The 121,896-nt window shown below is 32.2% G+C and overlaps 3 protein-coding genes and 3 long non-coding RNA genes across 9 annotated transcripts; 3 read left to right on the forward strand and 3 right to left on the reverse strand.

Moving 5' to 3' along the window:
* Positions 1 to 36,575: 36,575 nt before the first annotated feature.
* Positions 36,576 to 41,518, forward strand: LOC127719582 (uncharacterized). Its single transcript, XR_007990383.1, has 3 exons — positions 36,576 to 36,641; positions 39,855 to 39,912; positions 41,202 to 41,518. It is a non-coding gene; the product is annotated as an uncharacterized LOC127719582 (long non-coding RNA).
* An 888-nt stretch (positions 41,519 to 42,406) lies between these two features.
* LOC127719581 (uncharacterized) lies at positions 42,407 to 65,887 on the forward strand. The gene is made up of 3 exons (XR_007990382.1): positions 42,407 to 42,872; positions 43,607 to 43,936; positions 65,552 to 65,887. It is a non-coding gene; the product is annotated as an uncharacterized LOC127719581 (long non-coding RNA).
* A 10,348-nt stretch (positions 65,888 to 76,235) lies between these two features.
* LOC127719578 (N-methyl-L-tryptophan oxidase-like) lies at positions 76,236 to 82,079 on the reverse strand. Of its 2 annotated transcripts, XM_052225796.1 has the most exons (7): positions 81,883 to 82,079; positions 81,038 to 81,182; positions 79,611 to 80,100; positions 78,850 to 78,968; positions 77,666 to 77,767; positions 77,175 to 77,321; positions 76,236 to 76,628 (listed from the first exon to the last, which is right to left on the reverse strand). In XM_052225796.1, the coding sequence occupies exons 1-7, from the start codon at positions 81,997 to 81,999 to the stop codon at positions 76,387 to 76,389; spliced, it is 1,362 nt and encodes a 453-aa protein (XP_052081756.1). In that variant the 5' UTR covers positions 82,000 to 82,079; the 3' UTR covers positions 76,236 to 76,386. The 2 variants fall into 2 exon arrangements, with proteins under 2 accessions (XP_052081756.1, XP_052081757.1); XM_052225797.1 differs by lacking the exon at positions 77,666 to 77,767 and having other exon boundaries at positions 81,883 to 82,077.
* Positions 82,080 to 84,712: 2,633 nt separating this feature from the next.
* On the reverse strand, positions 84,713 to 94,766 carry LOC127719584 (N-methyl-L-tryptophan oxidase-like). Its single transcript, XM_052225802.1, has 6 exons — positions 94,552 to 94,766; positions 93,766 to 93,910; positions 92,550 to 93,039; positions 91,484 to 91,602; positions 85,522 to 85,668; positions 84,713 to 85,047 (listed from the first exon to the last, which is right to left on the reverse strand). The coding sequence occupies exons 1-6, from the start codon at positions 94,660 to 94,662 to the stop codon at positions 84,803 to 84,805; spliced, it is 1,257 nt and encodes a 418-aa protein (XP_052081762.1). The 5' UTR covers positions 94,663 to 94,766; the 3' UTR covers positions 84,713 to 84,802.
* Positions 94,767 to 97,548: 2,782 nt separating this feature from the next.
* Positions 97,549 to 114,169, forward strand: LOC127719585 (phospholipid scramblase 2-like). Of its 3 annotated transcripts, none has more exons than XM_052225805.1 (12): positions 97,549 to 97,597; positions 98,512 to 98,548; positions 99,611 to 99,646; positions 101,650 to 101,835; positions 103,153 to 103,275; positions 104,129 to 104,206; positions 105,242 to 105,318; positions 107,039 to 107,169; positions 109,391 to 109,511; positions 110,458 to 110,560; positions 112,476 to 112,534; positions 113,764 to 114,169. In XM_052225805.1, exons 2-12 carry the CDS (start codon positions 98,524 to 98,526, stop codon positions 113,806 to 113,808), a joined length of 984 nt encoding a protein of 327 aa, XP_052081765.1. In that variant the 5' UTR covers positions 97,549 to 97,597; positions 98,512 to 98,523; the 3' UTR covers positions 113,809 to 114,169. The 3 variants fall into 3 exon arrangements, with proteins under 3 accessions (XP_052081765.1, XP_052081764.1, XP_052081763.1); XM_052225804.1 differs by lacking the exon at positions 97,549 to 97,597 and adding an exon at positions 97,774 to 97,875; XM_052225803.1 differs by lacking the exon at positions 97,549 to 97,597 and adding an exon at positions 97,911 to 98,142.
* A 1,938-nt stretch (positions 114,170 to 116,107) lies between these two features.
* On the reverse strand, positions 116,108 to 117,477 carry LOC127719587 (uncharacterized). The gene is made up of 2 exons (XR_007990385.1): positions 117,279 to 117,477; positions 116,108 to 117,044 (listed from the first exon to the last, which is right to left on the reverse strand). It is a non-coding gene; the product is annotated as an uncharacterized LOC127719587 (long non-coding RNA).
* Between the last annotated feature and the right edge of the window lie 4,419 nt (positions 117,478 to 121,896).

The following is a 121,896-nucleotide window of genomic DNA, read 5'->3' on the forward strand; positions in this document are numbered from 1 at the left end:
CAACTTGAAACTGGGCCCAAAATCAAAAATCTAAATACATGTTCAGATTCATCATATAAAAAAATCGAGCCCAAAATCAAAAGTTTTTATACACGGTTAAATTCAGCATCTTAATTAACCCTATATGTTCATTTTTTGTTGATATCAAACAATCCCGATTAACTTAAAACTGGCCAACTTAAAAACTTGGCCAAAAATTAAGATCTTTTATTGTTTTGGCCCTTTTTCCTAAACGGTTAGTACCATAACCCCCCAAAAAATCCCAAACTTCCTTTTTCTGGAAACAGCACGCTAAAGTCTCCCTTTTTCGACATCGTTGAGGCGAAACAAAAACTTAACATTTGGTTAACCAAGGGACAAAAATGAAGTAACTCTTATTTTATTACTTTTTTGTAAGGTAGTTTTCTCCAAGCTTATGCTGCATGCATTTATTATAGTATTGTGATAACCACGATTTCACAATACAAATTATCGTTAGGGCTGCCCCTACATGACAGGTACCATATATGGAATAAAAAATGCTGACCCTTCTGGAGCATATGGTATCCATATTTGTTTTATATGGTAGTTCATGTTGTTAGAGGTTTTTTTTCTAATAATTTGCATATAGTATTTTTTTTTTTGTCTTGTGTACAACTGTTAAGTACTGCTTCTAATATGGGTTCTCTATGTCTTTTTTACCAAATTACACATCGTTTGATAGGAGATGTTTTTTTTAAATTTTTAGCCAGAAATATTTCAAGATATATATGCATGTTCATTTTTGTATGTTATACATCTGATCATAGTAATTTTGATGAATATGAAGTTATCTGGATGGATACAATTCTTAGCCATGAAGTTTGCAACTTTTTAGGTTTGGTTATATAGTTCTTAAATGGGCATTAGCTGACAAATTCATGTTCACCGATTTGACTCAAATTCTCATATTTGATTTATAACATACTAAAACGTTTATCCAAATTATAAAAAGTCTAAAATAAGCAATTTACCATGCATGTACTCGATAATATGTATTAGCATTTCGTGTGTATTTTAGTCTAGACGCCATCTGATTAACCATCGAGGTGACCACCAAAAACTGCCAACGGTCATATAACCCGATATAAACATAAATATAGATATCAATAGATAGCGAACTCGTGCAATTGAATTTTTCTAGGTCTGTTTGATTTCATATTATAGGTTATAAAAATATATTAATCATCTTTTTTACCTGTATGAGAATGAGTTTTTGTGGATCGATTCAGTCAACCAAATGGTTTATCCTTGTTTCACTGTCAATGTTGACATTCTTTTCCTTTTAATAGCTGAACACGCCTAGTTCATGCGTAACCAATTTCTAGCTAAGGGGTTAAATAGAAGGTCATATGAATACGGTTTCAATGAGGTCGAATTAATCACTTGCAAGTGAATAATTCATCAGCGATGTTTCTTATCTCATTTTGAACAAATCGAACCAAACTGGCTGCTAAAAATGAATCATTATTTCACTATTTCACTTTCATTTATGATTGAACAAAAAAATCATACTTTTATTTTTTTTTACATCTCGTAGCTAATGCCCCTTTAAATGGTTTTTAGTATGATTACAATGACAAACTTACCTTCTCAAAGGTAGATGAATTTTTCTTTCTCGTGCGAAGTCTATAGTTACAATGCCCATCTTCATCATCTGTTGCAACAACCAATTCTGACTACAATATAACGAAAGCAAGCTTTGTTGACATAAGTTTGATTATTGTAAAGACAATATATCTATCTTATACAAATCTACTCCTAACAACATACTAAAATGTCTCACCTGTTTACTTCCTTCCATATACTAAATACAAATAACCTATTGCTTATAGTATCTGAGAAACAGACAAAACACTAAAGCTTAACAATGACCACCGAACCATGAAAATGAGGTCACGATCAGATAAACTTGTCAGACTGATATGCACACCTTACAAAGTTTTTTTAGAGGTGGCGTGAATCAGATGTGGATACTAAAACATTCCAAAGATCTTTTAGAGAACATACAATCTAAGACTCTCTCATCTTGCAATAGTATTAAAACATTTGACTTTTCTACACTTTACACAAGTATTCCCCATTCCAAACTAAAAGACAAATTAAAAGAGTTGGTATAACTTTGTTTTACTAAAAAGAATGGCGAACGTAGATACAAGTATCTTGTCTTGGAGAGGGATAAATCCTACTTTGTGAAGAATCACTCTGATTCAAACAAAAAATTTCTGAAACTGACATTATCAAGATGCTTGATTTCTTGATTGACAACATATTTTTTACGTTTGGAGGACGTGTTTTTTTACAGACTGTCGGAATTCAAATGGGAACCAATTGTGCCCCTCTTTTTGCCGACTTGTTTCTTTATTATCATGAGGCTGACTTCATACAGGAACTTCGTAGAAAGAAAGATAAAAAGTTAGCAATATCCTTTAACTTTACTTTCCGCTGTATAGATGATGTTCTCTCACTAAATAATACAAAATTTGGTGACTATGTTGAACGAATCTATCCCATCGATCTAGAGATAAAGGATACTACAGATACAGATAAGTCCGCCTCATATCTTGACTTACATCTAGAAATTGACAATAAGGGTCGGTTGAAAACAAAACTTTACGACAAAAGAGATGATTTCAGCTTCCCAATTGTGAACTTTCCATTTCCATGTAGCAACATTCCAGCAGCGCCTGCATACGGAGTATGTATCTCCCAATTGATACGATATTCCCGGGCTTGTATTTCCTATCATGATTTCCTTGATAGAGGATTGCTGCTCACAAGGAAGCTAGGAAGCTATTAAACCAAGAGTTCCAAATGGTGAAGTTGAAATCATCCCTTCGTAAATTTTACGGACGCCATCACGAGTTGGTTGACCGTTATGGAATAACCGTTTCACAGACGATATCGAATATGTTCCTTGTGTCGTAACTGCAATACCCTTCCCTTTTCACGAATATGACCTACCGAATTAGACTATTTACCGGATTTGTAATAACATAAGCAACACGACGGGTGCCACATGTGGAGCAGGATCTGCTTACCCTTCTGGAGCACCTGAGATCACCCCCAGTTTTTGGTGGGGTTAGTGTTGCTTAGTCTTTAGTTTTCTATGTTGTGTCTTCTGTACTATTATTTGTCTGTTTGTCTTTTTATTTTTAGCCATGGCGTTTTCAGTTTATTTTCAATCTATGAGTTTGACTGTCCCTCTGGTATCATTCGTCCCCCTTTTACAACAATCCATATACCAAATAAAGTTGACCTAGTGCTTGCAGTATGTTAGATACTGAATTGACCACAAAAACTTTATATTGTTCACAGCTCCATGGAATTAAGTTCAAGTCAGATGATACCTGTCTGATAGACATGTAGACCTTGCAAGGATGATTTACATGTATACAAAATATATTTATCTTATTAGTGATAATGACTGAGAAATTAACATCTCAAAATAAATAGCTATGCCGAGCGCAGCATTATACGACCGAAAATGTCAACATATGATTATGCCCTGAATCAGAATTGATAGACAAGTTCTCCCTTTTATAGGTCTCTATTTCAGTAACTGTTGAGACTAGAATATCCAAGATACAAAACAAACCCTCAGCATCTGCTTACCCTTCCAGAGCACCTGAGATCACCCCCGGTTTTTTGTTTTGTCCCTGTTGCTCAGTCTTTAGTTTTTTATGTTGTGTTTTGTGAACTATTGTTTGTCTTTCCCTCGTTTTTCGTTTCTTGTCATGGCATTGTCAGTTTTTATTTCAACTTATGAGTTTGAATATCCCTTTGGTATCTTTCTTCTATCTTTTACAACTGCATACAGGTAAAACATCATTTGGCTACGATGAAATTTTATAGAAATTATCTACCCTGGTTCCCCCATCCACCTGCCTACTACTTCACCATACTGAACAATACATGTATGTGCAACCCGAAAAAATACTTACAAAATTATAAACATTAGGTTTGTCTTCATTTGGCTCATCATTCTGTTTATTCATGTCATTGCCATCGTTATCCTACATTAAAAAAAATACAATGCTCATCATTTATGATATTTGATTTTTGATGGATACAAAGTGAAGACAATAAATCATATGAAAAATATTTACATTGTTATAAAATTACAAGTGTGAATACAGTTTTATACCAGTTTGTGAATGATTAAAATTTGCGCTTCATACAAAATTTACTTCAGCCCAAGATTTTATAAGCAAAAACGCAATCAATTCTTAATGGCATATCATATACATGTATTGAACTAGATTTAAAGGAGCAGATGTTGGTATTCTATTATAAACAATGTTTTGTAACAATATGTCAACATAAAACTGGATCTTTATATTGTATTGCATATACATATAAAAAATAAGGAGATATGGTATATTTGCCAATGAGACAACTATCCACCAAATGTCAAATGAAGTGGATAAAACAATTATAGCCAACTGTACGGCCTTCAACAAAGAGAAAAACCCATACCATATAGTCTGCTATAAAAGGCCCTGACATGAAAAATATGAAACAATTCAATTGAGAAAACTAATTTTATAACAAAACAATTTACAAAAAACAAATATGACAGACGAACCAACAACAGCCACTGAACTAAAGGCGCTTGAATAGGGACAGGCACATAAAGAATGTGGCAGGGTTAAACATATTACATGTCAATTTCACTGATTTGTAATCCATTGCAGACAGATGTGTGTAATTCATTACCAATAGAAATCTGCAATTTAGGTTAGAAATTTTGTTCTCATAAGACACTAGACACATACCAAATGGGTACTCTGTTAGAAGGGGGGGGGATGGATTTTTGAAAATATTCTGGTTCCCCAAATTTAAAGATTATTTTTTACAGGTGAAGGAATAAGTACAAATGGAAATTTTCTGATCGAGAGTTTTTGCCATTAAATTTAATGGTAGTTTCTTTTGTTTTAAATCCTGCCTCACGTGATAAAAAATAAATGATAAGCTTCAATGCATGCCATGAAAAATAAAACAAGTTTAATGGTGGTTTCCTAAGCAACTTAGTTACATAGAACAGGGTAATGATCCACCTCACCTGAAGTGTAGGAGAATGAATCATAACCCTCGGGTAGTGAAAAATAAAATCACAAAAATACTGAACTCCGAGGAAAATTCAAAAACGGAAAGTCCTTAATCAAATGGCAAAATCAAATGATAACCCACACCATTAGAAAACCCCAAATGTTTGCAGTTATATCTATATTTATTATATATAGTAAAACTATGTAACCTTTTTTTCTGTACATGACATATATGCTTTCAAGTATTCTCCATTACATTTTCTGCATATCCCTTAAAAGAAAAAGAAAATTAAATATATAAAAAGAAAATATATTTCATAGTGAATTACATATTTAGCTTAGATATTAGCTAAATAACATGACTATAAAGTGGGTGCAAAAACCATGTTGATAGGAAACATATTTTTTTGGGAGAGGGTGGGGGGGAGCCCCCCTTTATGGAGATTTATATATGATAAATGCATAGACTTTATACAAGTATCAATCAAAACATAAGCTGACTAGCCCCCCTTTTTTTCAAAATCCTAGATCCGCACCTGCAAAAAAACCTTGGTTATCTGATTTAAAACTTTTTTGGGGGAAAGGTTTAAAAAAAATTGGTTAAGGTTGGTTGAGGGGGGAGGGGGTTAATCAAATCAAGGCAGATTTTGACAATGTGTATGTACATGTAGGGGAACTTGTTAACACAAAAATTTGTAATTTTGTTAACAATACACATATAATATCAGTTAGAGAAATGTCCATGAAAATTTCAGCTTTGCTATGCACCATTTTCCTAAATAAAAATTTGGAAAGAAAAAATCTTATTCAAATACTTGTATGATCATTAATATATGATGTATGTGACATTTTTTAAGTAAAAATTAAAAATGCCAAGAATTGTAATTATATCAATATAAAACAAAATTTCCCTCAAATTGAAGACACATGTACATGTACATTTATTTCATTGGTTATGCTACATCAGTAACTACATCTGACTAAGCTTTATTCACATTGAAAAAAAATATATTCGTGTAAACAACAAACTTAATAATGGGTTTGACAATTAATGTTTTTCTTTCCAATAACTGTTTTTGGCTCCAGTTATATTTTTCTCCTTGTATCTTCTATACTTGTAGTGATTTGTCTTGTATTATCATGCATGTCCCTTTTTTGTCGTTATCTGAACTTGTTTAAAGGTTTGTAACCAAACAAATTTAATGTATCAGATCTGAATAAACATGTATATATTTGCAAATGCAATTGAATAAATTGAAATACAAACAAGAAAATGTACTTACAAAAGGGGTCTCACTAATTAGCGACAAAAAGCGTCAAGAAGCGACAAGAAGCGACACGAAGAAGAATTTAGCGACAAGAAAATAAATTTAGCGTCAAGATATATCTAAATAATGATTATTTTAAATAAATAGATATAGAAACATGTATAAAAGTGTGTGTGGTTTTGTTTTGAATATAAGCGTATTTTCATTATTTCATGATACTGAGAGAAGAAAATAAACATTTGTTCATTTGTTTAGAAAAACTGTTTTTTTATCAAGGATATGCTTAAATAGTTATATTTACAGTTTACAGTTTAGTGTATAAATGAATGAATCGATTATATGTAGAGTCGGCATGGTTGCTATATCAAAGCGGGGACTATTATCAAAGGTTTAAACCAAATTATAAAATAACTTAATCTTTATTTATTTCACTAAAAAGATATTGCAGGATGGGATTGTTACAAAATGTTCAGATTGATACATACTTTAAAATAATTGAATAAAATATGTTTTACAAATATTCATACAAGACGTACTTAGTGCTACTAAATATAACACTATTTGAAACTTTATAAAAAACAGCAAAATCACCTGTTATTAATTTACTTTTCTATAATTTTATTGTTTTAATAGTAATAAAATTTCTTGTCGCTAAATTTGTCTTCTTGTAGCTTTTTGACGCTTCTTGTTGCTTCTTGTTGCTTCTTGTCGCTAATTAGTGGGACCGTACCAGAGCCAATTCATCTTATCGTTATTTATTCCAATCCGGATAAGTTCTAAAATTACAGAACTCTTTCAAACCAGTTTTGTACTGTGCATAAAAATTTTCAAAGAGTTATGTTTAAACTATTGTATAAATTATACAATTATGACACCATATTTTTTTAATTTGTGAAAATATTAGGGTTTGCCATTTGTTTTTTCAAGTATTTCTTCAATGAAAAATATTTATTTCAGTATTTTTATAGCAAATCATAAAAGGCATTAAGGCACAATCTGACATTCTAAAATAGACAAATTATAATATATACAACTTTTTTTTTTATCTTATCAGCTGAAAGTAGTTGGGATTAACTGTTTATAGACAAATAATGCATCAGATTGACCAAATTCGTGTTCCTTACATTATTTGGTATCTGCCTTATTCTTAGGCGGACCACTACTTAACTTCATTTATCAATATGCAGTAGTATAATGCTGATTTAATGGATTAATTAGTGTCACCAACGGATTAACATGTCGACTGTCACTGGTTGAAGAGGATCTACTTACACCTCCTTCGCATCAAAATGTTAATAATTTTTCTGGCCCGGAAAGGGGTTTGTGTAACTCAATTCTGGTTGTGTTTTTTGTGTAATTTTTGTTGATACTGTGTATCGTTCTTTGTACTATTTGTTTTCTTTTGTTCGTCTTTTTGTCTAAGCCGTCGTGTTCTCTGTTCTTTTTGTTACCGACTTATAATCTGAATTTATTTCACTGTGTAGTTTTATTACTTAATATTGAAATCATGTAACGATAGTGCTGATATTTTTATCTGTTTATGAGCTCTTCATTTTCTTAATAAGTTTTTCTAATGTTTTGGCCTCGAGCATCACTGATGAGAAATGCGCATCTGGTGCAGTAAATTTGGTACCATTAATGTCATCATATCAGAGATTAACAAAGTAATACTTTTGATCTAAAATAGCTCAATTTTTTCCCTGTTACAAGAAGATCTGCTGTCAGTCTCCCCAAATATAATTGTTTAAGGTCAAAAGTGGACCAAACAACGACTTATCTTACTTGTCTTTATGAACATAGACCTAACCCAAATGGACTGCATCAAACATATTTATTATCATCTCAAAACCGCTGATTCCTGGTCTGAAGATACCATTGGAGACGGAATGTCCATCAGCAGTGTCTTCGTACCAGTTGGTGTAAATATTTATAAAATGTACCGTATGAAATCACGATTTAAGTATGTTTAATTGAGACCCTGTCTCATTTGATAAACACAACATCTGATATGGTTCATATTTTATCTCTGAGGCATTTTATCGATAAATACCGTTCTTAATTTTAAGAAAGATATAAATAGTAAAATAAAACTAAAGAACTTTGAAAATTCATCACAACCTAAATGGTATATTTATTGATATTTTTATATACGAATATACCTTTTGTGATTACTGGTAAACAATATTAAAAGATTCTGATGTAAAACAGTTGTGGTATCTAATAATTCTTGTATTTTAACATTTTCTATTTTTTTTGGTTACAGGCAGAGTGCCACCATATAGACCCTTGTCGCTTGTACCTACAGAATATACCAACGGTATTTATTTGCGTATAACACACCATTTGAATTAATACACACACACACACACACACACACACACATACACACAAAGTAAGCTATCAACCAGCAACTTTAAAAGGTATAAGATCATCTTAAAATAAAGTTTTTATACACTACTAACCAAATCTGAAATGGGCATCATTTGTATCTGACTGTTCTGATTTTTACTCGACTATAGTGAATTTGACTGTTTTTACTCAATATAACAAGACTGTAATCTAAACATGTACTTGATCATTACTAGACCAGTTTTATAGAGTCTTAACCATACCCTACTTAAGTCTGAACCATTCTATACCAAGACTGAATCATACACAACAATAAACTGACAGTCAGAGTGATGTAATGGGTTATGTAAACATGTTTATAATTATAAACGTAATGATGTTTTCAAATTCATTCCCATTCATATATACTAATAGGATATCTGTTTGGGAAATGTTTATTAGTCCATAAATGATATATTATTGAGAAACAACTGCATGATTTATAATACGTTGCTGTTTCAATCTTCTTGTCATCACAACTTGAATTATTTATTGAATAACTAATCGAAGAATTCAAATAAAGAAAAATATTCAACGACTAAGCGAACAACACATTAATACACGAATGCGCATGAGTTAATTATCAGTGTTGTTTGGTCACGAGTTGAATATTTTTCGATATTGAAATCTTTGATTAGTTATTCTTTTTATTACATTGACAGTGAGGTCTGTTCTGTGAACAATCGGACATAAATGTTCACATCTAGTACAGGAGATAAAACAGGATGAGAGACAAGTAAAGTTAGAGGTTTCAAAAACAGGTCTAGAAATAAAAGAATTAAGAAAAGGTCACGATGAATTAAAAAGAGGGGTTACAGCTATGGAAATAAATGTGCAATCTCTAGAGGTAGAAAAGTTTGGGTCAATGAGGCAGAGTTTTAAAACAAAAATGAGTAATTTACAAGAAAAGCAGTTACTTCTTGAAAAACATGACCGCTAATATAACGTTTTAGTGTATGCAATGCAAGAAAAGTGTGATGAAAATATCTTGGCAGTACTCGATAACATTTGATCAATTATTTAAAAATAGATAAACATAAAGTAGATAATTTCCCTTTGGTAAATGCTCATAGAATACCGGTTAGGCAGAATACAGGAGAAAGAAAACGCCCAAACCCTATAATAATAAGATTTATGCATTATGCTGATAAACAATTTTTCTTATCGCATGGTCAAATTTAGCTGGAAAGAATACACGCATGGTTGATGATTTGCCTCCGTGCATGAAAGAAGCCCGGAATGAACTTGCCAAAATTGCCTATAAAATTAGGTCAGACGAAAAATCAAAACGCGTATTCGCCATTCTGGAGTCACGGTGATCCTCGAAACACGCAATAGTTCAAGAGATCAGTGGCTAGTTCGCAAGGAATTCCGTTGTTGCTAACTTGTACAGAACCTTCCGGTACTCCGTCACATACTGTAATAAGTTGTGTTTTATGTACTTTTGTTTGTCGGATTGTTTTTTTCTTTTTTAGCCATGGCGTTGTTTATTTTCGACTTATGAGTTTGAATGTTCCTCTGGTATCTTTCGCCTCTCTTTTACTGACTCTGCTATCATTAACTTCATATATCTGCTTTTTTGTTCCCAGCAAAATACATATAATGCTATATATATATATAGATTTGTACTATGAACATCAAAATTATTTATTTTGTAAAAATATTTCCTTTCTCTATTGGAACTGTACACGTATACCTAACAACAAAATTATTTTCATTTACCTGTGTTTAAAGTTATTGCAAATGGCTGATATTTTTGTTCGAGCATATTGTTTTTCTTTAATTGTTTAACATTTCATACCGATATAACATGTTACTTTTATTATTCTTCCCTTAGTTTATTTATTTTGTATTTATATTGTATCATAGGTCAAATTTATTTGTTCAGTGTATGTTCAATTGTGTTAATATGTCCTTTGATTGAGTTAAGCTCAGTTAATATTTTATAGTGTGTCTTTCTATGTTGTGATGTTACACTATTGTTTCAGAAAAAGGGTGAAGGTTTGGTACAATTAAAACGTTTAAACCCGCTACATTTGTTTGCACCTGTCCTAAGTCAGGAATCTGATGTTCAGTAGTTGTCGTTTGTTGATGTGGTTCATAAGTGTTTCTCGTTTCTCGTTTTTTACATAGATTAGACCGTTGGTTTTCCCGTTTGAATGGTTTTACACTAGTAATTTTTGGAGCCCTTCATAGCTTACTGTTCGGTTGAGCCACGGCTCCGTGTTGAAGACCGTACTGTGACCTATAATGGTTTACTTTTATAAATTTTGACTTGGATGGATAGTTGTCTCATTGACACTCATACCACATCTCCTTATATCTATTGTATATATTTACTATTTTATGAAGTATTTACTCTTTTCTTATACATTTTAGAATACTACGATGAGGGTAAGTATATGTATGTTCTTACATGTGCTTCTATGTGCTTTTTGTGCTAGCTTTTGTTACTTATACTGAAAACGAGCGATGGACACAAGCCTAAAACTATCAGCTTAACTCTTACTTATACAATCAAATATTCGAAACATTTCTGTTATATATATATGACTTCTAAATTAACTATTTAAATATCAATGAATCAATGAAAAATAATTTCAGAAAAAATTATTAAATTAGTTCCATACCGTATATACCTGTATATATATATATCTTTTATAGTGAAACATTCTCATACGCTATTACGTTACTTTTGTATTGATAAATGACTTAAGAGGATAGTTTTGGGTTTTGGGTTGAACCCCAATATGTATGTATTCCTTATGGCCATTTTATTTGCTCTAGGCTTAGAATGTTTTACTGTTGAGACATGTTTGCATTGCTTATATACATTTATTTATGTGAAAATGCATGCTACTTTAGCTACTTAATTGATTTTCTTGTTGCTTTGTTTATTTGGTCTACTTTTTATTTTGTTATTGTAGTACATGTTGTTTGTTTCCCCCATGTGTACCTAATACGTTCTCATCTAAAATTAGAAATTCTCATATGCCATTTAACTCATTTTTGTGTGAAAAAGCTACATCTTTTGGCATGATTGATATTTTTCGCGTTAAAAAGTCACTGTATAGCATTATTTATATTTATCTGTAATTTTTTTGCAAGATTTTTGGTCTCTTTTTGTTTATGCGAATCCAAAACTTCATCATTTTATCATTAACCTTTTTCATAGGATGCTAGAATGAACTATTTCAACACCCAGGAAATAGTTGAAGCAAATAAACCTAAAAACAATTACTCATTCTGCATTTTTTTTATACTTTTATGCCATTTTTGCAATATATACATAACATAGCATTTACCCATCTTTATTTCAGATGTTTCAATGAATAATATGCTAAATTCAGTCTTTTTTCTCTTACTTGTATTTCTCAGGTCTGTATGCCTGCATACCGACCTGGTGTATGCTAAACTCTCACTCTATGTGTATACTAGAATTTGTCAGGTCGGTATGCCAGCATACCGACCTGGTGTATGCTAAACTCTCACTCTATGCGTATACTAGTATTTGTCAGGTCGGTATGCCTGCATACTGACCTGGTGTATACTAAACTCTCACTCTATGCGTATACTAGTATTTGTCAGGTCGGTATGCCTGCATACCGACCTGGTGTATGCTAAACTCTCACTCTATGCGTATACTAGAATTTGTCAGGTCTGTATGCCAGCATACTGACCTGGTGTATACTAAACTCTCACTGTATGCGTATACTATAGTATTTGTCAGGTCTGTATGCTGCGACCTGGCGTATGCTAAACTCTCACTCTCTGCGTATACTAGTATTTGTCAGGTCTGTATGCCTGCATACAAATCTGGTGTATTTAGAACCTTTAATATATTTATTTTGGCATAGTTTAGGTCTGTATGCTGGATACGAACCTGGTGTATGTAGACTTAAATTATTATTTATTTTGGCATTTTTCAGCCAGGTATGCCTGCATGGATTCTAAAATCTTATTCTGGATACATGTTTGTAGTGGCAAGTCTGTATGCCTGAATGCTAAGCATTTACTGTGTAGTAACATTTCTTATTTACTTGTGTCTGCATAACCAACCCCCCCCCCCCCCCCCCCATCAAAAATAAGGATATGTGTATGATTGTGAAAGAGACATATCTCCATCAAAGGCTGAATTACATGGATGTAAGGAATTACTTATGTATAGCCTTCAACTTCGTTTGAATTTGAAAGAAAGCTCTCAATTCTTAACTGCAACACTCAGGGGTTTATTCCTGTATATCAACCCGCTTTTCAATAAACTCTTGTGACAAAAATGGAATTCATAGGTTTGCTTGTCGGCATACCGACCTATAGTCCTATACACATTTGAACATGAAAGTTTTCACATTTGTTTGACATTTTCAGTTTACGGTATTCTTGCATACAACACTGGTGTACGGTGAACACTTATTTTTTTTTACTTGGATATATACAAGATTTGATTGCCTGTATACCCACCTATGTTCTATTTGATTATAGTTTTACATACATTTAAGTATTGTCAAACCTAGCTGGTGTTCAATGAGCTAGTGTAATTGTGTAGGGTTTGCCTCCAGTCTAAAATTTCTGCATATTTGGTGGAACTTATTGGATATTTAGCAAGCTGAACGTGTGAGCCAATGCTCCGTGTTGAAGGCCGTACCTTGACCTATAATGGTTTACTTTTATAAATTGTAACTTGGATGGAGAGTTGTCTCATTGGCACCCATACCACATCTTCCTATATCTATGAACGGTTTGCATTCTAACTAGCCGTATTTTGTATTCATATTTTAAATTGTAAAACTATTATTTTTCATCATGCTCTAAGTTAGTAACTTCAATTGATGGATAGAAAATGGAACTGTCTTAAAATCTGATACAGATGGCAATATGCGCACTAAATAGATAGTGATACAGCAAAGTTTTTAAGTCATTGTGTTTGCATCTCTGCCTGTCAACATGGTGTATGACAAAGTTCTTGTTTGTTTTTTTTTAAATCTTTCAGGGGAGATGTCTGTATACAATTTGCTGTAAAAAGATGTATGCCAAACATGCATGTATTTTGATTATCGTTAATTTAAACAATTTGCAATGATCTGTCTTGACTGCATATCATAAGTCGGTATCTAACTGGACTGGCTTAGATATGAAAATTAGTGAATTTATAGTATTATACTATGGTAAAAATTGTGTATACTGGCATACATGTATACACTGGAGTTATGAAAATAAATCCTTCAATCAGGAAAGCCAAAGAATCGATGATTTTTCTAGGTGTCGTCCTTTTCTAGTGAAGCCATTTTTACTTTATAAGCAGGAACAGCAAAAGGTCAGGTGCTGTTCATTGGTGTCGTAGTTTTCTAGGAAGGCATTGGTTTAACCTATTCAGGCCCTAAGAAGTGTTACAACTCAATTCATAAGCAACACATAAATAGTTACATGAAAGGTATAGCCACTGTTTGAAAAATGCTGAAACGAGAAATGGAAACTACATATTATATACATATATATATATATGTAAATATTATACACTTCATAACTTTAACATTATCACAATTACTGATTTTAGAATTTATTGAACTAAGGGTTCTTAGTGGCTGAATTGAAGTCGTTCCCTTGAAAGATTTTTTGTAACCATGCATATGATTGAAGATCAATGAAATATGTAATTTCCTTAATAACATTCATTTTTCCAATTTGAACACTCTTGAAATGTGCTGTTCAGATCCTTTCGCAATAAATGTATGTTTGATTTGTTTGAATTACTTCTTTTTTGTTTTTTATTGCTCACTAAATTTCAAAAGTTTTCTGTCTGTCTTTCGATTTTGTTGTTAGTTTTTCATAAATTACGCTGTAACAGCTTCTTACATACACACATCACAGAATGCTGCATGATCATGTGACAAATGTACTCTACGGTTTTTCCAAACAAGGACACATCATACAACCTCCTTGTAAAAAAAAGGAGATGTGGGATGATTGCTAATGAGACAACTATCCACCAAAGTCCAAATGAAGTGGATGTAAGCAAGTATAGGCAACCGTAAGGACTTCATCAATGAGAAAAAACCAATACCGTATAGTCAGATGATAAAAGGTCCCAACATGAAAAATAAGAAACAATGCAATTGAGAAAACTAACGACCTAATTTATAGCAAAACAATATACGAAAAAGAAATACGAAATACATGAACCAATTATTTATGACAACTTCAACTACAGGCTCCTGACTTGGGACAGGCACATAAAGACTAGTGTGGCCGGTTTTAACATGTGAGCGCTCAACCCTCGCCCTTACCTGGGACAGTTGTTTCCCTAAGAATTGTTAGAATAAGAACTGAATGGGTTAACTGAAGGACATTGGTCATGCATTTTGAAAATCTGGATAGGGGCTGAATTTCAATTTAAAACAAAAGCCTGGAGACTTAACTCAGTGGCAGATCCACAGTTTCATATGGGGGATGGGGGTGGGCACTGACTACCTTAGAGATGGACCGCTCCAGTCATGCTTTCCTCAATAATCAACCAATTTTTTGCCCCCATGAATTATTTCTTAAATGAAAACCGATTCTCAAGTTCAACGACTATGATCACTTTCATATTGACATGCAAGTTATTTGTTTTGTTTTTTGCAAATTAAAATTACGGAAAAATGAGGCCATCATAATTCCTTAAAATATCGGCATAAAGGGACAACCCGTGGTAAAATCACGATATATTCAAGCCCCTATGAATTATTTCGATTCTAATAGGACAAATACGGCAATTCTTTTGGATCGAAGCGCTCTAGGTGAAGGCATTATTTTCCGTTCCCATAAATAAACGCACTATTTAATTGACGTAAAAGAACGGAGAAAACTGAATAAATGGCATGCTTAAACTATTTACAATGACATATTTAGATAGGTTTGGATGAATCTAAATGATAATTGTATTTATATGTCTTATATGTAAACAAAAAATGGCTTATATAACACATTTTAGCATCGTTTGTTTACGTTTCCTTGTTGTGATGATTTTAGGTTTCACAAGCGTGTATTTTCCCGTAAAATGCTTATATTCTTACGTCATCATTCTATGACGTCGGGTAGCTCATTCATAAAAAAACATATGACGCGGGAGTACGATCGGAACAGCCCAAACAATATATTCATATTTTACCACGGGTGTGTACTCAAAGCGTTTGAAGAACGTCATGTTAGAATTCAGAAATAATTCATGGGGTCTTGAATATATCGTGATTTTACCACGGGTTGGCCCTTTATGACAAATATTTTACCCTGAGCGATTCTATAATAAATAGTAAGAGATAACAGAGAAAAAATCAATCTCAAAATGACACCTTTTCTGTGAAAACATGTAGAGATCCAAGATGTGGAATTTGCAGTAAAGATAATTATAACTATTTTGAAACGGGTGGTTCAAAAACATTTAGAAGTGGAAAAATATTTCAAGTGAACGCAGACATGACCTGCAAAACCAGAAATCTAATTTATTGTATTACATGCCAAACATGTAAAGAAAATTACATTGGACAAACTGGGAACCTTTGTACAAGAGTACGTGTCCACAAACAACTAATCCGCCACTCAAACTTACGGCAAATTCCACTAAGTGAACACTTAGACATATGCGCGAACGAGAAATTTAAAATTTTCCCATTCTACAGATGTCGTCGCGATGATAAGGAATACAGAAAAGTACTGGAGAAGCGGTTTATTAAGACATTCAAAGCAAAGCTAAATGCATAAAGGAAGTACGCAATTTATGCACAACAATACCGTAACGTCACACTACCCCCATGGTAACGTTTCTTAGTAACATATCTTGAAAAGTCCCGTGAAGGATGAAAACGTGAGAACAATGATGCTAATATTTTATTTTCTACTCATATGATTTTTGTATATAAACCCGAAGGCAAATATAATACAAGCCCAAACGAAAAAATATAAAATCGAAACGGTATTTGGAAGGCCATAGTTTTTAGACCCCTCTACCAAGAAATTTGTTTTGCATGCACACGTATAAAAATTGCGGTTTTTATCCAACGCAATCATAGGTTTGAACGTTGTTTTAAATTTAGACTTGTTTATATTTTTTCGTTTGGGCTTGTATTATATTTGCCTTCGGGTTTATATGATCCGTTCATCCTATTTTGACTCTTTCAAAATTCAAGAGTCTATCCTAAATTGAGGTAAATTATATGGCCTTCCAAATACCGTTTCGATTCCTAACATCACTGAAGAGACATTAATTATCGAAATCCGGATATGGTGTACAAATTTTTTGCACCTCATGTGTGCGGTATACCATCTTTTCCGCAAGTTTATTGTTTTCTGTTTGGTAATAATTTAATAATAAGATCTGTTTTGCTACATCTTGTGATCCGTTTATTTTGCAATCGCCAATGGCAGTCAGCAGGGTTTAAGAACATCAGTTGTTCGACCTGCTAGTCAAATGCGTTTTGTTAAAATATACTTTTTCACTCATTTGGTCTTTTGGAAAATGTTGTTTGTGCTGTTTTTAGACCCCTCTACCAAGAAATTTGTTTTGCGTGCACACGTATAAAAATTGCGGTTTTTATCCAACGCAATCATAGGTTTGAACGTTGTTTTCAATTTAGACTTGTTTATATTTTTTCGTTTGGGCTTGTATTATACTTGCCTTCGGGTTTATATGATCCGTTCATCCTATTTTGACTCTTTTAAAATTCAAGAGTCTATCCTAAATTGAGGTAAATTATATGGCCTTCCAAATACCGTTTCGATTCCTAACATCACTGAAGAGACATTAATTGTCGAAATCCGGATATGGTGTACAAATTTTTTGCACCTCATGTGTGCGGTATACCATCTTTTCCGCAAGTTTATTGTTTTCTGTCTGGTAATAATTTAATAATAAGATCTGTTTTGCTACATCTTGTGATCCGTTTATTTGGCAATCGCCAATGGCAGTCAGCAGGGTTTAAGAACATCAGTTGTTCGACCTGCGTTTTGTTAAAATATACTTTTTCACTCATTTGGTCTTTTGGAAAATGTTGTTTATATATATATATATAACGGTGTTGCCGCGATGTCACAGAAGCAATGGTTCGAATCCCGCTGAGGCAAGAACAAAAATTTGCTAACGCAAATGTGAAGATCTAATATTGTTGGGCTAAATTTGAGACGAATTATATATATGTAGTACCTATATAGTAAACCATAGAGGAAAGGAGAAAATATAAAGTAAACTAGTATTTGCCCTGTTTATTTGTACCATGAAAATAAGAAAAATGATAAGAATAAACATCTAAAGAACCTCAGTAGGACAAATTAGACTGCAAAATATTGATCAAAATACAACTCACATATTCTATAATGTTCAATCTATACTACCAAGAAGGTCACATTAATCATATGTACAGTTGTTATAATGACTACACCAAATGTAGTGCAATATATAATCCTATAATGAAGAGGAGATAATATGTTTGGATTTGGATTATCTCCCTTTGAGTGTTGAAATTAAATTTAGTGGGTATAAATTTGTTGGGTTTTCCCCTAATCATTTTCTTTGGAAACAGGTAATCCAAATTTTGTTTTTGTTGTACAAAAATGAAAGCATATGACAATCATGACTTTTGTTACTTTTACTTTTTTTTATTTATTACAATTCTTATGTTTGCACAGTGTGCTACCAGAGTTTATGTATGCATGAAGGTATATTTATACATTATCTTGTTTATACAGATACAATATTACAGCTTTGTGTTTCCATAGACAGTTGTGTGAGTCAAAGTGTAATCAGAGGACTGAAATTAATAAATGGAATGTTTATTCTATATCTTAGCTATTCAAATGACCCAATTTTCTAATTCAACTGTCTAGGTTTAAATTCTTGAGAGAAACGGAGAGATGTGTTCGAAAACTTGAAATCAAAACTCTGTCATATTTACGGTCTGCAAGACACACACTTTACTGAAAAAAAGTTGAATCCTTTATTAGAAACCAATGGGGAGGAGAATGCATTTTTAATTCTTTTGCCTCCAATCAAAGAGGAGTTGCCATTTTATTTGCAAATAATATTGAATATAAAATAAAGAAAATAAAGAAAGATGAATATGGAAATTTCCTGGGTGTTGACATTACAATTGAAGGTAAAACTATAACACTTGTTAATCTATATGGACTACATAATGACTCACCTTCTTTCTATAGTAAAGTCAATGAAATAAAAGAAAATTTTATTCATGTAAAATATTTTGGTGAAAATACTAGATTAATTTATGATATTTTATTGTATACAGAAGAAAATGACATACCTCGTATTCTCCTCCTTATTAATTTTGAAAATCCATCGCTCCGTTTTCTAGATAAATATGCAGATTTATCAGGCCTTAATATTAATTTAGACAAGACCAAGGTTGTTTGGATTTGGAAGAAAAAGTTTAGGTCAAGAAACTATGTGTGGTAAGTGGGGATTGGAGTGGGGTTCCAGCAGATTTACACTTCTTGTGATATATTTATCCGTGGATCTTAATGAAATTGAAAATTTAAACTATGACTATACATAAAAGGTTTAAAATTAACCTGGATAAGAAGAGTTAATAGAAATAATTCAAAACTTGTGAAACTATTTCTTTTTTCAGAAAATTAGAATTTTTTTGGAAATGCAATTTCTTGGCCCTTATGAAAAGTTGAAAAATCCATTTTGGAAAGAAGTATTTGATGCTTGGAATGATCTTCAAAACATACAAGATAAATCTCAAATTAACACATACAATATATGGAAGAATAATGAAATAAAAATTTGTAATCAATCAGTTTTATATAAAGAGTGGACTAAAAAAGGGGTTTGGCTGATTAATGAATGTGGAAATTTCATGACTTTTGATAACTTTAAAAATGTTACTATGGAGATTCCGTATATCGTCAGGTTATCGGAATTCCCATGGGGACTAACTGTGCACCACTTATTGCGGACCTGTTTCTGTATTGTTATCAGTTACAATTTATGACTAAAATCAGCAAAGACCCATCGAAATAACATCTGATTCACAAATTTAATAACACTTTTAGATATTTAGATGATATATTGGCTCTCAATAATGACGAATTCAGTATGTACACTAAAGATATTTATCCTGCCGAACTGACTTTAAATAAAGCTAATACTAACAATGAACACTGCCCTTTCCTGGATCTTGATATTTTTATCTTTAACGGGAAGCTTAATACCAAAATTTATGATAAAAGAGATGATTTTTCATTTCCTATTGTTAATTATCCATTTTTAGATGGTGACGTTCCCTTGTCACCATCTTATGGTGTTTATATATCTCAACTTGTTCGATTCGCTCGTGTATGTAACAACGTATTTGATTTCAACGAAAGAAATCTCTGTATTACTGAAAAAATATTACACCAGGGTTTTATATATCACAAACTAGTCAAAACATTTACTAAATGTTATCATCGGTACAAGGACATCATTCGTAAATATAAATCAACATGCAGACATCTTATACGTTCAGGTATTTCACATCCAATATTTTATGGTAATAATCTTAACAAAGCACAAAAATGTCGGCATTCACCTCAAAAGCTTACCAAACCTTTAAACAGACTTATTCGGAAAGGATATGGTTACAATACTGTTGTCAAGTCATTAAGAATTGCATATTTTTGTATTAATTTTGATTCACTCATAGGGTCTTTGCATCGGAAATAAACACCTTTTTTTAAAACCAGTTGTTGGCATGATACGGGTTATGTTCTTTTCATATATTTTATGATGGTATGATACTAAACCCCTAACAGGAGGGATTGTACTTGATTTTCATATGATGAAACATAACCCTTCAATCAGTTTAATTGAGGTCTGGAGTTGGCATGTCAGTAACTGCTAGTAGTCCTTTGTTCATTTATGTATCATTGTCATTTTGCTTGGTTTTTTTTGTTACCTATTCTGACATCGGACTCGGACTTCTTTTGAACTGAGTTTTACTGTGCGTAATACTATGTGTTTCTTTATTATACATTGGCTAGAGGTATAGGGGGAGGGTTGAGATCTCACAAAACATGTTTAACCCCGCCGCATTTTTGCGCCTGTCCAAAGTCAGGAGCCTCTGGCCTTTGTTAGTCTTGTATGTTTTTTAATTTTTGTTCATTTATATGTTTTGGAGTTTAGTGTGACGTCCATTTTCACGGAACTAGTACACAATTTTATTGAGGGGCCAGCTGAGGACCACCTCCGGGTGCGGGATTTTCTCGCTGCGTTGAGGACCCATTGGTGTCCTTCGGCTGTTGTCTGTTCTTTGGTCGAGTTGTTGTCTCTTTGACATATTCCCCCATTTCCATTCTCAATTTTATACAATATAAAAACTAATTTCCTTACATATCAAGGCTTAATTTCTACAATAAAAAAGTATTTTAAAGAATATAATATATGTCCCAATGACTTAGTGAGAGAAAACGGTTCAGTTTTGCCCTCAGTTATAAAAATATTTTTTAAATCCCTGAGAGGTTCAAAAGATATGTGTAATATTTTAAATAGTAAAAAGTCAAACCTTAAACAGAAATGTGAGCAAAAATGGTCCATAATTCTCAATACAAACTACAATAGAAAGAATATCCATATATTGCCCTTTTATATTACCAAGAATTCAAAATTGCAGTGGTTTCAATACATAATAATACATCGCATTTTAGGCACGAATGAACTTCTCTTTAAAATAAAAGTGAAAGATACAAATAAGTGTAGTTTTGGGTGTGGAGGGGTCGAAACAATAGAACATATATTCGGGACTTGTTCGTATATATCAAAATTATGGGAAGACCTTAACTCCTGGATATTTGAGAAGATAGAAATAGAACTAACTTTAAATATAGATTTGGTTTTATTTGGTATTCTAAGTAAAACCGATAAAAATGAACAAAATTCAATATTTATAGAAGCAAATTATCATTTGAACAAACCAATAAAATTATTTTAAAGAAAACTTATTAATAGAAAACAAATTATTTTATAAAAATAAAAGAATCAGTAGGACAGAAAACTGCTGGAACCCCTGGACTCCTTTATTGTCATAAAAGCAAAGATAAACAACAACACCATATGTTGTACAAATTAAAAGTATGTATTCTCTATCCAAGCAACCTTTGTCTTGCAATCGTATTCTGCAATGTATCAAACTATTTTAGCTGTGTTTATTTAATATGTTGTATATATTCTGCCTATATATTATATTATGCATACAATGTGTATAACTTACTATTATGTTCATGTGCAAATAAAAAGAAATTCATTATAAAAAACAAAAAGATTCTGAGTTAATACCGTTATGGTATCTGTTTATTCCAGTATTTTAACAATTCCTATTTTTCAGTCGTAGACAGAATGACATTAAGAAGATCATTGCCACTGCCATCACCACTTTCACCTACAAAAAGCATAAACGGTATTTATTTGCGTGTAACACAACATTTGAACTAAAACACAAACAAACACTTACGTAAGCTATCAACCAGCAAATTTAAAAAGTATCAGATCATCTTAAAATTACGTTGGTACTCACTAATAACCAAATCTGAACTAGGCAGTTTTTGTACTCGACTGTTCTGATTTTTCTTTACTCTTCTGAATTGGACTGATTTTCAATTGACCATTCTGAATTGGACAGGTTCCTACTCAATATTACTCGACTATAGTCTAAACGATACCTAACAGTCTGTTATAAAGTATTTGACTTTTAGTAAATAAAGGCAACAGTAGTATACCGCTGTTCGAAACTCATAAATCGATAGAGATAAAAGCAAATCCGGGTTACTAACTAAAACTGAGGGAAACGCATCAAATATAAGAGGAGAACAACGACACAACAAAAACACAACATTAAAATGAAACACACACAGAAACGAACTAGAATATAACAATGGCCATTTTCCTGACTTGGTACAGGACATTTTAAGAAAACAATGGTGGGTTGAACCTGGTTTTGTGGCATGCCAAACCTCCCGCTTTTATGGCAACGTCAAACACAACACCAAAACGACAACATCACATGACAGGACTACAATAAAAATAAATGGGAGAACATATAGGACAAAGAAACACATGAATAATAGCTAACAAAAGGTACTAGGCTTAAAATTCAATACGCCAGACGTGCGTCTCGTCCACACAAGACCAACCAGTGACCAATTCTTAACAATTTTATAGGATCTGAACCACAATTGACTTTAGTCTGAAATATACTCAACCACTTCTGAACCAATAAACTGACGTTCAGGGGGATTAAATGAGTTAAATAAAAATATGTGGGATTTTTTTTTTAAATCATTTCCCATTCATATAGACTGTCAGTAATTTGTTTTTGAAATATTTGTTAAAAAATAAATGATCATTTACAATGATGATATTTACGGATTGTGATAATTTAGTAGAATATATGTGTTTAAGTTTACCGCTTTGTTTTACGAAAGTTCGAATTTGAACACGTGCATTTTTTTTACCGACCATTGATTCATTCCATAAGCTACTATGAGGGGTTTTCTTTCTTGCAATGGAGGTATACATTTGTAGAGTAACATGCGTTAACACGACGCGTACCACGACAATTAAAGCACAGATTGTTTTTTGTTTTACAATACTTATTTTCTTTTGTATCTATAATTCTTGTACAGTGCACCGGTGCGTGAATTTCCGGACAGAGTCAAAACACGTTGGTTATTTTTTTTACATAATCAACTCTTTTCCGTAAAATGTTGTTTCAACGAGAAACGTTTGTGTTTGTGTGGTAGAATGACTGTTGGATACTATAATCCTGGTCTGCTTCAATTATATTTATCTCATAAGAATAGTTTGGTGAAAATCTGATAACATCCAAGTATGTGATCAATGTTGAATAAGTTCTTTCAAAATGAATAATATTGCAAAATTATAGCCAACGTTACTAGTATATAAATATAGGAACTTAGATGTCAGCCTTGCTCCATATGTAAATACTTGATAGAATAAAGCAAATGTAAATGAAATATAATCAAGCAAATACATTAATAGCCTGATATAATTTAGTAGTGAAATGGTAAATAATCCATACCTATTACAATATAATATTACGTTCCCGCGTTGTGTTCGCATCGTATTTATAACAGTTGCGTTATTAATATCTTTATTTAATTGCATGCCTGTGATTATTGGTAAAACAATTTCAAGATTCTGATGTAATGCTGCTGTGGTTTATTCTAGTAGTTTCAAAGTTTTATTTTTCAGTTGTGGGCAGAGTGCAACCAAGAAGATCCTTGCCACCGCCATTACCACTAAAGAGAACCTTGCCACCTCCACGTTTATCTGCAGAAGAAATTATTGGTATTTACTTGCCTATAGTACAACTTTTATTAATACACAAACACACATACACACGTAAGAAGTTATCAACTAGAAACTTTAAAAGGTATCAGATCGTCATAAAATTTATATCTTGATAATTTCAGGCAACCTTAGTTTACCGATGTTCAAACGATAAAAAAGACAAATCAAGGTAACAAACTAAAAAGAAGAAATTGTACGAACTCCAAAAGATGCGAGAACGGGTGCATCGATAGTGTTAGCTTCTCTTGATATGCATGCATCATCTGCCATGCTAATCATCATTCAATCAAAATGTCACAATCGGGAATAAGAACCATTTGGAAGAACTACAAATAAGACAAATTTTCTGATATCTAAAAAATCTACGACTGTGAAAACATTTCGCTAGTGATTTGAGACACAGACATATTGTATCTGTTAATCAATAAGGTCAAAGGTATAGAGAGTCGAATCCAGTCATTGTTCCTCATAACCCTGTTGGATCAATTTTTGTGTAAGGAGCACGCCTCTGCTAATGAAGTCCGTAAAGTGTGAACATGCACGAGCGTTAACTGATCAATTCATATATATAAACGCCATACGATTGGGCAGAGGGTATGCTATTGTTGAGAAATGGGAAGTTTACAATTTGAAAGTTGATATCATGACATTATCACAGATTTTAGTTTGAAGTCGTCTATCTATGTTAATATCAAGGAAATACAAAAAATAAAGCAGACCTTCTAGTTTCTATAGTTTCCTTAATCTAAAGATGATTCGTGAACTTTTAAAAAAAATTTATGTGAACTATAGTGTTTTGTATATCAACATCATATGCATTATGTAAATAGAGATGCTTTGATAATTGATTTTTGTTCGTAAAATGTTCGCAAGCATTGCAGGACCTTGATTTAGAAGAATACCTAAAAAAATGTGACTGTTCCCGCTCGCCTTATATTTACAGTCCATCTGGCCATGTTATTTCTGGGGATCTAAACATTATTCAACATGAACATCTCCGAAAGGTCCTCAGTTCAATTGTAACCATAACTTCAAAATAATTATGGATTTCATTAAGGACTACGCCAGCATGGGCTAAACGAGAAGAAGTTGAACTGGACACTTTGACACTTTGTCAGAATGGGTCAAAACAATCAGGTCTCTTATAAAACGTCGAATTCATAAGTTGATAAACTGTGTGAATGATTAACCAAAGTCCGTTTTTAGACACAAAGAAGCTGTGAAATGTCTATCATCTCTCCTCTATAGATATGTTGTTATTCCTGCGGACAAAGCTTCAAATAATATTGTCTTTATATGTAAATTGTACTACTACGAGTGTCTTTTAAAAACACTCAGGTAATCCCACATACAAAAACATATCATTTGACAAGTATGAGATTTTGGCGAATCATAAGTCCGTCATGGCTTTAATGAACATTACATTGAACAGTAAATGTGATGACTTATCTTGTTTGTAAAACAACGGCACATTGCCGGCTCATCTGCATGTTCTACAAAGGAATTCTTCATTAGATTGACAAAAATTCTGTCCGCAGTGAAAGAGGGTCTTCAGAAATACTGTGAAACTTTTTACTCACGTAGTGGTATTAATCATTTGTGGATTCTAAAAACCGCTAAAGAACTTCTGGATAATTCTAAATCTCGATATTTCTCTGAAATTAATTCTATCAAAACGTTTGATTTTTCAACCATGTATACCACCATTCCCTATGTGAAATTGAAAAATCGTCTAAAAGAAAAAAAATCTACAATGCTTTTCAATATAAAAATGGTAGCATACGCTATAAATTTATTACTTTGGGATACCATACGGCATATTTTGTTAATAGTGAACAAAAAAGTAAAACATGCTACACAGAGGAACAAGTGATCGGTATGCTGGAGTTTCTTATTGACAGCATATTTGTTGAATTTGGAGGTAGAATTTTTCAACAAATTGTCGGCATTTCTATGGGAATGAACTGTGCGCCTCTCCTTGCCGACCTCTTCTTATTTTCATTTGAGTCGGATTTCCTTCAGACACTTGTCAACAACAAAAACATAAAAGATCATTTAATTTCACATTCAGATATATTGATGATGTTCTTTCCATTATCAATCCAAGCTTTTCGTGACGATTTTAATTTTGAAATTATCAATTTCCCTACCCTATCAACTTCACAAATAATACATGATGGTCTTGAAGTATAGATTCTAGGTACTGACGTTGTTTATCATCTTAATTACGTGTTATAGTATTCTTTTATTTGTCTTAGTTAATTATCAATCTTTACTGTTTAGTACATTTTTGTTGTTTTTCATTCGTTTGACCTGTTTGAGCTTTTGATTTTGTCATTTGATAAGGGACTTTCCGTTTGTTTTGAATTTTCCTTGGAGTTCGGTATTTTGGGTTTTTTTAAATTTTTATCTTTTAAACCTTATTACAGCGCACAAACTTGAGTGTGCAGTAATAGAACAGGATCTTTGGTTACCTTGCTTCCTATCAGAATTATGAAATCAATGTGTGTTTTCATTGGGATGAGCAAAAACTCATCAAAGATATCAGGCTTTTAATCTGTTCCGCCAGACGCACGTTTCGTCTACAGACTCATCAGTGGCGTTTGAATCAAACGATGGAAGGCCAAAAACAAGCACGAAGTTGACGAACATACCAACCCACATTTTCCAAATACGGCTTAAGCCATCTTTACCTATGGAAGATAAAGGTAAATGGTTTGAGTACAGTACTATTGAATCATACAATTACAAAATATGTGCTAATGGTCTGTATATTTTTTACATTTGTTTCATTTAAAGCTTTCAATAGCAACAGATACTGTGTTTTCAGCTATCCAATTGTTGTTTTTCTCCATTTGAATGAAATTTGATCAGAAATGAAAATATATTGATTAAAATTGAGAAAATAATACATGAAACAGTTCTTTTGATTTTGTTAGGCTGGCGGTCGAAAATAGTACATAGCTCGCGTATGAAATACCGTCCTGATTGAGTCTTTCTTTTCTTCAATTAGAAATTAAACAAATAGAAACAACATTTTGAAGGAATAATTTAAATAATGAGAATTATATCAGGCCGAATAAAATATTGCCAATATCTGTCAGTTAACAATAGATTATTGTAACATGTAAAACAAACCCAGAACAAACAATCACAAAAGCTTACAAAGCATCCCTTGACATGAGGCTACGAAAATGACATCTTTCTGTGTTTTTGTTACATACATTTGTTTGTTTCAGTCCTGTCAATAATATCAAATTCAAAAAAATTATATTGAGTATTATACATTTTGTATATTCAGCGGAATATCCCTATGATGACAATGCTTACTTCATCGACAATCAGGAAGAAGAATATGTAAGTAATACAGAAAAGGAATTTCTTTTATCGATAACTCATTGTATTGTTATATTTCAAAACACAAAGTGAGTACCGGAGATCATATCGAAAACACTATTTTGTTGACATTTATCTGAAGCCTTCCTATTATGCATTTGAAAAAAGGCTGAAGGTAATTTGCGATCGGCTGATTTTAAACGCTAGGAAAAAAAGTGATTCGTACTAATTGTTTTGCAGTTTTACTATTTGATTTATTGATTACAGTTATATCATAGTACAATAAACTAGTATAGTAAAAAATGAATTGTCAGAATAGATTTTAATTTACCGTTATTGATTTATTCGCTTACTTTAGATGAAATTAGCCGAGAAAATTAAAAATAACGGTTACTCAAAGTTTTAAAGTGTTGATGAATTCGAAATTTTGCATGTGAAAAGATCATTACAAAAGACACGTATTGTGTTCTTACCAGTTGTGATACATGTAAAAGTGTGCTTCAAATATAATCGTTGAAACATAATTGAAATAGGGTTAAATTATTATGTTTTTTACTTTCATGGCAATTCATATGCCAATATATTTTTGAATAAGCAAATGATAAAAACTATTAAAAAATTTCAATGTCACTTTTTATCATATAATTCCGTGTGCTCCAATAATTCTCTTGCACTCATTCCATAGCCATTCAGTCACTTTACAGGTTACATGAACGCAATTATATGTAATGCAATTTCCACACGGTACTAGTGGTGTTCCATATTCATTTCATGAATAATAAACAATCTAGAAAAAATTGGTTGCAGTACCCGTTACTACAAATCCATCGTTACATTACAACCAAATAAAGTACATGGTCATTCGGCAAAAGTTAACTTACAATGCAGTTGACAAAATTGTCTTATTTCTGCACTTATATGGAAAGGCAATTTTTCAAGGCTCCTAAGTAAATACATCAAATACATTTTAACTGACTTTGTTAAATTTGAATTTAACTTTCTGGAACTTTTAACCTATATGGATAAGCTTTCAATTAAAAATTATTCCGACACTGTATCATTCAATAAGAAATCGCACAAAGATTTTATTCTAAGTACTATTTTGGAATAAACAATCTGCCATTAATATGTACACAAAAAGTTAAATCACAAAAATACTGAAATCCGAGGAAAATCCAAAACGGAAAGTCCCCAATCAAATGGCAAAATCAAAAGCACAAACACACCAAACGAATGGACAACAACTGTCACACTCCTGACTTGGAACAGGCATTTTCTTATGTAGAAAATGGTGGATTGAACCTGGTTTTATAGCGCTAAACCTCTCACTTGTATGACAGTCGCATCAAATTCCATCACATTGACAACGATGCGTGAACAAAACAAACAGACACAATAGGCAAAAATGTCAAAATAGGGGCACAGCAGTCAACACCGTGTCACAATCTTAATCACAACAAAAACAAACAAATATTTAACAAAGAAGCACAAAAAAGCATATATCACATCCAACAACCCCGTTCATTGCCTACCTATTTTTGTATCTCATTTATATATGCCAAATCAACCTATACAGGATCGAGGGATCTTAAGCACTCGGACCGAATCGTAATTTTAACATTAACTCTGGCGTAGAATCGTGTGTTTGACGTCAGAATGTAAACGTCACACAGGTAGAGATATAAAATAATTTTGTCGTTCAAAGTATGCAAAAATTATAATAGAACAATAACACAATGGCGGGATGTTTAAAGTACAGAGACACGTCATATGTATCAAAGAAACATAAAAAGTCACACGGACAAAGCACACAAGTAAAAATGAAAAATAATACAAACAACACACAATGACGGGATGCATAAGTACAGAGCCACGCCAAATGTACATCACCAAAAACAGACCAAACAGTAAAAGTAATATTAATAAAGACAAATAAAAGAACACTTTAACACGTTATCAAGATGATAAACAGCGTCAGTACGCAGAATCTATACTTCAAGACCATCATGTATTATTTGTGAAGTTGATACGAAATATTAATCAACAAGGTCTTGGTACCTCCCGATGAACCTTTTTAGAAAAAGGACGAGACGTTCTTTGACATACCCCTGGTTCATCAACTTTCTGCTCAGACACTGGTGATTGCCATAGGGCCATTAAAACGAAGAAATTAGGAGACATACTGGCAACGCCATTGCAATGAAATGAAAAACGACGAAAAGAAAAGCAACAGTTTACAAAACACTACATTAAAAACTAAAGACTGGGTAACACGAATCGCGCTAAAACCGGAAATGAAACCTACAATCAATCTAATTACAAATTATGGGATGACACTTTCCATTTCGGACTTTGTATCAGCCCGAAACTCCCATATCGCACCGAGGTATCACCGCAACTGTCATTTAATTATTCAATTGTAATAAATATAGTAATAAAGTTTAAGATCAATTTAAGTCTCGCAAGATGTACATGACTCTCTAAACCGAACGATGCCTGTTATTGTCCTCCCATTCAACTATATATAAAAATTATATCAGTCCGCTGACCTACTAAGTTCTTTCGTTTAGGCAACATTAGCAATGCAAATTCGAGGACACTACAAGAAATATGTGATATTACTCATTGTTGTTTCTTCATGTAATGGTAAATGTCAAGCATTTGAAAAGATGTTTTCCAATGAAACACAATAGTAAACAACCTAATTAACAAGCTTAGTCGTCTATTTTCAATACAATATATTGGTGATTTCAGTGAACAAAATAACTCTTATTCCAGGTCTTATATTTGCATACCATTATTTAGATAAACAATTAAATCCCTGATCTGAAAATTAAACGATAAGTTGCAATTTTATAGTAATGTTAAATTTAAACTTCAAACATTAAAACGAAATAGGCCTAAATGGTGCCATTTTCAAACTTCAAGTTTTTTAAAGTTCATTTACTTTAATAGCTGTTATGCTCAAGGATTACATTACTTAGAAAATGTTACCCTAGATGTTTTATTTTTTATGATAAACAAACTGGCGCAATTTTAATCATGTTTATTCTGTATACTTTATTAATAATTATTTATTATTATTCTTTGTCTTTGCAAACCTTATTGATTATGTCTGAAAGAAATATCTGTATTGATTTTTCATGATTTTGATTGTCAGTGTCATTTTTAAAACGTTTTGTATATTCCCTAGGAATCCTTTGAAGAATATGAATATCAGGAGTACAATGAAAAGGTCTACGACAACACTGGTAATTAGTAATTCATTATCTTCAATAATTCGTTCTCTTGTAATGGTTAAGTCAAATCATTTTGAGCCAGTTTGTTTGGGATATTTTACTGCTCTGGGTCGATACCGCTGCTGATGGACTATCAGTCCGCAAGGGTATAGTAGTCAGTACTTCGGTACTGACATGATTTATAACAATCCTTTCTAAAATTGTCCGTTTATAAATTCATAAATTATTAAGAAATTAAGGTTCCAACTGCCTTAGGCAAAGTACACCTAAGATGGATATGGCTATTATTTTAAGGTCTAATTTGGACATACAAGTCTTCATCTGTTTCGTCCTTACAAATCCCTGGCTTTCAAATATTTGATTTTGACCGTTCCTGATGAACGCATACAATTTATAAAGTGTTGTTTTCTTTTTTCACAGCACTGGGTCGATACTGCTGATGGCTGATTTCTCATTCCCCGAGGTTATCATCACTTTTTCGGTATTGACTTGATTTATTACAAAACATTCGTAAATAGTTCGCTTATAAGTTAACACATAATTGAAAATACTAATGTTACAACTACCTACGGCAAAGTTGACCTTATATGGATTTGTAGATCCTTTTTGTTCATATAGCTTTTTAAATATTTCGGTTCAGATACATCCTTGGCTTTGAAATATTCGTCATTGAACGTTCCTCGTGAGGGTAAATCTTGAAAAGAGCTTCGGAACCATGCAAGACATTTACAAACTGTTGTTTCCACTTTGTAACTGCACTCTGTCGATACCGCTGCTGGTGAACTATCATCAGTCTCCGATGCACCATCAGCTCAGTAGTCAGAACGTCGGTTCTGACATAATTTTTAACAAACCTTTCTTTAATTATCAGTTTATAAATTAAAAAGTATTAAGAAACTATCTCAGGCAAAGTTGGCCGTAGATATCATTATTATTTCCTTTTTAGTCATATAGCTGGTCAACTGTTTCGGTTATAATACATTCTTGGTTTTCAAATATTAGCAGTTCTGATTTCCTGATGAAGGTAAAGACCATAAGGCGCTTCGGACGAATGAAATTTATAAAGTTTTGTTTTCAAACTTTATAATTAAGCTTTCTTTCTTCATGTGGAAAACATGTAACGAGTGCGCTGATAATGTATATCAGAGATTTACTGGTTAAGAGCAAGTATTAGTTTTGCTCTGAAATATCTTAACCCATATCCCTGTCAGAAGCAGATCTGTCGTCATGTCTCCTTTGTAGCAACTATGTCCGGTCAAAAGTTAGCATACCAATATCTAACATGGTTTGTCTTTATGAACATAATATCATCTGAAAAAGAATGCTTCAATCATATTTCATGTCAGCTGAAAACTTCTGATTTCTTATGATACCAACGGGGATATAATGCCATCAACAATTTAAACGGATCAGTAGTTGTACATTTTCATGGAAGGTACCGTTAAGAAGTCACCCCTTTTTAATTGTGTTATATTGTCATGTAGATTTGAATATGTGTAATTAGTTTTATGTCTAATTCGATATACACAACATCTTATGTGGTTTATATATCTAACTCTGAAGCATCATATCAATTGATATCCTTTTTACCTATATGAAATATGTTCATAGTCCGAACCTTTTTAAAATTTTACCACAATAAAAGGTTATATACATTAATATCTTTATATAAGTGCATGCCTTTGTGATTACTGCTAAACAATATTCATGTAAAACTGTTGTGGTATCTGTTTATTCTAGTATTTTAACAATTTCTATTTTTCAGATGAAAGCAATGTGCCACTAAGTAGATCCTTGCCTCAGCCATTGCCACCAAGAAGACCATTGCCACCACCACGTTTACCTGTACAAGAAATCAACGGTATTTATATGCGCAATACACATACATACAAGGAAGCTATCAACCAGCAACTCTATAAGTTATCAGATCGTCATCAAATTACATTCTTATTCATTACAAACCAAGTGTAAACTGGTAAAAATTTGTACTAGGCTGTTCTGAATTTGTACTCTACCGTTCAGAATTTTACTTTTTTTTTTTTATAAATATTAGAATCTAGTCTAAACCATAATGAGCAGTCTGATCTTGTACTTTACCTTTTCTAGACCAGATCGTAACCATTTTATAGAGTCTGAACCACTTCGACTTGGACTTGAGTCTGGACCATACTCGACCAAGTTTCAACCATACTCAACAATAAACCGACAGCCAGAGTGATGTACTGACTTATGACCAATGTATATATAAATATATGTTGGATGTTATTTTTTTCAAAATAAATTCCATTCATACATGTATATAATATAAGACTTTTGTTACCTGAAATGTTTATTCAAATATAAATGATTTATTACTGAGAAAGAATTTCCGTTTTTGCAGAATTAATACTACGTTGCTGTTTCTTGTTATCTGTATTTACTGCTTCTTATTTTCTGTTTACCAAAGTTTTGTAATATTTATTCTCATTGGACTGTCAGTTGAATTCCACTCACCTACATTAACTTACATTCATGTAAACTTATCTTGAAGATTTGTATTCACATGGTTAACACTTTATCATTTTGATTTTCAAGTTGACGCGACGATCAACTGTTTCGATTATTTGAGAAACATTTCAACCTACCCTCTCGTTCCCTTTATAATAGTGTTAATTTCTATCCTTTTTGATTTGCTGGTCTTTAGGGTAAATTTTATGTAACATATTTTAGAATTTACATCTTGATAAATTCAAACAACCTTAGCTTACTGGTGTTTAAATCTCACATATCAAGGAACTAATTGAAAACTAAGAGAATCGCAAGAACTCCAAAGGAGCAAAACCGGGTGACAATGTAATCGTCTCTTGATATGCATGCATCACCTGCCACCCGAATCCACATTTAGTCAAACGCCATACGATTGGGGTGAGGGTATGTTACTACTGAGAAATGGAAAGTTGACAATTGGAAATATGAAATCATCACGTTTTTATATTCTAGTTTGAAGTCGACCATATGTGTCCATATCGAGGAAAAGCCAGATATAGCATCCTTATTCTCAAGATAAATTGTAAATTGTTTATTTGATTTGATTTGAACTATTATATTGTGTGATTCCATATCATATACATTATGCAAAATTTCAATAGACATTATAATAACTTTTTTTAGTCTGTAAAATGTTAAATTTATGCTGACGCCATTTTCTCTATGTTATTTATTAAACCTTATTACAGCTCATTGACTTGAGTGTGCAGTAATAAACAGGATCTTTGTTACCTTGCTTGCTATCAGATTCAAGAAATGAATATTGTCTTTTCAGTGAAAGGAGCAAAAACTCATCAAAGATACAAGGCTTTTGATTTGATTTGTTACGCTAGACGTGAGTTTCGTCTACATAAGACTCATCAGTGGTGCTCGAATCAAACGATGAAAGGTCCAAATACAACATGAAGTTGATGAGCATTGCGAGCCAAATATTCAAATCTCAAAAAAAAGATTGGCCAAAACGGCTAAGGCCATCTATACCTGGGTGTACATAAACATTAGAGCTTTTAGTAAAGTGCCATTCAATCATCCAATAACAAAATATGTGCTAGTGGACTGTTTGTTTCATTTAAATATTTCCCTCAAAGTCAGAGACTTTTTTTATTTCAAGCTATCCAAATGTTTTCTCTTTGACTAATACAATAATACATGACATAGGCCTATTGATTTTTTTGTTGCTGTTGGTCGAAAGTAGTTTCTAAAATTATGTATTCCAAACACATATAAAAGAGGGCGAAAGATACTAAAGGGAGCCTCTGGCCTTTGTTAGTCTTGTATGTTTTTTTTAATTTTAGTTCTTTTATATGTTTTTGGAGTTTAGTGTGACGTCCATTTTTACTGAACCAGTACACAATTTTATTTAGGGGTCACCTGAGGACCACTTCCGGGTGCGGGATTTTCTTGCTGCGTTGAAGACCCATTGGTGGCCTTCGGCTGTATCTGCTCTTTGGTCGGGTTGTTGTCTCTTTGACATATTCCCCATTTCCATTCTCAATTTTATTCAAACTCATAAGTCGAAAATAAACTGATAACGCCATGGCTAAAAAAGAAAAAGACCAACAGACAAACAATAGCACACAAAACACAACATAGAAAACTAAAGACTGAGCAACACGAACCCCACCAAAAACTAGGGGTGATATGGGGGTGATATAAGCATTTGTTTCCTTCTGTCCATCATTCGTTCATAAATTAGAATTTCTAACATTCACGTAGAAGAACATTGCAAAATATAATTTAGAACCTATTGTCCAGGTAATCAGTCAATATTGGTTTCACGAACACGTCCATTCATTTCAGCGATATCCTTTATCTCTAACTTGAAACCACTATTGCCTTAATAGTTTAGCAGGTCAAATGTACTTATAGATACCATCCACTTTTGTGCCTGAACTTTTTGTAAACATATGTAATGAATCCAAGTGACGGACAGGCATCTGCCAATCATATCAAATCAGATTGAATGATTCTGAGGTCTCCTATATATGGTAAAGCATAATAAATATAATTTAATGATTCCTTATAGATAAGTCATCAAATTTGATACCTCCACATGCGCTTTCTACGATCAAGCATAAGTTAAAGGTCCATTTTCAAATTTTCAACTCAACCACGTTTTTATTTTCGTCCCAAACCAGGAGCTTTTATTTCAGTGGTTTTTATTTGTTGCTTTCTGTCGTTATATTTAGTTTCGTTTAGTTATAACATAAAAAGCAAAAAGCAACCTTATTTTGTTTAAGAACCTGAACAAATACTGACTAGGGTTTTTTTTTATGTCAACCAACCTTTTTCTAACAGAGTATCCAGATGTTCATTAAACAATCTAGTGTTTGTAAACATGCTGACATTGGATCTCAACTAAAATTTGTCAAATAGAAAATGTATAACGCCCAAATTCAATATCCAATGTGGTTTCGAAAATCTAATCAATTGTGTTGTTTGCAATACCTGTAGTGAGGCATACATAAGAAACACATGAAATTCCGTATTAGAAAGATTAAGAGTTCTCAGGCAACAAATAAAGATCCCAAACAGTAAGACATTTTGAATTCCGGAATGTATTGACATGTATTTTCTCCAATAATAAGCAAAAAACTCACATTTAGCACCTATTAATCTTCTTTTTATCAACTCGTATTACACTATGAGGCGCACAAGAAGCTATAAAACGCCCGCGTTTACGTTTGACACCGGAAACATTCCTATGACGTCACCTTGGTTAGATGCCAATGGAGATGACGGAATTTTCGTTAAATAAAAATTTATCACCGAAATAATGACTCAATTTGAATGGTTTGTTTATTTGCATTAGAATAGAGATAACTGTATTGTATTTGAAGCTTTGCGGACGTCCATCGGTAGTTTTACTGTCGCAAATAGCCGTTTACCTGTCTCCGCGTATATTTCTTAATTGCAGTCGCTGTAAACATACGTTTGTTTTACAAAATGAATGAAATAAATGAAAACAAAAAGCTTGCAAAAGAAGCTCACGTCATCAAGAAGTTGAATCCAAATTTAACTATACCTAAACACTCCCATTTCTATTATCAGAACTATAACATTTGTACAAGGCTTGTGTATTAAATACCGTCATGAGTTTGTCTTTCCATTCGTCAATTCGAAATTAAAAAAACAGACATGACATTTGGAAGGCATAATATAAATAATAATACATGTACATATATCAGGCAGCACAAAGTATGGAACTAACACAAACTGGCTGTCAGTTATCAATAACTAATTGTTACATGAAAATACATGATTAAACGATCAAAAATTCTGTTATACAATCATATGGCTATGAAAATGGCATCTCTATCTGTGTTTATAAATTTATTTGTACGATTCAGGACTGTCAATAATATCAAATCCACTAAATGATTTTTAAATATTATACATTTGATATTTAGCGGAGGATACTTATGATGACGTGGATCCCCAATATATTGATGCGTATTTCAAGCACGATGATCAAGTAAGTACCGGAGATCATTGTGAAAACATATTGTTGTTAACATTTATCTAGAGCCTTTTTATTATGCGTTTGAGAAAAGACTGTAGGTAATATGCGATCGGATGAATGTAAATGTAAGAAGGAATTGTGATTCGAAGAGATTGTTCTAGCTGTTTAGATATTTGATTTATTATTTAAAGTTATATTATACTACAATGTACTAGAATTGTGAAGTATCCGAATAAATCTTACTTTATCAGACACATTGATTGCTCTGCTAAATTCATCAGCTTGATTAACTTGAAATAAGCCGATACAAGTTTCAGACTGTATTCTTACCAGTTGAGATTCATGTAAAAGTTCCTCTTTCAATAGAGCTTCTTAATACCATTGAAATAAACTCTAGCTAATCATTTTTTACCATAAAAGCAATTTATATGACAACCAACTCTTAATAATCAAATAGTGAAAACTATTAAACATTTTTAATTTTTTTTTGTCTATTTCTCTATTTCCGTGTGCTCCAACATTTCCCCTGCACTCAATGGAATCTATAGCCATTCAGTCATTGTACAGGTTACAGGAATGCAATTATTTGGAATGCATATAAATAGGGTACCAGTGGTGTTTAATATTCTTTTCTTGAAGAATAAATAAAGTAGAAAAGTGGGTACCAATTCCTGTTACAAGCAATGTGATGGTTGTATTTCAACCAAAAACGTATATGGTCATGCGGCAAAAGTTGACCTGCAATGCAGTTGAAATAGCGTCTTGTTTTTGCACTTAATGACCTTGTATGTTGTCGACTGATTAGTCTGAATATCCCTTTAGTATCTTTCGCCTTTATTTTTAACGGGATGGTCAATTCTTTAAGGCTTCTTTGTAACTATATTGAAAATATGTTCGACACCTTGTTAAATATGAATGTATTATCATATCTGAAGCTACACACAGATTTTATTTTGAGTACTATTTTGGGGTAATTCAAAGGGACATTCAAACTCGCAAGTCGAAAATAAACTGACAATTCCATGGCTAAAAAAGATAAAGACCATAAGACAACCAATAGTACACAAAACACAACACACAACATAGAAAACTAAAGACTGAGCAACACGAACCCTACCAAAAAACTGGGGGTGACTCAGGTGCTCCGAAAGGGTAAGCAGATCCTGCTCCACATGTGGCACCCATCGTATTGCTCATGTTAGTACATACCCGGTAATAAGTCTAATTCGGTAGGTCACATTCGGGAAAAGGGGACGGATTGTAGTTACGACATTAGGAACATATCCGCTATCATCTGTGAAACAGATATTCCATAACGGTCAACGAACTCGTGATGGCGTCCGTAAAATTTACGTAGGGATGATTTCACTTCACCACTTGGAACTCTTGGTTTGATAGCTTCCCTATGAGCAGCAAACCTCTGTCAAGGAAACATAAGCCCTGGAATATCGTATCAACTGGGAGATATATACTCCATATGCAGGTGCTGTTGCAATGTTGCTACAAAGAATTGGGAATCTGAAATCATCTCTTTTGTCGTAAAGTTTTGTTTTCAACCGACCCTCATTGTCAATTTCTAGTTGTAAGTCAAGATATGAGGCAGATTTATCTGTATCTATTGTATCCTTTATCTCAAGTTCGATGAGATAGATGCGTTCAACATAGTCACCAAATTTTGAATTATTTAGTGAGAGGACATCATCTATATAGCGGAAAGTAAAGTTAAAGTATACTGCTAACTTCTTTTCTTTCTTCCTAAGAAGTTTCTGTATGCAGTCAGCCTCATATGGATAAAGGAACAAGTCGGCAAGAAGAGGGCACAGTTGGTTCTCATGGGAATGGCGATTGTTTGTTGAAAAACACGTCCTCCAAACGTAACAAATATGTTATCAATCAAGAAATCAAGCATCTTGATAATATCAGTTTCAGTGAATTTTTTGTTTGAATCAGAGTGATTTTTTACAAAGTAGGATTTATTCCTCCCTAAGACAAGATACTTGTATCTACGTTGGCCATTCTTTTTTATGAAACGAAGCAGGACCAACTCTTTCAATTTGTCTTTTAGTTTGGAATGGGGAATACTTGTGTAAAGTGTAGAAAAGTCAAATGTGTTAATACTATTGCAAGATGAAAGAGTCTTAGATTGTATGTACTCTAAAAGATCTTTGGAATTATAAGAATTTAGCAATACATAATATGATGACACCTTCAATATCGGACTTTGCATCAGTCTGGAACTCCCATAAAACACCGAAAATACTAAAACAAGTAATGGTAAATTTCGTCTATTTTCAATACAATATATCGGTCATTTCAGTCAAAAAAATAACCCTAATTGCATATCTTATCTTATATTTGTATACCATAATTTTGATAAACAATTAAATCCTTAATCTAAAAACTCAAAGATAAGTTGCACGTATTTTGTAAAATAATAATTAAACATTTAGAATTAAAACGAATAGACGTGAAAGTTGCCATTTTCAAACTTCAAGTAAAACAGGTATAAACGGTGTGAGTCAAGGCTCCGTTTTGAAGACCGTACTTTGACCTATAATTGTTAACTTTTTATACATTGTGACTTGGATGGAGAGTTGTCTCATTGGCACTCATACCACATCTTCTTATTTATATATAGCATGAATAAGACAAAATGTGAATATATTGTAACTAAAACAGCTACAACATCATTTTGGTCTGACATTTCTATCAAACCTTCACCTTCAACAGATTTGACTAAGATGATGTTTGTATCACAACAATTACTTTAAAAACAATGCTGCAAGTACAACATTTAATGTTTTGCCACATCACGGAAAAAGACTGTGTGCGCACGCAGGTTTCGCATATTTTGCCAATTGTTAAATAAAAGAAAATTTAGTAATGATTGGGTTATAGGATATTCGTACTAGAAGTCATTCATGACTGTTGAGATAAATCGCTCGAATTCATAAACACATATAAGGTTTTAAGTTCATTTTGCAAATAACTGTTATACTCATAGCTAACTTTTCTTAGAAAAAGTCTCCATAGACGTCTATTTTATGATCCACAATATGTCGCAATATTAACCATATATATTCTAAGTTCTTTTATTAATATTTATTTTTTATTTAGTTTTGCCTATTACCAGTCTTATTGCTTACCTCTGCAATAAATACCCGTATTGATTTTCATGATTTTGATTGTGAGTTTCCTTTCTAAAACGTATTGTCTCTTCCCTAGAAATCGGTGGAAGAATATGAATATCAGGAGTGCCATGCTCAGGTCAACGAAAAAACTGGTAAATAATCATTCATTATTTTGAATTATCTATTCTCTCGTATTGATAAAGTAAAATAATTTTGTGGCAATTTGTGTGTTGACTGAATGCCATACGAAGGAGTTTTCTTTAGTAAATAATGATATTTAACTAACTATGTATCATTCTCTTAAGCCCTATCTGCAAAATTATTTTGGAAAACTTTAATTTTGCTTGAACCTATTCTAAACTACAACTAAAGAATTTTCTTCTCCTTTTTCTTGTCAGTCGTATTGCTAGGTACTTTACTGGTGACAAAAGATAGGTGTGTTATCTATATAAAGGCCACTTATCAAGACATCAAATTGTGAAGACACTGTGTCCCTACGACTTATGGTTTTCTGAGAAATAACCACTTGCGACAATTCTGAAGCTTTAGATGGGACGACCCCGGTCGTACGTTTTCCGCAAAAAGTGTGAAATTGTGACTAGATGTCCAAAATATTTTTCAACATTTATTTTATCTGTATCTCTTGCGCTTTCATACATATTGACATAATAACATAAACGGTACCAATTTTTCTGCACCAGATGCACATTTCGACAATCAATGTCTCTTCAGTGATGCTCGAGACCAAATTATTTGAAAATCCAAAGCTTATTAAAAGTATGAAGAGCTATAAACCAAAAAGGACAAAAAAAGTATAGCCAAAGCCGGGTTATATAGGAAATGGTCATAGTTGACTTAAACTGTGACCGTTTGGCCTTATATAAATCAAATGGTAATAAGTTCAATAATGCAGATCCATGTATCTACGACTTAATTTTCCTATGATGGACACTTTCGATATTCTACAACCTTCTGTCATTACACTCATCGTGAGTTTGTAGTATTACGGGGGAAAATTATTTCATAAAGTTGCAAATTCGGCGATTTATGTCGGTTTTTCATGTTTTAGAATTTACTGTGACTCCCTCGTTTTGCATTCATGTAGTGTATCTGTTTTGATTCATGAGAGAACGACTATTGATGACCTAAGCATTCTAAGAATATTTTTTCATAGGTTCCTTGTAACACAAAATCCAAGGAATACAAGACCACATCTTATCTACATTTTTCTTGACAACTGAAAAGAGTTAATTTATTTAAAAAGTGAATAGATATACGGATTCGACAACAACAGTTTTTTAATTGAAGTTTTTCATTTGAAATTTTGTGTGCACTTACAAATGGTTTAAAACCGCTCAAATGTTGTGGATCTGATTGATGTGCGCTGTTTTACTACCAAGTGTTTTTTTTTACTTCTTTTTTTATATGTATTATATTAAAGATTATAGCTATAGTTCCTTGTGGGATAGGGCACCGCTTACAGATGTACAGCGACGAAACTCCAAAAGGTTAATTCCCGAGGTGCTTACTCGCTTGGATCACGAATCGGTCAGTACTTATCTTAGTTGTTTAAAAGATGGTGAAGAAAGAAGCAATGGGATTCGCCTGGTAATTGTTGGACGGAAAAATACTGGAAAGACATGCCTAACCAAACGACTTTTAAAAGAATCATTGGAAAATGTACAGAAAACAAATGGAATAGAAATTCATACACTGAAGTGCAGAGGCAAAGTGGAGGAACGGGGGTGGATCTTTCAGAATGGTTAGTTTACAAAGAATTTAACAGTAGTTATATATCTTTTTCCCCGTATAATGCGTTTACGTATATCAGTTGTTATACAAATAAAAAAATATGGTCTGATTGCCGATGAGACAACTCATTAACTCTTGTTAATCCATTTATTTGACGTTATTATGATTTAATTTCTGAAGGAATTTACTGTAGTCTGTACAGATATTCTACTACTATAACTTAAAACTTATCAACTACTTACCTTTCAAAAACGAAAGTCACTCGAAAGAATCGAACTTTAACGCATTTTCTGCATTATAGATTATGTCCTCTCACTGAATAATTCAAACTTTGATGACTATGTTGAACGCATCTCTCCCATCAAACTTGGATTAAAGGATTCAACAGATTCAGTTAAGTCTTGACAGAAAAGGTTGGTTGAAACAATACTGTAGGACAAAAGAGACGATTTCAGCTTCCCATTTGAGAAATGGGATGATTTCAACTTCATCACTTTGTTTAATAGCTTTCTTTTAAGCAGCAACCCTCTATCAAAGAAATCATGATGGATAATGTAAGCACACGAATATTATATCAACTGGGAGATATATACTTTATATGCAGGCGCTGCTGGAATGTTGCTACATAGAAATAAGTTGAAAACATTCCATTGAAAACTTTACGGACGACATCACGAGTTGGTTGACCGTTATGAAATAAATAACAATGTTTCAAAGATGATGACGGATATTTTTCAATTGACGTTACCACAATCCAGTCCTACATTACTCCAATGTGACCTACCGAATAAGACTTATCACCGGGTTTGTCCCTTTGTTATCTTCCATCTGTTTTTATACACATGGAGGTAGTCGTTACTATGTAAATATGATTTTGGATTATGTTTACAGAAAATCTTCAGTCGTGAGCAAATAAATGCTACAAGAATGGCAATCATCATCTTAGAAATCCTGACCAATGCCTTATATGACCTGTTAATCTCTGATTGTGGTGGTTTCTCCGTTAAACAACGAGAAGAATGTGATATAACATATTTATATGCACAACTACGAAGGAAAAACAAGCATATTCCATGCCATGGCTGGGGTCGTAGGTGGTCTGATATTCAGAATTCTAACATTCTGATTGGTGACGATATAGAACGCATTAGGTTAAACCGAAATGATATGGCTCACTCGAAGAAGTTCTCGTTGGATGACAACAAATATTATGATCTATGTGGTATATTAGAGAGAGTTCTTCATCGTTTAGAAATATATAACGGGAAAGGAAAGCTCTACACAGACGAAATGAAAAATGTGAAAAAGAAAGAAACAAAATCAATTGACTGGCAAACTTACCAAAAGAAAATAACTTCTGGTAAGTTAATATATGTGGGGGGAAGGGTTATGAGTTGTTGGTTAATGTGAGTAACATACTCCGTACAGTGATCGTTTCCGTTCCGGAACTATTTTCCTTTACTCCATCAATTAGTGCAAGTAGTATGCGGATCGGAGCTGGAACTGTCGGGGAGATTGTGAGAGAAAGTCTTTTCTTGTATTTGAAACAATTTTCATAGAGTATACCTTATCTTCCAATTTACATCAAAAAGAATGCTTTTTGTGATGTAGAATGAAAAGATGTTCATTTCAAAATACCGAACGAAATTTTCATTTCGCAAATTTATTTCTCATCTGATATGCTCATAGGGATTTTCTCATCAAAATGTGCCAGAAGTTATTTTGAGCTATGTGACCGTTGAGTGCAATTCTATTGATATATCTAATGTGAGTGATCAATATTATATTTTTTTCATTCCAATGAGTTTTGATTGATCTTATGAGATGATACTAGGTTGCGAAGTGTCCTTCAGACATTTACTTCTCCTCTACCTTTTTATTTAAATAAGCCCGATTTGAACTTCTTTGAAATAAAATATTTGAATTTTTACTTTGTCAATATGTCGTTGTTGGTCTCGAAATACATATAGTACATGTAGGAATTAAAGCTTAATATGTAATTTATCATCATTAAAACATCAAACATTAATTTCCATTGAACGGTATAAGTCTGGAACCTGTATCTGCATGTTAATTTTTTTCATTTAAACTTAGAATTTCCACGACTGAAGATGAAGCCTTCGTTTGAAGTGAAAGTCGGTGGCGGATGCACACTTGAATGTGAAAAAGTAGTACCGTTGCCCAATGGTTCGACGGTGTATTGGGTTAAGGAGAAAAACTCCAAAGTAGTAGAGCTGACAGTTGATGAGACTACATCAAACAAATACAAAGGATCGCAATTCGATTACCCATCACTTAATATATTTTGCGCAACAAAAGAAGATGAAGGACACTATTCCTGTAGAATACGATACCCTAAAGAGAGCGCAGAAAGCATGGACGAAAATATTACATGGCCTAAGACATGTTTACATGTGAATAATTGTAAGTTCAAAGTTATCCACCAACAAGAATATAGATATACACGCAAGCAACATTTAAATGCACATTACACTTTAAAAGCGCCATTGCAATATGCATGTGAGTGCTTTTTATAGTTCGCTATCGATAAGAGTTTTGCTCATCGTTAAAGGCCGTACAGTGACCTATCGTTGCCTATATCGACATCATTTGGTCTCTGATGAATAGGTGTCTCATACGCAATCATACCATATTTTCTTATTATTTTTTATTAAACTTCAAATTTTAAAATAACCACGACAGAGCATTGAAAGCCACTAATAATTGATAGTATTTATCATAGAAACAAGGCGTTTTCAATAACCAGAATACCAAGCAAAATTTAAGGTCATGAGGGAAACAATCTTAAAACATGTTAAAGGCTGTACGGTGACCTATAGTTGTTAACTTCTATGTCAATTGATCTCTGATGGAGATTTGTCTCATTTTCTTATTTTTATAAGAATAATGTAAAATACGGAGATGTACATGATAGCCACGTCTCTGAGGCGTTTTATATTTGAAATGGCCACTTTACATACTCTATTATTTCGTAATGTTAAGCATGACAAAGGTCTTCCCTTGTACAAAACATTAGGCCTTAAAGGGGCATTTGCTGTCAAATTCATGTTCACTAATTTGACTAAAATTCTCAAATTTGGTTAATAACATACTAAAACGTATATTCAAATTACAAAAAGTCTAAAATAAACCATTACCAATGTATGGACTCAATATTATGTATCAGCAGTTCGTGCGTATTTTAGTCTAGACGTCATCTAATTAACCATCGAGATTACTTCCGAAGAAACTACCGACGGTCATAAAACCCGATATAAACATAAATATAAATAGATAGCAAGCACGTGCGATTGTTTTTTTTCTAGTTCTGTTTTATTTTATGCTATAGGTTAAACAAATATGTTAATCATCGTTTTTTCCTAATATGTCTGTTGGTTTTGTACGATTGTCATGCGGTGAGGGGTTTAGATAGCTTTAAAATCTGGTTTAATCCACCATTTGTCTACATAAGGAAATGTATGTACCAAGTCAGGAATATGACTGTTGTTCGTTTGATGTGTTTGAGCTTTTAATTTTGCCATTTGATAAAGGACTTTCCATTTTGAATTTTCCTTTTGAGTTCGGTATTTTTGTTATTTTACCTGTTTAAGAATGATTTTTTGGTGGATCGAATATGTCAACGAAATGGTTCATCCTTGTATCATTTTCAATGTTGACATTCTTTTCCTTTTAATAGCTGAGCACGCATAGTACCTGAAGCAAAAAAAAATCGTATTCTAATATTTTGTCTTAATCGTAGATATTGCCCCTTTAATACACCAGCCTCGAGTTGTTTTATTCGAATGAGTTACACCAATTGGTCCGAGGTCAATCGGCGTAAAAGACGTCATCGAACAATTGATTATTATTGTGACATTATAACAAACGTTTTGTGACATAGGAAATGTACGGGAACGTGCACGAATTCGAAAGTCGTCTATGAAAGGTTTAGTTCCTTTTTTAAGTGTTTTATCATTATGTTGTTCCTCAATATTTGATACACTGATATCGATCAAAATTAATTAAAATAAAAAATAGCCTAAAAACGTTTAAAAGTACTTGCTTAAAGCGGCAAATGCGTCATTTTAAGTCGCTAGTATTATCAAAGTTTGATTGTTTGGTGTAAAGCTTTTAATTTCCTTTTATGTGGAAATATGGTAAGTTTTGAAGACTTTATGCTGAACTGTTGTTTTAGTTTTATTCGATTGCTGTGTTGCTCTCTGGCTGACGTTGATTCACAATTACTTTTGTTCATAGTAATAACTTTTCAAAAGATTATGTGGTTTACCAATCAAAAATCTTTTTTAAATACTTAAATGATTTTTTGGCGAAAATATGTCATATAAAAAACTCGCAGCAGTTATTTACTATTGTTCAAAACGCCTTTTAAATTAAAGAAACCAAGAGATAAACCTGTGGGTATCATAAAGACGAAGCCAGACCATATGGTCGTTTCCTGATACAGGAATACATACATCACGACGAATCCAGGATTTATCAAAATCGTCACTATTTGGAACAGTATGCATTTGTTTATTATTTTTATTAGACAATACATCTTCCGATGTATGATCAAAGGAGGATGCATTCCTGAGTTAAAACACATCGCATCATTCAAATAATTCGTGGCAGGGAATGCAAAACGTGTTCGATTTGGATTACAGTTACTCTTTTTCATAAACCAGCTTTTTATACTAGAAGAATATTAATGAAATCCGTGAAAAGCACACCCATAACAGGTGCATGAAATGATTAACTGCAATACGATTTGGCTACACTACCAACAATTTGCCTAACGTTTACATGTACATTAAATGCCGCTATATAAATAGTACTTTTAGGAATCATAACTATTCAGTACATTAAATGCCGTTATATAAACAGTACTTTCAGGAAACATAAATAATCAGTACATTAAATGCCGCTATATTTACAGTACTTTTAGGAAACATCGCTAATCAGTACATTAAATGCCGCTATATAAAAAGTACTTTTAGGAAACATCACTAATCAGTACATTTATTTATATATCATTTTTAGTAATGTTGAGAAAAAATTGTTTTCAGTACTGAAAATTTCGGTCATTTTTCAGTACTGAAAATTTCAGTCACTTTTCAGTACTGAAAAGTTCAGTCACTTTTCAGTACTGAAAATTTCATTCATTTTTCATTACTGAAAATTTTAGTCATTTTTCAGTACTGAAAATTTCAGTCATTTTACAGTACTGTAAATTTCAGTCATTTCACAGTACTGAATATTTTAGTCATTTTTCAGTACTGAAAATTTCAGTCATTTTTCAGTACTTAAACTTTTTGTCATCTTTAAGTTAAGCTGAGTTTAAGTTCTTCTACACATACAATATTAGGTCAATGTCAGAAAAATATAAAATGTTTGTATGAGGCTGAGAAATGGGGGGGGGGGGGGGGGGGGGAGGGGGCGAGGTTTTACTGAGCACTCCCCCAGTTTTGTGCCGAATACAAAAAAGTTTATATCTTTGACCTAATATTGTTTTTATACTGCAACTTAAATTAATACATTGATAGCTTTTTAAATCGTAACTATTATATAATAATAACATAAATATCAAACTTATTTTTATCCCCTAATGAACCCCTGATTGTGGAGAAAGTGTTCCATGATGAAATTGACATTGCACAAAATATAGAAATCAACGACAACGGAAGCCCGCAATAGAACGGTGTTTTAATCTTTTGCTGACGACAACTTCAAAATCTACTCAGGACCAGGATTCTTTAAGGTAAAGTTACGAAAAGTAGTTCACATTTCATTTGGTTAGTATGGTATGGTGGTCATGAAGTTTAATATGGTGTTCAAACTTGGGGCATTTTAGTTGCGTGCAAGACAAGCCCGCTCTGGGACAACTCGGACCGTCTCAAAAAAAGACAACTCGGACCATCTATAATGACAACTCAGACTAAGTTAAGGTATAAAATTAAACTTTGGAAGAAATAAATGATTTAAGGAAAAATAAAGAGTCTGAAGGGAAGTATCTAAATTGATACTTTTTTTATTCCAATTTTGAGCATGTTGAGTATATATAAAATTATAACGTCAACTAGGAGCGTGTTATTTTGTTCTTCGGTAGAGAGCCAGAAGAGGTCCGTTTCTGTTTTTTTTTTTTTTTGGCATTGGGAAGATCTTCTGGCATTCTTCTTCCTCTTCTTTTTTAATATGTAGTTTAGACGGCAGAGACACATAACAAACATCGCGTCGCTTAGTCTAAATGACAATAATAGATTTATAGATGCAGAAATGATAAAATATGAGATGTGTGATAAACGTGTTTATGGTATGGCAACCTTAGTAGGACACTATAAGGACAACTAGCTGGATAAATAATAAAAACACACGGATAATAACAGTAAGGGTACGACCTTTTGATATTCTAAGGAGGGGAATTGGGCAGGAGGATCTTCTGCGGAATTTTTTATTCATTTAAAATTTTTAACTTGTCGCTAAGCATGCTTATTTTTTCCAGCTCTTACCAGGCCACCATATTCGTATTCAAAATCCTCCTGCCCCGCCCCCCCCCCCCCCCTCCTTTTCCCAAAAAAATCAAATGATTTTCTCCTTATTTAACACGAGTTTAAATTGATTGATTGTTGTTTGTTTGTTTTTAACGTCCAGCGACTAATATTTCATACATGTTTAGACAAGACGCGAAATTAAAAGTCATGTATAGAATATCAAAACACAAGTAAGGAGATGTGGTATGATTGCCAATTAGGCAACTATCAACCGGAGTTCAATGAAGTAGCGTTAGCAATTATAACCAACCGTGCGGCCTTCAAAAATAACAAATACCCATACAGTATATCAGTTATAAAAGGCCCCGACATAAAAAATGTGAAACAATTAAAACGAAATAAACTAACGGCCTAACGATATATAACAAACCTATTCTAAAAAAATCAAATATGAGTCGACAGATATGAACAAACAATAACCACTAAACTACAGGCTCATGATAATGTGGCAGGATTCAACATGTCTGTGAGCGCTCAACCCATCCCTAAACGTAGACAGTGGTGTAATAGTACAACATAAAAACAACGTGTAAAAGTCAGTTGCAATTGGATTAACCCAAAAGATCGGTACGAGACACATCAACAACTAATTAACATTAACTAAAGATGATAAACGTGAAACACCGAAATAAGAGTATTTGTAGTAACTGAAAACTTGTTAGAAGCCAATTAAAACCAACATATAAATCATGATCTTCCAGACTAAAGTATCAATCAGTGGCGGATCAAGAAATGTTCATAAGAGGGGTGGGGCAAGAGGAAACTCGCTCTAATCATGCTTCAGTAATTCCCTATATAATCAACCAAATTTTTCCCACAAAAGGGGATTGGGCACCCCGCCCCCAAAATCCGCCTCTGTCAATCATTACATACACAACAAACGGATTTAGTCATAAACAGTCTGGAAAACGCCATTACCTTGTATACTTGTACCTTGAAAACATATACATTTGTACGATCAAGGTTCTGGAAAAGTGGTGGTCCGAAGGTTTTGACCAGTAGATTTTTCTTCAAGGACCAACAGGGAATAACGATTTTGAGAACTCTGCAATATCTTTTATATACAATTTCTAAAGGAAAGATGTCCTTTTCGGTCATATATATACCAGTAAAATATTGACAATTTTTTGTATAGTTTCAGATTATTTCAAAAAGATAAATAGTCTGAGCTTTAAGCCGTATTTGTTTATCTTAATTAAGTTAGAAAAATATGGAACGCCATGACTGTCTTCTGGTGTTGATTGTTTAATATGTTCGGTGCTTTATGCATTATGTTCAGTAGTATTTATATAAGGTTCAGTAGTTTTCATATTCTGTTCAGTAGTTTTGACAGTATGTTCAGTATAGTTTTGACATTATGTTCGGTGCTTTGGTTATTATATTCAGTAGTTTCATTATTATATGCAGTGGTATTTAAATTATGTTCGGTACGTCTGACGTTATATTCAGTGCATTTTTCATTATGTTCAGTACCATCGACATTATGTTCAGTAGATTCAATATTATTTGCAGTACATTATGTATTACCTTCAGTGGTCCCGGTTTCTTTATATTCGGTAGATTATTCATTATGTTCAGTAAAAGCATCAGTATTATACTTGGTTCAATGAACTATATGTTCAGTAGTTGTATCATTATGATATTATGATGATGCAGTAAAAATTGGGAAATCAATAACGGAAATTGTCAAGAAAAAAACGAACGCGGACATATTTGACGGACGTTTTCTTCATGGACACTATTACGGAATGGAAAGTAATGGAAGAAATGGAAGCAGTTTTAAATTGGTTTGTTTTACGTTTCCACGTTGGCAATCTTCACAAGGAAAAAATTACTCCTGACTTAATTTGTAAGATGGCATGATTAATTGATTGTTGTTTTCTGAACGTATAGTGGCAAATATTTCACGCATATTTATGACGGAGAGAAGCGTTTTTAAACAAAAAATAAGAAGTTGCATGCATTGTCGTTGATACACCATGACTATAGAGAGACGACAAAAAGACAAACAGCAAAAATAAAATTATATAAAAACATATTCTACAGCTTTTGTATTCCTAGAAGGTAACACTTTTTGTTGGTTGGATTGTAGCATATTAATCTCATGCACCGACTTACCGACTTTTAAGAGACCACCAAAAATCTCCTTCTGGATATTCTTATTGTATTCTGCATCCTACCCCGCTAATAGGCGCTTAAATATCAGATATTTATTTGAAATAACCCAAGATATATGAGGTTGTGGATGAGGTTTACAGAATAGAGAATAATGCCCCTACCCCATAAAAAGAGAAGGTACGTGGGCAAAAAATAAAGAAAAGAGAATAAAGGGGTGCTTTAAAAAAAAATTTTAAAACTTTGGAAAAAGGTAAAAAAAAAAGTGATTACAGAATTAAATGATTGACAGAATAACTAAACTTTTTCTGCATACCGAATTTATTATTGATATGGAATGAAATGTTGAACTGGTCGTAATCAGAACTGGTTAATTGATGTTACCATGCAAATTATGTACATTCGATATTTTCCTCGAAAATCACGATCTTGCACGAGTTAACAAATCTTGACGTACTATTTCGTCCACTATTGCAGACAAAGATAATCTTACATTCTTCTCCTGCATTGTGTCAAAAATTATTACAACAAAGATAAAACAGTTCGTGATAGAGTTCAGACAAAAATGACAGCAAAAAGCTCTGCAATAGCAGAAAAACTAGAAAACAACTAGTCATAAATTTCATACATTCAAAGAGCTACATTGAAATTTATGCTGGTATGCAAGGTTATAGAATGAAAAATTGTACAAAGTGCTACAAAAAATGAACATTGAGTATCAGTATGATTGTCATTTTAAAATCATTTATTAAGATTTTTAATCTTCCAAATTCAAGCTGTATACACAAAAACTAACTAGGTCTAGGTGTAAATATGATTACAATAGACTGTCTATTAGACAGGTAATGAATATCAAAATACAAAGTGTAAAACTTTAATTATGTGCAAATTTTCACCATTTCTGTACAGTTATGGTTCTTATTATTTTAAAGTAATGCATAAAACATAACCCCTTTTGTTTAATAAGAGACTAGAAACTACCCAAACCAATAACTTAATATCTGTTCTTGAACAGAGCGTTTAAAACATATTTCTGGATTTAGTCTCTTGATCCACCAAAGATAGCCAGAATGAAGAGGAATATATTGACAATATCCAGATACAGGTACGAGGCTAATCCGTGTTACCATGAATTATCATTGATATGGTCATATTTATGAATCAACTTTCTCTATTCTGTAAACCTCATCCACAACCTCATTTATCTTGGGTTATTTCAAATAAATATCTTATATTTAAGCGCCTATTAGCGGGTTAGGATGCTGAATACTACAGGAGTATCTGCAAGGAGATTTTTCGTGGTCTCTTAAAAGTCGGTGCATGAGATTAATATGCTACAACCAACCAACAAAAAGGGTTACCTACTAGGAATACAAAAGCTATAGAATATGTTTTTATATTTTATTTTTTGCTGTTTGTCTTTTTGTCGTCTCTCTAAGGTCATGGTGTATCATCGACAACGCATGCAACTTCTTATTTCTTGTTTGAAAATTCTTCTTTCCGTCATAGATATGCGTGAAATATTTGCCACTATACGCTCAGAAAACAACAAACAATCAATCAATCATGACATCTTACAAATTAAGTCAGGAGTATTTTTTTTCCTTGTGAAAATTGCCAACGTGTCAACGTAAACCAAACCAATTCAATACTGCTTCCATTTTCATTCCATCCCGTTTAAGTGTTCATGAACAAAACGTCCGTCGAAAATATCCGCGTTCGTTTTTTTCTGAAAATTTCCGTTATTGATTTCCCAATTTTTACTGCATCATCATAATGATACAACTACTGAACCAAGTATAATATTGATGCTTTTACTGAACATAATGAATAATCTACCGAATATAAAGAAACCGGGACCACTGAAGGTAATACATAATGTACTGCAAATAATATTGAATCTACTGAACATAATGTCGAAAGTACTGAACATAATGAAAAATGCACTGAATATAACGTCAGACGTACCGAACATAATTTAAATACCACTGCATATAATAATGAAACTACTGAACATAATAACCAAAGCACCGAACATAATGTCAAAACTACTGAACATAATGTCAAAACTACTGAACATAATGTCAAAACTACTGAACATAATATGAAAACTACTGAACAAAATATAAATACTACTGAACGTAATGCATAAATCACCGAACATAGTTAACAATCAACATCAGAAGACAGTCATGGCGTTCCATAGAAAAACATTAAGAAACAATATCACGTACACAGCGATTTCTTCCAACCATTTTTTTGTCTTTACACTTATATAATTACATCAATGCCAAAACAGAGAACACTATTAAAGTCTTGTCTACCAAATGAACTGGCGTAACTAAATTTTCTAATAAATTATCGCAAACTTCGTTTATGTAATCTAACATAAAAAAAAATGTGCTATATTCGACGGCAAATTGTATTGTTGTTTTGTAACTTCTTCATCAGAATATCTCCTGAATAGGTCCTGATTCATTATTTTGAACTATTCACTAGAAGACAATCTGGAGATATACAAATTGACCAATAAAACACGCCCTAGGTCCGTACATGAAGAGACGTATGTCTGTCTGTCTGTCAGTCAGTCCAGCACATCAGCGTTCGACTCTTTTTTTCTTCATGCTTCAAGATATTACATTTGGTGTATTGTTTTATCATGACAAGTTACAGATCAAGTTTGAATTTTGTTCCGGTCGGATGATTTTGTGCAGAGTTATGGCCCTTGGACAGAAAATTCACTTAAATAATTTCCTCACCTTTTTCGTTATGCTTGAAGATATTGACTTGATATTTTTTATATTCAATGTAGTTTAAAGATCAAGTTTTTAACCGGTAGGGGACTATATATTGCCATGCAATACTCACAGATGCTTGTTATTTCTGTTGTTTGAAAGCTGTATGAGAAAATATTTTTTGCAATGTTTCGATAGATTCTCTTTTTTTTTGTTTTGTTACATTACTGATTGTTGTTCAATTTAATTATTATGACAAAATGAATACTTTAATTAACAGATTAATTAAAGGGCACTAGCTACGAGGTATATAAAAAATCTAGAATATGATTTTTTTTTTTGTTCAATCATTAATGAAAGTGAAATAGTTAAATAATTATTCGCTTTTAGCAGCCAGTATAGTTCAATTTTGTGATGAAATTGCCTCCGTTGAAAGTATGCAAACATCCCCTCTTTTTTCAACCCTCGAATTAAAATTAAAACCTTGCTTTCTAACCGATCTTTTCATGTGGCGGACCGGCAACTTTCTTTATTTATCGAGAAATTCTACAGTGCCGTTATACACATGCATGTTGTCTGCTTGGAGTCCCCGCCCGAAAAGAAAGAAATAGCCTAACTCCAAGATAATAAATTCCGGAATCACGTGATGATTTTTGCAACGTGGAGCTTACATAAGAATAAATACCGAATATGGAAAGTGAAACTACAATTCAAAACATGGAGTCTGAAGGCGGGCACATAGAAGAAAAAGAAGGGTTTTTTTTTTGGCAAAGGGTGCCGGGGCAATCTTCTCTGTGTTCAAAATATACATGAAATATTTGCCACTACCCCTTGTCTGTTCTATAAATTCTATCTGTTACTTGAAAAAAAATTAGATAAATAGGTAATGTGTCCATGCGACACTGATGATGCCCCCGCTTGCATATCATATAAAGTTATAAAAGGACATTACTGAGGAACAATTAAAGTGATACTACCTAAGTTTGTACTTGATCCGAGTTTTGTCGTAATAAGTATTGTGTATAAGTTACATACCATTTGGTTTAGGCAATTTAAACTTAAGTTAAAGAATGGAAACAAAAAATTCTCATATTTTTCATTTGTAAAGGAGCATTACTCTAAAATGGGTAGAATGACGCCACTCAAATTCAAACTTGATCTGTATTTTGTTGTATTTAGCATTGTGTATAAGTTTCATAACATTTGGTCGAGGCAAACTAAACTTAGAGAACAGAAACGAAAAAAAGTCAGCTTTTTTAAAAAAAAAATTTGGGGCATTACTCTTGAACGGTTAAGGTGACCCCACCAAAATTCGATCTTGATCTGTGTTTTGTGTTAATAAGCATTGTGTATAAGTTTCATAACATTTGATTGAGGCAAATGGAATCGAAAAATTTAGCCATTTTTCCAATTGTAAAGGAGCATAACTCTAGAACGGTTAAAGTGACGCCACCAAAATTCTAACTTGATCTGTGTTTTTGTGATATAAAGCATTGTGTGTAAGTTTCATAACATTTGGTTGAGGCAATCTAAAGAAAGAGAACGGAAACGAAAAATTCAGCAATTCTTCCAATTGTGAAGGGGCATAACTCTAGAACAGTTAAAGTGACGCCACCATAATTCAAACATGATCTGTGTTTTGTGGTAATTAGCATTGTGTATACATTTCATAACATTTGGTTGAGGCAAACTTAAGTTAGAGAATGGAAACCAACTTTGGGACGTACGGAACGACGTACGGACGGACAATGGTAAAACTTAATGCCCCCTCTGCTATGGCGGGGGCATAAGATAAAGCTAATTTAACCCCTAGACTTATTTTATGCATCAATAATAAATTAATAAAAAATTAATAAAAAATTGTATCCACGTAATACAATATTTATTTTTATTATGTTTTGCGAATTCAGTATTATGCGGAAATGATGTTGCCATCTAAAATTTATCATTTAATAACTTATATAGTTCAAATCCTCTTTGAATAATAAATCTTTGAGTTGTCTTTATAGATGGTCCGAGTTTACTTATTGGTGGTCCGAGTTGTCTTATTGACGGTCCGAGTTGTTTTTTAGACTTTCCGATTGGACTCGGTCCGACTTGTCTCCGGGTCAATTGTCATGTATTCTGTAACTTTACTACAAGGGTTCTTTATGGTTGCCATGGTCAGGGTTGTTTAGTTTTAAGGGGACAACTATTTGATGTTTTTTTTGGGGGGTGGGGGAATTTTTTACGAATAGATATATTCATTTTGATCTGTTGCTACGCATGCTTATATTTTACTGCAGCAAAGTTACATTTTTACTTTGTACACAATTTAGTTCCTGCATTTTGAGTTGCAGAGAATTAATTTTCCTCATGCTCTGGGCATGTTGGGCAAAATCATTTCTTTCAACTCTTATTAGTCCACGGAAAAGGGTGTAGGGAGCATCAATGTCATTTAGCAGAGGGTCGAAATAGACTTTATTGAAGTTAATTAAAAAAAAGGAAAATAAACTTATTTGATTACCTAATTTAAACAGGTAGCTTGGAAATATACATGTGTATAAATGGGTTTTGATTTTCTTATTCAATATATATGTAAATGGGTAGGGACTTTCACATTAATCAATTTAGAGATAACTGTATTTGACGCTTTGCGGACGTCCATCGGTAGTTTTACTGTCGCAAATTTAGTTTACCTGGCGACGCGTAGCGGAGACATGTAAACGGGTATTTGCGACAGTAAAACTACCGATGGACGTCCGCAAAGCGTCAAATACAATACAGTTATCTCTATTCTAATGCAAAATAAACAAATTATTCAATTTTAGTCATTATTTCAGTGTAAAATTTTCATTAAACGAAAATTCCGCGAAATGATGTTATCTTCTTTTGCGCCTAAACTTAGGTGACGTCATAGGTGTGCTTTCGGCATCAAACGTAAACACCGGGCGTTTTCTGGCTTCTTGTCCGCTTCAAAATGTAATGAAATTGGATGAAAAGAAGATTTGTAGGTCCAAATGTGAGTTTATTTGCTTATTATTGGAGAAATTACATGTCAATATATTCCGGAATTCAAAATGTCGGCTTTCTTAGTTACAGACAGGGAGATAGAGAATTTTACGCTTGTCGTCATCCAATCAGAGCCATTGATACACAAGAATTGCATTAGAATATATGAACGGGAGGTGTTATTCAAACTCCAACCGGACGTCTCAACTCTGTACCCAACTTTTTAGGTTGAGATTCCACTGCGAACCAACCAGGCCAAGATATGAACAACTTTGGAATTAGTACACTTCCCCATATAATTCTTATGTCACAATGCTTATGTTGTTATATCACAGAAAAAAAAACCCTGATTGTTCAAGTATGTCATTTATAATCGTTGTAATTCATTCATACAAAAACAATTTCAGATGGGTGAATTTATAAATACATGAAAATAAAATAGCATAAAAAGGTAGAGAGGTTGGTTCCTGTGTCTTACATACGATATAAGATATATAAAAGTATAAAATCCAAACAATTGGACTGCTACAAAATAACACAAATATACAATAAACATTACAAATATGTAGCATTTACAAACGTGAAAAATTAATTTTAAAAAATCTCAGTTTTTTTTTTTGTTTTTTTTTTATTCTTTAACTCTTTTCTATCACCATAGGCTACATGCGTCTCCCCCAAATTAACATGTAAATTGTTATGTTAAGAGCTGTAAAAAGAAAAATGCTATGAAGAAACATAGGCAAAGAAAATCTGACTTTTGATTTTAAGCCCTTTTATTTACGGTCAACTGCAACAGACAATATTTATGTAATTGTATACATGTCCATGCTTTGTACATTTGGCATGCAGAGCGAGTGAAAAAAGATTGAACGTTTCATTATTTATGGTCAGAATTCATGTAATATATATTTTCAAGTGTGATAAGTCAAGTTTCTCTAATTCTATGGAAATTTATCCCTTTCCGAACCCATTGTATATCAACGTGTGGTTGCCAGTGATCTCAGAAGATGACTGGATGAGTTTAAGGGTCGTAACCTTTCTCAGCTCACTGGATGAATCAAAATATACTAACAGGTGTTAATGAAATTGACAAGTTTATGGAAAGTGGAAGGCACTCGAAGGGGATTTTAGTTTAGCAAAAAAGGAAAATTTATTTTTTAATCATTAGAGAAACAGATTCTTACATAGTTACTCGTGGATTATCGGATTTATCCAATCTCGATAGTTAAATTATAAATTTTAAAGTCCTCGCCGAGGCTCGGACTTTAAAATTGATAATTTATCTATCTCGATTGAATAAATCCGATAATCCACTGGTATCAATGTAAGAATCTATATTTATCTATTTCCAACTAAATAGGTGCCAAAATATTTGATCAATGGTCGTCCCCTTATCGCTATTTGAGATTTTGTTACATTTTACTTATAGACTTCAATCATGCACACATTGCTTTTTTGTGTGACGTTCAAAATTTTTTCTAATATGAAGGTAATATTGGGAAAAATTTAGTTGATTATTTAGGGAACCACTGAAGCTTGACTGGAATGGGCCCCCTCTTAGGGCTGTCAATGCCCCCCCCCCCCCCCCCCCCTTATGAAAATTTCTGGATTCGTCACTGACATCTGTTAACCTATTTTGGGTTGAAAAAATCTTTTTTGCAAAGTCTGTAACTGTTTAAATATTGAGTTGATACAAAACAGACTAAAATTCATCTTTTATTTCCTATTTAAAGGTTCCAAAATCAATCAAAAATCTAATACATGTACACATGTACTTTGACCTATAATGGTTTACTTTTACAAATTGTGACTCGGATGGAGAGTTGTCTCATTTGAACTCATACCACATTATAAGTTATCTACGTTCATATCCGTAGATATGGATATTTCAATACCCTGAAGTATCCAAGTACACCCTGAGGCGCAGCCGAAGGGTGTACAGGGTACTGAAGGGTGTTAAAATATCCATAGCTACGGATATGAACGTAGATAACGAATTTATCCCCGGTCTTAGTCTAAATCTGGCGATTTTTAGAGAAATTCGACCACAAAGTTAAACGTGAAAGCAACGTTTTTTTCATTTTTTAAATATCTTTTATTGAAATTTGGGAATTTGACATATTTTTTACGGGGTGTAGGGTACTACCTTTGGTAGAACCCTACAGGTAGACAAATATAAGACGTTTTTAAACTAGAGACAGAGAAACTGAAATGGGTCGAATTTGGCGCGCAATGTTGTGAGAGTTATATCATAAACGGTGTGACGTCAACGTGGGTCATTTGCATAGCTAGGTCAGTAGTACCATTCATTGACAATGTGGCTGCATAGTGATGCATTTACTAAAATGAGTGCAAATAATCGATATAATAAGATAAAATCATTAGTGGATTAAATATTTAATTATACAGACATCATGGAAAATCTACAGAATTCGATATTTCATAAGGAACAACCATGGAACTAAGGAAAACGCGCGTGAAATTCCTCGATGTAATGGGTAGCAACGTCCGGGGATATGGGTTAGCAACACCCAGGGGCTATGGGCTTTGTAACGACGTGCGTTAACCAATCAGAATCCTAGAAATATACTAAGCCGGGGATAACTTCTTATATCCATGCATGTAAACACGCATTTGCATTAGGTCGATTTCTAATCCTATGCAGCTCATATATAATGATATGATGTCATAATTACATGTTAATACATGCACATATTTCACAAGAACGAAAAAAATGCTATCTTTTTGCAGAATTCCTTTCGTGATCCAGAACTTTCTTTATAACATTGACTGCAGCCAAATAACAGCAAATAAGAGAAGCTAATTCTTTACTTATATTTTTTACAGAATTCCACCAAATATAAAATTAAAGTTGTTTTACTTTTTATTTTCAATCCAGATTAAATGTTCAAAATACGTTTACATACATATCAAAGTTGATGCAAAACAAGGAAATAAAAGAAATTTTACAAAATATACCAATTTCTTCATGCTTTGTTATTGTTGGTATTGTAACTCAACAAATGTGAACTGACTTTTATCCTGAACACCAGTCTTTAAACCTGCATGTACATAAAATTGAGAATGAAAATGGACGAATATGTCAAAGAGACAACAACACGACCAAAAGAGCACATGTATGTAAGTTACAATGTTAGGTCAAATTTAAGGTCAAAGATGGTAACTTCAAAACTTGCACTTAATTTGGGACCAAATTTCCACCTTAGTGACACAATTCCTTTGTCATACAAGAAGGTATTACATTTATAAAAAACCATTTAAAAGAAATGTTTGTCATATTTTTTAGCCCACTTGGCCCAAAGGGCTAAAAGAGATATTCATAAGTTTTTGTCCGTTATCATTGTCCGTTAACTTATCCAAAATTGTAAAACTGTTCTCCTCTGGTATACTAATGAGCCAAATTATTTTACCAAACTTGGGAACAATAAATCATCATTGGGATATCTAGATTGAAAAATTTGTAAGGGGATCCACAGAACACTGTATCTCACCTGCAATTGCTGCTGTTAGTGTAAAAGTGGGATGTTGTCTTAAAAAGTGAGTATATTTATCAGTATTAAAGTACAGAATTTAAAAAAAATATATATGTAAAATTGAGAATGGAAATGGGGAATGTGTCAAAGAGACAACAACCCGACCATAGAGCAGACAACAGCCGACGGCCACCAATGGGTCTTCAATGCAGCGAGAAACTCCCGCACCCGGAGGCGTCCTTCAGCTGGCCCCTAAACAAATTGATATATATGTGTATACTTCAATTTAACCCCTTAGCTAGAGATGGATACCGCATGCTTTGTGCGTGTTCAATTATTTAAATGAAAAGAATGTCAACATTGAAAGTAAAACAAGGGTAAATCATTTGATTGACTGATTCGATCCACAAAAAAATCATTCTTATACAGGTAAAAACGATGATTAACATATATTTTTTATCTATAATATGAAATTAAACAGACCTAGAAAAATCCAAATGCACGAGTCTGATATCTATTTATATCTATATTTATGTTTATATCGCTTATATGGCAATCGGAGGTGTTCGGAGGTCAACTCGACAGTTAATTAGACTAAAATACACACGAAACGAAGCTACATATTATCGAGCCCATACCCGGTATATTGTTTATTTTAAACTTTTTATAATATGGATAAATGTTTTACATTGTTATAAATCAAATATGAGAATTTGAGTCAAATCGGTGAACATGAATTTGACAGCTAGTGCCCCTTTAACTATGGTTTTAATGTATTGATAATAAAATCAATGTTATACCAATAACAAAAAATATTCATAGATCTAATTTAAGTGTGTAATTGGTATAAACTTCTGCAATGATAAATTATAAGTCAATAAAATTTCTTAATCTCACCCTTGCACATCTCAAAAATGCGAAATCTGTGTACTCATCTTTAAAAATTCCTTAGTGAGAACCCTGATTGGTAAGGTAGTATTTGATGATTATTTTACAAAAATTGTACCCTGAATTTTATTTTTAGATGGCAGCAACAGTATGAAGAATTCCAAGAGTCTAATGCGGTTTATGCATAACAGGATTTTATCATTGAATCAACATCTTACAAGGATATAACATACAAATGAATGCTTCAATGTAAGAGACATACAGTGGTGTATTTAAGAGATCAAAAGAACCTGTAATAACTTGTCATGAGTGTATATTTCTCTCAACCACAAGCTCTTTCAGAATATTATACAATTCAAATTAAAATTATTGTATGAACATTACAGATAAAGTCTCAAATTAGAAAATTTAGTTTTAAATGAAATAAGTACAAAACATTAAAATAACAAGAATTTTTACAAACTTTGAGTCCATTCCATGTTGTGGGACATGTAGAAAGTTTATGCATTAACCATTTATGTAGCTCCATAAAGGGGGCTGGGTCCCTGTCCCCCTTCCAAAAAAACAAAACAAACGCCTATGAATCCGACAGCAACCCATCGATAAAAACACCAAACAAATATCAAAAGGGAAACATGCAGTTCGTATACTTCATACATGTAGCATGCTCTCCATTGTGAATAAAATAAATAAAAACTAAATCAACAAAGAATTTTCCAAAAAACATATATTTTTTTATTATGTATTTTTGACACGAGACAACCAATGGGAAGGTTCCTACCTTGGTACTGTCTACAGGCATTTGAATAAAACTATTTTTAGAATATTAAGTTAATTAGTAGATTAACAAATTTTTCATAAAAGGATTAACATCTTTCATTTCTGTCTTTTGCAAGTAAGACTCTTTTTTCCATAGGTAATTTGTTTCAAAATTGATCAACAATAATACAACTATAATACAGGATGCGAATCATCGATGTACATGAAATTCTACACCTGTGACGCATTTGCTTGTCTTCTTGCTTTATTGTCGCTCCTGCGACATGCGAAACATACAGATAACAATCCTTCGGCGTAAACTATTTGTATTGTGCTTTATATTTTAGATGGTAATTGACTTGAACTGGAGGCTTCATACCTTGTGTACAGATGGCTTATATTACGAAGGTCTGTCATATGTCTGTTGGCCTTGACCTCATTTTCATGGTCAAGTGACTGCTCGAAAACAAGTTTCTATTTTTGTTATGTGAATTTCTCACTTACCTATTATGTGACCTACAGAATTAGACTATTTACCGGGTTTGTAATAACATGAGCGACACGATGGGTGCTACATGTGGAGCAGGATCTGCCTACCCTTCCGGAGCACCTGAGATCAAACCCAGTTTTTGGTGGGGTTCGTGTTGCTTAGTCATTAGTTTTCTATGTTGTGTCTTGTGTACTATTATTTGTCTAATTTGCACAGTTCAATGTTAAAATTTTGTTTTTTGTCTATTACTATAAGCAATAGATCAACTATATCTAGTGTATGAAATGATTTTAAGGTGTGCATGTCTGTCTGGCAGGGTTCATCTGACGAGTCACCTTGATCTTATTTTTTCATGGTTCATTGGTCAATATTTAATTTTCATGGTTTTGTCTGTTTCTTGTATAAGATAAGCAATAGCAAAACTATATTAGGTGTGTGTAATGATTGTCAGCTATACATGTCTTTCTGGCTTAAATTTGTGTATCTCACCTTGATTTCATTTTCATGGATCTTTGACAATGTGAGGTTTATGTGACACTTGTACTAAAACTTTATCCTTAGGACTATCAGCATAAAATAATTCATGAATAGAAGAGCAGGCGAGACATTTCAGCTTGAGCATTCTTGTTGCATCTTATATGTTATATTTTATACATTATTGGTTAGAGTTTACAGGACTGACTTTTATTGTTGAGGACCAAGAAATATGAACAACAAGATAGAAATATAGAATGGTAGTATGAACACATGCTCACTACCAAAAAGAAGAGATATCTATTTTCTAATTTTATGTATTATAAAAGATAGAAGGTATGCTAGATAAGCATTAATATTATCTAAAATATGTTCAGTTACTGTTAAATTCATGCGAAGGCTCGATTCGTGTTCATTTCACATTAAAAAAAAAATGCATGTGATAGCTCGATTCACCTTAATTTCATAGGTTGAAAATTTGTCTGTATTTTAAATAATTCTTTTACACCAACCGCTTTGGATTTAAGTGCTTTAGGTCAAGGACAAAAAAGTTGCCGTTTTTTGCAATTGAACACTCTTTTAGTTGTGACGTTAAAGATGAAGAAAACCGAATTAGACTTCATATAGTAATAGACTGAAATATCTTTGGTAGAAGGGTTACTGTTTCATGGGGATTTAACTAATATTTCCTTTTATATTTACATTATGTAGTTTAATTGGATTCTGCCTTACTACCCTAAACATTAGTCCAGCTTTTCATTCAAAATCTACTGCTGTCGAAATTCTTATGCAATATTAAAACCACACAAAGAACAAAAAGAAGCAAAGTTAACTGAAGGTTCTAATTTCTTGCCGTTGAATAGAAAATATCAATGTTGGTATTGCTGGTTTCTGGTTTAAACCGATAGCGAGCTATCTGAAATGCAAACTAATCTAAAGCATTATTTTTGCAGACGTTGAAACTCCCAAACATGCCAAATAGGTCTATTACAATAAAAAAATATATAAGGAAATGTGGTTATAATTGCCAATGAGATAACTATTCACCAAAGTTCAATTAAGTAGATATAAGCAATTATAGTCGACTGTACGGCCTTGATTAAGTGAGTGAAAACCCATACCGTAAAGTCGCTATAAAACGTTTAAACATGTAAAATATGAATATGAAACAATTCATATGAGAAAACTAACTGCCTAATTTATAACAAAACAATTTACAAACAACAAATATGACCGAAATGAAGAAACCACAACCACTAGACTACAGGCTCTTGACATTGTCCAAGGTTTATGTTATAAAAAAAGATCTTGAAATGTGTGCATATTCTTTTAAATTACTTTGAAATTATTACTGATAACAAACTGTCATGGTATCAGAAGAATGTTTTCTATCTATATGGGAAACGTGAACTTTATTAAAGACTTCATTGCAATGTAAGTGCTCCAAGAAAGTACCTAGTCAAAAATAGCTATGACCATGCATTGTTGCTTAAAGAGCAACAGTTTTAATATGGACGACTGTTTATATAACCTATATGTTTATTTGTATTATAAAAACAAGGAGATGTGGTATGCTTGCCAACTATCAACAACAGATCAAGAATACTATATATAACCATAATGTCTAACGTCAGACGTCGACAAAATCGGGTTAACCCGCCACATTTATATGCACCTCTGTCCCAAGTCGGACAAAGTCATGTCAAAGATATGTCTTTGTGTAGTTATACATTTAGTTGAATAAACGATATTCTGACATTGTGCTGTACAGCTAGATAACATCTTTTTTTTTGTCGGAGCCATTCAGAGCTTCATGTATGGTGTAGACTGCTAAACATTGAAGAACTGTATTGGTGACCTCTGTCTGATGGTTTTGTATTTGTTGCTTATGTGATTGAATTTGACTGTCTTTATGACAGCTCCTTTTCCGTCTTTCACACAAATCAACAATGAAAATATCATAGCGCACGGAAAGCTGTAAAAGTCTATTTAATAACTAGCGAAATTAATCGTAAGAATAAAAAAAAAACCCGCACTGATCTACGTCAAAAACATTGAATAACATCATTTATGACATACAACAAACAACGACAATCAAAAATGAGAAGTCATGGCTTGAAACAGGCACATAAAGAATGTGGCCATATAGTTCATAAAAAAAAACATCTTCAATGCATTAATGGGTTGAAATGAAAGAATACATAAAGCGATGGAGTTTTAAAATAAAATACTTGTATTTATCCCAAACCAACTTATGATATTTGTTGATGATTGATTGATTGTTGGTTGCTAAACGTCCAGTGGCAAATATTTCATGCATGTTCAGGATGAGAACAAGTTAACAATAAATACAACAGGTAGGTCTTGTAATTATAGAGTCCCACCGGGATGATGGTGGGGAGAATTTCGACTGTCACTGGAAAATGATAGTATATTGGATAGGGACAGAAATTTTGCCTTGCAACAGGCTACCTACGGACCCCTCGAAGAGTTGTTGCAAGGGTCCTAAACGTGCAAAGAGCTTGGCACTCTCTTTACACGAGGCATCGGATTTACCTCACCATTCGGACAGGACGTAGCTGCAAACTTGATACATCCCGCACAGCCAAACGGACGCCCAACTTTGGCAAGCGTTTTACTGCCGGTCGGAAGAAGACCAAGTGACCATATTTCTATTCCCTACTCACCCTTGGGGCTTATGATATTTGTGATAGCATAACCGAGATTTTTTTAATTAGGTCTTGAATATGACTACAACTTTCAGTACTTAAAAATGACTGAATGTTCAGAACAGTAAAATGACTGAAATTTTCAGTACTGAAAAATGACTGAAATTTACAGTACTGAAAAATGACTGAAATTTTCTGTACTGAAAGACGACTGAAATTTTCTGTACTGAAAAATGACTGAAATTTTCAGTACTGAAAAATGACTGAAATTTACAGTACTGAAAAAAGACTGAAATTTTCAGTACTGAAAAATGACAGATTTCTTCAGTACTGAAAAATTACTGAAATTTTCAGTACTGAAAAATGACTGAAATTTTCAGTACTGAAAAATGACTGAAATTTTCAGTACTGTAAACAACTTTTTCTCAACATTACTAAAAATGATATATAAATTAATGTACTGAAAATGTATGGGTAAGAAATGTACTGATTAGTTATGTTTCCTAAAAGTACTTTTTATATAGCGGCATTTAATGTACTGATTAGTGGTGTTTCCTAAAAGTACTGTTTATATAGCGGCATATAAAGTCCTGATTATTTATGTTTCCTGAAAGTACTGTTTATATAACGGCATTTAATGTACTGATAAGTTATGTTTCCTAAAAGTACTGTTTATATAGCGGCATTTAATGTACATGTAAACGTTAGGCAAATTGTTGGTAGTGTAATATAGTACGGATAACAATAGCAAACCTGTTTATTTAATGTGTCAATCATTTTTTTTTTTTACTTTTGATAACATTCTTTGTTCGTTCGTTTTTACACATTATTATATCAATTTATAGGTTAACATTTTCATTTTCATTTTTTTTTTAGAAATATTGTACAGAAAAGTGAAATATACGTGCCAAATTCAATGGAGGAAATCTGATGTCTATTGTGCAACATTTTGAATAACGAAGTCCATTTTTGCTCATTTAAAATGTACACTTTACATTCCACCTTAATGCATATTGCTTTTACATTTCATATTACCTGTATGTTTTTTTTAAAGATTTTTGTTTCGGCGGCGCCGGCGCCGGCGATGGCGTAAATTATTTGTATAAAGCTTATATTTCAGAAGGTAGAAGACCTGGGTGCTTCATACCTTGTATGCAATTACCTTATGTTAAGAAATTTCCGTCTGTCATATGTCCATTGTCCTTGACCTCAATGTCAACTACATTTGGTGTATGGAATGATTGTAAGGTGTACATGTCTGTCTGGCAGGTATCAAATGACATTGACCTCATTTTGATGGTTTATTGGTTTATGTTAGGTTTTTGTCTTTTGGTCTGTTATTCAAATACTATAAGCAGTATGTCAACTATATTTGGTGTTTGGAATGCTGGTAAGGTGTACATTGTGTCTTGCAGGTATCATTTGACCTTGACCTCAATTTCATGGTTCATTGGTCAATGTTAAGTTTTTGTGCTTTGGTTTGTGTTCAACTACCATAAGCAATAGGTCAACTATATTTGGTATATGGATAAGTGTAAGGTGTACGTATCTGTCTGACAGGATTTATCTGACCTTGACCTCATTGTCATGGATTTTTAAAAAAAATGATGTTTATGTGATACTCGTAGTAAAACCTTTAACTTAAGACTTTCAACATAAAATCAATGGTGAGTGAAACAGGCGAGATATTTCAGCGTGTGCACTCTTGTTTTAAAAACGTATAATATTTGAGAGCAAAGCAAAAACCTAAAAGTTGGTACTGAAAAAGTTTAAATTTGAATGCTCTAAAATTTATTGATGAAAATTTGAATGCACAACTGACAATTTAGAGAGAAACACCAGTTCACAAATAGTGAATCCTTTCCTGCACGGTGTTGGTTAGCCTGCAGAAATACCCATCATCATCATCATGATTAACGAAGAATTATATAATTTTAAAGTCATAATTTACTCTCATTGATACATTTTAAATGATATGTAAAATATGTGATGTATAATACAATTTTGATGGTACGTTACAGATGTTTAACTCACATAAAAAACAATCAATTGCATAATTGTTATAAATTACTATACCATGCAAGTTTGATTGCCTCGAAAACTTTTATATATTTTTCACCAATTCGTTTAATAGTTTTCATTTGCTCCATGTATTGTATCATACACACTTTAACCATTCACGGCTTGAAAAAAGAAGGAAAACCAATAAGTCCAATCAAAACAGACAATACAACAGTAACGGACCTACATTCTGCAGTTACTTATACTTTGACATTGCACAAGGTCATGGTTTTCTAAGACGTTTTATGACGTCTTTACACTAAATTCATTGTATGTGTAATGATTGATATTTTAGTCTGATATATGAGTTATTTACCAATATTTGTTGTAAATGACTTTGATATTGTTTTCATTAACTGCCATGGCCAGTATCTCTTAGATCTGTACTTTTTGTCTTTAGTCTTTTTGTAAGTTGTTTTCTTTTTGTCGATCTGATGAGACAAGGTATTTTTTCTACTGATGTTTACAGTTTATTCTTATGTTGTGCTTTCACACCACAGTCCCAGGTTGAAACATCTCTTTTGTCAAAAATATTGTCCTCAGCCGACCTTTGTTGTCAATGTCTAGATGTAAGTCATTATATGAAGCATCATTGAGTGGTATTCTTTATTTCAAATGCGATGGTATAGATGTGTTCAAAACAGTCACCCCACTTTGAATTATTTAGTGAGCGGACATAATCTATCAAGTGGAACGTGAAGCTAAAGGATCAAGCTGTTATTTTATCTGCTTATTACATTGAAATATAAACAACTTTAAATTACATGATAGTTTCCTGTAAGATGTATGTACTGGAGTTCCTCAGTCTTTATATTTATATATGGTATTTTGAGACAGTTATTTGTCTTTTCGCTAATTTTTGTTTTTTGCCATGGCGTTGTAAAGTTCTCTTCGACCTATGAGTTTGAATAAAGGGACTTTCGTATCGTCTGCGTCTTTTACTTTTGGTGCAGTAGCAGCAGAAATCTGCATTAGGATTTTGAATCCGTATACAAACAGTTTTAACCAAAACTTCAAGTATACTGTGTTTTTTTTTTTACTTTCAAACGCAACAGGTTTCTGTAGTGGATTTACAACAAGATATTTGACGTTTATATTTCAATGTAATAGTTTGTGGATTATTAATCTAAATGTCTAATGTGCAATTTTTCATCAATTTATAGTTCATTTTTCATGTCACTGTAATATAATTATAAGCATCTGTTTAATATACTGATACGTTAAAGGAATAACACCACTAATTCATACCCCTATGGCTTTCTATGTTAAATTATGCAACTTCAAGCATTCATAGCTATTTTGTCTTACGTTCAAATAAAGTGACAGTCATTTCATGTCAAAACTATACCTAAGCCTGACTTGCACTAAACAAAACATAACTTTCATTGCATATTAGAGCGCGCTGGTTCCCGGAAAATGGGTAGTACAAAAAGGTCTCCTGATCTGACCAACAGGGCAAATATGCCATCCTGTTTTAGTTTCATACATGTTTTATTATTCAAAAGACACTTTGAATAAAGGTTATATAGTATTTCCAAGTCATTAAGCTTTCATTTGAGACCAAAATTACTCAAATAGTTTACTTAATGACAAAGTTACAGGTATGCCTAGGAACTATTTTGTTTAAAATATGTACTACTTTCTTGAATGTACTTTTTGTCCGGGCCGAATTAGTGGTGCTATGCCTATATATAATTCAAAAATGTAATAAATTTAACACACCAAGCCAAAGAGTTCTTGTTATTCTTTAGCAGATGTACAAATAGTTATATCTAACAAATCAATTGTCATTCAACAAAAAGTCTCCGTTTTTAAATACCGTTACTGTTTAACGAATTTATAGTCAAGCTACAAATAATATATATTTAGAATAGTTACGGGTATATGTTGATATTTTCATCAATTTCACCAAATAATTTGTGATTTGTTGACGTCAATTATCCGACGTCTAGCCATTGTTAGTTTGTTTACCAAAGTAACGAATAATTAGAAAAACTACAGCAGTACAATACCAAAACATTCGACATCGAAACGACAGTTTTTACTTTGAGTGGAAAACACGCTAAAGTAGGCAGATAAGTTACCACAACGGTCATATGTCAGTAAGCATTAGATATGATTATCCATTAATACGTAATGTTAATGTTAAAGAAAACGAAAAAACGCAAATATGACATAGGACAGCACCAGAACAATGCTGAACGGACAAACTATTTAATTAAGAACTAGTTATGTTTGGCTACATACATGTGTATATGTTTCGGACCAAATGAATATTTGGACCATACGCGTATCGTCATGACCATATGCGTATACTCATATGGTCCGACCATACGCGTATGATCGAACCTTATGAGTATATACTCACTAGGTTATTAATGGGCCGGACCATACGAGTGTTAAGACCATATAGGAAAATTCTAACTTCCTCCTGCTCGTTCTTCAAACCAAAATCGACACAAGTTACTAACTGATATCCTTTATCTTTCACATATTGTATAAATCTTGGTGTATCTGGCATCTTATAGATAGAGTCAATTTAAAGTGCCTCTTTCCTGTCGGCTTTTCGGTCGGTAAGTGAAACCGGTCAGCACAGTCGTCAGTTGGGGCAGGGGCCATTTTTGCGGTGTTTAGATTATTTATATGTATTTAATCTCTTCTAATTTGTACTTATTGTCACTTAATTTATGTGATTTTGTTCCATTCAAACGAACTAACAATAATAGTAGTTTATTCATACAACCCCTCTATTTTTATTTTTCACATAAGTATAGAGGGACAGCACGCATAAAGTATTGTTTTTGTAAAATGGATAGGAGCATGCACAAATCAAATTACTAAACACAATTGGAATAATAAAGAAATTCTAATCAACTAAAAAAAAAACGAATTGAAACACAAAAAAACAAAGAAAAACTAAAATTATGCCCAATATGCCTGTGATTAAAACAGTTGACTTCTTGTTGATCGATTTATGTATATAGTTTTTGAAATTATTTTCCAAAGTCGAATTCGACATATTCATTAAGCTTCGTAAGGAAAATTCGGTAATGACCATGTAAAAATTCCTTTACAATTAATTCACCAAATGATTGAATAAGTCAAATTTCCATTTTTAGAAACTCTTTTTCACAATGTATGACACCCTGAAGGGTCTTTCATACCTTATACATTTTACAGTAATAGTAAATTTTCAACGTCCACTGTGTTAATTACCCAGTCATATGCGTATGGTCTAAATACTCCTATGGTCAGGAACATACATATTCCTTAATCATCTATTTGTACATCCAAAAATGTATTAGTGCATCAAACGTAACACTCTGATGAATACATCCTAGAAAATAGCAGTTATTTCGATTTGTCAATGCCATCTTGGTGAAGACCATAACGATAATTTATTTAAACTTATTGGCCGTGTCCTGAATGACACTGAAGCTATTTTGCACAAATAGCTGGTACGTTAAAACATATGAGTTTTAACCTGGAGCCACGTAGTTTTTTATCATTGTATTATACAGTTTGCTTCACGTGATACTCCTCGACCCCAAAGATTTTCTAAATAGTCGGCAAGTTTTAACGCATTCTCGTTAGGAGGCTTTCCAATTGCCTCAATCGTTTATAAGACATATAATTGTGTACGCCAGACGCGCGTTTTCAAAAGATTCATCAGTGATGTTCGAATCAAAAAATTTAAAAGGACAAATAAAGTACGCGGGTGATTTCTATGTTCAAATATATTCGTTTGATTTTTGGCGTCTAAACAATGCATATGAATTGAATCACAGTGTTTGGAGGTCAGGTATTGGTGAATCTCAGAAGCTTTAGATTGTAGCACTCACATCGCACAAATGGCATTCTCCTTAAACAATACAGAGTTAAGAACTTAAGACAATTCATCTTATACCAGCAGATTTCATTCTCACCAGTTTTTTACCGTTTGCTGAACCATTTGGGTCTTTCATGGTAATTGGCATTGTGTCATATGGAAAGAAAATAACATATACCGGGTTTTGAGTTATTCTTGCGTCTAACAATCAAGTGTTTTCTTCAATTTGGCCTTCTTTGTGCATGTTTACCAAACTAGTGGTTATGTCACTGCTGAATTTCGGGGTTAGATTAGCGTTTCGTTTTTGTAAAATCTCCATTATTTTTATAATGAGCAAAAAGTTAACATAATGACAAATAATATCAGGGATCGATAACGCCAAAATCATTAATCATTAAATAAATAAAATTTTCAAAGAGATGATTTCAACTTCACCACTTTGAACTCTTGGTTTAATATCTTCTCTGTAAGCAACGACCCTCTATCAAGAAAATCATTATAGGAAATGAATTTTCTGGAATATCGTGTCAATTGGAAGATATATAATACATATGCAGGCACTCCAGGAGTGTTGCTACACAGAAATTGAAAGTTTACAATTGGCAAGCTGAAATCATCTCTTTTGTCATAAAATGTTGTTCCAAACCGACCCTCTTCGTCAATTTCTAGATATGTCAAGAAATAAGGCAGGCGTAACTGTATTAAAAGTTAGTTTTTAGAATGCATCCCATCATTAGAGAAAAACAGAAGCCTCTGCTGACATTTGTCATACCAGAAGAACCTAACTTAAAATTATCAGCATAAGAGAAACATGTTCATACATATATAGCTTTAATTACATCCAAGGAAAGGCAGTCAAACCATATGATGTTGATGGAAAATACTGTGTTCAAGATTAAACAGACTAATATATGAGACTGTAAGTCAAAAAAACTATATTTCCGGTGAAAACAAGCTTTACCACCACTGCAACTGACACACTATTATCAATAAAGACCATGCAAACTATAAAATTGAAAGACAGAAGTTAAAACTAATGAAAACTTAGACGATACTTCGTGAAAAACTGAAAAAACTATATCGAAACCAATTGTGGGGGTGCAAAAGCAAAAATAGATAAACGATGTTCAAATCCCATAAGTACATTTAAAGTCACGGAACAGTATATGGGCTATGTCAAATTTGTGGGTACAATTTTGCATACAACTTTGGCTCGTTAAATTATATCTGAAAATTGAAAAAAATAATGTCTTTATCTCTTTTATTTTCCGAAATATTACGGATTGAATTCTTTCAAATTAGGTGAGCATGTGTATAGAAAGCACACAAAATCGGCGAAAAACGTTCATAAATTTGTCTTAAAATCATAAAATCTCCAATTTCAACATGTACAAATACATAGTTTTTTTTTTAAAACTACATGTTGTTGATACATGAATTTAGGATTTAATGTTCACCTAATTTGAAGGAATTCAATCAGTAATATTTCAGGAAATAAAAGAGATAAATGCATTATATTTTTTCTATTTTCAGTACAAGTTCATCGAGCCAAAGTTGTCTGCCAAATTTTAAGAAAATCTGTGACATAGTCCATTTACTGTAACTTGACTTTAAGATACACAAAAAAGATGATTTAGTTCATTAAAGGTGGATCATCGGTCTATATTTCCTCAGATACAGATAGATTTTTTTATACTTTGCCAAAATGAAGATTTTTCAATGCTTTTTTCAAAATATAATAAAAAGTATGGGTCACCGTGCTATTTTTTAAGCAACAAGTCGTGCAAAATTGCCAAAATTTGTATAGATTGTTCATGATAAAACACATTTTTGTGAATAAAAAAAATCTATGAGATCGAATTTTGAAATAAAATATGAGAAGATAGGTTTTATAATATGCTTTAAGAAAATAGGAATAAAAAATGGTGTCACCGAACTTGTTTTCTTGCTACAAGTAAAAAACGAAAATTTCACTATCATTCCAGTATAATGTTTTTACTAAAAGAGTTATCTCCCCTTAAATAGCCAAGTTGAAAAATTGATTCTTAAAACATACATATTTGGTTTTGTTTAAACATTTGGGATAATGCAATGAATCACTTATTTTTCTTCAGACATTCAGTCTTACACATTAATTGCAAATTTGTTTCAAAATTTGAAGATTTAGGCAAAGAACTAGACCGATTCTGTACTGCTATTTTACAATCCAAGATGGCGGTATACAGTAAATCTACTTTAACTACAGAAAAGCAGTGATATCCCTGATCGTACAAGAACTACCAATTCAGCTAGATCTTTTTTAAGATGAACTTCTTCAATTGGAACCAAAAATCGATTCCAAGATACTTGTAGAATAAATTGAATGACAGACCATTGAACAAAGTGACAATTAAACGGAAACTGATACTAAAAGTGCAAACTTTAGTATTGGAAGTAGGGACATCTTATATTGAAGGTATTGTACCTGAATGTGGCTGAGGTATATTACTTAAATCTACGTTGTTTTGACTCTGTTGGATACTTGTCGTGTAGACTGTAATACCACATCCTTACTTCAATTTATAACTTATTTTAATAGTCTCTGTGTCAGTAAACAGGGAATATGTGACTAACATATCTCAAACGTGATCACATGTTACAAGTTAACGAACTTTGATTGGGTTTTAACTTTAAGGGTTTTGCTCATTGTTGAAGGCCGTACGGTGACCTATAGTTGTTAATGTCTGTGTCATTTGGTCTCTTGTGGAGAGTCTCATTGGCAATCATACCACATCTTCTTATTTTTATATTTGAAGTCTAATAGGCTTCAAAAGTTTCAAGTAATTACTATACGGCTATACTACAATTATAAAATTATTTGTAATGCACTTACGTATTAATACTTTAGAAGAAAAGTCATCATCAGTGTGTCATTAGCATTTTGTTTTTGGCCAAATTGTGTACCAAATGGCCAATGTTAGGACATTTATGCCATTCACAACTCCCAGGTATGATACATTGAATAACTTAACAACTATTGAAATATTCAATGTTCCATTGGAAAAAAAATTTAAAGGATTGGATAGTTTCTTTTTGCAAGGCGCTCAATTGTCTTGGAGAATGATGATCCTAAATCAGATCACGTGCAGCCATATGGGATTCATCTCAAAGACAAAGGTGTTTCCATTCTGTCAGGGGGGATATCAAAATATCAACATTGCTTTGGGCATATTGATGCAATCGCACCAATAAAGACAAACGTGACTAAGACGTACTCCGACATGGCTATAGCTATCAGTAAAGAACTAATAAAATTATTATTCTTCTATAATCATTATAGTATCATACATCTTGTAAATTCATTGTTTGCATTGAACATAATGTCCGTCAGTCTGTGTCAAGCAATTATGTTTTGGTCAATCTTCTATCAAATATAACGAAACAGAATAACTTCAGATTTTGTCAACTTGTGACATGAGAGAATTTTTTTGGAATCTGTCAGACACCTTGTACTCATAATGTCTTCAAATGTTTCGTCGCACATTTCACCAGTACTACTGAGCAGGATAACTTCTTCATATTTGGTCACTTGCTTTGAAGTGATGATGAGTAACGCACGTAGAGCTTTGTTTATCTGTCAACACCAACTTCCTGTTTCAGATACTTTGAATTTCGATTGGGACTATGTTTAGAATGATAATGCTTTCATTTTTAATCTTTGACTTCAAATAATTTACATGTTGCCCTATTTCATTCAATATTTACTATTTATGTAAAGTTAAATGTAAAATAGTTGTGTATAAAATGTGCGTATAACAAGGCCAATAAGTATAAACATTCGCTCCTAAAACATGTAGGGAATTATGTTTAAAGGCTATGATCAAACATATGTTCTGATTTTATAAAACCTATTTAAAATTATTACATTGTTTTCCTTGTAATAGTTAGCACACGATTGGAAATAACTATTTCATGCACCCGAAGCTACTTTCTGGATTTACCTTCATCAGGAACGCTACAACCAAAACAATCAAAGCTATAATGTATCAGACCAACACACGTTAAAAGCGTAATGGTCAAGAGGGGCCTAATATAATGTGTCTCACAATTTTACTTTAAAAAGCTGCATTCTTAAAGGTGCAAAAAGTAAAAATAACAGAAATACCGAACTCCAGGGAAAATTCAAAACGGAAAGTCCTTTACTAAATTGCAAAATGAAAAGCTCAAACACACCAACCAAATGGAAAACAACTGTCATATTTCTGACTTGGTACAGGCATTTCTTTATGTAAGTGCAAGTGATTCATGTTCTCAGTTTTTTTTATCTAGAATAAAACATTCGTCCAATTGTATGAGCAATTTTAATGTAGTTGCATCGATCAATTTAAGTTATGGTAGATTAACTGTATACCACCACCTTGGATTATAAAATAGCAGTACACAGTTGGTCTAGTTCTTTGCTTTAAGTGCCAATCTGCCTAAGAATCAGGCAGTGGTGAAAACATGACAAACAAAAACCCACTCAGGTTGACATTATTTTTTGTTCAAAGTGTATAATGGTGCATGAATATAGCATTCGTTTCCTTGTCCTGTTCTGGTAATTCAAGATATAATTTGGTTGAAATGCACTAGAAATGAAAAATTAAGGGGAGCTAACTCTGTAATTTGCTATCATTCTAACCAAAATTTATCTAGAGATTTCTCGAATTACCAGACACGCAGAAACGAAAGACCTACCATTTCTAACTCAGGATGAGGGTAACTTCAAAATAGGATGGTTAGGTCGGTGGGTTTTTTTCGGCCATGTTTTGATTTTTTTCAAAATTGCCCGATTCTTACAAAGACTGGCACTTAATCTGCAAATTTTGAGACAGATTAGAAATTAATGTGTAAGCCTGATTATTTGAATAGAGATAGCGAAAAATAAGTGATATATTGCATCTTTTAGACTGTTTTAATAAATACCAAATATTTGTTTTTGTACGAATCAATTTTTCAAACAACCCATTTAAGGGGAGGTAACTTTAATAGTAAAATTTGTATAAAGGAATGTCATTTTTTTTTTTCGTATTTTACTTGTAGCAAGAAAACAAGTTCGGTGACACCATTTTCTATTTTTATTTTCTTAAAGCATATTTTAATAACTATTTTCTTATATTTTATTTTAAAATTCTATCTCATTGATTTCTTTTAATTCATAAAAAAATGTGTTTTATCATGAATAATCTATGCAAAATTGTGCAATTTTGCACGATTTATAGCTTTAAAAATAGAAAATTCTATATGAGAAAATATATACCGATGAACCACCTTATGTACCTTGATCAAAATCATCTTTAAAATAAATCAATTTTCATCTAAACCATGATAATTAGATTGAACAATACTATGGAAATGATGGATACATAATAACATAGTAATGTATATTTCAGAATTTAGATTACTAACAAGAAATAACTAGTTCTATTAAATGTATGCTACTAATGTAAAACGAGGCCGGGATGAGGTACCGTACTTTCTGTATCCAACTAACAAATGTTAAAATTTTCAATAAAGTATGATGAAATTTTGAAAAAAATGATTATTAAATGCTGCAGTAAATCATGCTGTAAACATTGCAGAAATGCATTGCTAAAGTTTGTTGGAATCCTAGATTAATGTGTAGAAAGTAAAATAACAAAAATACCGAACTCCAAGGAAAATTCAAAAACGGAAAGTCCTTTATCAAATGGCAAAATCAAATCCTCAAACACATCAAACGAATGTAAAACAACTGTCATATTTCTAACTTGGTTAAGTCCTTTACAGAAATTAGCTAGGTAACAGTTGCAGATGTAAACTGTTAGTTTGACGGCTTTTCTTTCATTTTTAAATTAAAATCTGTCTTTTCTAATGATGAATCCCATTCGTTTTTCATCATCATTACAGCAGCTATCCTGCCTATCTCGTCACTGGATTTTGCTGCATACGCATTCCCACCGACAGCGACACCTAGCTGATGATGTAGAGTATCTATGTACAGTCGTTTGGTTGGGGTTGTAGTTATAACACAGCTATCACCATGGTAGGAGATCGGATTAACGTCTACAAAAAAAGGACCAATGAAAAATCATGTCAAAGTCAAGAGAGATATAAGATAGTGGTCAAAGAAACACGACATAAAGACAAGCAACAGGAAGTAAAAAGTAAAATAACAAAAATTCCGAATCCCAAGGAAAATTCAAAACGGAATGTCAAAATCAAAAGCTCAAACACATCAAACGACTGGAAAACAACTGCAATATTCTTGACTTGGTACAGGCATTTCCTTATGTAGAAAATGGTGGATTAAACCTGGTTTTATAGCTAGCGAAACCTCTCACTTGTATGACAGTCGCATGAAATTCCATTAAATTGACAACAATGTGTGAACAAAACAAAACAGTCATAATAGGTTAAAATGTCAAAAATAGGAGTACAGCAGTCGTATTGTGTATTATCTTAATCACTATAATAACAAACAAATATGGAAGAGTTGATACAAGTCCCTATCACATAATAACACACTCTGAAGTTATATATACGAAACATGTCGAACCCAAAACCATCAGATGTAATAAATCTCTTTTATCTATACAATAGAAAACTAACCTTGTACGACAGACTTGAAAAGATCAACTGTATCATTTACGAGTTTTGTGTCTCCACCACTACAATACCATTCTTTTACTTCACAGCTGCTGGTAAAACGTTTAGTGGTAGCATGCTGTAGATGTCCTAGCTTTATGTAGTACTTCCCTATAATAGAAATTAAATACATCAATTGTTGTCTTAAAACTATTAATTGAAAAAAAAATGGGCAAATGAATGACGCTAGAAAATTGTCACCATTAAAAATCAATAAAAGACCAGTGTCGAAACGTTTCCCTTCGATTTATAGTATCTCATGTGTCATAGATAATAACAGTCTGGTGAAACGCATCAAACTAACCATGTAAACCCTGTGCTGATTGAATAAAAATTAAATTCACCAATCTTTAATATATCAAGAATAGATTGACAACCTTAAGTTAAATTTTAGAAAAAGAGTGGCGAAAAACACGAAAAGGATATTCAAAATCATAAGTCGAAAACAAACTGACCATGCCATGGATTAATAGGAATATCAAACCCGCGTGTTTGACGCGCGCTATCAAACTGGGTCAGAACAGCTGCTGTTTGATACCATCCAGATGATGTTTTGTCTGAAAATGTCAAGTTCTTCAAATTATGTAATTTATTTAAAGCAAACATGTGCTTTATGCAGGATATGTATATCATACGTTTTATAGAACAATACTAAATGATCACTTATATTAAGGGAACATGGACGTAAATTCGCGATCTTATGAAATTTTGTAAAACAGCTAGAGAATGTGGTAATGTAAATTCAGAATCATTGCGTGCTTTTATTACTGCGATTTTAGGAGAACGGACAAAAATGTGAGATTAATGATTGCGATTTCAAGAAATTCTGCATACAGATATATGTATCAGATGTTAGAATGCTAGTTCTAACTAATACTAGTATTACACATGAATTTTGTAAAAAAATAAAAACATGTATACATTCGGATATAACGTAGATTTGATATTCTGTAAATAGAAGACAAATGTATAAGATACACGTAAATATCGCAAAAATTATTGAATAATTTGACTTTTAATTGTTTTTTCATGAAAAATCCTGTCGTACAAATTTTCTTTAAACATGATATTTTATTACCACTAAAATTTCCGTTTATTGATATAAAATGTTTGGAGGTCATCGAGTTCGTTATTGCAGTATAAATAATTCCAGTGTATGTGCAATATCTATATGCGTCGATAGGTAAGATATTATGCACTATAGTTTTGCCTTTTTGCGTTTCTGCGCGCTGTGCAGAAGATTCAACTATTTTTACTGAAAACAAAACCTATTCGGTAGCCCATTATACTTTTAATATCAACATCAGTTTTAAGGAGAAATCGTTCGACAGGTTTTCTAGAAATAATATTTTAAAGTTAAGTTCGTGAACTTTTTTGTGATATATTCATATAATCTATACATTTTTAGTTCTATTTTCCGGATATTTAATCTCGGGCAGTGATGTAACAATCGTGAAAAATAGCATCGATGGTTTTTGTGCTTATATGTATCATAACCATGGGAATATGTGACACACATATACCAAAAAGTCAACCAAATCATTATGCATCCGTAAAACTTTCGAGGGGATGTTAGCAGTTACACTCTATTAAAAATGAATAAAATAAATAAAATCAGGTGATACTAATATAAATATACCATCTGGATATTTAATTGGCGGCAACATATACCAGCTATATTCACCATCTTTTGAGCGAGGGTAATCCTTCTTCCAATTATCGGCTCCTTTCCCGAAATATATTAAAGTAGGATATTTTCTAAAATTAGGCAAGGTTAAAGTTGTTTTCAAAATGGATATTATTTCAAAGTGAAAATATTTTTACTATTTAGTAGTTACATAGAAAAATTAGCTACTTTAATTCGGTATCCTGCATTGGTGACTATCAACGTTTTAAGTGTTAATATTAATAGAAGCTACATTTTACTTCACGAAACCAACATAACCAAAAAAAGAATAAAGACTATAACTAAAGTATACACAATGACATGATACTCCATATCTCAAAAACTACCAACACCAGTAAAACAATAACTTAAGCAAAGCAATACGAATGCCTGAAGCATTGGCATATCCTATTCGGAAAAGATATGGCTTTATATACTGTTAAAAACCGCAAACGCATGCAATCATTGTACCGAGATGATGTTAGCATTGATACCTATTTACTAAATATTATTAAACAAAATCTACCTTCCGACAAGCAATTGGATGTGTAGACTGGTTCCCAGTCCTTTATCTGTTTGGTTCAGATACCCGTATGATGCAAGGGAGAGAACCCGTCTATTAGGAGTGATAATGAACCGAACTTTTTTATTTGTGTGTATTCGACTTTAGTGTTCTGTGAAAAATAATAGCTTATAGGGGGATATTCAACTATTTAATATTATCACAATCAAACCTCATATTTGTGAAATCATCAGCTGTAACTTCAATCATAGCAGTGGTAAGTGGACATAACCCTACGTCCAATTCATGGTCTACAGGAAGTAGATTTCTGAAAGCTGTAAATGCACCAGTTGCTAATAGTACCTTTCTGGTTAAGACTTGTTTGCCTGATTCTGTTAATACACACATATTGCTATTCCCATCTTTTTCCATCTGGGTAACGTTTTCAACAATTTCATGGATGCATGCACAACCCTTGGATTTAGCCAGCTTAATTTGAGCACTGACCAAATTTCTTGCACTGATATGTCCGGCCTTTACTTCATATATTCCATGATCTATATCAGAGAAATTTAAAAGTGGAAACTTCGTTTTGAGTGTCTCGTATGACAGTATCTCGATTTCCAGCTGTTGTTCCTTTGACACCTTTTCATTGTCCATCATATATTTTGTATCCTTTCCTCCAGCTACTAATGAGCCAACTTCATCATAAAAGCCAATCCCTAATTCAAAAAGTAAGATTTGAAAGTAATGTGAACACAAACGTAATGTCAGATCAAGTTAAAGAAAATGGATCATGCTACAGACTTTTATAAGATTTTGCATACAACTGCTTTTATGTATTAACCAATCTGTGACCGTATTGGTTGTGAAAAACGTCTAAAAAGGACTTTTTATGGATTTATAACTCGACGAAGTTAACCTTATTTCGACGTTTTTTTCCACCAAGATTGCTACTTTGACTTATGTATACCCAAACTGAAGTCGGTAACTATACAAATATTTTACATTATTAAAGTGGAATTTGTTTTAGCCGCAACATATCAATTTGTAACAAAAATTTATACTGGTTTAAGAGAAAAGGTATTTTTTGAATAGTTTAGATACAGTTTTAAATAGATTTTATGTGAATTCTATTCAAATATTGAACTTTTCCAAGGATTTTTGTTCAGTTAAATTGATCATTTTTTCGATTTTCACCTGTTAATTTTACATGTTTGTCCTATGTTTATTGTTATATAGTTGTATCATTGACAATTATATCACATCTCCTTATTTTGATACATTTCCTCATCCTTTGATCCATGATGAAAGTATTCCCATTGGCAATCATACCACATCTCCTTATTTTTATATTGGTCACCTTTGATGAATTATACGAAGACATCTTTACAAATATGGCAATACATTATCAATTTTTTATTCAAAAATGATAAGCAATGTGAAAAGTTACTGCTGGCATGTTCATTTATTGATAGAAAACAAATTCAATCCTAACAGAGTGAGTGTCCTTACTTAACATGGTATTAATAATGCTGTATCTGTTCACTGAAGTAAAAACAGTCGTCATGCCATTGGGTTATACATTTTGTCATTTATTTAGCTATGTCAAAAATATTGATACTGAACCGCTTTTAGCTGATACCGAATCGTCATTACCTGAATCACTTTCTATTTGTCTGTACCTTGACATAGAGATACGTGCCAACTGTGTCCAGATAGGGTCATGAGCTAAACATCTCGCAATTCTTCCCTCATCATAGTGACATCCAAATATGTCTCTCTTACAATTGACATCTCTTTCCTATGACGAACAATTTCATATGCTATGTGTTAGCACATTATCGGTCTTGTTTTCATGCTAAACTTCTCTTATATATCGTTACATTAAATATCAAATATATTGATGCATATTTATATTATACAACTGTTCTAATTTCAAAATGTCAGTAATATGTCCTATTGAAAACTCATGAAGCTGTTGGTTGCTACGCTGTCCGATGCCTTGTTTTAACTTTCTCATCCACTGCTCCCTTAATATGATTTTTTCATTACTTTATTATTGCATTTACTCTCGTACTTGCCTGGTCCTGCCTTAACTCATGATTTATTAAATAAACTCTACATTCTTGAAGATCGTACAGAGACCTATAATTGCTTATATCCACATCATTTGACCTCTGGTGGATAATTGTCTTATCGGCCATCATACCTCATTTTTCATATCGCTGCAATAATATTATTTTCAATGACTTAATTTTTGTTTCTTTCAGACAAGAATAGATAAATGCAAGAATTGAAAGAGAACTCGATTGACACACCTTGTCTCGCTCACATCCGTCGTCAAATCGCACTTATGTCGTATTAAATGATAAGATTGGTATTTGATTACGATTTCAAAATGTTGATTCATTACATTTTTAATAGGTTTTGCATTGCACCTTAACGTTCCAGAATATTCATTGTCTTTACAATAATCTCCATATTTACAGTAGGGTAGTTACCTCTGGTTCTTCTGGTCCAACTAAACAAACGCGACCCCATTCTGATGCATATTTAGCTACTGCAGACCCTATCATTCCAGCTCCAACTACACACAAATCATACACGTCGTTCTCCATTTTGTTTGACTTAGAAATATCACTACATGTTCAGTTAGTAAACAACCAATTAAACACAATCGAGAATTACGTAATAATTACACTTTAAAATTCTGTTGTAATTGAACCTTGAAACGAGTTATGTCAATTCTAATAAAAGATTCAGTGTAAATTTTAACTTATTTTTAGACATTTTATTAAAAAAAAAATTCAATTTTATTAATTCGAATTCAGTGATATTATCTAAACATAAGGCCATATTGATCATCGTTTTTGGTGGTCATTATTAAGATCACTGCTAACTATATAAATAATTGTCTGTAATCATGAAAATCTGTTTATATTTCAAGTATGTTAACATTTTTGTACATAAGCATTGATGATTATACATGTACAATACACACAAAAAATGTAGTCGGTCTGTTCATATCAAAACTACTGTCAATCTCATATAATTCTACATTTTTAGCTTTAGTTATTTGTATATCATGCCATAATCATTCATTATGTATTGATATTCTTTGTATGTTTCTAGGTTCCAACTAGTACGTACTCAAATATTGCTCACTATTGTAGTACGAGTTTGATAAAGCGATGAGATCTTGATGTATATTTCATGATATAAATCTTTTCTATATGTTCTGGGTTTTTTTGCTTGTTTTTTTTTTTTTGTATGTGTTGGTTTACGATGGTTTTTATAAAATTGTCACAAACTCATTCTGATAGCCATAAAACCAGGTTCAACCCACCATTTTTTTCTTAAAATGTCCTGTACCAAGTCAGGAATATGGCAGTTGTTATCGCATAGTCCGTTTCTATGTATGTTGGCGTTTGTTTTTGTAGCAGTTCAATGTTTCCGTGGTTCAGTTGTTTTCCTCTTATAGTTGATGTGTTTCCCTCAGTGTTTGTTTGTGACCCGGTTTTTTTTCAGTTAAATCGATTTATGACTATTGAACAGCGGTATACTACTATTGCCTTTATCTAGATATGTTGGCGTTTGTTTTTGTAGTAGTTCAGTGTTTCTGTTGTTCCGTAGTTTCCCTCTTATTTTTTATGTGTTTCCTCAGTTTTGGTTTGTGACCCGGATTTGTTTCAGTTAAATCGATTTATGACTATTGAACAGCGGTATACTACTATTGCCTTTCTTTATCTGATACAAAATAATCGACACAAATTTCCCAATAGTCATTTAAGTATTGAATGATTGTGAAGTGTGTTACCTGCTTTGAATACTGAATATTAATATAGTTTTTCACTCATTTTTAATGGTAAATGAAACACCTATCAAAATTTATATCGTGTTGTATTAACTCAAAAACAAAAGTTTGCAAAAATAGACATTAAGATGTGCACACACGATCGTTTGACCATTGTCTCAAATGTACAATGTAATTGAATCTAGTTATAAGGAGGTAACAAGCCCTGCGTAAAACACACTTAAATAAGCACACAAAGAACAATATATCGTTAAACATACACATGGATTAATTCTGTACTTCTTTTAATTAGAAATTGATCGCTTCTTTGTGTAATTTTATTAGAATGTAAAGGTGTTGACCGAAGCATGATTTTGAATGAAGCGGCGCTTTAGCGCTTCATACTAGAAATGTATGCACGAACAACGCTTTAACTATCCTATATCATTACAAAAAGAAGCTACTAACAAAAACATGTAAGACACAAAGTACCAAAAGTTGGTTCAAAGCCTATAACAGCTAATTAAAAATCACGTGTCAAAGACAAAATCAATCAGTACATATCCATTGGATTTAGAGACAACATAAACAAAGAAGAAGAATACAAACATGACCTGGTGCAATGCCAAAATATATGTATCGACAGAATGTAGAATCATAAATAAACAAAATTTCACAGTTATATAACAACAGGAAGTCTGAAAAACTGAAAAGATCCTAGGCTTTCAATTTTTGGGGGTTCGGACGTTCTTGATGAAGGTAAGTTAAGAAAATCGTACACATTCTATGAAGTGAATTTTTTTTATTCTTTTGTCGTTTACTCTATGAAATTCAAAGATCTTAAAATGTATCAGGGAAAAAACTTTAAAAAGGAGAAGGAATTAATGTTGATTAAAAGATATTCCAATGTAATACAAGATATGCAAATTCTAGAGGAAATACTGCTTGAAATCATTAAAGAACTTAGTACCGCTAAAAAATGAGCAGCAATCTCTCCGACTCATTCATCGGTACCAAATAAATTTGTTGTCAGTTAGTACATCGATTAACATAAGGTGTAAATAAGTCTCCCTCTCAGACAATTTATATACTTGATAATGTGGGAAAAAAACAATGTGCTGATCTAGTTTTACTTTTTTGTATTTTATATAAACCTACTCACATTTTTTATTTCAAAACTTGTATGGATTTTTGTCACATAAAAGTGTTCGAGTATTGTGTAAAATCCTAACATGTCACACAACCAGTAAACGGGAAACTAGTTCGTTAATCTATACGTTATGATATTTTTAAAGATCATTTTTGGTAAAACTACATTTTGGCAAAGAGTGAAAATACTTGATCATTTTATATTCCCATACCATTATAAAACAATAGTCTTTCCGTATCATTGGCGGCGTTACTTTTAAAAGATATAGAAATACAAAGTCTTTGCAGTGAAAATCCACAAATTTTTTTTCTAAACATATATAAATTCCATCAAAACTTTACAACAATTATTTGCGATACAATGCAATCCTATCAAACAAATTCTGGCATATGATTTTATATTCACTATTTATTCTGTTTATATTTATTCTCAAAATGACTCTCTTTAATTTACAAATTTGCACACAGCTGTATGTGGTCTACAACTTTGAAGCAACTTCGTTAAATCTAGCCTGAAATACTGTCCTTGGAATAGTTGAATCCCATTCATTTTTCAATACCATTGCCGCTGCAATTCTTCCTATCTCATCACTGGATTTGGCACCGTACCCGTTTCCGCCTATTGCAACACCAAGTTGGGAATGTAACATATCAATGTAGGGTCTTTCTGTTGGTGTTTCTGTTAAAACGCAACAATCTCCATGATATGAAACCCTGTTGACACCTAAAATAAGTTAGATCAGTTTGTGATTTGAGAGAGTTCATCTGTATTGTTAAAGAGAGACGAAAGATACCAAAAGGACATTTAAACAGCGCCTACATATGGAATAAATATCTTCTAGTTGATACGATATTCCATGGCTTGTATTTCCTATCATAATTTCATTGATAGAGGGTTTCTGGGTTTCTGCTCATTATTTTATATATAAAAAGATATAGATGTTGAATATACGTCAACAATTGACCGTTGTTCATACAATGAAAATAACACTTAATATTCTTATGTAGACGAAATGTGCGTGCTAAATCACAAGACTGGTATCTTTCATGATGGAAAATTTTCCATACCTTTATTGCATGCATTAATAAAAATATCTTGGTCACTGATGAGTTTTTTGTAGACAAAACGCACGTCTGGCGTACAAAATGTCAATCCTGGTATTTAAGATGAGTGTATTTGGTATTGATAAATCCTTACCTTTGATAATATTACCGATTAAATCAGCAGTAGCGTCAACAATGTGCTTATCCCCAGTACTACAAAACCATCTTTTCATTTCTTTGATTGTGGTAAAATGTGTAGGAAAAGCATGGTGAAAATGTCCTAGCTTTATATAATATTTACCTAAAATATACCACCAATAACATTGTAATTATTTCCATGCGTTACCGAAACATTTAAAAACTAACATTATAAAGTTCATAGCAACATTCGGTGAATCTGCTTCATAAAAACGTTAACAGGAATCACAAACAACATCAGAACATTGCAACATCGGACCAGACATCACTATCCACCAACGTCTGACAAAATAGACGTTAACACAAAAATAAAACAAATGAACAACACATGGTCCAAATAGTTTGTCTTGATACAGGCACAAACTGTGGTAGTATTGAATTAAGGCAGAAGTAGTTTACCGAAGTTATAATTCATCAATCAGTTAAGACGACAAATCAAGATAACAAACAAAAACTAGTGATTATCTAAAGGTATAGATAAACTATTTATATTAATTTCAAGTGAAATGTACAGCGTTCCTATCATATACGGTTCAAGCCTAGCACGCCTTCTCGTATGGGGTAGAATGATATATAAAACTATCACTATGTGATCTTTAAAATTTGAGATAAGCATAACACATTATAGCAGGAATTATAAAAAATAATAAACCAGTACAACAAATCACATCAAACCCCCAACATCCGACTCCTCCGAAAAATAGACTCATGGTCCAGATAGCCTGACTTTTTAATTTGGATACTAGATGTATTTCATATGTTGTCTCACAGATAAAAACAACTAAAATGCAAGTTTATTTCATTTCAATTCTGAAAACGTCAATAATCTGTTCAATCGCCGAAACTTCATTTGGACATAAAACAAATAACTTAAAATCCAATTATTTGGATAAATATATATATATTTAATAATAGTACGGAAGCACATGTATTTGTTTTTGGTAAAACACGTGTGTTTGTTTACATCAACACATGTTTTTAGAATACCTGTAATGTTTACAATGTATTCCATTGGATGAAATTTGTCGCATTGCGTATTCTATGTATCGTATGATTTTGGCTCGTGTTTCTCGTGCTTGCTGTTTGATATAAATTAAATGTAATTTATTATGTTATTATTCGAATTTCTGCCTTACGCTGAGTAGCATATTCCGTACTACTGCCTTGTCTGTATTAATCATGACAGACCACCGTTCCGAAGACGAAGACGAATTACTACTACATGAGTCTACAACTCCTTTAGGTCTAAACAGAGAAGCTGCATTTCCTAGTTTGCCTGTATCAGTACCATCGACAGCAACCCAGCAAACAGCGCCACAGCAACAAATAAGTGACAGCACCTTTCAACTGTTTACGTCGTACGTCGATTCTAAAATATCTGCACTGAAGAACGAGTTAGTGTCGGGCAACGACTCCTTAGACACTAAGTTGAAAAAGGAAGCGTCCGTGAAACTAAAGAGTGAAGGTAACCAAATCCAATTTACTTTCAATTCCGAAGTCCTTGCTGACCTACATAAGCTGCAAAAACGTTTTTCGAAGGAAGATTTTGTTTCTATTAATTTAATTACTGGACTTATCTTAAAGTTGAACAAAAGAAATAAGCTCCATCAGAATAGCCGATAAATCTCCTGCTGGTTGGACCACAGTTCGTAAGTACGCGAGTGACGAAATAGCACCAGATTCAGATGACGAGAAAAGACTCCGACAAGCTGAAAGCAGAGCTCTCAAAAACAAGGAAAAGTCGTACTAAACCATACGCTAAGCCTTCAGCTACTGTTTCCAGACCTCCTACTTATACTGCAGATATGCCTCATCAACAGTACAACCAGTCGCCCTTTCGAAGGAACAGTCGCCGAGAGGCGACTTCCTATGACGTGTTATGAATGCCACCAATTTGGACACTGGAGAACAAACTGTCCCAATAAAAGCAGCAAGCAATTTACACCAAGGAGCAACCCAGCAACATAAGATAAAAGATAAGTATCTTAATTTAGTAGATGAATATTTGTTGCATGGGCACATGAATATACTTTTCGAACATGTTAAGTATTTTGATAAAGTTGATTTTTCCAAATTCGCCAAAGGCTTCAAAAGTAGTATATCTAAAATTATAGCTTTTTGGGAGCATATTGGAGCAAGCAAATTTATAATTAATACTATAAAATCAGGTTATATGATTCCTTTTGTGAGTTTACCACCTCCTATGAAATTCCGCAATAATAAATCTGCAGTTGATAATACTGATTTTGTAAACGAAGCTGTTCTCGAACTTTCGAAAAACGAATGCGTACACGAAGTAACATTCAAGCCTTTTGAGGTAAATCCATTAAGTGTTGCCATTCAAAAGTCCGGGAAAAAGAGATTGATATTAGATCTATCTGAATTGAATTTATACGTTTTGAAAAATAAAATAAAATTCGAAGATTGGAAGGTTGCTCAATAATTTTTTAAGAAAGATATATACCTAATTAAATTTGATTTAAAATCTGGATATTTTCATTTGGACATCTGCAAAGAGCAACATACATATTTAGGTTTCTCTTGGAACGGAAAGTTTTATTGTTTTTCAGTTTTAGCTTTTGGTTTGAGTTCAGCGCCTTACATTTTTACAAAATGTTTACGGCCTATGGTTAAATACTGGCGTAAAAACGGTGTAGATATAGTGCTTTGTCTAGATAATGGTTTAGGTATGTCAGAAGGGTATTTAGAATGTCAAAATATATCTGAATGCGTAAAGTCCTCATTGGAATTAGCAAAAAATCTATTTTTGATCCAGTTCAATGCTTGGAATGGCTCGGATTAATATGGGATTCGGAAAGCTTTAGTTTAGCAGTGTTTGAACGTAGATTAAATGATGCAAAAGAATCGCTTGACAATATTTTGAAAAAATTTCCCATTATAAGTGCTCGTCAGTTAGCACAGTTCACAGGTAGAATTATTTCTATGTCTCCAGTTATGGGCAATGTCACAAGCCTAATGACAAGGCATTTATATTTTGCAATTGAGAACAGAAAATCATGGGATGGTAATTTAGATATTGCTTACACTGAGTGTGTATTAGCAGAATTTAGATTTTGGTCAGAAAGTTTGACAAATCTTAATCAGAAGAATTTTGTGAATGACACCTTACCAAACATAGTGGTGTATTCAGATGCTAGTAATGTAGCTGCAAGTGCTTTTACTGTAGAGTTGAATGAAAAAGTTTTTCATTCCACATGGAGCGAATATGAGAAAAACATGAGTTCGACTTGGCGACAACTAAGAGCTATTCAAGCTTTGTATTCATTTAAATCTGTTTTAAAAAACAGTACTGTCAAATGGCTCACAGATAATCAAAACTGTGTAAAAATAATCAATAGAGGTAGCACCAATTACAGTGTTTTGCATATGACATTTTTAAATTTTGTTCGAAGGAAGGAGTCATTGTACATCCAATTTGGGTACCTAGATCAGAAAATTGTAGAGCTGACTTTTGTCTACAATGATAGATATAGATGACTGGCAAACATCTACGGAGTTTTTTGAATTCATGGATAATTTATGGGGTCCTTATACTGTTGATAGATTTGCCAATTTTGCTAATACAAAATTGAAGCGATTTAATTCAAAATTTTGGAATCCCGGGAGTGAAGCTATTGATGCTTTTATACAAAATTGGAAAATGGTCCCTCCAATTGATTTAGTTACTAAAAGTATAAATCATTTAGTACTCTGTAAAGCCGAAGGTACCCTGATAGTACCAAAATGGCCGTCTTCATCGTTTTGGACTTTATTATTTAGATGAAACATGGAATTTCGTCATTATGTATTGGATGTCATTGAATTTTCCAGTGAGCAATGCATATTTCTTCAAGGGAACAACAAGAATTCCATTTTTGGCTCTAAGAATTTCAATTCTGATATTTTAGCTGTAGATAACTGTTTTTGTTTTACTGTGACATAGACATGAAACATGTTGACAAGGCTATAGAAACGATAGTGAGGTCTTTTTTAAGAAATCTGACAAGGCTATAGTACGGAGCAAGGTCAGTAATGATTATATATTAAACGCATTTGTCATGTATATACTTTTTTATTTACTATCTGTTTAAATTTTTACATTTTTCAGATATTTTCAGCGTTGGTAGGTGGTCATCAGAAATTCTTTCACCACACCAGCCATTACAAAATTTAGCAAAGTGTCTTCCAGAATTTTGTCTACACTCTAGAGCTGAAAACACTCGGAAGAAGTACAGGTACGCCTTTAACAATTTGTGTAGATGGTGTAATTCATTTAATCTTAATTTTTTACCAGATTCAGACTATGATGTTTCGTTACACCTGAGTCATTTATGTAAAAAACACAAATCCGCATCTATAGTTGAAGGAGCTTACTATGCAATTAGTTGGTCACATAAACTTGCCGGATTTGCCGATCCTTGTAATTCCTTTTTATGTACATCTATTAAAGAAGGAGTTCATATGTCAATCGGTCATTTCATTGTAAAAAAGAAAGAGCCTATTACACCTGAAATTCTGTACCAGATTGTACGAAAATACGGTAAAAATTCAGTACTTTAAATCATAGAAGAATCGCTTGTATGTGTCTCTTAAGTTATGCAGGATTTTAAAGATTTTCCGAACTTGTTAATTTGAAAAGATTTGATATACAGTTTTATCCTACTTATATGTCTTTATTTACCGAAAAAAGTAAGACTGACCAACACAGAGAAGGTAGTAGAGTGTTGATTTCGAAGACTAGTTCTATAACATGTCCGGTATCTATGTTACTCACATATTTATCACAAGCTAACATAGCAATCGATTCTAACGAATTCATTTTTAGAGCAGTAACTTTTCGTAAGAAAACAAACACTTATGTATTAAGAGGAATTACTCCTCTATCTTATACAAGGGCTAGAGAGTTGTTATTAGACGCTCTTGGATCTTTAGGTATAGAAAAATCTAATTTAGGTTTACACAGTTTGACAGCAGGTGGTGCGACGGCTGCAGCCGCTGCTGGTATAAATGACAGGTTATTCAAGAAACATGGTAGATGGGCATCTGAAACTGCAAAAGATTGGTATGTTCAGGAAAACATATCAGAAAAATTAACAGTTTCTAAAAACCTCGGTATACGACCCCCCTTTTTCTTTCTTTGTTACTTTCGAACGTATGCTACCCTCACAAGGAGAGCTCATTTCTGATACATGTGTTGAGTTTTATTGTATAAATAATTTATGTTCGTTTAAGTCTGGCGAATTGGAACATAAATATATTTAATAATAGTACGGAAGCACATGTATTTGTTTTGGTAAAACACGTACGTGTGTTTGTTTACATCAACACATGTTTTTAGAATACCTGTAATGTTTACAATGTACAATGTATTCCATTGGATGGAATTTGTCGCATTGCGAATTTAAAACATGTATTCTATGTATCGTATGATTTTGGCTCGTGTTTCTCGTGCTTGCTGTTTGATATAAATTAAATGTAATTTATAATGTTATTATTCGAAGTTCTGCCTTACGCTGAGTAGCATACTCCGTACTACTGTCTTGCCTGTATTAAGCCCCACCCTCACCCACCACCATCAAGACCATCTATTGTTTTTATGTGGAAAGTAATGATTTACTTATAATGATTTATTTAAGTTGTATTTCTTGTTTGGTAGATTGGTATATATTTGTATGTATTAATTGATGGCTGACTGTGATCGAGTCTGTATGACTGTTTTTATACCGACTGAGAATAAGCCGTAGCGTGCTTAAAAATGAACTTTGAAACGAACTGTTTGATTCATATTTTATATTGGTTAATAAAAAGTATGCTACCCTCACAAGGAGAGCTCATTTCTGATTCATGTGTTGAGTTTTATTGTATAAATAATTTATGTTCGTTTAAGTCTGGCGAATTAGAACATAATGTGATATTACCGTCCTGGTATTTTACTGGAGGTAACATATACCAGCTTATTAAACCAGTTTTATCACGTGGAAACTCCTTCGTCCAATCATCAGTACCTTTTCCAAAATAAACCATACCAGGCATTTCTCTGGAATAAAAAAAATCAATGCTCAGAACCCTTTTTTCTATTTGCAAAAACAAAATTACAACAGTCAGTTTACCGTATGCTTTTCTAATTTGTAAACTTACCGTTTTTTGTTTTTTTCCCTCTTATGATCATATTCGATTCAAATTTTATTGAGTGACAAATTTCACATACACATGGATTTTGAAAAAAAACTATGAGAGCTGGTTAATTCTGAATACCATTTATAAATAGTTTCTGATACCTTATCAAATTGTTTGCTTTTGAAATAATATATTAGAGTAGATTTTGTTTGTTACTATCTCTCTACGGGTTTCTCACCTCTACTCAAACTGTTTAACCGCAACAACTCATGTGCTGTATTCGGTGCCCTTAACAACTCTGCCAACTATCATACATAAAAATATGTCTCGTAGGCAGTCATACCACATCTCATTATTTTTATATTCGTAAGAGGAGTAATGGCTTTCCTCTTCGGCTTAATCTAGTGTTTTAGTGTTCAATATAAAACATGTGCTTGGAGATGTTATATATAATTTGAAATTTCGATTTTAAATAATGATTTTGAAAAAAAAAGTATGTACATTTGTATATCTAGGTAAACGGTACTGTTATATTTTTTCCACTTGCCTTCATCATCAAAGAGCAAAACTATTTAAACTACATTTTGTACGACGGATGAATACAGAAGAAGTTTCATAAAAATAAAAGAATGATTTAAATCATGTACGATTTCGAATAACTTAAGTAGGTCTTTAGATTTTAACTTGTCTCGAGACGTGTCACATATTTGCTGAGTTTGAGAAATAAAAAAGCTCTTACTTTTTTAATACTTTATCTTTTTACTTAAGATATGAAAATATCCATGTAGAATCATGTCAGTCCTGAATTTGTTTATATCTTGATTGTTATCGAATTGCTCCGGTACTTTCTTTTTATGCTCTACTTACTTTATTTTCTTGAAATCTAAGTCGGAAATCTCGACCTTTGCCACCGTTATCGGGATTAACTTTAGGTCAAGTTCCAGTCCACGTGGTAGAAGGTTTCTAAATGGAGTAAATGCTCCAGTAGCCAGTAAAACTTTTCGTGCCAGTATATGTGTAGAGTTCGTGATAATGCGCATATAATATTCACCATCTTGTACAACTCTAGACACTTCATTAACGACTTCCGGGATAAAAGTGCAGCCGTATAATTTAGCCTGTTGGATCTGTGCCTTTACAACCTTTCGTGGACTGATATAACCAGCATTCGTACCCTCGTATAAACCATAATCCCTGGGCGAAACATTTAAGTACGGATACTGTTTTCTAAGTTCATCATATGTCAGTCTACTTATTTTAACATTTTGAGTTTTTATCACATTTTCATTTTGGTTCATATATTCAGAATTATTTTCACCAAGCACTAACGCTCCAACTTCATCATAAAAAGATATACCTATTAAACAAATTTTATGATTTAATTTATAAAACTCGTTGCCTCAAAAGCCCTCTGAATATCATTCGATACTTTCATATGTGGTAATCTCTTAATTATTTATATCTGAGGGTCTGGATGGGGGTTTACAGAATAGAGAATAATGGACAAAAAAAAAAGAATAGAGAAATGACGGACCCCCCATCCAGACCCTCATATCTTATTCATGTTATCCTAAATGTAGTTAACAAAACACATCAAAGATACCATACTTTTGGTGGAAAGTTTTAAGGTTATTCTGTCGTTGCAAACTTCAATTCAATGTTCATGCTCTTTCTTATATAAAGATTAGGGTTTGTAAGATCTAAATTTCCTTTACTTGATTTCAAGTTTAACTGACGAAACGACTTACAAAATTTTCTTATGAGCCATCATATTACCCTCGGCTTTTGACACTAGATTATAGCAAGTACCGGTCGGGATTACATTGTAAATGCCGAGTAGACAGTGATTTATCAGTAGCAAACTAGTTTGATATTGAAGCTAGAAAAAAGTATGAAACAACAATACTGAATTAAGTCATTTCTAAGGTTATCAAATATTCTAATAATACACTTATTCTATAGAGACTCCAATTCTATTTATAGATCTTATGTAGTCGATCTATGCATTTCTAATAGTTTCTTTTAAAAAAATGTGTTTTTGTGCATCAATTCTCGACTTATGTTTTCTATGATAATAGCATACCTGAGTCGGCCTCTAGTTTTCTATACCTAGCTATGGAATTTTGACATAATGTTGCCCATACAGGATCATGTGCTATACATCGTGTCATTCGACCTTCATCATAATGAGCTCCATAAACATCTCTCGTATCATCTAGTGTTCGTGACTGTAAATTAAGTCAAAACAAGATATAAATAAATATAACGCCTATGATGATGATGTTTAAAAGAAGACAACCATTAAGATTTGATTTTCTAAGGAGTGGGGAAAAGGGGGGATTGATGATTTTGATAATGAATAACTTGGCCTCGTAAGAACGTAAAAGGAATAACTTTGCACAAGATAAGAGAAAAAAGAATATTCTGCATTAAAAATGCAGGAATCGAATAGCTACAAAAGTGAAGAGAAATTTTCTCGACGGCGGTGAGAAAAAGAGCATACGTAGCAACAGATTAAAATAAATGATCAATCCGGGAAAAAATCTCCACCCCATCATGGCCCATGAATATCAAATGGTCGTCCCCTAATGCAAAATTAAAGAATAAAGACTAAGCAAAAAGATAATCATTGGTAGTTGTTGCTTAACGTCCAGTGGCAATATCTCATACATATTCGACGAGCAAAAAAAAATATATTTATTTGATAAAACAAATGTTTAAAGTTTCAACAACCACATCAGATATAAAGGATTGATAGTGTTCCTGTGTATGTAGATAATAAATGCATGTATACACTACAACCCTTTCAATCTGTATCATTTTAGAAAGTAAAATAAATTGCATATTTAAAAAACCTAAATCTAGTTACCTTTGGTTCCTCTGGTCCTACCAAACATACACGGCCCCATTGTGATGAATGTCTTGCTGCCGCAGAACCTATCAATCCTGCTCCTACCACAACCAAATCATAAACAGACATTATATTGTCAGAGATATCAAAGGTAAATAAACACGTAAACAAAGATAGACTGATCAAGGTAATCTTAGCTTTATTATGTCACATTGTATAATTTGTAATGTGAACTGGTGATAAACGTAAAGGAATAAATAGTATGGTTCAATATAAAAGCCGGTTAAAAAGAAAATGAATGGTTCCGTAAAAGAAAATTCAGTTGGCACTTCGAAATTGATAATCATGATAAAAGTATGTGTGTCGTTTTATTGTACCGGGTTTATTATGCAATATTTAAATGCTATGTCGAGTCGAGAAGTATACTTTTCGGACTTTTGGCTCCTCAATTCTCTTCAACTTCGTACTTCATTTGGCCTTTTTAACTTTTTTTATTCTAGCGTTACTGATGAATCTGATGAAACGAGCAACTGGCGTACCACATTTTAACCCAGGTATCTATGATTAGTTTATTTGCATTCAGAATGTGCGTCCGTTCGTCCGTCCATTCCGTATCCGGTAAATGACTTAGTTTAAGGTAGGCTAAATTTTAAGGTAAAGTTAAGGAATTTGTGGTCACATCAACTTGGAACTTAGCCCACGTGTTCGTTATGATGTGAACCTTTTACATTACATGATAAAATTAGGATTTGACCCAGTTTTTGCAGTTATCTGAACATGGAACTTGTCTTTATTAGATTGAATTACCCGGGTAAAATTCCGAATCTATTCATTCTATGAATAAATTAAAGATGACGGGCAATGTCAATTTTTGTATGTGTATATATTCATCTCGTACTTGCATTCGACACTTATCCTGGGAAATAGACAAGCTGTCTTGCAACGGAAAAAAATGTGTTTGAAAGAAGCATTCCGGGTATATTTCGAAATACATAAACAAGCAATGGAGACACACAACATCCTGGCAACAACAACAAAAACACAAGTCGATACAAGACAGGCAATACCATGGGCAAATAATAAAGATGAACAGATAAACAGCTGTCGACAAAATTCCTCATAAAAATACACATTCCACAAAAACTAAAGATTGAGCAAATCGAATCTCACCATAAACCGTACTATTCGTCGTATTAAGTTTAAATTATTTAATGACTCATAACCAATGATATATATAAGGGATCCTTCAGAAGCGTACTGGCTTTGTGTGATCTTATGACGCCATCAATTTCACAAAGATAAATATCGTCGCAAGTAAATTATCTAACTCTTATCTAATTATGAAAATGAATATTAATGAATATTAATGCACATTAATTGATAGTTCACAACCGGAAAACTGATTGATGATTGGTGATTGTTTGGTTAACGTCCAGCTGGACGTTCCACTAAGAGTACCTACGAATCCAGCAAGTTGATGCAATGGTTCTTAAGAAAGAGGCTGAGCAAACGTGGTACTTTCCTTTACGAATATTAAAACAAGAAGAATTTAGATGTGGTATGATTGCCAATGAGACAACTCTCCACAAGAGACCAAATGACACAGAAATTAACAACTATAGGTCACCGTACGGCCTTCAACAATGAGTAAAACCACACCGCATAGTCAGCTATAAATGGCAAACGTAAAACAATTCAAACGGAAAACTAACGGCCTGATTTATATATAAAATAATGAACGAAAAATAAATTTGATGTTCTTTTTTGTTCTTTTTTTCGTCGGCAAAGTTGTTTCTGGTCAATAGAGATATTTCTAAATGAGTGAGTTATATAATGGGGTATGAAAAGAAATGCAATTACTTCCAATTTAGTTCCGAAAGAAGGAAGAAGCCCACAATTTTGATTTAAATGAAGCAGTGGGGAATTGGTTACAATTGATTCTATCTTAAGTCCTACTTAAAAAGTTAAACACGATTAGATAATCAATTCTTCACAAATTTTAATGGCTCGTAAATTCAAATTTTGAAAGATAATGATTGTAGGAAAGGTTAGTTTTAAAATAATTATATAACTTATTCATTGACAAAATTTTTATATTTCATTTAGATAGGTTTATCAAAAAATATCTATGTATTCGTTGTAAGACATTGGATTTAAATTGTTCAAAAATGAGGTTTATCAAAAAATATCTATGTATTCGTTGTAAGACATTCGATTTGAATTGTTCAAAAATGAGTAAGCAAACCCTCAAAAAGTATGTAATCGTTTTGAAGTGTTCAAGTACAAATACGGAAACTGCGGGCGCTAGGGTATATACTTGAATTCGAATATTGTTATCAATGATGTCACAAGTTTACCTGAAAAAAAGCGCCCAAATTGGACATTTGACATTTACTAAATACCGTTACGTTTTTATTTGTGGCATGAATGTTGTAAACAAAATAGGTTTGGGAATGATCTATTCAAGTTCTTTTGTAAGCATCATTTATCAAAACGGAAAAAAAAACATATCGCCGTATATTAAAAAAAGACTTAAACTTTTATAACTTAATATTTCCAGAAAACTTACCATGATGATAACTATTCATTTTTGCCAAAACAATCGTTGAATCAGCGCAAATTCGATGATAAAATCATAAAAGAACAATGCCATCGAAAATTCATGCAAATTTTCGCGAATTTCACTTTTTCCTCAAGGTTTTTATGCGTATAGCTTGTTTCGTCTGACACGCAAAATTTTGACGTTTGGTGATAAGAGATCTGTCGGTATTATAAACCATTCATAAAAACATGAGGTCAAATTTTAAAGATTTTTAGAAACGGTACTACCTAATCAAGTTAATAGATATAAATATTATTAAGCTTATCCATTGTATTTTTTTTATCAGAGTTGCTTACTATTGTGTTGTGTATGATTTCGCCGCATTGACGCAAAAACGCGGAAGCGTCTTACTGGACGGGGTGTAATCACGGTACCGTAATATCTCTATTAGACAGTCCTTCTTAAAACCAAACCGGAAGTTTACATAAAATAAAAATAGGTGGGACTCACCGATATTATCAGGTATTTTTTGTGCCAATTACTATTTTAATCAAGCTCATTTCTCTGATTTTTTTTCAATTGCATTTTGCAGGCGTCTTTATTTAAGATTTTTCTCCTTGCGTATCATATAAATAACGCGTCCCCCTTTTTCACACATATCTTTTCACACTGCTCGTGAAAGTGACGCATCGGGTATTTCAAAATAAAAGCTTTTAAAGAACACGTGTATTTGTTGAACCTGTGTAACAGGAACACGTATTTTTTACACTCCGGGAAGCAAATCTTTCGTTAAAGAACACGTATGTATAACGATAATCTACATATAAAAATAATGAAATGTAAACAAAAACAAGATAAGACTTTCCTTAGTTTGAGTTCAGAAGATAAATTATCATTATTGAAATAATTTAACAAAGATCTGACTAGATTTAACCAATATAAACCAATTGTCGAGAATGAATAACTTTTCAATTAACCAAATGACTTGGAATAGGAGATATGGAGATGAAGATGACCAAAGAGGCTTCGACAGAAGTTTACGTCAACGTGTTTTGCAACGCAGCATGGTAAAACCCATGTAGATTATGTCATTAAGGAGAAAGCTGTAATGTATTTTAAGCTTGGCCTAATTAGCACCTTGGTTTTCCTGTCTCAAATTGAGCTTACCTACATGTAGCAACGCATAGCTGAGAGCTACAGGTAAACAGATTTCTTTTTTTGCAACAGTTAAACCAAGTTACATAGGCCAACATAAAGTTCAATACAGTTGTCTCTATTCTAGTGTAAAATAAGCACATAATTCCAATTAAGTTATGATTTTGTGAAAATCTTATAAATCAGAAATTATCAATGATTAGGTGAAATGTTTTCTTCTTTGGCAACTAATCAGTTTGACATCAGAGGTTCTTACTAAAATAGTTTTCTTTTTGATTTAGGAAAATATCAACATGTCAGACCAGAAGCCAGCTACAGGTAAAACATTTATTGTCTCAAAATCAGGAACATTTTTAATTCATTTGACTGTTTATGTCTATAAACATGATTAACTCAAAAAGACCAGAGTGAGTTGATGTCCATTGACAAATTTGTTTATAAATGAAAAGATGTTTGGGCTATATGTAAATGAGACAGCAACCCAACAACACAAATAATGCAAAGATATCAAGAGATCAACATATACGGTCTTCAACAATGAACAAGTATGTACCACTTAAAAACATAGTCAATGAATTTAGCACATACTATCAAAGATCTACAGGTACCTGTATCACCAACACCAAATTCTCCAAATACATTATAACAAAAAACATACTGATAAGGCAACAGACAACCACTGTTGAGATTCAAGATTGATTGGAAAAAAGTTTTAAATCACTAATAAAACTTGATTGACATCTCCCTTTTGTCTTTAGTGACAAAATCATGTCAAGTGAAGTCAACCAGTGAGATTGTTGTAATTTGGTGTTCTCCTAAGGGCCTTTAAGTATGTGTTGCTATCTGAATTTATTTTTAAAAGATTGTGTTATGGATATGATGTCATAAAATTTCTAGAAACAAGTTGGAATTTCAAAATTTCCAACTTACCAGAATGCTAAACACAATTTTATGAGGAAACACTACTGTTAAATGTACTTTGAACCAAATACAAAAAACCCAAACTATCCCAAAGATATCTTGTCCCAACCTGGTACATGTATACTGATGTTTTAAATTATTGTAATGCCAAATGTAATGAATGCCAGTGGAGTTATTAAGGGTTTTGAAGTGCCATTTTGTAATAAGATACAATGTAACAAAATCTAAATTTTCAATTGAATCAACCTTGTCAATAGTGATTAAAACTGAAGCACTTTATGATAGTTAATTAAGTAAACTTCATTTTAAGAGTGCACAATATTAGACAAATATAGTTAATATATACAATAGAAATAAAGAGGATTGGAAAAATCAGTCAACATTTTTTGTCAAATGTTGTATTTTTCCTTCTTTCTAATTGGTAAATATTTATACTTTTATAATTGGTACTATTTATAGCTGACCCAAATCAAGTCAATATGCAGATGCAATATGGTAAGATCAATAGGTGTACTGGATTTCTTTGTAGTTCTGTCATATTTATTCTTACTAACCATATAATTAATCAGACTTGGTTTTTAGTCACTGTATTATTTTGAAACTTCTGTTCTTACTAATCAACACTATGTTGCTTGTTTGACTCTGCTTGATTTGTTAGTATATGTTAACGTTGCATAATTTATATTAAATTATAAACCACTGATTATTTTTTAAATAGATTATTCAGATGCCTTTACTAACAATTTCATGTTTACTGTAAATTCAGAAATTTATTAATGTGATTCAGGAATCCCCCAGCAAAAATATAAGGTTTTTAATTCACCTACCCCTGCCACAAATTTTTTTTTTTTTATATATCGGCATTGGTCAAAGATGTACTTATTTTTACCTTTTTTTATTTGCAATCATCTTCATGATCATTATTTAATCATTGATCAACTGCCTTATAATTCTATTCTGTAATTTTATTTAAATAAAAGGAGAATATATTTCTCAACCCTTGTCATATGCACTGGCTGGCAGGAATCTAGAAACAATGAACAAAATTTCAGTCATTAAATCTTTCATGCAAAATTTGGGGATCTGAAACCTGCTGAAATTCTCTTTCACATTTTATTGATTTAATTAGGCGAAAGGTCTACTTGTAGCTTAATAATTGATTATAAAGGATTACATTAGTTTCACAGACCCTTCCTCGAGATTACCCCTTTTATTTTTGGACTAGTTACAATAATGAGAAACTGAAATGTTTGTTTTAAGAAAACATAGGGTTGTAATATTTCACTGGATACAAAAACTGAAAAGCATAAGACGATATAGCGCGTTCGCTCTTGATTCAACTTCCCAGAATCTTTTGATCAAACCCAAACATATGTGTATGTGATGAACAAACCATTAAACAATTGAAGTGTCATAAATATCACAAGTCTTCACTGATTACACAATCCGCAGAATTATTTGTTTAAAAAAACCCAACTTATTAAGTGGCCCAGGTAATAATTTACTTATCGATCACACCTATGGTTAACATGGTTAAAGGGAATTCATTCACCAACATACCAGGAAGAAAATGAAAAAAAAAGGCAAGGTTTAATAATTGCTATTGTCTGTCGGTCACATTTATAACAATAATTTCTGTTTTGTATGCCATTGTGTTATTGCTGGAATATACGTATACATGTACACCATGTATAGTGGATGATATTTATATTTTGATCAATCACTTCTTGGTATAGCCTGCATTTCACAGCGAGTCATTTCACTAAGGTGTAAATCCTTAATAAAATCTAGAAATAATTAATTACTAAGTCAAATGTCAAACAATAAGTAAATATAGGAAATGTAGGCTAGCACTTTAAACATGTTAACATTTTTAACTTTTTACATTCAATAATTTGATTATGAATTGATTGATTAGGGTATATATATGTTATCAGTTAAAGTACATGTACAGTAAATAACTCAATAGTTATTCAATAGTATTGTCAATGTTGATGTATCTAATCTGATAAGAGTTACCTGTACAAGTAAACCATGCAGAAATCGGGGCTACCTGTACGAGTAAACCATGCAGAAATAAGTGTTACTTGTATAAGTAAACCATGCAGAAATAAGGGTTACCTGTACAAGTAAACCATGCAGAAATAAGTGTTACTTGTATAAGTAAACCATGCACAAATAAGGGCTACCTGTACAAGTAAACCATGCACAAATAAGGGCTACCTGTACAAGTAAACCATGCACAAATAAGGGTTACCTGTACAAGTAATATAGATGATTAAATATTTTAATATTTTCATCAGAAATGTCTATGCAAAAAAACAAGCAGAACACACACACTGACCGAAAGGGATATTTTATATAATTTACAGATATGAACGAGATAAAATAATGCTTAAGAAAATGATATGCATTGTCAAATTATTTTTTTTTTTTAACGAAACAATCCATGAATTTATTGATTTGACTGAGATTAGACTTGTATATATGACTTACAGGACAGCCACAAGGATATGGAATGCAGCAAATGCCGGGAGGCCCTCCACCTGGATATGCACAGCCAGGTTATGGGGCCCCTCCACAGCAAGGATATGGAGCACCTCCACAGCAAGGGTATGGACCCCCTCAACAGGGATATGGAGCTCCTCCACAAGGATATGCTCCAGGCTTTGGACCTCCTCCAGGTAGGATTAAATAAGGCTATATGTGTCAAAATGTTAAAGGAGATCAGCATTTCAAAAATGGTGTAATATAGTTGAAAGTTCAGAAATATAAATTGACAATTTATTCTTTCTATACTAAAACATTACGATGATCTAAATAGACTCAAAATTATTGGATTTCCTTTTTATATTCTACTACACAATCTACAATGTATAGTCATAACAATTACTGGCTTAGTTTTTCTCAGATTTATGTTTATGTTGTTTGGATATTGTCAAAAAGTTCAGGGTATCAATTCCTCAATTAATGGTTTGAAAATCAACCCACAGAACAATTTGCAATGAAATTATTTTAAGATTCATGCTTTGATAGTGTTTCCCTCATTTGCATGAAACATATAAGTATTGAGATAACAGTGATGTATTTGAAGATTTTTGGGCATCAGTTTTTGGTTTGATGGTCTTAAAATTCTTAATATTTTCTCCCTAACTGTTATCCCTAGATTCATTATACATACATGTACATGTACATTATCACTACATGTACATTATCACTACATGTACATTATCACTACATGTATGAACAAATTGATTATTACTTGAAATGCATTTATTTATCTTTTTGATCAGTTAAAGGAGTTATTTTTGTACAATTATCTGATCATGATGTAACTATTTGAAAATAATTTGGTCTTATGACCGGTAATACACGATCTTCCAATTAAGGTGGTACCTAACACTACAGGGAGATAACTCTGTAAAAATCAACTAAACGTTTTAATCACGTTGTATTGTTAAGGAAATATTAAGCTTCTCAATGATCAAAATTAGTGTTTGTCAAACTGCTATATAACCAGTGAAATTTTTCTGATAAAGTGGTTGGTTCAAATTATTCGAAATTTTTATATTTTTGTCAAAGGGTCAAAGTAAACATTTTGTCAAAATTTTAGGAAAATTAAACGAGCCAAATTAATATTAGTCAAGGTGTTGGGTACCACCTTAATGCATTTTCCCAGAAACATTTGACATCATAAAGCAACTATCTTCATATCACAATGTCCTATGACACATTTTTCCCCTAAATTACCCCAGATCAACCGGGTAGTTCATACATAAAACTAAAATTAGAAAGTTGTCTATCATGACAGTGAGAGGTAAATCCAAAGATTACTTCATGGACAATCACAAATGTGCAATTCATGTATCTTAAACATGATTATGACAGTAATATTGTGTATTTTGAACATTGTAGCTAATCATACATGTACAATGCAAAATAATAAGGTTTTAATTCTACTGTGAAATGTTTATATAAAGGAATGGTTTCATGTATTGTAGGTATGCCTCCTCAGCAACAGTGGGCAGCCAGACCTGATGCTATCCCAGGATGTCCTCCAGGTTTGGAATATCTGACCACATTAGATCAGATGCTAGTCAAACAACAGATTGAACTTATGGAATGTAGGTATACCACTGTAACATGAGGGTAGACAAATTGCACCTGTTTTGACAGTTTTTTTATTTTAAGAGATGGTCAAAAGTTTTCATTCTGTCTTTTTTTTGTAGATGTATCCTTGTTTACTATATAGTTCCACTAATGTAATTTTGAATTCATACTGAATAAAAAAAAATGGATTTAAAATGACCTCCAAATGACCCAAAATTCTGTAATAAACAGTACTTAAATTGCACCCATGCCTAGCTTCACTTTTGCAAAAATCAAATGACTGAAGTTTTGTTTTATTTCTCCTCATTTTTAGAACAATTTGACAAAAGTCCATGCTTACGATGCATTTTGCAAAAAATGGATGCCTGTAACATATTTTAATTGCTCATTTATAAATATAGACTTTTTTTGTTGACGTTGCATGCAACATTTCCATAATTTCCTTTTTTCACTGGGTACTTCATCTGTTGATATATAATGTGACCGCTTTGTTTAGATTTAAATGTATTTAGCTGTGTTGAAAGACGTGCATAATTAAAAAAAAATAACAAATTGTTTAATTTCTAAGAAAACATACAAGATTTCTGCTGTTGATTTTACAAAATTGGTGCAAATTGGGTATGTGACGTTAAATGGTTTTTGCGATGATTATTGGTGATAAATCTTGTTAAAACAGAATTGGTATAACTGGCAGTGAGACGACTATTTTCCAAAGACTAACATGTGACAATGACAGATCACCATACAGCTTCAACAATGAATAAAACCCATATTATATAGTAAGCTATAAAAATAACCAATATAGACTGGCTGGTATACAATAGATAAATACAAGCAACATAAGTATAATATTATCATATATTACAGTAATCACAGGCTGGGAGACCTCCAACAGATACAAAGTGTTGAATAGTATGGGACAACAGATTTACTTTGCAGCAGAAGGTTGGTACAAAGAAGGTCATAGAATGAACCAAATTCAATATTATTTTAAAGAAGAGGGATTGAGCAAAAAATTGTATCAGTTTGACTATGGTTGACCTGTATATTCATAGAACTTTGTTTTAATTTTGGTTTATAGAAAAAAAAAAAAGTAATTTAAAGTATCAAATATTTTCCCTCTTCAATGTTTGTTACTACTCAATAGCAGGGTTATGTAGTGCTGAGTGTCTGTCTGTATGTTTTTGCTCAAGGAAATGCCTGTCTATTTACTGTTTCAGGGCATCAATCCCAGGATATATGGTGTTAAATCCTGCTTACAAATGTATGATAAAATAGAGTTTTAACTTTTTTCTGTAATTGCATTAGACTTGAGATAACGGCACACAAGCCCAATCTCATCCTCTTTTGATATGGATTGTTGAATCAAGTACATAGAATTACACATCATTTCATACTTAAAATGGTTAATATCCTGCATCAGTTGTTGCCATGCTTTGAACAAATGAAATAAAAAGTAAAACTCTGACGTATAATCATAAAAAACATAATTTAGAGAAAAACAGTTCAGTGTTATATATTTGTGGAATATTAATATACTTGAACCACAAAATTAATGATTCAACAAAATAAATTTCCTATAAAAGGCTTGTTTGCAGAATTTATCAAAATCACTATTATATATATAAGAGTTCTTCTTCAATCCACCTAAAATGATTGGATTTACAGTAAATCAAGATTGTCTTTCAAATACTTTGATATATCAATGAAATCCAAGAGTGACAACAAGTTTCTCAGTCATTATAAGATAAAGGGGAGATAACTTTGTTATATTTTTTATTAGAGTCTGCTATTTGTATAAGACAGTATTGTGGTTCACAGATAGGTTTGACAATATACATAACAGATAAAGGGGATGCAATTTGGTTATATTTTGTATAACTGATATGTGTATAAGACAGGGTTGTGGTCCACAGAGAGGTTTTACTATGCATGTCATAGATACAGGGGGAGATAATGTTGTTATATTTTTCATTACAGAATCTGATATGTGTATGAGACAGTGTTGTGGTCCACAGAGGGGTTTTACAATACACATTACAGATAATTTAGGACAGGTATTATGCTTTTGTAATTTATATTAACAGCTGATAAAGCAATTTACTATATGTTTATCATTTATTATATACTGTAAACCAATTTATTTTCGCGGATACTTTATTTCGCGTTTAGTCCTTTCTAGCCCACTTCGCGGCGATTTAATTTCGCGATTTTCAAATTTACTTGATGTAGTTAGATAAGGAAAGATCCAAGTTTTATATTTTCACGACGATTTATATTAGCGTTATTTTTCTACTCGCGAAAGTCACGAAAATAAATCGCTCGCGAAAATTAGTTGGTTTACAGTATATAAATTATTTATTCATTTTGTTCAGAAAGAGTATTGCAAATAAAAAGCACTAAGCTTTTTGTATGAAGAAAATCATTATAATGAAACAGACCAGAAATAAATCAATCCTCTTAAAACAGGTCATCTTAAATTATATTTTGGGAAATATTTTTTTTCTTTGAAATACTGTAAAGATATGTATGCTTGCATCTGTAAGAAATGCATGTTTTTAGTAAATAATGATGCCTTGTTATGCTGTAAGATTGTACCTCTCTGTTTCTAGTTCATCCTGCTTACCAACTGTATAGAATACACTTCACTTTCTGAATACACATCCATTTATTTAAAACTGATATATACATGAAAAAATGTCTCATCAGTTAGAATTATTGATATTTTGTATATCTATGTCAATCATAAGACCATGAGCTACAATAAACATTGTTTAATCAATACAAAACAGATAGCATGTATAGTGATCTTGTTGGCAATGGCCAAAAATAAACAGTTGGTTCATTACAAAATTACGAAGCAAATGGAAAAAAAAAATTGTTTCGTAATTTTACATATACATCAGTAATGAACCAACTGTTTATTTTTGGGTCATTGCCAACAAGATCACTATACATGCTATCTGTTTTGTATTGATTAAACAATGTTTATTGTAGTTCATGGTCTTATGATTGACATAGATATACAAAACTGTTAAAATTAAAATTGTGAAACTAAAATTACATCTTTTAAACCTGGAAGTGGATTCAAACAATCAAAGTGCCAAGTTGATTCCATACTATGTTACCTATGCAGTGTTTACCTGAGCTTATTTAAATCAACAATTGGCGAGACTTAGAGTGACAAACAAAAGTTTCAGTCATCATAAGTTTATGTCATATGCTCTAGAATAGTTAGGTTTTTTATCGAAGTGTTTTATTACTTTAGACCAAACATTGATCTATAACAAATTTGTTTGACACATTAAACAGATAAATGGGAGATAACTATGTATGATAAGATAAAAAAAGGAATCATTTTTTCAATTTTAAATATATTTTTATAAATAATCACCTGTTTCATAAACTCTAAATGTCAAAGGAAGCAACTTAGGGGTCCCCTCATTATTACAGAATCTCATTTGTCAGGGGAAATACAAACAAGAGTTAAAAAAAATTTCCATTATAAATCATCATCTTTTATATATTTAGATAGAATAGATGTATAGTTAATGTACATGTGTATTAAATCTGTAATTGTTTTGTTTAGCATGCTTAATAATTTGAATTGAATCCAGTCCATAACAAAATATACTCACTGAATTGAATCAGGATTTTTCGGCTAAGTAAAGAATTTTTGAAGTCTTGGCAGAAAATTTTATTTGATTATTGGAAGTATATCAAATCTACTGCACTGCATTAATTTGCATGAATGCTTATTATAGAAAGTATTTGTAGGAATTGATCCAGGTAAAACGAGAATTTAAATGTTGTGCAGGATGTTGCTGGTGTGCTAGCTCTGATTCTATTGCACATGAAATATCGATAGAGGCGCCACCTGGACAAGTAGTGGGTTATGTCAGACAAGAGTAAGTTAAGATCATAAATGTGTTGAAGTAAATAAATTCAGATATATAGGGAAGCACAGTAAATCAGGTAGTTAATATTTTCAGGTAAAAATGTCAGATTTTTTTCATTCCATATAACAAGGTTTGCTGTTTGTAATCATTGTTCAAAAATGCAGTCAGCTCATAGGCCCATGGATTTTATTAAATTTAATGGGGGAAAAAAATAGAAGAATAGTTCTGGATTTCTTAAAAATGATATTTAGGCCCTATTGATTTCCTAAATTTTTTTTGACAATCCTTGTTCAAAATGCATACCGGTCAAATCAAAATATATCAGATAACTTAAGTATACGCTACAGAGACAAAGACTGGTTATTTAAAAGTTTCACACAGTCTACTTTTCATGAATGAGTTTCTTTGTTACCCTCCCTCTGTTGGTGATGTAATATGTCCAGGAATGAAAATATTGATATTGATTTTATAAAATTTGCAGTAAAAAAACTTAAGATTTATACCCAAGAGTATTTTTTTTTCAGAAATAATTATAGAATATTCTTGTGTAAGAAAAATAGATTTTGGAGTTGTTTTATTCCCCCTTAAAACAACGTTTTGATTTATATCATATGTGAAGTACGCATGACATTGTTGACATGTTTTCAATAACCTAAAAATAGATTGTATGGACTTGCTTTATCTTATATTTTGAAAATAACACAACTATAACAGCAACAGTCTGCTTTGGGATCTGTAATCCTTTTGTTTACATTGTATATATTACTTACTGTATGTTACAATTATTTTTTATTATTATACCCCTGCTTACTGAATATATGGTACATGTATATAGTAGTTGATTGTGTCTATTCATTCTTTTGGTTGTTTGTTCATTTGTCCAAACCTCATATTCATAACTTTTACTAAACCAGAAAACAAATTTCAATGAAATTTTAATAGAATATGTAGTTTCAAATGGTCCACCTTCCATTTTTTGGTGAAATTTTTGAAATGGCCCTTATCTTTTAGGAAAAAGAAGCCAAAAACTATTACTTTGTATAAATTGATTATTTCTCGACCAATTTCAATGGGGTATAATTTAAAGTCTTGAATTCTCGGGGTTCTTTAATATGCTGAATCTAACTGTGTATCTAGAGTTTAGATTTTGGGCCCTGTTTTTAAATTGGTCCAAAGGGTCCAAAATTAAACTTTGTTTGATTTCATCAAAAAATGGATTATTGGGGTTCTTTGATACACAGAATCTAACTGTATTTAGATCTTTTTTTTTTGTTGTCCCTTTTTCTAATTGGTCCACATTAAGGTCTAAAGGGTCCAAAATTAAACTTTATTTGATTTTCACAAAAATTGAATTCTTGGGTTCTTTGATATGCTGAATCTAAACATGTATTTAGATTTTTGATTTTGGTCCAAATTTTTGAAGTTGGTTCAAATAGAGGTCCAAAATTAAACTTTGTTTGATTACAACAAAAATTTGATAAATGGGATTCTTTGATATGCTGAATCTAACCGTGTATTTAGATTTTGGATTTTGGTCCCCAGTAACAAATTGGTCCACATTGAGGATCCAAAATTAAATTTTTTGGTTTGATTTCATAAAAAATTGAATTCTTGGGGTTTGATATGCTGAATCTACTCATGTATTTACATTTAAGATATTGGACCACATATAATAGGAAAATGTCCAATTTCAAATTTTTAAGTTCTTATACCACATTCATTCTGTTTCCAAAACATATGCTGTGTCAAATATTTATTCACAATCCAAATTCAGACCTGTATTAAGCTTGAATGTTGTGTCCATACTTGCCCCCAACTTTTCATGGTTGGACCTCTGCGGTAGTATCAAGCTTTCCCCTGAGGAGCATTTTATTTTTAATCAAAATAGTTTTAGGGGTTTTACAAGCAAAACATGGACTTTGGTAATTAATTCATACAAATTGGGGAGCAGTTTTTCAAGTTTTATTTAATCTGATTATAAATTAATTTAAATTAAATATTATCAAAATTGGGTCTTGAAATTATATTAGTAGGAGCACAACAGCTTTAGTGGTAGATGTTATCTAAATTGTATAATTTAACACGTAACAATTTATGATGTTTTGTTTAAAATAAAAGTATTGTACTTTTCCTTTGCTTTGTTTTGTTATTTTGATAAGAAATAAATATTTCAAATACAGAACTGGCTTGCATTTAGGATGAAGAGTTTTTAACAATATTCTGTTTATAGGCAGAGTTGCTGGGAACCAAACTACACCATCAGAGATGCTAACCATCAACCTATTCTCAGAATGAAAGGACCATGCTGTATCATACAGGGGCCATGTTGTCCTCAGGACCAAGAGTTTATAGTAAGTATGTCTCATCAACCTATTCTCAGAATGAAAGGACCATGCTGTATCATACAGGGGCCATGTTGTCCTCAGGACCAAGAGTTTATAGTAAGTTTGTCCCATCAACCTATTCTCAGGATGAAAGGACCATGTTGTATCATATAAATAATATTACATATTAATATTAAGACAATGATTATTTTAAATTACACCCGGCCCGTTGGACCTATAAGTCACTTTAAACATAATGTTCATATTTTCAATAAGCAAAATAGTAAGTATGTCCCATCAACCTTTTCTCAGAATGAAAGGACCATGCTGTATCATACAGGGACCATGTTGTCCTCAGGACCAAGAGTTTATAGTAAGTATGTCCCATCAACCTATTCTCAGGGTGAAAGGACCATGTTGTATCATACAGGGACCATGTTGTCCTCACTACCAAGAGTTTATAGTATGGCCCATCAACCTATTCTAAGGACCATGCTGTATCATACAGGGACCATGTTATCCACAGGACCAAGAGTTTATAGTATGGCCCATCATCCTATTCTCAGAAATTTTGTAAATGTTGTCCATCATTCTATCCTTGGAATAGATGAGCCATGTTGTATAATTTACAGGGACTATTCTCTTTTGTTTAACAAGAGTTTCAGGCTTAGTTTTAGTATAGTCCAACAGTAAGGGACCATGTTCAAAAATCATGCTGTTTCCGAGACTATGTAGTTTTGCAGAACAAGAGGTGATTGTGGTAAAGGTCTATCATTTTGTTTTGCCTACAAATTTCAAGAAACTTACTAGAACAACTCCTTGTTAAAAATAAAAATAAATGATACTAAATATTAATCCTCATTTAGACATATTTTTATGGAAGGGGGATGGGAATCTAAAAATTAATTATTTTGCTTTAATGTCAAGATAGTTTTGAACAAAAATCCAGTTAATTAAAGATTTTATTTTGTAGATCTCATCAGAAGATGAGGCCCATGAGGTCGGTAAGATCAGTAAACAGTGGACTGGACTATTGAGAGAGGCCTTTACAGACGCTGACAACTTTGGAGTATCTTGTAAGTTTTAAAACTTCTCCAAAAAGTTAGTACTGCCATGCTATAAATGATACACTTGTTCTGTTAAGTAGTAGGTTCACAAAGGGTAAGAATGGCTAACAGATTTTTATTTTAATCTTGCCAAAGTACTTACACACAGAAAAAGTTGTGATATAACAAGAAATTTATACTTTTTTTGGCATATCACATTACTTAGTGATGACCCCTATATTATGCATTTTGTATGTTGTAATGTCAGTTTTGGTCCAAATTTTCATAATTTGTTACATTTTTATGCCCCACCTATGATAGTAGAGGGGCATTATGTTTTTCAGTCTTTGTGTCCGTTCGTTTGTCCATTTGTCCGTATGTCCCGCTTCAGGTTAAAGTTTTTGGTCAAGGTAGTTTTTGATGAAGTTGAAGTCCAATCAATTTGTAACTTAGTACACATGTTCCCTATGATATGATCTTTCTAATTTTAATGCCAAATTAGAGTTTTGACCCCAATTATACGGTCCACTGAACATAGAAAATGATAGTGCGAGTGGGGCATCTGTGTAATATGGACACATTCTTGTTTTAAGCAAAGATAGCTTTGGTCACAACCTCTAATCCATAAAATTGTTGTGTTCAGGGATTCAATAAAAACCTTGGTACCTTTTGGTTACAAAAGATTTGGATTGTAGGTTGCTGCCAAGTTTTGTCTGTGCATTTTAGGTTAAAAACATAGCGTTTTGTCAATATCTCCAAAATGTGCACGGTTTGGAGCCTATAATGAAACCTTACAAGGAAATTTGTTTTATTTAACCATTCTGGCTTTTGAAATAGCTCCATTTAAGAACCAAAATGTGGCTTTTTTGATGTTTATGATAATTGGAAATTTAAGTCCACATTTTTACAAAAGTGAACTTTTACTCATTGTTGAAGTCTATTCATTGTTTACATTCACTTTATTTGAACTTAGGGGGATAGTTGTCTCATTGGCAATCATACCACATCTCCTTATTTATATATTGGTCCTTTCTAGTTTATTTGATATTCTCTGGCAGGGTTAACCTTATACAGTTTAGGCTGTTCTGTTAAGGCCCTTTTGTTTTTTTGTGCTCTTAAAAGGTTTAATTTTTTGCCTGTGTAATTTTTAATCTCATGCATTATTTTTAGGAACATTAATTATGCACATGGAAATCAATGTCTCATATTATTTATAGTACACTATATTTGTCTGATATCAAAAAGACATGGTAGGAAATCTCCTATCACAATTTAATCAAATCGTTGTTTATAAAAAATATTTCCAACTAGTAGAAACTGGTTAACATGCACCAGGAATAAGAGAGACAAAATTTAAGCATTGATTTAACTTGAAAAGGGAAGGAACATTTAAACCAAAGGAAATGTTATTGATATTCATCAATAAAGATAGCCATTCAACTACACACTTATATTACAAAAGACAAAAAATACATTGTAAATAACCATTAAAACGTTTAAACCTGCTGCATTTGTTTGCACCTGTCCTAAGTCAGGAATCTGATGTTCAGTAGTTGTCGTTTGTTGATGTGGTTCATAAGTGTTTCTCGTTTCTCGTTTTTTATATAGATTAGACCGTTGGTTTTCCCGTTTGAATGGTTTTACACTAGTAATTTTTGGGGCCCTTTATAGCTTGCTGTTCGGTGTGAGCCAAGGCTCCGTGTTGAAGACCGTACTTTGACCTATAATGATTTACTTTTATAAATTTTGACTTGGATGGAGAGTTGTCTCATTGGCACTCATACCACATCTTCTTATATATAATCAGCTTATATTACTTTCAATTTTAGCTTTGTATACTGTAAATATTTACACACACAGTGGAGAGCAGTTGTGTAACATTCATTGGTGATTTATTAAAGAATTTAAGAAGATTATATAGTAATGTATATGAATATATTTTCAGTTCCTAAGGATCTGGATGTTAAAGTCAAAGCTACACTTTTAGGAGCAGTTTTCTTAATTGTAAGTTACCTTAGAAATAGAGTGGCTTGTTGAACAAAATTTAAGTACAATTATCCATGGGATATTTTATTTCCCCGATTTTAAATATCTAGTTTTATTCTTGCTTTTGATTTTATAATCAAATAATATGGCAACAATTATTTATAATAGAAAAAGGGGTAAGGGCTGTTCCATTAAAACATACATGGTACCCAGGGAAGGCACTTTGACAACGGAGTGACCACCCATAGAAGCGATTTTAGAGTCCTGCATAATTTTAAACCCAATAAACACAATATTTCGCACCAACCCATAGTGACAAATTTAAGTTGCCTTCCCTGGGTCACATATATATTTTTATGGAACAACCCTAAAGACTATTAAAAAATAATCATATAAATATCCTAATTTTATTTTTTTTTTCAAGAAAAGTATTATCAACAATTTGAATAGTGTAGTCTTTTCTTATAATGAGATTCATAAAGATTGTCAATTCACCCATATTTCAGTTTAAATCTTTAACTTTTGTGTATATATCAATTTTATTAAGGCTCTAAAGGTATAAATATCTTTTAAGTATTAGGCTTAATCTTGTCATCATTTTATGTACTGTTTCTAAATTCAAATCAGAAACAGGAATAAATTGGATATTTGGATATCTATACCCCCGCTTTAAAAAAGTGGGGGTATTACTGTTTTTCCTCTGTCCTTCCGTCCTCCTATCCATCCGTCCCATGAATATTTTTCGTCGCAGCTTTCTCAGGAACTACATCATAAGGATTTCTGAAATTTGGGTTCAGGGTTTATATAAGTCAGATATACCGTGTGATGTGTTTTCAGATTCATCACTCTACAACTTCCTGTTTACCGAACATTTACATCATTTTACTCTATTAAAATTATCCAGTTGCGGTGGGGTAATCATCATTGAGCAGTAGCTTGCAGTTTCACTTGTTTTATTTGAAATCTGAAGTGAAATATAAAAAAAAATGTCGATTCAGCTGGGTTATTCCATTTAGATGAATGCAGAAGGGTAGGTAGGTACTTGAAATATTTCACTATAACCAACATACTTTCTTTGGGTATTATTTCATACATGTAACACAACCCAAAACAAAAAATAGAACTCCCTTCCTACACCCCTACATTCAATTTAATTGAATAGTCCTCAGCATAACTCTAGTATAAATATAAGTAATCAGACCATGTTAAATTAGTATCAGTATTAATTATAGTTTGTTTTTTTCCAGGATTTCATGTTCTTTGAACAACAACAGAACAATAACAATAGATAAAAACCTCCAGTGAAGAAGTGACGAAAAACCATACAGGAGAATATTCCCTGTGCTTTACTTTGGACCAATCATTTTATATTTAAAAAATAATCTAACAAAAAACTTTTAATTTAAGCTAGTTGCTTTTTAGTTTGAGTTTCTAAAATATCTTGGAAATGCTTTACACAATTTTAATGTGTTGTTAGAGTGAAGTATATCTTGTATTTTAATTGGATAATACCTGATTAAATCTAAATTAATTTAAGCCAATCAGGAACAAGACAGAAAAGATTCATTGTAATGCAAAATTTTAGGAAACTCTCAATTGAATAAGAAATTGATCTTAGAAATTTCATGAAACTTTGTACAAAGTTTACGGCATTCAAAAGTAACAATACTGAATTTCAGAAGAACGTTTTATGTTTTAAAATCAATATTTACAGAATCCTATAATTTCGGGGTCATTCATGTATGAGCAGTCAAATTTTGCCAGGGTTGTCAATTTAAATTGAAGTATGGAATAGCTAAAGAAAAAAAAATATCAGTAACTACGCAAATATCGCATGTCTGCAACTACTCAAATTTCAAATATTATTTCTGTGTTTTATTATTATGTAACTGTTAATGTTTGTGAGTGTATTTGGTATTTAAACTTGTTATTATTTAATTCCATTTTACTATTTTAATAACAAAACAATATATATATACAATAAGTATTAGTTTGTCTAGAAAGATGTGATTCAGGATTAGAAAGATGTTATCAAGATTACATTAGAAAGATGTTATCAGGATTACTTTAGAAAGATGTTATCAGGATTACTTTAGAAAGATGTTATCAGGATTACTTTAGAAAGATGTTATCAGGAATACATTAGAAAGATGTTTTACAATATTGAATGAGAACTTTTCTTTTAATAAGTGTTAATTTATCTGACCACAGTGCCTTTTCATGATTGAAATCAAAAATCATTTATTTTTTGATTGTTATAAAAGATATTTCCCAGTGAAGTATTTATACATATATATAGTTTTATGATAGGAGGTGATTTTTGTAGATCTCTTATTAGTTATTTCAGCATTAGATTCTTGGGATTTTTTTCTTGAATCAATGTAGCCATTCTCTATTATAGTATGTAGACAATTATGAAGTGATATATATAAATTGAAAAAACTTTGAAAGGGTTGTTTATTGATTTCAGTTTTGTTGTTAAAAAATATTACTTGGTCCACATCTCCTTGATTTGTGTTCCCACACAAAGCACATTTTATTAGTATCTCATTGGTCATTACAATTCATTAAGTTTTAATGAAATATGAATGAAATCCTTTGAAATTGGTACACCAAGAATAATTTTTTTTATCACAGCATGTATAAAACTTCATTAGATATGTAGTTTTTAATTGATTGGTAATAGAAGTATTTTATTTATTAAATGTATTAATCAAAACTATTTGTTGTTATAAGTGTAGTAATTTTTGATTACACTAAGAATAAAGCATTATAATTGCACAAAATCAAAATTGAAAGCGTTAATCAAATTGAGATGGGTTTAATTTGAAGTGATGCATTTTTGGAAGAGTGTATTTTTAGTGTACAGAGAATATAGCATTATAAATGTACAAAATCAAAATTGAAAGCATTAGTCAAATTGAGATTGGGTTAATTTTAAGTGATGCATTTTAAAAAGAGATGTAATACATTAGTTAAATGTATTTGTTAAATGTATTATCTTTTTTGAAAAGAATCCAGATTTTATTATGAATCAAGTTAGATAATCCATCATCATTAATCATGAATCACTGTGTCACTATAGTGAGAAGAGTATCACCCCTTCATGCAAATATTCATTTTAAAATTTCCTCATTCTATTTTTGCAGCTTTAAACTCTACCATAATCAGAACTTTATATTATCATTGTTTTGTGCCATAGAAGTAGAACACACAAAAGTCACCTAAGAAAGATAAATCAACTTATCAACACTTGAAAAATGTGAATTCCCTTTTTAGTTGAAAGAAAATTAGTCACTGTAATAATATGGAGGCAAAGTGTTGTGAAACCCCTCTTTAAAGAAGGACAACTATTGTAAAAGTAAGAAATTCAAAGCATAGTGGATAATATGTTTTATGTGCCATTAAAAGTATGTGTTCAATGAAAAGAAAAATGTGATGTAGACAAAAAATTTATCTTCAAAGTAAAAAGATGAAAAGTATTTTTTGAAGCAATGGAACGGCATTAATAATTAATGGTTGTATGTTCTGTTTTTTATAAGTTAACTTGCTCTATAACCAAGCTGGCAGTTAAATTTTTTGGTCAAACGTGTTTAAACAAGGAAGAACAACCTTAGGATAGTGTTATGTAATACAGATTCATTTTTGTAACTATTATGATATTGTAATGTAATATTTTGTTTTTTTTATCTTTTTAACTTTACAGTAATAGTGTAATTTTCCAATTTTTTTATCTGGACATTCCACAATTATTGCATATAACTTGCCTTTTACATCTCCATGACAATAGAAGATAGAAATGTATTTATTATTACCTTTGTAATTCATCATATTTATGTTATTTTCTTTTATTTCTATTTAATAAAAGACGTTTACAAATCTTAAACAATTTACAATCAGAAATCCATGTATGAAAATCAAACTTTTTATTTTACTTTATATGATACATATTTTATTTTTTATTTGAAAAACTTCATCTAATGTTACAGAAATGTGTAGTTTGGGAAATATATATCTTTGGACATTGAAACTTAAAAATGACTGTTTCTGATTCAGAAATGAAGTGTTTTAGAAGATTTCATGATATAATATGCTTTACAATCAAATAATTGTTTTACTATATGTATTACCCGCTATATCTATAAGTTGTAATGTTTGATGATAGTTAACAAAGAATTTTAATTCAATGATTGATATCTTTGAATTTGTAGTCAAATGTTCCTGTTTCATATTCATAAATTGAATAAAACTGTATACCCAATTATTTTTTTGGAAGACTTCTTTACATGTTTATCACTTATGGACGACTTTGCAGCAATTTTTTTTCACAATTTTCTAATTAAGTAAGATCAAGATGATCCAAATTGGACAAATTTGTGACTATTTATACTTGCATTATTTTTTTTCTTCCAAAGTGTATGAATAATAAGCTCACATAAAATAGTTGGTTTACAGTTGTAAAATCAAAATAGACAAAAATCAGATAAATGGTTTTATATAATCATTTCAGATACTGAAAATTCATTATCTTAAGGTGGTACCTAACACTACAGGGAGATAACTCTTTAAAAATCAGCTAAACGTTTTAATTACGTTGTATTGTTAAGGAAATATTAACCAACGAAATTTTTCTGATAAAGTGGTTGGTTCAAATTTTTTGAAATTTTTATATTTTTGTCAAAGGGTCAAAGTAAACATTTTGTCAAAATTTTATGAAAATTAAACGAGCCAAATTAATATTAGTCAAGGTGTTGGGTACCACCTTAAGTAAGACATAATGTTAAAATATAAGCTGGCAGCTTTTATTATTTATATTTTGATTTTGAAAATGTTATTTTCTTAATCAGAATTTATCATTATGTTCACAACTTCCAATTAAATTGATGATAATCTTATTTTTATGCCCCCGCCGTAGCGGAGGGGGCATTAAGTTTTACCCTTGTCTGTCTGTACGTCCCAAAGTTGGTTTCCGTTCTCTTATTTAAGTTAGCCTTAACCAAATGTTATGAAACTTATACACAATGCTTATTACCACAAAATACAGATCAAGTTTGAATTTTGGTGGTGTCACTTTTACTGTTCTAGAGTTATGCCCCTTTACAAATGGAAAAATTGCTGAATTTTTTGTTTCCATTCTCTAACCTAAGTTTGCCTCAACCAAATGTTATGAAACTTATCCACAATACTTATTACCACAAAACTCAAATCAAGTACAAATTTGGGTAGTGTCACTTTTACCATTCTTTATATGATAGACAAGTGGGGGCATCATCTGTGTCCCATGGACACATTCCCCATTTATATCTATTAAACTTTTACTTTACCTCATTAATAGCAGTATGTGATATTAGAGAAAAATGGTGGAATTTGATTGGACAACCAACCCTAAACTAGTTTATATTCAGATATAGATAAGTTAAGGATGTACTTAGGTCAGGTTTAGGAATTTTTATCAGGTGTTTGGACTCATTGGTTTTTTTCCTACGATACAGGGTAAAATATTTTGCCCAATAACACCCAATTTTCTTTTCATTTAAGACTTCAATAGCTCATAAAAGGTCGTTTACCAAAATTTCAGCAAGTTCTAGGTTTCTTTTCTTGTCTTGATTTGAGACCCAAATAATACCAATGCAAATATAAGGAAAAAGTCAGAGTCAGCCTTTTCCCACCATTTTTTAAAAATTAAATATCTTGAAAAGGAGCTCCATTACCTGTCAATATTTTTAGCTTATTTTGTTCCTTAACTAATGCTCTTCTGGCTTATAGTATCAATTTTAAATTCTAGATTTTTTTAATTTCACCTAAGTACATTCTTAATATGAATGTCAATTTATTTTATTTATATTGAAGCATTCTGGGTAACCTTTCCAAGTTTACACCAAATCATTGTGACATTATTTTCATTTTCTGTTATGAACAATGAAATAGCCCATAGACTGAAACTTCAAATTACCTTGCTTTTTTTCTTATCAATTTTGACCTCAACAGCTACCAGTCTTTGCAAAAGCTTTTTTTTACAATTTTAATTTAATTCAATTTTAGAAGAAAATTGGTTTACCATTGAATTTCTTCTCCTGTCAAAAACTTAATATAGGAACCATGGTGACGAGTGTCTAACTAGAACTGATAGAATAAATGGAAGTGAACTTTCAACTTTTCATATGATTCTTAATTAAGTCTCCCAAACAAAGTTTGGAGACTTGTTTGTTTTGCTCAGTTCTTCTTCCGCCACTTTCAAATTTGAACTTGTCCGCACCCGTTCTCCAAAACCACTAGTCAGATTAACTTAGGGTTCCACAATATGTTTGACTAATATGTCTAGTAGTGCAACCAGGGTTTTGTTTGTTTGTGCAATGAGATTTATAAACCGTTACTTGAGGGGCCAAAAGAAAGGGGGTTTACTATAGAACCCTATGGGATTTTAATTTTTTTTAATTTTCAAATTATTATAACTTGAGTACAGTTAGTGATAGACACATGGGGTCTTCAGTAATGACCTGGGGACATATGACCTACTGAAAGGACAAAAGGTCAATGGTCAATTATGACCTTGAACTTTTTTCTTCTTCAATTTATTCAATAGGAAAAGTCCTGAGGGGTTTATACGTATGGGGATTTGTTTGGGAGACTTCGTAACAGCATCTTGTTACAATCATTTCTTGTTAACAAAAAGTTTAGTTTTGTTTTGGTACAGCATTGTCAATATTGAATATTACAATCTAATTTTTCCACTCATAAATATTTTAAATCTCATTTTTTTATTATTTAATATAATTATGCAAATGTGATGTATAAAGACAATCATGGCATTTCTACATAAAGCTTTAACTTTATATGGATTTTTTTATAATGTTAGATGGTGATATGTATATATATATATTGTAGCTTTATTATTAAAATGAACCATTATTAAAGAACATCTTATTTGTTTTTATTCAATATTTACATCAATGGATTTTATAAGAAATAACTCCACAGGTGACACCGCTATCTCTTCTAGAGCACATTATTAGCCCTCCCCAATCTCCTGCTCAGGTTTGTGTCATACAAGTTTTAGTTTTCTGTGTACTGTTTTGTGGAGTGTTTTTCTATTGGTCATGGTGTAACCTTTTTCCTGCATTTTAAGGGTTTTAACTGCCTATTTGTTATATAGTCTCCCTTTTTTATAAACCAATTTTACCTATGCATCTTCCAGTTAGACAATAAAATCAATTCCTTCAAAAATTCATACGCATCGATGTGGGAGTTCGAGGGTTTGATCGACTGCCGGGTCAAACCAAAGACTTGAAAACTTTCATTGCTGCTTATACACTTAGCACTCGACATTAAATGATTTATAGCTAAGACTGGTCGGATTTGAACCTTGTGAACTTCCACACTAAAAATCTAACTAAAAATCTAGTACAAAACATGGCTCAGATTCATAGCACATATGCATTTATTTTGACACTGGATGTTAAACGTCTATATCCACCATCTGATCATAGAAATTTCAGGTAGTCAAGTATATAGGAAAATTAGAAACTTGGATATGAATGTCAGGTGGTTTCTGCAGAGAGGAAACTTTGAAATATTCTGTTTGTTCTTTATGTCAATACAGCAAAATTGCTCTCTTTACAAAATACCTAAAATCAAAAATAAGAAATTGGTGAGAAAATAAAACATTTTAAAAGCAATTAATAATTAATAAAACATGTTACCCTCCTGAATTTGCATGTTATAGTTGCCACTGGATGTTAACAGCCATCCATCAGTTATTAAATTAATAACTTGTACCTGGGTTGTTCTTGACCAATATACTAGTTCTATGGACCTTTTGTGATTCTTATTGATGGAGTTAAAAAGGGGTTGTTTAAGTGCTTAATAAAACTAGATAACCCTCCCACATGTTCATATGCCAAAGGACAAGGTTTCACTTTTGTCAAATATGGCCTTGAATTTCAGCTCTATCATAAAATATTACAAAGGCTTCAATTTGGTTCTGCAATTTATCCATTTCAAAAGCCTCAAGGATAAGTTAAAGAAATCTCTTCATTATGAAATATTATAGACTCCAAAGTCAACTCATTTTGGAGTTTTTCAAATTGTTGTGCAACAAAAAGGTGCCAATATTTATATTGAATTTCTGGAAATAAACAATTTTTGAATAGTGATGGTGGCAAAGTTAATTAGGCTAAAAACTGTCATAAATTATGAAAAAATGGACCAAAACTGACATTCAAACACAAATAATGCACACCCAAGGGGTTATAATTTCATAATTTATAATGTGAGGTGCCAAAAAAGAAATTATTTTGTATGTTAAAATAGTAATATCACAACTATTTCTTTGTGGTTTTGGTAGTATTTTGGCCTGATTAAAATACATAAAATTCTTAGGACCAATATTAGCCCATTGTGAACCTTGACGATGGTTGTTAAAGACAAATATTGACAAGTTTCTAAACTTGGAACAGACACATGAACATGTGGAATGGCTAACTTCTTTTTAGTCCAAATTTACCTTTTCTTTAAAATCTATCAGTAAAATCACAAAAAGTACATAAAAAAGAGCAATTAAAATCTTTAAAGAAACCTAGTATAATACAAAAAGATAAGGACACGCAAGTATTAATAGTTAACGTTGCATTCAGACTGCTGTCATGTGCAAGGTAAAAAGGACACGCAAGTATTAATGATTAAAGTTGCATTGAGACTGCTGTCATGTGCAAGGTAAAAAGGACACGCAAGTATTAATGATTAAAGTTGTATTCAGACTGCTGTCATGTGCAAGGTAAAAAGGACACGCAAGTATTAATGATTAAAGTTGTATTCAGACTGCTGTCATGTGCAAGGCAAAATGTCTGCCCCTATCCAACATATCCTTATTTTCCAGTGGCAATCCAAACTTCCCGATATTCATCCCGATCGTCTCATCTTGCAGAACGTAACCTTTTGTAATTGTCATAAAAAGATTTTGTTCACTTTAAATTGAGATTTAGAATTCCATTCTTAAAACTTTTATTTAGACATGATGCAATTGCTGTGAACAATTCCATTTAAATAACATGAAAATAATAATGTGTTACTGGATTCGTTTTATGCTATTTGATAAATTTTTCAAAATGTTAAATAATTCAAACGAGAAAACTATGTGACAGGATTCAGTATGTTTGTCTCCTTATTTTTATATCGTAAGTGCTCACCTGTGACAATGGTGAGACAGCATAAGAACAAAATGTAAAAATCAAAGTCCATTTATCATATCTTCATTGGTTGTTACAATTTAAGTATTAATGCTACATGTATTTTACGTTTTAAGATTCACTTCAATGAGTTTTTTTAAATACATACAAAATTTCATTAAAATTTCATATCGTTGTCGAGCATGATATTTGTCT

The sequence above is a fragment of the Mytilus californianus genome, unplaced genomic scaffold (assembly GCF_021869535.1).
Source record: "Mytilus californianus isolate M0D057914Y unplaced genomic scaffold, xbMytCali1.0.p SCAF_11, whole genome shotgun sequence".
In the NCBI taxonomy this organism is placed as follows: domain Eukaryota; kingdom Metazoa; phylum Mollusca; class Bivalvia; order Mytilida; family Mytilidae; genus Mytilus; species Mytilus californianus.

Bases quoted from the DNA above. Each gene is read 5' to 3' on its own strand.
- LOC127719578 (XM_052225796.1), bottom strand. From the start codon at position 81,999: ATGGAGAACGACGTGTATGATTTGTGTGTAGTTGGAGCTGGAATGATA. The intron at 77,768-78,849 runs GTATATTTATAT...TGACATTTTCAG, and splicing joins GCCAATTAAATATCCAGATG to ACAAAACATCATCTGGATGG. The intron at 76,629-77,174 runs GTTAGTTTTCTA...CTTTTTTTGTAG, and splicing joins TTTCAAGTCTGTCGTACAAG to ACGTTAATCCGATCTCCTAC.
- LOC127719584 (XM_052225802.1), bottom strand. From the start codon at position 94,662: ATGTCTGTTTATGATTTGGTTGTGGTAGGAGCAGGATTGATAGGTTCT. The intron at 93,040-93,765 runs GTATGCTATTAT...TTTGTTTAATAG, and splicing joins AAAACTAGAGGCCGACTCAG to GTATATCTTTTTATGATGAA. The intron at 85,669-91,483 runs GTAATATCACAT...GGTATATTTTAG, and splicing joins TCCAGTAAAATACCAGGACG to GTAAATATTATATAAAGCTA.
- LOC127719585 (XM_052225803.1), top strand. From the start codon at position 98,032: ATGAATAACTTTTCAATTAACCAAATGACTTGGAATAGGAGATATGGA. The intron at 101,836-103,152 runs GTAGGATTAAAT...CATGTATTGTAG, and splicing joins AGGCTTTGGACCTCCTCCAG to GTATGCCTCCTCAGCAACAG. The intron at 112,535-113,763 runs GTAAGTTACCTT...GTTTTTTTCCAG, and splicing joins TAGGAGCAGTTTTCTTAATT to GATTTCATGTTCTTTGAACA.